We start from the raw sequence: 141272 nt of genomic DNA on the forward strand, positions 1-141272 counted from the left end.
TATATATATATATATATATATATATATATATATATATATATATATATATATGCTGTATGCAATTGCTATGGCAAATCTCGGCTACCCTTACACAGTACACGTAGCAAAGTATATATATAATATGTGCAGGATAATACATTAATAATACCACTAACATTCACTAATATAATATAACACGTATATAAAATTGTCCCATACAAAATTTATGCTGAATTGATATTCAAGTAGTGTGACTAGTTTTAGGGATTCGAGTAGATGATGTTCTGTTTATGTCTCTCTGACGTAGTTCCTGTGGGTGGATTTTCCTCTTGCAAAACAGTAGGCTGTCTTTCTACCTTGATAAATCTATCGGGTTTACTGTCTTTACAGAACAGGTTATGTGATGACAGCAGTTGAAAGACTGGATATAGTGTGTTGCTTCATTTTTCAGTAATCGAATTCCTTGAAGCCTATTTTGAAAACAGAAAATTACTCTCTGCGCAAATGAACCTTACGTTTACATCCACACAAAACACATCTTTCTTCACTTACCTTCACTTGCTTCATAGGACTTTTTTAGATCCTGGAGACTTTTCCTGTAATCGGAGAGAGTTTTTCTGGTTGGTTCAGCTCGAGGCATCTTCTCTTTTATTTTATAATTGTGGGTTTTAAGAAAACTCGGATGAAGCAATAAAGGTCTGTCTATCTGCTTAGAGATTTCACAGCTCCAGCAGCTCAACTTATTTGCAGGAATACACGTTCAGGAAAGTCTTGTCATTATGAGGGTGTGTCTCAGACCAGCCTGGTTTCATTGTTTAGATGATGGTGTTAGTGTGTTCCTGTGGCTCAGTGGTAGAGCATTGGGATCTCAGTGCAAATGACTGTGGGTTCAATTCCCAGGGAACACATGTTAGGTAAAAATAATGTTAGATTGAAAGCACTGTAAGTCACTTTGGATAAAAGTGTCTGATAAATGCATAAATGTAAACAGCATGTGTTTGGAGGCGTATATTGTGATTGCACAGAGATGTATACTAAACAAAACTGCACATCAGCCACACAATGCTGGACATTGGGTGCTCAACAAATAATGAAAATAATAAAAAACAAACAAAATTCAGCCTATCATAGGCTACAAAAATGCTAAGCAATTTAATCACAAGGTAATGTTTTGTGCTAATACATGACATACATGTTCATTATGAAGGTGTGTCTCTGACAACTGTTCAGTTTGTTCAATGCCATGAGACACATTAGATGGACTACTGCTGAAAACACTATACAATTATGAGCTGCCAGTTGAACAATATTTTCTATATAGTTATTTAGTATTTATTTGTCTTACAGTGTTTGATTGGTTAGTCTGTTTAGCAAATATATGTTAATGTAAATCCAATATTAGTTAATAAAGGCTAGGAATAATTTATTCTCCCAATGTTATTCCAGGCGTGTATGACTTCACTGTAAACCCGGATAAGTAGAATCTACTTTACAAAAAAAACAAGGTAACTCGTTGCCTTAAAAGTTTTAAGTAATGAAGCATTAGTTGAATAAGTGAAGTGTACTATGTTCAATGTACTTAAGCCCATAATATAATGGAATAGAACATTTAAGTTGAACGTTTTAATAACCGAGTTATAGTAACTGAAGATACTTAGTTTAAACAATAATTTGCCACTCAGCTTGGTAAGCATTACTTACTCCATTACATTGTATATTCTATCTGACCAACTTAACTTTCAGTCCCTGAAACTCTGTTTCAAAATGCCTTTCAATTAATAGAGCTGTGTAAAATACATTCATACAACTGCAACATTACACTGATCCAATTACTTTATTTTATTTTTTAATTTTTTATTGAACATGCCTTTTTTTAAAAAAACAAAAGAAACAAAGCCATGGCCTAATAAGCTTCTGGATGTTTAGTTTCCTCAGTGATGGCATGAAAAAAAAAAAAAAAACTTAGCTATTCGCTGACAAATGTCAATCAACACTAATGTCGTTTTAAATGAGGTTTCATCAATTGTACGTTAACATCAGTGACACAACAATAACATCCAGAAATCACGAACTTGACTCCATGACTCCATCTGGAAAATAATTAGCGATTTTGTATTTTGTTTTTGACTCTATGAACCGCTGGACACGCCTCGGTATGAGACGGGATGGGATGGCATGACACGAGAAGCGCCAGGCTGCAGCCAGTCTTGGTAGTAACAGGAAATACTTGATATTGAGTTGTTTGAGCTCAAACACATAATTACAATAAGATAGGCCATTAAAAAGTACAGTTCAATTCATAAGTAATGTACAGAAATGAAACATGTTTAAGTAATACAAACTCAGTTTGTTTGATTAGAAACTACTGATTGGACGTAAAACACAAGTACAAGAAGAAAGGACATGAAAAAGTTCAGCTTACTCAGAATTAACAATTAATGTCAATAAATTAGAAACATTTAGGTAATAAGAACTCTGTCTCCTGAGTTGAATCAAAATCTGGGTTTACATTGTTCCTTTCTTCTGTGTTAAAGTTATTTTGATAAATTGCACCTCACAAATATATCTCCTAAAGCTGTACATGTACAGTACACAACAGGTTTGATCGATGAACAGCTGGGGTATTATGTCACGTTTGAAATATTTTCTTTTGTCAGGTGTTGCGTGTCATGACTTTGTCTGAATTTTCAGGTATGTCCTGTTAGTAAAAGTAACAGCTATCTATAATATAAAAACATAAGACATACCAACGCCCCTGAAAATAAAACTGCACTGTTTAGCAGGTTCAACTGTAAGATGTGGAAAGGTGTGTTGATGCTCACATAAACAAAACATTCTGTGGTTTACAGGAAGTAAATGTTGACAGGGAAACAGGTTCAGTTACATGATTGGTGAACAGGTGCTGTTTGATGAGATGAACAGCTGATCTGTGTTGGCACACAACACATCTGTCTTCCCTTACCTTCACTTGCTTCATGGGACTTTTTTAGATCCTGGAGACATTTCCTGTAATCGGAGAGAGTTTTTCTGGTTTGTTCAGATCGAAGCATCTTCTCTTTTATTTTATTCTTGTGGGTTGTTAGAAAACTCGGTTGAAACAATAATAAAGATCTGTATATCTGCTTAGAGATTTCACAGCTCCAGCAGCTCAACTGTATGACTTCCTTTCTTCTGTGGTAAAGTTATTTTGAGAAATTTCCCCTCACAATTAGTGTTAGATTCAAATATATCTCATAAAGCTGTACATGTACAGTACACAACAGGTTTGATGGGTGAACAGCCGGGGTATTTTGTCATGTTTGAAATCTTTTCTTTTCTCAGGTGTTTCTTAGTACGTGTCATGACTTTGTCTGAATTTTCAGGTATGTCCTGTTAGTAAAAGTAACAGGTATCTATAATATAAAAACATAAGACATACCAACGCCCCTGAAAATAAAACTGCACTGTTTAGCAGGTTCAACTGTAAGATGTGGAAAGATGTGTTGATGCTCACGTAAACAAAACATTCTGTGGTTTACAGTAATTAAAGGTTGACAGGGAAACAGGTTCAGTTACACGAGTGAAGAACAGATAGTGCTGTTTGTCTAGATGAACAGCTGATCGGTATTTGCTTTCCATTGTGTTTTTGCCTTTAATCGCTATTTCTTTATTTGTATTCAATAGTTTCTATGTTGATTAATCAAAAACTATAATAATAATAAAAAATAATAATAATTAAGTACATTAACTGCATATACATTAAATACATTAATATTAACCAATGGACCTTCACTGTAAAGTATTACTGATTTCTGTAATCTCAGTGCAGCAGTTGAAATGTTTTGTGTCCTCTTTAATGAATTGCTGCAGTTTGCTTTCGTTCACATTTGTAAATCAGTTTGGATGAAAACTGCCGAGAGATTAATGTAAATATACATGGACATTTAAACAAACATGCTGGACGGAATTGTGGGTGGGGGTAGTGCATGTACAGCTCTCTCTCCACCTTCAATACCACGACTTAGGTGCCCTTGAGCAAGGCATCGAACCCCCAACTGCTCCCCGGGCGCCGCAGCATAAATGGCTGCCCACTGCTCCGGGTGTGTGTTCACAGTGTGTGTGTGTGTGTGTTCACTGCTCTGTGTGTGTGCATTTCGGATGGGTTAAATGCAGAGCACAAATTCTGAGTATGGGTCACCATTCTTGGCTGAATGTCACTTCACTTTCACACTTCCACTTTTCATGCTGTTTGCCTCTTTTAACATCCATAAATTTTGTTGAGAAAGATGTGTTGAGTATAAACATTTTATATGTGTTATATAAGTTCCACAGACCTTCTAAAGTGTATTGGATGGCATCCCAATAACATTGTGCAATTTTAAATAAATATAGTAACTGAAGATACTTAGTTTAAACAATAATTTGCCACTCAGCTTGGTAAGCATTACTTACTCCATTACCAATTCAACTAAATTGTATATTCTATCTGACCAACTTAACTTTTAGTCCCTGAAACTCTGTTTCAAAATGCCTTTCAATTAATAGAGCTGTGTAAAATACAGTCATACAACTGCAACATTACACTGATCCAATTACTTTATTTTATTTTTTTATTTTTTTATTGAACATGCCTTTTTTAAAAAAACAAAAGAAACAAAGCCATGGCCTAATAAGCTTCTGGATGTTTAGTTTCCTCAGTGATGGCATAAAAAAAAAAAAAACTTAGCTATTCGCTGACAAATGTCAATCAACACTAATGTCGTTTTAAATGAGGTTTCATCAATTGTACGTTAACATCAGTGACACAACAATAACATCCAGAAATCACGAACTTGACTCCATGACTTCATCTGGAAAATAATTTGCGATTTTGTATTTTGTTTTTGTTTTGAACCTCTGGACATGCCTCGGCATGAGACGGGATGCCATGACACGAGAAGCGCCAGGCTGCAGCCAGTCTTGTTAGTAACAGGAAATACTTGATATTGAGTTGTTTGAGCTCAAACACATAATTACAATAAGATAGGCCATTAAAAAGTACAGTTCAATTCATAAGTAATGTACAGAAATGAAACATGTTTAAGTAATACAAACTCAGTTTGTTTGATTAGAAACTACTGATTGGACTTAAAAACACAAGTACAAGAAGAAAGGACATGAAAAAGTTCAGCTTACTCAGAATTAACAATTAATGTCAATAAATTAGAAACATTTAGGTAATAAGAACTCTATCTCCTGAGTTGAATCAAAATCTGGGTTTACATTGTTCCTTTCTTCTGTGGTAAAGTTATTTTTATAAATTGCACCTCACAAATATATCTCCTAAAGCTGTACATGTACAGTATACAACAGGTTTGATCGATGAACAGCTGGGGTATTATGTCATGTTTGAAATATTTTCTTTTGTCAGGTGTTGCGTGTCATGACTTTGTCTGAATTTTCAGGTATGTCCTGTTAGTAAAAGTAACAGCTATCTATAATATAAAAACATAAGACATACCAACGCCCCTGAAAATAAAACTGCACTGTTTAGCAGGTTCAACTGTAAGATGTGGAAAGGTGTGTTGATGCTCACATAAACAAACATTCTGTGGTTTACAGGAAGTAAATGTTGACAGGGAAACAGGTTCAGTTACACGAGTGAAGAACAGATAGTGCTGTTTGATGAGATGAACAGCTGATCTGTGTTGACACACAACACATCTTTCTTCACTTACCTTCACTTGCTTCATAGGAGTTTTTTAGATCCTGGAGACTTTTCCTGTAATCGGAGAGAGTTTTTCTGGTTTGTTCACATCGAAGCATCTTCTCTTTTATTTTATTCTTGTGGGTTGTTAGAAAACTCGGTTGAAGCAATAATAAAGATCTGTCTATATGCTCAGAGATTTCACAGCTCCAGCAGCTCAACTGTTTGACTTCCTTTCTTCTGTGGTAAAGTTATTTTGAGAAATTTCCCCTCACAATTAGTGTTAGATTCAAATATATCTCATAAAGCTGTACATGTTCAGTACACAACAGGTTTGATGGGTGAACAGCCGGGGTATTTTGTCATGTTTGAAATCTTTTCTTTTCTCAGGTGTTTCTTAGTACGTGTCATGACTTTGTCTAAATTTTCAGGTATGTCCTGTTAGTAAAAGTAACAGGTATCTATAATATAAAAACATAAGACATACCAACGCCCCTGAAAATAAAACTGCACTGTTTAGCAGGTTCAACTGCAAGATGTGGAAAGGTGTGTTGATGCTCACATAAACAAAACATTCTGTGGTTTACAGTAATTAAAGGTTGACAGGGAAACAGGTTCAGTTACACGAGTGAAGAACAGATAGTGCTGTTTGACGAGATGAACTGGGAATGTTTCAACTGCAAGTTTTATTTTAGTTCCCAGAATGCTCTAATAAAGCTTCCCATCACACTAGATGTGGACTGATATTGCTTAAAAGTCAAATGTTGGTTGAAACTGAAAACCCAACCTTTGTTAGATGTCAAACTCCAGCGTAAATAACTCCAAAAACAGTATTACCAACTTCACTTATTATTAACGAGATTGACTTTATTTCTGCCATAAATAAAAAAAGTTCTTATTGAGATTAACATGAATGTTGATGGTTTATTGAAAATAATAGTTTGGTTTGACTTCACCATTATGGTGATGATCAATAGTTATTCAGTATGACTCTTTTTAATGTTAGTTTTTATTTGATTATTGTAACTACAGAGATGGGCAGAGTACCCGAAAACTGTATAAACATAAAAGTTCTAGTCTGAATAGTTACATGAGTAACAGTAAAACAAAGTATCAGATTAAAATAACTACTCACGTAGTTAATTACTTTGGGTCATATACTCAATATCTATAGTCTATTTTTATTTAGACGTATAGTTAAAATGTATGTGTGTGTAAATATTTATATTTCATCAGCCTTTACTCCTGTCTTCAGTGTCACACAATCCTTCAGAAATCACTCCAATATGTTGATCTATTATCAATGATGTTCACTTTAGACAATCCTAAACAAAATATCACAGGTTCCAAAAAATATTAAACTGTTTCCAGAACTGATAATTAATCAATACATTAGAATTATTTTTTTGAAGAATCGTGACTCTGGAAGCTGGAGTAACAGCTGATGAAAATTGTGATTTGCATCACTGAAATAAGTATGTAATATATATGTATAAATAATCTCTCACACAGAGAAGAGTGAAAACTCCTCACATGGCCCCTAAGTTACTGAACATCTGAACATAACGAACCAAATGCGGTCTCACACGAGAGTGTGCTGCTGCTCTGCGCCGCTAGAGGGAGCGCGAGTGTCCTTCACATGAGTCGAGCTAAAAAACGAAAACGAAAGTGAAAGTAACAAATAATATACATATAATTACAGCTGCTTGCAAATGGTGTTCAGTTCAGTTTGAAAAGCTGCTTTAGTATTGTCTGTGCTGAGCCAAGAAGTCCAGCAGGTCATTATATCTGTATTCAACAGCAGATTATATGCATGCTTAACAATATATAATTGTATGCCATGCCATGTCTGTACTAAAGTGTATTACTTAAATAGATAGTCCACCCAAAAATGAAAAATCATCATTTACTCACCCTCATAGAACTACATGCTTCTCTGTCTGCCGGTCTATATATATATATACATAAGAACTACAAGTGACTTCCAGCCGCAGTCTTACATGAATTCAGCTGAAGATAAAAGACATTAAATCTGAAGATCTCAGCAGAAGAGGATCAAACAACACAAACAGCTTCACCAGCTTCACACTAACCAGACTGACTTTGTAGTCTACAGGAGATCGTATTGGGAATTACATAAATTTAAATGATAATATTTTTTGTTAATTTTTTTTTTTTATGGCACAACTGTAGCATACAGGGATATAATTTCAACTTTTATCTCATACTGTAATTATGATTTATCTCACAATTGCAACTTTTTATATCAATATATTTGCATAATTTCCACCATGTCAATTTCAGTTTTATAATTACAATTTAGTATGTCATAATATTGACTTTTCATGTCATAATTATGACTTTTATCTCACATAAATGTGTTAATGTCTGTATAAAAGGCAGCTCCAGTCATTTCTTCCAGCATTCATCTAGACACATAATTTGCCTTAAACCAACAAATGCGAAGCAAACTAAACTAAGATTTCATCAGAAACTGATGCTTAAGATTATTGCATGATTGATTCAGTTTTAACAATCATTTAATATCAGACAGAGATTTATAAACACAGGTGCAAAGTGACTCAGGGAAACCTTTACCAAAAATAAAAAGCCCAGATTATGAGAACAGCGTCCTCTGCTGGTCACTCTTCATGCCTCACAGTGACAAGTCTTTTACTCATAAAATAAAAGTGTGCTTAAATCATTTGCAAATTTCATACTATCCATACAACTCCTGTAATTTATTTTCCATTATCATTTTTCTTTGCCTCCATGTTTGTGTAGTAACATGAATGTGAAAAAAGTTTATATAAACTGTCTCTGTACTTTATTCATTAAACAATCAGTGAAATTACAGACACTTGTACTGATTGTGCAGCCACAAACTTAAATATGATATATTATAAACCATTAAAGGCATCCAAATTTGGATTTACACCAATCCTGAAAGCACTTCTCAGCCTCCTCCACTTTCTTCTTCAGCTCATCTTTATTCCCATCAGTTGTTTTGTAGTAAACTCTGACCAGCTCTTCATTAAACCTCAGTGGCAGGAAACTGGAGAGCTGACAGAACAAGACCATTCATTCATTTATTTATTCATTCAGAATCATTCATACTTAAAGAATGATTTGAAATATAATGGTGTAAATGTGATGGGTACCTGATAATCTTTAATGGCAGAAGCTTCGTTGGGTTTCCTCTTGCTGTAGAAAAACACCTTTTCAATGGGGTTTTTGTCCTTCATGCCGTGATCCAGATCAACCAGCTGTGTAAGAGATGAAATGGTTTATGAGGAAAAGATGAATCCAGTAAACAGCTGAGCATCTTATTTCAGTGAAAAAACATGCATCTAAACTCCTGCAATCTAGTTTAAGTTTGCAAATCCGCCCTGAAATATAACATAACTTACATAAACGGAGAAGTCATCAGCGCTCAGAGAAACAGTCGGGTCTGCGGGTTCATACTTGTGTACAGCTGCCTTCCATGAATCTGTCAGCTCTTCCTGATTTGAGAGAGTCAGCAGTTACTGGCTTGTGTTTGTGACTCAGAGTTTAAAGGATCATGTTTGTAATGACATTTGGACTGACTCCTTGTGATTTTATGACTATTGTCTGATCTGTAGTTATTTAAATAAATGATAAGGCATGTTTTTTTTGAATATTGGTGATATCAGACAAACACTAAACCAGTGTTTTTCAGTTACCTTTGACATGCTGTTCTCAGTCAGTCGGGCTTCTCCAACAAACTTTGGCAGTTTTCTTCTGATGATCTTGTTCAAGATGTCTCGAGCTTCCTTCAGATTATCAGAAGTGGAGGATGAAATCTGCTCAAAGATCTCATCTGACAGAAGAACAGAAGAGTCATTATCTGGAAACCTTAGCAAAACATCGCGCACCATTTTGAACTTGAATATGCCCCAGGTCTCGTCAATAATGGTCAATCATCCCTCAGTGAATCACTTAATTATCTCATTAACTTTAACTCTGCTTCAGTGTTATTTTAACATTCCTATTATAACACTCATGAGTGTGGTCTCACATGTACTCCCAGCAGAGTTAATTTCACTCAGATTTTTTTTTGCTGTGTACTGTCTAATATATATTTGACCTTCAGCATGTCTTTCAGCTGACCTGTGAGTTTGCTGTAGTCCTCTGCTGTTTTTATGGATTCAGAAATCTTCAACATATCTTCGGGTTTTTCTTCATGAAGATCACGATCAGCTAGTATGAGTGCTTCTGCAAACCTAACAGAGAGAAAAACCTAGAGTTAGAGTTTGTTTTAACATGCATAAAGAGCACAGCCACACAAGATGAATCTGTATAATCTTCGTAAAAGAAGAATTGGTGATGCAGCATTTTAATATCGTGTCAGCACAGATGTGACATTCACTGCTGTTTGGTATCTGCAGGTGTGTTTTATATCCACATCCTCTTCATGCTCAGAGAAACTCACATGGTGTCAATGATGTAGCCCATCTTGTGCTGATAGGCCTGGCGATGGAGAGTGTATCGGGTGCGAAACATGTCATAAACATTATCAGCCTCCTGTTAGACACACAAACATCAGTGTATCAGAGATCCCATAATGCAGTGCTCACATTAAATCTCAATTGAAAAAATTGAAAAAGTTCCACGGGTGACTTTAAATTATTGACTGTAGGGCTGTCCATCAGCGTAACATTGGTGTTTTTCCAGACATGTGCACATGTGAAGATGCTGTTTTACCTGGATATTTGCACACGAGTGAAGTAAAACTAGTTGTGAAGTTTATAATAGCCTAATTATTGTTTAGAATGAATGCCACTGTAATGTTTATAATGTTTGTAAATGTTTCATTTACCAATACTTTACATTATTTTAGTGTGTGTGATAACTGAATCAGGCACCTTGTCTCTGAAGCAGATGTGTTTTCTCCCGTTCACTTCACAGACTCGAGCAAACTTCAGCAGACGCTGATGGTCAAAACTGTTTCGAATGCCCAGGTGATGACAGTCTCTGTCAAATAAATATTCAATATGGGTCATAAATAATAGGATGATCTTTAAACCACCTTGTTGATGGATAACTTTGTCACACTAACAAATGAACAAGACACGGCTAAATTAAAGTTGTCACATATAACATAATAATATTAATATATGTTTTGTCTCAGTTCCTTTGTGGAATTAAAAAATAATAATAATAATAATTAAAAAATGTTTTAGCTGAAAAGTTGTGCTTCAGTTCATTGACTTGTCATTGTCTTTATACTCAAGAAAGCACATAATTTAAAAGCATGGGATGTAAATAATCAAATTAGGTTAAACATGTCAACACATTTTTAGACGGATGAAGAGATAATAATATTTACCGTGCGAAATAGTCCCATTTGTCCACATCAATGCCGTTCTGTTTATTTGCCACAATCTCATACAGGAAGGATTTGTCTTCAACTCTGCCCTTGTATCCCCACTGAAAAATAATCACTTTAACATTTTCCACGACAGACCGTGAGTCGATTAGGTTTAATTAACCACATCAATATGTACCTCTGAAGTTTTTGCCCCTTTGATTAACTCTTTAATGAAGGTGACGTCTTTATCACCCAGTCCATGTTCTTCAAACACATCTTCATTCTCAGCCTTCAGACGTTTCACAATGTCATCGAACATCTGGACTGACATCTGCTCATGCTGTTGATAAGAAGAGTGAATGTAAGCGATTATGAAATTGTTGATTATTTTTAGTATCTACAATTTTAACTGTTTTCAATCAGTTGTTGCAGCCCTAAAATTGCTCACCTTCCAATTTTCAGGAATGTCATCAGGCAGGCCTAAGAAAAAATCTACATTAGTCAACTATTTCAGGTTCAGTGTGATCACATATACACTGTGCAAATATAACAATGACACAAGTACGATACTTGCATTTTCACTGATCCTTAGATTTATTTTTTCACAAGCACTTACGTTTGGATTTTTTCATTTTTTTGGCTTCAGGAATAACCCACCTCTCAAATGAATGAGAAATTGGACCATGACCTAAAAAAGGAAAAAGGGTTTATAAGAAATAATAATAATAATAATAATAATAATAATAATAATAATAATAATAATAACAATAATAAACAGTATTTTGTGTAGAATTGAAAATATTACGGGGGGGGGGGGGGGTCTATTATATTAAATGTTATAAATATTATATTCCTCCTTATGATTTTAATCTGACATATTCCTTTTGAAATAACTTTAATCCACACAAATAAATACACACAAAAATATCAACAGCACTTCAAACAAAAGTATCAAATCAACACAAATATGAGATGAAGATATTAGGACTGACTAATAAAGGTTGCTGATTTTTTTTTTTTTTTTTGCTGTATAATTTTCCATAAGCATAAGTGCACCTCACCCAAGTCGTGACACAGACCAGCGATCTGAACACACAGGAAATCCTGTTTGTTAATGTTGAGCTCAGGCTGATTGTCATGAAGGATTTTCACTAGACAACCTGCTAAATATGCCACACTAACACACACACACACAAAATATTAGCTTACTGAATCTAGCATTTTTACTGAGCAGACAGTGATTATACAATACAATATAGTCAATCAATAAATGAAACAAAAAATATAGAGCATTGATTGAATGTTGACAACCAGCTTTCTACAGTTTCACAGTATTGAAGGCTCAGTTCAGATCAGTTCTCACCTGAACTGAATTTAATAAACCTTTTAATATAATAATATCTCACCCAAGAGAGTGTTCAAAGCGATTGTGAGAAGCGCCAGGATAGACCAGGTATATCCCTCCCAGCTGTTTGATGTGTCTGAGTCTCTGAAACTGAGGAGTGTCAATGATCTTCACCAGCAGGGGGTGCAGCTCCATGTGTCCATGAATGGGGTCATTGAAGATCTACAAGACAAAAAGCATCTGTTTGCTAAGTGCTCTAACTGGTTTTAACTTATAACTAAATATAATTTACCAACTGGGATAAGATAATAGTTACATAGAAGACCTAAAGATGTTGTTTTGAGATGTTGACCAATATATTCGCTGCCTAGTAAAACGCCGAGCCTGGGATGGAGTTTGTAAATCACACTGATACTGGATGCTGACTCATCTCAATTTCTCAAAGCATATCCAATAGCTCAGAAAAACAGGATATAACAGAAACTATGGACTCTTTTCTAGCACATTAGATACAGTTACTCCTTTACGCTTAAATAAGATTAAAGAATACAGTCTGACATCATAGTATAACAAGCACACTCGCCCCCTAAAGAGAGCGCATCAAAACTAGAAACTAGAGGTGTTTCATATAGCATGGAGGGAAAGTACTTCTACTTATACAATAACTCCTAAAACTTCTAGGTCTACTTACTTGTTGCCTCTTTTAGAAGAAATCAAACAAAACCACAGGTATTTATTCAGTGCACTAGCTAAATTAATAACACATAAACATCAACAGGGGCAGACATTTCCCAAGAGCTTAGCGGTAATTACTTTATTGAAATTATCAAAGAGAAAATTATAACCTGCTGTGTGTGTGCACTTGGCTGGGTTAAATGCAGAGCACCAATTCTGAGTATGGGTTACCATCCTTGGCAAATGTCACAACCAGCAGATTCAACCAGGCACACTGTTTAGGTGCAGGATGTGTATTGTGTTTATTAAACTTTATTTTTCATAGTACATGAGACCACTGCCTGCAGCGTTTTACACACAGATGAAACTAACAATAGAAGTGTGAAGTGTGACATAATGTAGCCTTCCTCTGTAAATAAACACAATTTAAATTTGCATCTTACACATATTAATGCCCTTTGAATTGAACATTTCCACTTCCTTCGAACTTGAAACCTGGCGCAATATCCTTTAATGTCCAATTCTCAGGGCATTTACTGTCAAATAGAAAAATACATGTAACAGAGCTTTGTACTGTTTCTGCTTTCGCTCAAAATAGGCTTTTTAAAAATTATCTGTGGGGTATTTCATATATATATATAAAAAAATGCAGAGGGAAAATTCTGCATTCCTAGATTTTTCCTGGGGCCCCCAAATCACTAAATCTGCTCCTCACACTGACATCATGTGATGACTTGGCATTTCAGTTTAAAGATAACAAATAATTATCTACTAAATGACTACTGTTGACAACATAACTATACACTTGTATGTTTGGAAGTAAGATTTAATATGATACCATCATCATCATTTTTTTTTTACCTTCATTTGTTCTTTTGAGAAGTTTAAAGAGTATTTCTTCAGGATGTCCTGCAATTCATCCTTGACAATCTCCCATAACTGTTGTTTCTCAGGCTCTGGAAAGGAATGACATTTTAAATCCTCAGTATGATATATATATTAAAAGACTGGAGTTAAAAGACTGGATATAACGTGTTGCTTCATTTTTAAGTAATCAAATTCATTGTATCCTTCAAACATTACGTTTACATCCACACAAAACACATCTTTCTTCCCTTACCTTCACTTGCTTCATAGGACTTTTTTAGATCCTGGAGACTCTTCCTGTAATCGGAGAGAGTTTTTCTGGTTTGTTCAGATCGAGACATCTTCTCTTTTATTTTATTATTGTGCGTAGTTAGAAAACTCTGGGGAAGCAATAAAGGTCTGTCTATCTGCTTAGAGATTTGACAGCTCCAGCAGCTCAACTTACTCGCAGGAATACACGTTCAGGAAAGTCTTGTCATTTTGAGGGTGTGTCTCAGACCAGCCTGGTTTCATTGTTTAGATTAAGGTATTAGGGTGTTCCTGTTGCTCAGTGAAAGAGCATTGGGATCTCAGTGCAAACGGTTGTTGGTTCAATTCCCAGGGAACACATGTTAGGTAAAAAATTATGTAAGCTTGTCTTCCTTTTTACTTTGGTAAAGTTATTTTTAGAAATTTCCCCTCACAATTAATTTTAGATCCAAATATGTCTCATAAAGCTGTACATGTACAGTACACAATAGGTTTGATGGGTGAACAGCTGGGGTATTTGTCACATTTGAAATCTTTTCTTTTGTCAGGTGTTGCGTGTCATGACTTTGTCTGAATTTTCAGGTATGTCTTGTTAGAAAAAGTAACAGGTATCTATAATATAAAAACATAAAACATATCTACGCCCCTAAAAATAAAACTGCACTGTTTAGCAGGTTCAACTGCAAGATGTGGAAAGGTGTGTTGATGCTCAAATAAACAAAACCTTCTGTGGTTTACAGGAAGTAAATGTTGACAGGAAAACAGGTTCAGTTACACGAGTGAAGAACAGATATTGCTGTTTGACGAGATTAACAGCTGACCCACCTTGGAATCTTTCATGTTCTGGGAATGTTTCAATGGCAAGTTTTATTTTAGTTCCCAAAATTTTCTGCTATAAGTTAGGATAACATTCTCTAAAAACATTCTAAAAATGTATATTGATAACATTGATAAAACATTATTCTCTAATATTCTGATAAAGCTTCCCATCACACTAGATGTGAACTGACATAGCTCAAAAGTCAAATGTTGGTTGAAAGTGAAAACCCAACTTTTGTTAGATGTCAGCATTACCCGCTTCACTTATAAACAAGGTTGACTTTATTTCTGTCATAAATTTGAAAAGTTCTTCTTGAGATTAACATACCTGTCGATGGTTTATTGAAAATTATAGTTTGGTTTGACTTCACCATTATGTTGATCAATAGCTATTCAGTATGACTCTTTTTAATGTTAGTTTTTTTTACTTATTGTAACTAGAGAGATGGGCAGAGTACCCGAAAACTGTGTAAAAATAAGTTCTAGTCTGAATAGTTACATGAGTAACAGTAAAAAAAATTATCGGATTAAAATAACTACTCACGTAGTTAATTTCTTTGGGTCATATACTGAATATCTATGCTCTATTTTTATTTAGATATATAGATAAAATATATGTGTGTATATGTATATTTCATCAGCCTTTATTCCAGTCTTCAGTGTCACATAATCCTTCAGAAATCACTCCAACATGTTGATCTATGTTGATCATGTGACACACAGCAGCCACAACATCATATTGGCAAATTATTATTAAGCATTATTATTTTATTTTTTTTATTATTAGAAACATTCCCAGTTCCCAGATGCATAAACTGTATCATGACATATCTCGATTCTCACCTTCATAGACTATTTTAATAACGATAATATGCAATGGTCAATGTAGCCTCATAATGTAATCTGTTAACTATGCATAAAAACCTGTCTGTTTACTTAAGTAACAGATATGAGCCTCATGACATAACATATTTTAATACGACTAACTTTATATTAAATGTTGAAACATTGAAAGTTACTGTGACATAAAATCGGCTACAGAAAGAGAGCAAATAACATTTACATTATCAAAGAACACTTTCACTGAATGTCTAGAGTTCAATCACTCTCACAAACTATTTATTTATTATTATTTTTGAGAATTAACGGAGGTTTAAATGTTAATGTTTTATTTGAAAATGTTTGATCACCATTACTGTGATCAGTGTTTGCTTTAGTTGGGTAGTTTGACTCTTGGCTTAGTAAGTTTTAGGTTCCTGTAATAGTGTTTACCAAAACACATAATTTGTTATAAATTATTATTAATTAACAATAGTCAAGAAAGTTTTCTTCCATCAGCAAAGAAATCTGAGTGAAAGTAACTCTGCTGGGAGTACATGTGAGACCACACTCAAGAGTGTGAAAGTGTTAAAATAGGAGTGTTAAATTAACACTGAAGCACAGTTAAAGTTAATGAGATAATTAAGTGATTCATTGAGTGATGATTGACCATTATTGACGAGACCTGATGTGAACATGCAGAATCACAAAGACGAAAATCACTATTTTAATGGTGTCACCTTTATAGCTGTCAGTGTTTGATTTAGTTGGGCTCTTGACCCCTAAAATGTTAAAGTCAGATTTTAATTGGCTGTTATAACTGAGTTATAAAACTGATGAATAAGCAAAGCCCATTGTTCTTTCTGAGTTAAAGTTACATTGTTGATTATTGCATCTCTATGAGTCTTCAACAAAGTTTTTCCAGCACCAAAAACCTTTCAGTTAGACATGTAAACATCAAGAATCAACCTGTGAATCTCAACAATGGTGAAAATCAAAAAAGCATGTTGCAGTGCATTCTGGGTGACACCTATCAAAATTCATCCATGGCTCCCATGATGCATTGTGGCATGATTAAATTATTAGCTGGATTGTTTCAGTAATTTCCTTTATTCTTACTATTCTATTTTTGTTTTTTTTATGTTACTTTTAGTAGTTTGTTTTCTAATGTTTAGAGTTGTTCTGTTTTTCTGAAAATGCTGTTTGTCATACACAAATTTGAGTTTCATACACAAATATTGGATGCATGTGTGTGCCTAAAACAAGCTTTTTTTAATTATCAGAACAACTTTCAAGAAATCATTTTAATTAACAGTTACCATTAGTGATGTGACATTTGAACCGAGGCGTCGGAGCTTGTGTCGAGAAAAAAGGGGCGTGCCAGATAAAGCCGTGATTCGAGGCTTGTGTTGTTGTCATGAAGAACACGTGACTGATGACAAATGAGGCCTCGGTTTGTGTGGACACGTCATCGGTTCGGTCTGAGTGTCGGTTCCGGAAAAAGGGGGTTCGAAACTCACGCCACCTTGTGGGTGTTTTCAGGTGTAGATTAATCAGTTGTAGTAGAGAGAGTCAGAGTTAGAGTTAGATAGTTGTGTCGTAATCGTTATTGTGTCATATATGTGTTAGGGCTGTATAATATTAGATTATATCAGGTTATATTAGGTATAGTATATTGTTATTATTAATTAAAGTAGTTATATTATAGTATTGTTATATTAATTAGATAATATTTTTTGGATTGCTTTGGTTTTTTGGATTTGGACTGTACTGCTTTTTGATTTGGATTGCCCTTTTGGATTTGTTTGCTTTTTGAACTCTTCCTTTTTCCTTGTAATGGAGCCAGCAAGAAAGAGGAAATCCTCCCCTGTCTGGGAGTTTTTTTTAAATGGTTGGTCACAATAAGGTATGTGTATTATTATTGTTTTACTGTCTTGATCTAATAATAATACTCACTATAAGGCTGTATTATATTTCATGTCTATTCGTTTATGTTTCTAGGTGAAATGTTTGCTGTGCCTAAAGGAGCTGACATACAACAATAACACCTGCATGCACAGACTACTAACAATCTTTATCAATCAAATCAAATCAATATTTATCCAAAGTGAATCTCACAAGATCTGAGGATCCACTAGTATATTGGGTTCAACATAAACATCTGTATCCTCATTTATAACAGCTGGCCCTGCGTTCCTCTGTTCCATGCGAAATGATCTTTTCCAAGGCTGGAGAGGTTCTGTCCAAAAGGAGGATTCATCTAAATCGTCGAAAAATTCTGTTTCTCAATAAAAAGAATGTGTGATCCTTCCCTCACCCACCCCAAACTGCAGTGTTGCAGTTTGTTCCTCTAAATCCATAGTCCCATAAGCACAACACTGCACTAAAACTAGTAACAGTTTAATGCACAAAACACACCAGAAACAATTCTTAACCTTTCCCACCCCACACTTTTCTGTTGTAATTTGCGTTATTACACTCCCTCCACCATAAGAACTACACTCAACACAGTCTCACTTTTGTTGTTCCTACTGTCACTATCCGAACAATTTATGAATAATGAATGAACTGTGTGTGACAGTTGTCTCTGCACAAGTATATTCAGACAGACAGAGAAACATATTTTATTTGAATACCCAGGCAATGGACAAATGTCTGCTCAGGTCATTGATTCAGTATTTTTATTGGTCTGCTATTTCTTTGCACAGTAGCTAGGTGTCACTAGTGAGCAATAATGAATGAAGCCTCGAGTAATGAACCTTTTGGTGAAGCAATGGGCTGCGAGGTCTCAGTGGTTCAGGAAGCCTCATTTTGCCACCACTAGTTACCATACGATCTCAGGGTTGTTATAATCAATGAGGTCAATCAAATCTGTTTAGCCTTTAATTGAGTTTGGTGATTCAGATCAAATGCCAATGTTTTGATTTTCTCTCATCTATTTGTTACAATTCAGTTATAACAGCCAAACCAAATCTGAGTTTAAAAATGTAAGGCTCAAGAGCCCAACTGAACAAAACACTGACCACTATAATGGTGACATAAAAATATTGATTTTCATCTTTGTTGATTCTCGTCAATAATGGTCAATCATCCCTCAATGAATCACTTAATTATCTCATTAACTTTAACTCAGATTCAGTGTTAATTTAACACTCCTATTTTAACACTTTCACACTCTTGAGTGTGGTCTTACATTTACTCCCAGCAGAGTTAATTTCACTCTGTATTTTTTGCTGTGTAGTTTGCATTGCACAAGACATGGTTTCTTTTTCCCATGTATAATATATAAACATTCACTGGTTGTATGTGGTAATATAAGTCATCCGGCGAAGCAGGTTAAATGAATAAAGTAGCTCGGAACGGACTAGAAAATCAGACAACGATTAGCTCAGATCTGATTAATTTGATCTAAACATTTATTCATTGTTGATTATGCGCTTTTGAAGATAGCTCAACTCCATCAAGCTGGGGTCAAAATATTTCAGTATTTCTGGTCATAAGTGTCTGTGATTTGAATAGTTTTATCATTCAGTTCAGAATGTTACTATTGTTAAGTCATCATTTCAGGAGTGACTCGTCACTCTGTACACACAACAATCAGTCTACTCCAGATTATGATGTTGGGAGGGACTGTACAGACTGATTAATTAAACATTAACCCTTTAGGCGCCAGGGCCTTTTGGAAAAAATGTTGTATTTTGACATCAAGATTTCAAAAGCTTGTGGCTTGAGAGGGCTTAAAGATAAAGATCTACTGTCAATTAGACAAATGTTGGGCATGACCAAAAGTTTATGTGGGGTGTAAATATACTCATCTAATTTGCATATTATGACATCACCAGGGGCGGTCATCTCCGATTTCATAATATTTAGGAAATATTAGATATTGAATTGATGTTTGAACTTATTTGCATGTTTTGTGCGTGTGTGTGTGTGTGTGTGTGTGTGTTTGTGTGTGTGTGTTTATCTTCATTCTAAATGATCAGAAACTAGGAAGCCAAAAATAAAACAGGAGACAGTACTAAATTATTTCTATATTACTATACTATATAGCAGTAAAACACGTGAACAGTAGCCTACTTTTTGATCAGTTCATCAGTAATATTCAGGAAATAATAGATATTGAATGGATTTTTAAACTTGCAAGGTTTTTTTCATCTTTTTATTCTCATTCCAAATGATCAGGGGAGAAAAATTATATTACTCTGCCATAGTAAAATAAATTGACCAGTTATCCGCCCACTCTGATATCTAGGTGACACAGTTGTAGTTATTGAGAGTATGGTAGCAATATCTCATTGCATGGCATATTAGGGCTGTGATTAGAAAACTGTTGTAGTGACAGCTGAACTACAGCAGAGAGCAGCAAATTACACTGCTCCAGCCATCTAGCAGAGAAGCTACCTTGAGATTTCAGGAGTCATACACTTCAGCTATTAAATCTTCAAAAACAGCCCATTATGCTGCTTTATATTACACAGTGCATCAGAATTTCACTTTTTTTTTTCCTTGTGATGAATGCAGGATGAAGCATTCACAAAAAGTCACTGTGAATAGCCTTATTCAGATTGTAATTGTTTCTCAGGGGGACGTAAGTGATTTTCACCATTTGCAGTTGGTGCTTTTAATGCCTTCTGAATCCAAGATCTTGGTGCTTTTCTCTCACCACCCTCGTAAAGATCCCCGTCAGAAATACTACTGTTTTTAGACAAACACAGAGGTCGAGTGGTGATTTAATTGCTGCCCGAATCCACATCCCTGAGTTTACAAGAAGAAATTGATTCAAAATTCAGTGTTTAACCCCTTTTTTTAATAACTGTAATTTTCATACATATTTATTTCTGAAATGCTGGAAAGTATTTAAAAGAACAATATTTCATAATTGCTCCACCAAAGCGACTGGGAGCAGATAGAGAAGAAAAACACTCGAAGTGGGTCTTTATTGTGGCAGCAGCAGGTATGCAATAACATTTAAAAGGGGGGGGGGGGGTGAAATGCTCGTTTTCACTCAATATCCTGTTAATCTTGAGTACCTATAGAGGAGTACTGCATCCTCCATAACTCCAAAAAGTCTTTAGTTTTATTATATTCATAAGAGACAGATAGTCTGTACCGATTTTTCCCGGAAAAACACGAGTGGCTGGAGGCGTGACGTGTGGGCGGAGCTAAAGAATCACGAGCGCCAGTAAGCTTTTGAGTTGAGAGCGTTTGGAAGCTGTGACACCGTGAGGACAAAACCATCATCCAAAACAAACCATGGCTAACAGTCAGATTCACCGTATATTTATGATCCAGAATCAGATCCCGAGGCTGAAACTGAACGAGAGCAGCAGCAGCAACGACTCGCTCTGAGCGGGGCTCGAACCCGGGTCTCCGGCATGGGAGGGGACGCACTAACAAGGAGGCAGAGATATTTGAAGCAGTTTTACTCACCGCCTGCGGTTCCAAACACGATCGTGACCCTTTTTCGTTGGGATTGCATCATCCTTAAGAAATAAACGATACGCAAATCCAGCGTCAAACTGGGCCTTGTTTGTAAAACAAGCATCTTCGAAATGCAGGGAACAAACACAAACACTTGCACAACTCCGTCGATGCTCTGTAAAAATAAACTCCATCCACTGGTCCCTTAATGCTGTTTTTTTGGTAATCTGTGCAGGGTTGTCTTGCCCTGGCAACTAAAAATAAGCAACATGTTTAGCATGGGAATCCAACTCTTTAACAGTGTAAAAAACTCAGTATGATTGAAATAGCATTTCACCCCAACCCCCCCCCCCCCTTAAGATGTGTATTATTATAAACAGATATATATCGCGTTTAATTATATACCACTATAGCCCACCTTTGTTCCCATTTTTAAACAGGAGATTTAAATAATCAAATAATAAATATGATTATATATTATAAAATATGCTTGGAATAATAAGAATACAAACAATCATGTGACTGGCCACGTGAGCAGCACTTTCCTGAAGTTTCCCTCTTTTCAGGGTTAACATAGTCAGAGTTTTCATTTAACCTTCTTTCTGAAATAGGCCCCTGGACTTGCTCCAAGATTTGTCATCTTGTTTCTATATTACAAAATCAACAACGTCACAAAAAAAGTGTTTTTTGAGGGAAAGATAACCTTGTTGAGTTTTTCCGGTGCAGCAACAGTGAGGCACACGCATGTCGAGTTCACACTCTCTCAGGCCACACCTTGTATTTCTCACGCTGAGAAGTAAGGGATAGCTTGTCCCACTATTTAAACAATTAACTCTTTCCCCGTCAGCATTAAAAAAAAAAAAAAACAGTTTGCAGCCACCGCCAGCGATTTTGTTGATTTTCAGTCAAATTATATATTTTTTTCTGTATGCAACACACTAAAATAATGATCACAGATTTAAACAAAAAAAAATTTTTTTTTATTTTTTATTTTTTTATCAACACTAGAATATAGGTTTCCTAAATAATCGATAATTTTGAGCAAAAAGTTAAAAAAAATCTAATTTTTATCAAAAACTACATCTGGATAATATTCAGTATGAATATCAAAGAATAAATCCTGTAAATCGCTTCCATCAACACCTCCAAAGCTAGCACAGATTTGTATATACCACTTCCTGGATCAACATCGTACTTTGTAACATTATGCTGTTTTCATTTATGCTGTCTATTGCTGATAATCACATTATTTTTCATATGCATCTGTTTACATAAGAGATTAATGTTTACCGTCCTTTTCACGTGTGTTTTTGTTCAGGATGTCTTGTACTCGTTCAGAAGATGTGTAATAGTGCCCCTGAGTGTATAACCGTGAAAACTCGTTATAACTCATCAATGAAAGGGAAAGAGTTAATAGACAAGGCTGGGGAAGTTATCTGTCCAGGTCATATCTGTCTCAGAATTATACAGAGTTACATAACACCTACCAGCCAAGCATGAACATGGATGCACACCCACACAGAGAGTAAGTTGATAGAGCAAGATCCCCTTCGGGTGTTTTTTTTTTTTTTTTAGCATTTTTAACATTTAGATTTTACGATGCCTAGACGAATCGCTTACCTCCCTGTCAACACTTTGCTCTCACAGTGATGTCACCATGAGCTCCCAGGATACTCGTGATGAGGTCACAATGTGAGGTCACTGTGAGCTAAAAGTGTAACCTCACACTGCACTCAATGTGTGCTCAAAGTGCCTCACTAATGTGAGGTCAAAGTGCACTCACTGTACAGAGATTAGGTACCCAGCATGCACTGCAGCATGAAGCTTTTAATTGTCACCATTGTTGAGATTCATACACTGATTTGTTTTATGTTTCTCTGTTTTTAAATGACACTGTAGTTCAAAATGCTTGTGACTTGTTATGCTTTTACATAAATTATTAAACTGCTGGCATATGTTGCATCATTAAATACCTTTTATAATTAAAAAAAAAAACGTTAGATAAGTAGCTCCCCACAAAAACTGCATGTTGAATCTGGGTGGTGATTGTGTTATCAATAACAATCCGATATCACCTGGTTGCGGTTTCTTTTTGGTATTTCTTGCTTTAACAAATGTGCTTTACAAACACAGTTACAGCAGCCCAAAAAATATAATGTCTAAAAAGTCAAGGGTTAAGAGTCCAACTAAAGCAGATACTAAGCAGCTTGATGCTAGCGTGTGAAATGAAACAATCAAACATCATAACTCTCTGTTCATTCTCAATAAGTGCTTTTGTAGATGTTTATCTAAGGCGGAAATAGACTTCCATAGAAGTAGCTTTCAAACACTGCAGATTTCTGTCAGTGTGGATAATTCACACAGATTCTTATTTAAATTACTGGATTTTAGCCGCAAAAATTTTCTGAGCAACTGTAAATGTGACCGTACCTTTAAAAGCCACTTGCAGCAGTGTGGCAAGAACATTGATTTATCTAATGTATTTCAATTTTTTAATGATACATTTTTTATTTATTTACTTCACTTATTTAATGATTTGTCAACTTTATTTAAGCATTTGTTTCACTTATGTTATGATTTATTGTTCATAAAATGATTGATTTCCGATGAGATCACATCTGACATAATGTACATATAGACATAATGCTTTCAATGCAGTTGAAATTTATTTGAAGGTTTGCTACATTTATACAATAGTAAATTAAACGATCAAAAACAAAGATAAAGTAAAAGCTTAAACCTTCACATCTGTCAAATGGTGAAAATAATATCAGACATTGGTTTCTGAAAACACTGATGTTTCTAAAACGCACGTTTGATCTTCATGCGGATGGATTTCAGACCGACATCAAGCCCCTTCCAACTTTGCCAAACATCCCCAATGGCAAAAAAGTTTGCATTTGGAGTTTTTCCCCATAAATACACACCATTAGGGTTTGTGCCGTGACAGTTTTTGTACCAAAATGCGCCGAGATGCAGACCGGCACAGTTATGTTCGTAGGAATCTTGGTCCTTGTCAAAGGTGGAGAACTTCTCTCCGTCATGGTACAACAAAGATTCACCTGCAGAGGAAGAGCATCACTCAGCACATTGAGATCGTATGACTTATTCACTTATTCATGACATATTGACCATTTATAATAATACATTTCTGATTATTTAGAATGACATCTATTTCTGATTAAAAAAAATAATAATAATAATAATAATAAATAAAAAAACTCTGATATTATACTATATAAGGAACTCTCTAATTTGGTACATTACTGTAATATTAGAGGTTAAAATTTACAACAGAGCCCAAAGTACTATATTCAACTGCTATTTATTTTCAGGTATATCCACTGATGTATATAATGACTGGATGGATGCGTTCTTAACTACGGACAGTGACTGACAGCCGAAACACTGACCCATATCACCCGATTTAAAGCGTATCAGTCGCACGGGATTAGATTGCATGGTATTTTTATGTAAATTAATTTTTACTTCTACCTGCAATATTCTGATATAATGTGAAATTACATAAACTGACTGTGCAAGGCAAATTAAGGTATGTGACTAAAAAGCATAAATCTTTATTCAGATTTCAGAATGAGCTTGTCGTTTGTACATATGTTGTGGATTTCGTCTGTCCGTTGTTTATCACAAGATCTTGCTGCCAGACCAGACCCTGAACCCCTCCATGAGGGTAATGTTATATCAGATGACGAGATGGATGGCACCAATGAACTTCTTCACATACACATCCAAGTCTCTTCTTCTTTGTCAAATAAAGATTGTGGCCCAGTTGGGGTTGTAATGATTTCACATTGGGGCCATATTTATTCAGGCAATCTCCAATTTAATGTGTTCTGTCACAATAATGCTTGTAAAGACAATGATGTTCAAAAAGGTAAAGATCCAAAATAGTCTTTAATAACAGTCACAGGTTGAACCAAACAAAGCAGGCAAGTAACACAAACATAACAGAGATGGCAGCAGACAAATATCAGCAAGAAGGACCAAAAGAGAAAGACACAGAGCAAAACTGTAACACCTACCTGCTCCGCCATCGATGAATCCTGAAACATGCAGTCGATACCCATCAGCTTCAGGACCCACAGAGAAAGAGGAGTACACCGCAAAAACTTGATTTCCTTCAAAGTCCTCCAGATCCACTCTCAGCGTGTCCCTCCTGTTGCGTGTCAGCTGGTTCATGTTCTCCAGCCCTGATCACACACACACATGAAGAACACGCTCAACCAAACACACACACACACACACACACACACACTGTGAGATCTTACCCAGCCAGTATTCTCCCTCCACATTCCCAAATCCTCTCTTGTACTGATCCCACGGCCGATAGAAGTTGACACTGCCCTCCATTCTCCTCTGAATCACCTGTGATGGGTTTATGTTGAAGATATTATTCATAATGAATGTTCTGATGTGTGTTAATGATTTATAGTCACATTAATACCGTCCATCCTCCATTGTCTTCAACTTTCCCATCTGAGATCATCTCACAGTAAACCCAGAGAGGAGCGTCGCCCGCTGGATAGATGGGATAAATCCCACTGATTTTTTGTCCTGAGTTAAAAATGTCAGAACAGTCGAATGGCATGAATTTACAGTCACTGCCCAGTACAGCCGGAAGAAGAGCCACCAAAAACACCATTATCTATATGAGACAGAAAGATAAAGAGATTAAATAAAAATAAAAAAAATGTTGAAAACATCTCTAGGAATGTAGAGTTAGTATAAACTTACTGCCATCTTCTCAATATTTCCCACAGCAGATCACAGCAGAGATCTGTTTTACCTTGACAAAAATAACAATCATGTTTCTGTTATGTCTATTTCCTGAAAGATCAAGTTTATGTTCTGTAAAGTAACTGACCATTTGTGTTGTGCCTCTTGTGTTGTTCTGTTTGATAAAAACACTCTTATATATATCTGTCAGATTCTCAGGCGCCTCCTCTGCATCTTTATGTAAATGTAAGCACTAGATGTCTAGCTACATGATCATATTATCTGTAATGTATGTTTACAGAGAGAGAGAGGGGGGGGGGGGGGGGGGATGCAAGATTAAATATTAGATTCTGGCAAATAACCCATTCTGCAGCCAAAAGTTATTTACACACTAAGTCACACACCATCAATTATAATAAAGAACAAAATGGCCACAACTGTTTTATTTATATTAATTAATCATATTAAAGTCAAAGTGTAGATTGCCTCTCAAACAGCCTGACAACTTGCACTCAGATTTTCCGGTAGAGCCAGACAAATATATTATGATAGCAAACCCTAACAAAATATGTCCTCTGAATCTCCAAAATGTCTCTTTCTCTATAGGTTTTATGAACAATAAGGGAACTTATTTCCATGTTATCATTCTGCAAACATTATGTAAATGTTACTTTCAAATGGGAATTTTCTGAAAGGAGTAGCAATATTTAACAAATGTAAGAAGAAGTCCAACCAAAATATCTGTGCTAATGTATGAGTATATAGTAAATACCAGAGTATTTGGAACAAACATTCTGTTCATGTCACTGAAAAATGTTATGTAAGCTTTAGGAGCAGCTGACCAGAGTTTGAATCTATTCCGTAACTTATTGCATTACAGATTATAACCGGACACTTCATCGGTTTCTGTTCAAGATGTTGATGCCGAAACGCATCTTCGGGAGCATCTGACCAGTAATGCAGTTCATGTTCAAAGGACGAGCTTTTAAAAGCAAGGATTTTTGTACTTGTACTTAAGAAAAATTCTGTCTTAACAACTTTCACTTGTGATGGAGTAATATTTGACCATCAGTGTCTGTACTTTCACTCAAGTAGTGGAGTGGTTTACTTTGTCCACCTCTGGTTGCAAGCCCCAGCCAATGAAGAAAAGGGAGGGTTGCACAGGACACTAGAAGAGCCAGCATCCATGGCATTTTGGTAGGGATCCCAATTCGTCAGTCATTACCAACATGGCGTTGACAGGGACTGACTGAAAGGGAACATCTCGGTTACGTATGTAACCCTCGTAACATGAAGGTGGGACCGGGGTCGTCACCACAACTGATCGGCAGCAATAACCTAACTAGGCCAATGCATTGCACACGCTGCGTATTCATACCCGCAACATGATCAGTGGCAGCTGTGCATTGGCTCATTTATTTTACACTTAAGTTGGATTGGTTTCTCAAAGTGAGACCCCAATTCGCCTGTCATTACTGACATGATGTCTCTGTCCACTCTTCGGGGAAAGAGGGTTACAAACGTAAGTGAGACGTTTCTGAGAGAAGTTCAGAATAAGGGTTGAAAATAATAATTTTTCACATATTATTTATTTATTTACTTATTTATTTGTTGTGTCATTATAAGCAAATCTCAAGGAACATATTAAAAATAATAAAAAAAGTCCATGTCATGAGCCCTTTAAAGAAAGAAACTTAATAAGAAGAGAGTTCCGGCTTCAGAAATGTTATTTTCAGTGCTGTTTAGATGTTTAGACAGTTTCACTGTAAATTCTGTAGAAAAATATAGTTTGTTCTCGTTGTATGGTTTTGGGTAATTGCTGTTTGTCCTCGATGGGTTTTGGTCTTGAATGTGTTCTAGTGAAAAGCTTAAGAGCTAATAACAGATCGCATGGCCTCCAGCTTTGCATGTGTCAGAACAGAAATGAGTCTTATGTTGGTTTTTGGGATGTCAACAGCTCAAACCAATTCTTTTCTTTTATTCAGAGAAAAACATATTGTTTTGTGTGTCAAGAGTACAAATGTATAAAAACAAATAAAGCACTATGAAGACACAAATACAGACAGTGTCTTGAAATGTAAGCCTGTTTACCTCTCAAACATCTGATCTACTGAAGAGCAAACCATTGAGGATGTTGTGTTTTGTTTTGAACATGTCATGTCATCTGCAAAGAAAAAATGGATCCAAGAAACATGTTTGTTAATGTAAGTTAAACAGTACATTGTGCATTATGATGAATTTCCAAGTGAAGGCAGGTGTGAGTGCATGTGATCTGCATGCAAAGTGAGGCCAAGACTTTTGGAGGGTGCCGGGTGTCAAGAAGGGCTGCGAAGAACCCACTTCTCTCCAGGAAAAGCAACAGTGCAGACTGGTCTTCCCCACTGGGCAAAGTTACGTCCAGTGGACGTCTTTTTATGTCTTTGCTGACGTTGAAAAGACGTCCACTGAGGAGCCAGAATGAAAGTTTTTATGACGTCTTTTTTTGACGTCTTCTGTACGTCCGATTTAGACGTTCACAGAACCTGCTTACAAGGTTAAAAACTAGTTAAAAAGTGTTCAGTAGAAATATTTTCAACATAATTTAAGGTTAATTTAGGCATAACTTATACTTTTTCTCAAATCAACACTCTCAGGATGCATTAGATTTAGAGTCATGTTATATCAATGTAATTTTCTGTGTTTGTCCTAAAATCAAGAAAATAAAATAATCTTTATGAAATAATGAAATAACTAACGATTGAGCATGAGGTAAAATCAACTGCAAATCAAAGACATTAAATCTCTGAAGATCTCAGCAGAGGAGGATCAATCATCTTTTATCATAAAGATTATTTTATTTTCTTGATTTTAGGACAAACACAGTGTCTGAAAATTACATTGAAATAACACGTTTAAATCCTGAGAGTGTTGATTTGGTCCAGAAACAGTATAAATTATGCCTAAATGAACCTTAAATGATGTTGAAAATATGTCCACTGACCACTTTTGGACTAGTTTTTAACCTTGTAAGGAGGTTCTGTGAACATCTAAATCAGACGTACAGAAGACGTCAAAAAGAGACGTCATAAAAACTGTCATTCTGGCTCCTCAGTGGACGTCTTTTCAACGTCAGCAAAGACATAAAAAAGACGTACACTGGACGTAACTTTGCCCAGTGGGGAAAACATGGTAAATTAAGAACTGTTTGGCATGATGACCTTTCATTTCTGACAGCAGCCACAGTCCCATTTAGCAGCTTGTTGGCAACCGTCTTTTTTAAGAAACATAACAGTTAAAAAAATCACAACTGGGGTGTTACTGGTGTGTTTTATGTTGTAGAATAAAACGTGACAGTTGAACCTGTGTGAATCATGGACCTTATTTTAGGGATTTAACCAAAATCCCATTCAAAAAACCAATTGACTCTTTATGGAACTGGAAGTGCTAAAATGCTAACTCTCTTCCGGGTTTTTGCCTGCAACGTGACATCATAGGTCCAGGACTCTGTTCTCATGAAATGTGTCAAAAATTTTGTTCCCTATTGAATTTTATTTTTTTATTTTTTTATGCTGGGATGACATGCACATGACCAGCATAAACCAGTAAAGGACCAGCATCCCAGCATCAAAACATACCTAACCTGCATATGCTTCTTTTTTTTATTTTCTTTTTTCAGTAGGGTTGTATGTAAATTATTATAATTATTATTTTGTATTTGTGACATTACTGCATATGATTACATTTACCCCATATACTACCATATACTTTACTCTATATTATATTTATAATATTTTAAAACAGGCTTTAAACAGATGTACAGTATTTTAGAAGAGCTTAGAAGAGTTGCTATCAGGATAACTGTCATTAACAGATATAAGGCGGGGCTTGAGAGAGGGACTGTTATTGTTACATTTGTTGTTAATTTTAGGTGAAATATGTCCCGGACACGTAATTAGTGGCTAAATAACACCAGCAGTTTCCTTAACTCGCATAATCGGTGTCAATAAAATCCACTATTTTGCTTAAGTATGTATTATATGCAATATAAAATGGGTTAACTAATCATTATATCTGTGATTGTTGCACTCATTTTCCCACAATCATCCGTTGTCTGTCAATGCGCTCATTTTCGTCAAACTAAGTCATATCCAGCGCTCCAGTCCAGCAGGGGGCGGAAGTGCGTCACATGTTGCTGCGTCTTGCGCAGAGCTCACGACGGAAGTAGTACCAGTAGTACAGAGTTTTCCTTTCTGCTGCTGTGTGATTAACGTATTTCAGGTCGGTTATGTGAATTTACTGCATAATGTAGGCTACTTTAAGATATTATGACCTTGTGCTTTATCGTATCTCGCTATTGTGTGTCGGACGATGATTTATGTTTTACAGAGAAGCGAGTTCAATATCATGTTTTAATACTTCAAATCCAGCAGCTAAACGTTTCTTAAATGTGATTAATATTATGCATTATTGTATAATATTTGATAGAAAGCATAAGTCATCTTTGTAACATTGTTATGATTTCTTGAGCACTTTTTTTTCTCTCTAAGGTAAATTTTTCATAGTAAAATATAAAAAAATTTATTATGAAAAGATTTGTATTTAAAACGTTTCATTGAATGATTAGATTTTATTTTAGATTTGTCTGTTTTACCATTATCCCAGACATTCAGTAGAAAACCATAAACAAGTTTTTGTAAATATTCTTTGAACTAATAATTACTAGTAACTTTATTAACTGGCCATGAAGGCAGTTCATTTTAATAAATTATATTAATATAAAGAAAGGTTAGTGAGATTGAAGAATCTGAAGAAACATCTAATTATATGTGAATTAGTTTTTTTCAGTCCATTATCAATGTGTCTTCCAGTAACCATGAAGTTTTTGTGTTCAGATGTTGATCATGAAAGCGCAGGTGGATGTGGTCTGCTGTAAATCAGTAGGAACTGATCTGTCCATGCTGGATATTGAGGATTTCATCACAGAAATCTGTCAGCTGAAGAAAGTGGTGGCTTCACTGGAGGCAAAGCTAAGAGAAAGAGGAGACAAACTGAACAGAGAGGTTTGAACAGATCTTCATTTTATCCTTCAGCTCAGACACAAAGTGAGACTCCTTTCACAAACCAAACTCATTTCTTATCACCATCTCAAATTAACTATTCACCAGTATAAGCACCACTAGAGTTAACTTCTGAGCAATGAGGCTAATATCAGTATTTTGTTGTTTATCATTGTTTATCTGTGATGTGCTTTTCAGGATGTGGAGCAGGTTTGGGTGCGTGAGACTGATGGGACAGAAGCTCAGGATTCAGTCTGGAGCGTCAGAGATCAGAGATCCAGAGACACACAGGACTCAGAGCTCAGCCTCACTTTACTCTGTTATACTGACGCTCAGGATCATGAATCCACTGATCAAACCTCTGACTGTAACGCTGGAGAACAGCAGATGCTGCAGACGCCGCTGAAGATGTGCTCCGTCAAACTGGTGGACTGCAGGAACCTGATCGAGAGCAGAGGAGAAGAAACCACCGCAGAGAAACAACAACAACACACTGATGAGGAAGAGGAGGAGAATAATGGGGAGGATGATGATGATGATGATGATGAAGATGAATATTTCATTCTTCACGGTTTATTTCTCCTTTCATGACCTTTTTTTTCATGACACTTGAAAGTCAGCAGAGACTCTGATCAGGTTTATATTGGTTGATGGTGCAGATCTTCTGAGATATTTGGGAACATGATGGAAAATGAAAAACTTACAGCAAATTCAAATGGACATATTTCCGACAATATTTTGATAAAGTTGTCCAAGCACTGAGCCTTGAGGAACCCCAGTCGCAAAAAGTTGTGACTTAGATACTTTAAGACACCCTGAAGGATCTATCTGAGAGGTAGGACTTGAACCACAGGAGTGCAGTTCCAGACATGCCCATCCTTCTGAGTGGGACAGAAGAATCTGGTGATTAACGGTGTCAATAGCAGCAGACAGATCCAGCAAGATTAGTACTGAGGATTTGGAAGCTGCTCCTGCCAGTTTGCAGGGCCTCAGTAACTGCGAGCAGGACAGTCTTAGTTGATTGGCTGCCTTTGAAGCCAGACTGGTTGCTGTTAGCTGTAAGAGTTGATGAAGGAGGAGGGAAAAGAGGAAAGAGAAGAGAAAGCTTTGAAAAGTTTTTGAGAGTCAGAACATTTGATAATTTTGGTAGTATGTCATTCTAGCAGTCGAGACATTTGCAGAGGAGGAAGAGATGAGTGACTGATACACTTTAAGGTCGGTAGAGTTTTTTCATTTGCACTATTTCCTCTTTGCAGCCCTGAGTTCAGAGCGATGTTCCAAGGGGCAGAGGGGGTAGTGCATGCTGGTTTGGATGAAAGTGGGCAAAATTTGTCAAAGCAAGATGTTAGAATGGAGATTGTCAATAGCACCGATTGTGTCCAGTGCTGAAAACTGAGAGAGTGAAGGAAGTGTGGATTAAACCATAGAGGATAGGCGAGAAGGAGAGAGTGGGCGTAGTTTACATCGAAAGGTGACCTGCGGAGGAGTGTGTGCTGTGTCAGGAGTCAGTGTGAGGTTGGAAGTGATGAGGAAGTGGTCTGAGGTGTGTAGTGGAGTAACTAAAGTGTTGTCAGTGGAGCAATAGCATGTGCAGATGAGGTCCAGTTGGTTGCCTGACTTGTGAGTAGCCGTATTAGACGCTCGCTTTAGATCAAATAACGACAGCAGAGTGTTGAAGTCAGAAGCTTGGGGTTTATCTAGATGGATGGTGAAGTCACCGAGCAGTACCAGAGGAGTACCATCCTCAGGAAAGTTTGACAGTAACACCAACTTAACCAAGAAGTTGCCCAGTTGACCTGGGTCACGATAAATGACTACAAAGTGGATTTTAACAGGGTGGGTTATAGTAATCTTCAAATAGAAGATCAAATTTCCATTCATTTTAGATTAGGAGACCAGTACATCCACCCCTCCCAATTGTGCGATGGGTGTGGGAAAAATGGAAATTAGTGGAGAGGGCTGCAGGAGTGGCAGATACATTTTCTACTTGTCCTACATGTTTGCATCTTTATCTTTTGCTGGTTTGCATTGCACATGAACATTAGTTAAGTTCACTAAACATTAGACTCGCTTAAAGAGTGCTGCAAAATGTGCGCATTGAATTAATTCAGTCGAGTTCAAATGATCACTAAACGTTTGTCATGACATCTCTCTGCTTGCATGATAAATATTATTTTAGAAATTAATAATTATTTTATTTTAACACTGCATACTTGTACAGTGATAACTATGAAAAAAGAAGATAAAAAGTCTTAACGGTCTTATCAAGTAACTGTACTACATTGAATCACCGAATGCAGATACAAAATTTTTTGTTATTTTTACAGATACAAATACTGGCTGTTACATTAAAATTTCAATATGTAATGTCATAATTATAAAGTTTTGACCATTTACACATGTAACTGTTGCATACGGCTATGAATTAATAAGCATTTAATGATAAGAACTATTTAATGTCTTTTCATTTACAGTAGCATGAACCACGAGTAGTCGAGTAACTCACATATTTAAAAAAAAAAAAAAAAATCGCCTAGCAGAAATCAGTAGTCGTGCAACCCCTAGTGATTTTTGAGTGTTAGTAGTAATAGTAGAAAGTGAGTACAGTTGTCCTAAACAAGTATATGAGAACAAGCTGTAAAGAGTAAAGAAAAGTAAAGAAAGGGGAGAAAATAAATACTCAAGTGCCTTGTCGATGGTGTCACACAGGTAGTATTAAAAGATGTCAGTGAAAGACCAAAAATCATTACAAGCACTGACAGCGAGAGACTCATTAGCACTGCATCTTATGTCTTCGATGAGGAGAAAAGAGTGGTTGTTGCTGGTGTAATGGAGAACAGAGAGTCGGAACTGTGCCGCTAAACCTCACTCCCCTGATCTCAAGAGATGCATTAGTAATTGATGCAAGTGGCTGCAGTCATTTAGCCTCCTTGTTAGTGCATCCGCCTCCCATGGCTGAGATCTGGGTTTTGAGGCCCAGTTGGAGGAAGGACGAGTTGTGGCGGCAAAGACCCGGGGGAGAGGGGTTACATTGGTGCCGTGACCCGGATGAGAGTGAGGTTTAGGGGGGCTGAGTGTAACGGATGCCAGCGGGTAGGTGCTGTGCAGGTAAAACCTCACTCCCCTGATCTCAAGAGACGCACTAGCAACTGGCTGCAGTCATTAAGCCTCCTTGTTAGTGCGTCCACCTCCAATGCTGGAGTCCCAGGTTCGAAGGCCCACTCAGAGTGAGTACGTAGTGTTGCGGTGAGGACCCGGGAGAGAGGGGTTACACTGGTATGATTATTGAAATTGCAAAATGTGCTTCAGCCAAGAATTTTCATTCAGTGCATCCCTAGATGTTATCTAACTTTATTCAGCTATATTTTAAAGTTGTTTATTAAAGTTTTTTCCCTTTCAGATGTCAATGGTGGCTCATCTTCTGATAGAGATGAAAAAACAGTCTCAACATCAAAAGAGCAGCTGCAGACCAAGAGTTTCTCCTGCAGCACCTGTGGAAAAACACTGAGTTCAGAGAGTCATTTAGTAAGACATGAGAGAACACACACAGATCAGAAAGACTTCAGCTGTAAGGTATGCAACATCAGCTTTCCTACCACAGAAGGGTGGAGACTTCACTCAAAAGAGCACAGTGGGAAGAAGGTATTTCACTGCGAACAGTGTGGGAAGGTTTTTTTCACCACTGCTCAAATTATGAAAGCTCATAAAAAAACACACAGCGAAAAGTTTTTCCACTGCAATGAATGTGACAAGTATTTCAGCACCAAAGGACATCTTGATGCTCATAAGCGAATCCACACGGGAGAAAGACCTTACAAGTGTCCTCACTGCGAGAGAAGATTCAATCACGGATCTCATCTGAGGACACATTTGCATTTCCACACTAATGAGAGACCGTATCAGTGCAGTGAATGTGGGAAAACCTTTACAGACTCAGGCTCTCTAAATTCACACCAGAAAATCCATTCTGATGACAAACCGTTTCAGTGCAAACACTGCGACAAACGATTCCGTCAGATTGCTAATCTGAATTGTCACGAGAGGATTCACACTGGAAAGAAACCATATATGTGCGCCCACTGTGGGAAGAGTTTTTCTGATCCAACTCATTTCAGAGACCATAAGCGAGTCCACACTGGAGAAAAACCATATCACTGCAGCATTTGTGGGAAGAGTTTCAAGCAAAACACTAACTTAATAAAGCATCAGAGGATTCATAGCGGAGAAAGACCGTTTAAATGCTCACAGTGTGAAAAGACGTTTACTCGATCTGACGTCCTTAAGATCCATCAGCGAGTTCATACAGGAGAGAAACCTTACTCCTGCCCCATCTGCGGCGAGAGATTTGCTTATTTAGGTAGTTTTCAGACCCATCAGAACAAACACGCTAAAGAACAAACTGCTCCAGAATCATCAGAGTGACTTTTCATGTCTTGGTCTGTCAGTAAAGGCTTTATTTCTGCAGTTGCTTTCATCATTCATGCCATGTGATATATGACAATAGCATCATACAAATGATGATTTCAATTTAAAACATGAACCATATATTATAGATCAGGTGAATTGGATTTCTGAGCAATGTTCGTAGTGTGGATATTAAGTCCAGGATCACTGAGTGATTTCACTGTTCGTACAGTAGGCTATTCCACACCAGAGAGCGAGTTGTGTTATTTGTGTCTGTTATTTTTCCTCATATAACGTTGGTGTCAAACTCATTTCCTGGAGAGCAGCACTGCACAATTTAGCTCCAACCCTAATCAAACACACCTGATCCAACTAATCAAGCTCTTCAGGATCACTAGAAACTTCCAAGCAGTTGTGAGTTGGAGCTAAACTCTGCAGACCTGTGGCCCTCCAAGAATCGGATTTAAGAAAATATTCTCAGATATGGAGGCAAATCATATGAACTATCAATTAAAGTTTGACGTTACTTGACATTATTTTTTAATAAAACAATTAAATAACTCAAACTACTGTTGTATAAATGTAGTGTTCACAGTTGTTCTGATGTGCAGAATATCAGTGTTAATTTCACAGAAGAATGAAGATCAGAAACTGTCAGAGATCTACAGTAATTCACATGAAATATGTAAAAAATGGCCATGTATGTAAATTCTTATTATTTTGTATTTGTGAGAATACTGCATGTGATTAAATTTACCCCATATGCTTTACTTATGTACTGTATATTATACTTATAATATTTTAAAACAGGCTTAAACAGACTTAAATTATGTTAGAAGAGCAAATAGTCAACAGTTGCTATGTGTCATTAACGGATTTAAGGCGGGGTTCAAGAGAGCGACTGTTATTGTTAATTTAGGCTTTCTACATTTGTTGTTAATTTTAGGTGAAATATGTCCCGGACATGAGTCACGTCATTAGTGCTTGGCTAAACAACACCAGCAGTTTCCTTAACTCACATAAATTATCTTTTAGTGTGCAAATCTGTGTCTACAAAATAGGCTATTTTGCATAAGTATTTATCATACGTAATATAAAATGGGTTAACTAATCATTATGTCTGTGATTGTTGCACTCATTTTCCTACAATCATCCTTTGTCTGTCAGTGGCGCTCATTTTCATCAAACTGAAGTCATATCCAGCGCTCCAGTCCAGCAGGGTGCGGAAGTGCGTCATATGTTGCTCAGCGCTCACGACGGAAGTAGTACCAGTAGTACAGAGTTTTCTTTCTGCTGCCGTGTGATTAACGTATTTCAGGTCGGTTATGTGAATTTACTTCATAATGTACTTTAAGATATCATGACCGTGTGCTTTATCGTATCTCGTTATTGTGTGTCGGACGATGATTTATGTTTTACAGAGAGTTCAATATCATTGTTTTAATACTTCAAATCCCGCAGCTAATATTTTGCTTCATTGTAAAATATTTGATATAAAGCATAAGTCACGTTTATAACATTGTTTACTTTTTTGTCTCTAAGGTCACTTTTTTAAATATTTGTTATGAAAGGTTTTGCATTTGACATGTTTTATTGAATGCTTTTTATGTTTTTATCTTTTTACATGCTTTTTAGATGTGGCTGCTTACCATTATCCCAGACATTCAGTAGAAAACCATAAAAAAGTTATTGTAAATATTCTTTGAACTAATAATTAGGAGTAACTTTATTAACCATCTATATGAAGGCAGTTGATTTTACTAAATTATATTAATATGAAGAAAGGTTAGTGAGATTGGCAACAGTCACATTTACAATATTAAGTTAATTATGATAAATTATTTGACTATTCACTCCAATAAACATAATTGTAATATTTAGTAGTGTAAAAAAAATGATATCATATATGAAAGACTAAGATACATTTTAAAAATACAATAAAATTAATTTGAAGAAACACCTTATCATATGTAAATCAGTTTTATCAGTCATTTATGGATGCGTCTTTCAATAATCATGATGTGTTTGTGTTCAGATGTTGATCATGAAAGCGCAGGTGGATGTGGTCTGCTGTAAATCAGTAGGAACTGATCTGTCCATGCTGGATATTGAGGATTTCATCACAGAAATCTGTCAGCTGAAGAAAGAGGTGGCTTCACTGGAGGCAAAGCTGAGAGAAAGAGGAGACAAACTGAACAGAGAGGTTTGAACAGATCTTCAATTCATCTTTAGCTGCTAATATGGACTGATTGTTGTGTGAATCAATGTCTTATTGTTAATCATACTCTCACTAGATATATTACTGATTGTGTTTGTCAGGATGTGGAGCAGGTTTGGGTGCGTGAGACTGATGGGACAGAAGCTCAGGATTCAGTCTGGAGCGTCAGAGATCAGAGATCCAGAGACACACAGGACTCAGAGCTCAGCCTCACTTTACTCTGTTATACTGACGCTCAGGATCATGAATCCACTGATCAAACCTCTGACTGTAACGCTGGAGAACAGCAGATGCTGCAGACGCCGCTGAAGATGTGCTCCGTCAAACTGGTGGACTGCAGGAACCTGATCGAGAGCAGAGGAGAAGAAACCACCGCAGAGAAACAACAACACACTGATGAGGAAGAGGAGGAGGAGAATAATGGGGATGATGATGATGAAGATTTTGTTCCTCCAGGTTTGTTTCTCTTTTTATGTTGTTTTAAATGGACTTCATTGTCAGCAGCGACTGCAGGATCAGGCTCACATTGACTGATGGTGCAGATTTTCAGAGATATTTGGGACCATGATGGAAAATTTTAGTAGTGCTAAACGATTTACAGGAAAATCAAATTGACACATTTCTGATAATTTTTTGAATGGGATTAAAAATGTCCCTTTTTAAGAGCTCCAGGTTTTCTGTGTTTGTTTGTAGGGCTGCAGGGTTTGGCCAAACATCACACTTTGATTGTTTTTCAGTATAGTGTGACAAATATTCATACATTATGAATCATTACTTTTACATTTATTCCTTTTGCAGATAATTTTATCCAAAGCGATTTTGAAATGAGAACAATAGAAGCAGTCAGACCAACAAGATAACAACAACATTAATAGTGACGTGACATACACCCAAGTATGGTGACCCATACTCAGATTTCGTGCTCTGCATTTAACCCATCCAAAGTTCCCAAACCCACATACAGCAGTGAACACACACCTGGAGCAGTGGGCAGCCATTTATGCTGCGGCGCCCGGGAAACAGTTCGGGGTTCGGTGCCTTGCTCAAGGACACCACAGTCATGGTATTGCCAGCCCAAGACTCGAACCCACAGCCCTAGGGCTAGGAATCAAACTCTCTAACCACTAGGCCACAATTTCTTCTATACAAATGCCTTGACATGTCTCAGTTAGTCTAGCAGAGTACACGTAGCTAGTTTTTTATATATGTATAGAATGGAATAGAATAGAAAAAGTAAGTGCTAGTATTAGTTAGTCAGGTGCTTGTTAAAAAAATAAAAACATATGTCTTAAGATCTTTTTTTTTTTTTTTTATTGGTTAAAGAGCTGTTCGAATACGATCAGGAATGATTCAACCAGCTGGGTACAGTTCAGGAAAAGGTCAGTGAGAGTGATTTTGTGCTTTTGGTTAGCAAAACAAGACACCATTCAACTTGCAGAACGCAAGCTTCTTGACGGCGCAAAATTTTAATAAGTTTAAGTTTATTAGTTTTCAAACCAAGTTTGAACTAGCGATATTAACTTTAGATATATTGGTTCAGTGCCAGTGGTTGCCTTGTAGGCATGCATCAGTACCTAGAATTTGATGCTAGGGCTGACAAGCTACGCAATGTCGCGTTCATTATCGAAGGCGATTCATCTGGGATAATGAACGCGATATTGTGTAGCTTTTCAGTGATCTACGGCTCTGTCTATAAAATGTCACTCCATTTAAAAGCAGGTGATGGTGATTTAGCAGTAATCAGGGAACCAGATTTACTGATTAAATGTGAATGATCATATCGTTAGATATATCGCCCAGCCCTATTTGATGCAAGCGGCTACTGGTAGCCAGTGTAAACTGAAAAGGAGAGAAGTAAGGTGAGCTTGTTTTGCCTAATTGTGGACCACTCTCACTGATGTTGTAAATAGTTGTATATAGTATATAGTTAGTACGTGCTGGAAGGGCCATCAAGAAATCATTGCAATAGTCCAGGCTAAAGAGAACAAGAGCTTGGGCAAGAAGTTGTGTGGTTTGCTCTGACATAAAGGGTCTAATCTTCCTAATGTTGTGTAAGGCAAATCTGCAGGACCAGGCCGTTATAGCAATATGGTCTGTGAAGCTCAACTGATGGTCCATCATAACTCCCAGGTTTTTGGCTGTACTTAAAAGAGTTAAGGTTGATGAACCCAGTTGTATAGAGCAGTTGTGATGAAACGATGGATTTGCTGGAACCTCAAACAGTTCTGTCTTCGCTAGGAATGTCTGTCTGACAGACTGCAATGCGAGCAGCTACCGCCGAATCATCTGGTCGGAATAAGAAGAAGAGTTGAGTGTCATCAGCATAGTAGTGGTAAGAAAAGCCATGCTTCTGAATGACAGATCCTAATGATGACATGTAGACAGAGAAGAGGAGTGGTGCAAGCACTGAGCCTTGAGGAACCCCAGTAGCAAGATTTTGTGACTTAGAAACCTCACCACTTTAAGACACCCTGAAGGATCTATCTGAGAGGTAGGACTTGAACCACAGGAGTGTGATTCCTGAGATGCCCACTGTTCTGAGGGTGGACAGTAGAATCTGGTGATTAACGGTTTCAAAAGCAGCAGACAGGTCCAGTAAGACGAGTACTGAGGATTTGGAAGCTGCTCTTGCCAGTTGCAGGGCACCAGTAACCAAGAGCAGAGCAGTCTCAGTTGAGTGGCCACTTTTGAAGCCAGACTGGTTGCTGTCCAGCAGGTTGTTCTGTAAAAGGAACTTAGAGAGCTGGTTGAACACAGCGTGTTTCATTTTGTTTCATATTGTCTCGCCACCATGCTAGTGGATCTGCCGTAGAGTCAATTGGTTGATCGTGGAGATAGCGGGTTAACTCCGTTTCAGCGCGCGCTCTGATCGGTAAAGGGGCAGAGATTTCAGACCTCCGTTTATTAAGGATATCTGTCACAAAACTCATCATCCGCGCCAAAGTTTTTTGAGCAAATTTCAAAGCCGCACCCGCCCGCCATCCTCTGAGTGTTTTGCCGTCTATGCTTTGCTGATGCGAGCCGCAAAAAAAAAAAAAAGCCATTGTCTGTTCTAGAAAGGATGCAGCAAAGATATTTAATGCTAGAGTATGAGGCATAGGCCTACGCTGAGTTTCATTTACGATGAGATGCGCTCTAGTTCACAGTGCAGTGCAAGTGAACACGGCGCGCTGGGGCTTCCATGTCACGGTTATCATTGTCTGCTATATTTGCTTTTTATTTATTAAAATACAGGCAATTGGTTGATGAAACATTTATTAAAATTAAGATAAAATTTGTACAAAACGAAATTCATTTTTAAGAAAGGTTTTCTACAAAGCAAAATTTAATGAAGTGGTAAATATCATGTCTGACGATTTACAAAACTTCATTAAGTGGTAAAAACCATGTCTCCTGATATATTGCGCATCTGATGATCCTATCTAAAAAATGAAAATAATTTTTGATAAAAAATGTTTGTAAAAAATATTTTAGTGACTCGGTTTTGGCGGTTATAGTTGAACACCGTCATTAGAACTCTATAACCGCCAAAACCGAGTCACTAAAATATTTTTTATATACTAACCGTCACACCCCTAGTGCTTACACAAGCCTGCTTAAATGCTGTAGGAAATGTACCAGAGTGAATAGAGGTGTTGAAAATGTTTGTTAGCGAAGGTATGACTGAAGAAGAAATGGCCTGAAGGATGTGATTGGGGTTAGAACAGTTGATAAGTTTGTTTTGGTAGTATGTCATTTTAGCAATGGAGACTTTGCAGAGAAGGAACAGATGAGTGACTGATACACATTAAGGTTGGTAGAGTTGTTTTATTTGCACTGAACTCAGGGCTGCAAAGAGGAAATAGAGCGATGTTCCAAGGGGCAGAGGGGGAAGTGCATGCTGGTCTGGATGAAAGTGGGTAAAATTTGTCAAAGCAAGATGTTAGAATGGAGATTGTCAATAGCATTGATTGCGTCCAGTGCTGAAAACTGAGAGAGTGAAGGAAGTGAGGATGAAACCATAGAGGATAAAGCGAGAAGGAGAGAGTTAGCACAGTTTACATCGAAAGGTGACCTGCGGAGGAGTGTGTGCTGTGTCAGGAGTCAGTGTGAGGTTGGAAGTGATGAAGTGGTCTGAGGTGTGCAGTGGAGCAACTAAAATGTTGGTTACCCGACTTGTGAGTATTAGACGCTCGCTTTAGATCGAATGAGGCGAGCAGAGTATTGAAGTCAGCAGCTTGGGGTTTATCTAGATGGATGGTGAAGTCACCGAGCAGTACCAGAGGAGTACCATCCTCTGGAAAGTTTGATAGTAACACATCCAATTCCTCAAAGAAGCTGGTCAGTTGATCTAAGGCACGATAAATGACTACAAAGTGGATTTTAACAGGGTGAGCAATAGTAATTGCATGTGATAGAAGGTAAGATTTCCATTATTATTTGAGATTAGGAGATCAGTACTTCCATCACTTCCATCACACAGGTGTGGGAAACCAAAAGTATTTGGCAACCAAAATTATATGGCCAAAAATAGCAAAACATATAGCTCTGTCTGTGTTTGAATAATCAAAAAGGCCAACAGCGTGACGTGATCAAATATCTTTATCCAAGTATATTTTAAAGTTGTTTTATTAAAGTTTTGTTCCTTTCAGATGTCAATGGTGGCTCATCTTCTGATGGAGATGAAGAAACACAGCTGCAGACCAAGAGTTTCTCCTGCAGCACCTGTGGAAAAACACTGAGTTCAGAGGGTCATTTAGCAAGACACGAGAGAACACACACAGAACAGAAAAGCTTCAGCTGTAAGATATGCAACATCAGCTTTCCTACAGCAGAAGAGAGGAGACTTCATTCAAAAGAGCACAGTGGGAAGAAGGAGTTTCACTGTGAACAATGCGGGAAGGTTTTTTTCCATCATCCTAGTCTAAAACTTCACTTAAAGACTCACGGTGAAAAGTCTTTCCACTGCAGTGAATGTGGCAAGTATTTCAGCACCAAAGGAAATCTTGATGCTCATAAGCGAATCCACACGGGAGAAAGACCATACAAGTGTCCTCACTGCGAGAAAAGCTTCAATCACGGATCTCATCTGAAGAAACATGTGCGTTTGCACACCAATGAGAGACCGTATCAGTGCAGAGAATGTGGGAAAGCCTTCACAGACTTAGGCTCTCTAAAGTCACACCAGAGAATCCATTCAGATGAGAAACCCTTTCAGTGCAAACACTGCGACAAACGATTCCGTCAAAGAACAAATCTGAATTGTCACGAGAGGATTCACACCGGAGAGAAACCGTATCTGTGCGCCCACTGCGGGAAGAGTTTTTCTGATCCAACTCATTTCAGGGAACATAAGCGAATCCACACTGGGGAAAAACCATATCACTGCAGCATTTGTGGGATGAATTTCACACAAAACACTAACTTAATAATGCATCAGAGGATTCATAGCGGAGAAAGACCGTTTAAATGCTCACAGTGTGAAAAGACGTTTGCTCGATCAGACGTCCTTAAGGTCCATCAGCGAGTTCATACAGGAGAGAAACCTTACTCCTGCCCCATCTGCGGCGAGAGATTCGCTTATTTAGGTAGTTTTCAGACCCACCAAAACAAACACCCTAAAGAACAAACTGCTCCAGAATCATCAGAGTGACTTTCATGTCTTGGTCTGTCAGTAAAGGATTTATTTCGGCAGTTGCTTTCATAATTCATGCCATGAGATATATGACAGTAACACCATACACATGATGATTTGAATGTAAAACATGAACCGTATGATATAGATCTGGAGCTATTCCACACCAAAGAGTGCCTGTTTTGTTTTTATATATATAACTTTGGTCTCAAACTCATTTCCTGGAGGGCACAGCTTAGTTTAGCTCCAGTTTAGCTCCAACCCAATTCAAACACACCTGATCCAGCTAATCAAGCTCTTCAGGATCACTAGAAACTCCCAAGCAGTTGTGAGTTGGAGCTAAACTCTGCAGACCTGTGGCTCTCCAAGAATTGAGCTTGAAAAAATGTTCTAATTTACTTCCAATTAACTATCAAATAAAGTCTGAAGATACTCAACATTGACTGTTTTTAAAACAATTCAGTAACTTAAAGGGGGGGGGGGTGAAATGCTCATTTTCACTCAATATCCTGTTAATCTTGAGTACCTATAGAGTAGTACTGCATCCTTCATATCTCCAAAAAAGTCTTTAGTTTTATCATATTTATAAGAGAAAAATAGTCTGTGCCGATTTTTTTTGAAAAAAAAAGGCGTGACGTGTGGGCGGAGCTAAAGAATCACGAGCGCGAGTAGGCTTTTGCGTTGAGAGCGTTTGGAAGCTGTGACATTACCCTGAGGAAAAAAAAAACATCATCCAAAACAAACCATGGCTAACAGTCAGATTCAGCCGTTTATTTATGATCCAGAATCAGATCCCGAGGCTGAAACTGAACGAGAGCAGCAGCAGCAACGACTACAACAGCGTCTCTATGTGGTATGTATTGAAACTGTATATATTTGCTTATGTAACCCCTCTCTCCCGGGTCCTTTCTGACGCTCCTCGTACTCGCTCCGAGCGGGGCTCGAACCCGGGTCTCCTCTAACAAGGAGGCTAAATGGCTACAGCCACTAGTGTCTGTTGCTAGTGCATCTCTTGAGATCGGGGAGGTTTACCTGCACAGCACTACACGCTGGCCTCCGTTACACTTTATGTCATCTTTTTTTTTTTTCTTTAAAGGTGTACAAGAAGTTTACTTGATGTGCTTACACGCCGATAGCTAAGTTAACAACACAGAGATATTTGAAGCAGTTTTACTCACCGCCTGCGGTTCCAACCCTTTTTCGTTGGGACTGCATTATCTTTAAAGGTGCCATCTGTCATGTCTGGCAAAAAAATCAAGTCATACTCCACATTCCATACCAGATGGGGGCAGTATGCCTCAATAAAGTGAATTGGTTTACTCTAGAGTAACAAACGAGAAACGGCATAGTCTCTGTTCTCCGCCCCTACCTTCACAACAACACTACAGCCATAGCCGAAGCCTAAAAGAGGACGTTTTGCCTCCAGAGGAATGTTGGGTGATGTCAAGTGATTTTGAAAATTGACATCTTCAAGCTACTCCCCTTCACCTTTACCAGTCAATATGTTCCTATTCGTTTTGTTCATATTACATTTTGAGTTGGATATACACATTATTTGAATTAAATTAATTTGACAGACAGCATTCTGTCAACATCATTGGTAAACATCAGACAGCTGATCAAAGCTAGCTCCAACCAACGTAACCAGAGCTGCCAACTCTCAAGCATTCACCGTGAGACACACGCAATTGACTCTTTTCACACGCTTTCACGCCACCCATCAATTTTCTCACGCACAGAAAAACCACGAAGCAAAGAGGACAGGGAGACCAACAGACTAGACAGAGCAGGTTACTTATGAAATAAAACAATGGGTAGGTTATAGCTAGCTAATTATCAAACGCATCTACGGTTAGCCATCGCTAACATTAGCACGTTTATTGAACAGCCTTCTATACATTTCTATGTTATAACTTCCCGAAAACAAATACACAAACATATAAAACAAACTTCTAGCGAAATACTAACAGCATCTTACTTACCAATCCAAAAGAAATGTTGAAAGTTCGGAGTGGAACCTCATTTATTTCAGGTCCATCAGTTGTCTCCAGTGATTGAAAGCAGTGCCGATGTTTACTCTGGTTTGGCTCCTTTTCTTATTGGATATGATTTGTGTTTCCGAGTGCGGTTGTTTCCCTGTAGCGGGTGACGCTCTCTTCCCTGAACTTTAATGAAGTAGTGGGCTGTACTTTCCACATGATTGACATCAGGTTCAAGTACACGGCCACAAGCCGTGCGAGTTATTTGTGTATTGTAGGTTGGCTGGTGGTTATGTTGCCTGCATACTGCCTCCCATGGCCGAAACTGGTATTACGACACCTGTCGGGCCGCGGCTAGTAATGCTAATGCTAATTAAGGTTGATATCTCTGCAGCACTATAACTTGACATTTTTTTAATGACATCATCGCCCTTATTTCTTCTCATTCTTTTGATGCGTGTAGGTCATGTTTGGGATATTTTTACCTAAATTTTTGCATATGGCACCTTTAAGAAATAAACTATATGCAAATCCAGTGTCAAACTGGGCCTTGTTTGTAAAACAAGCATCTTCGAAATGCAGGGAACAAACAAAAACACTTGCACAACTCCGTCGATGCTCTTTAAAAATAAACTCCATCCACTGGTCCCTTGATGTATTTTTTTTTTTTTTTGGTAATCTGTGCAGGGTTGTCTTGCCCTGGCAACCAAAAACACACTTCTTTTGTGACATTTCAGTCTCTCGCTCTGATCAGTGAATGTCTCGTCTCTGCTCCACGGGAGCGCGCGCTCTTCCGGCAGAAGTGCCCTTGGGACCCATATAAGGAAATTCCGCTCCATTTAACGTCACACAGACCCATACTCGAAAAAAAAACGTTCCGAAACTTGTGACAAACCGTAAAGAGTAAAAATACTCCATCAAACGTACAAATTAATTTTTGAAACTTTGTCCATGTTTAGCATGGGAATCCAACTCTTTAACAGTGTAAAAAACTCAGTATGCATGAAATAGCATTTCACCCCCCCTTTAAAAACTCACATAAATCATATTAGATGCATATAGCTGTGCATTTCTGTGTCAATAAAATTGTCTATTTTACTTATAAGTACATATTTAATGTAATATAATGTAATATAAAATGGGTTAACATAATCATTATGTCTGTGATTTTTGTAGTACCCAATTTCCTACACTCAGGACTGGATTGGTAATTGGGCATACCAGGAAATTTCCCGGTGGGCCAATGTTTTTAAAATCACCGGAATACTGTACAAAGTTCATTTTCATTATTTGTTTTGGGGCAAAAATAAGTTCGAAGAGGCTGAGTGATGGTGTACTGTTTCCGAACATTCCACTGCTGGCAAAATAATACAAATAATAATAATGATTAGCAGCAGTTAAGAGTCAAGTATCAAGTCTGATATACAGAAGAACCGTAATAAGTACTTTATGAGAAGTGTGAATGTCTCAAAGTCTGAAAACTTTAGCATGATGTGAATCTTTGAATTGGTTGGAACATGTTTGGTGTCTTTTCTGAATAAATGCTTGAGCACTGGGACTATCCCCGACATACTTAAATAAGCTACTGTTACACCTCTCCTTAAGAATCCTTCACTTGATTATAGAGATTTTAATCATTTCCTTGACACGTCCTTTTATTACAAAAATATTGGAGAAAACGGTTCTCTATCAACTCCAGTCTTTTCTTAAATAAAATTTTCGAAACTTTCCAGTCTGGTTTTAAGTCTCTGCACAGCACTGAGTCTGCTTTATTAAGGGTTTCTAATGATATACTGTTAGCGACTGATGCTGGTGGTTCTGTGATCCTAATACTGGCTTTTGATACAGTTGATCATAAAACTCTCTTATCCCAAATATAATTTTATGTGGGCATCCAGGGAACTGTCCTAAGTTGGTTTAGATCATATCTAACAAATAGAAGTTTTTCTGTCAAACTTGGTAATTTTTTTTCCCTCTCCAACCCAACTCTTTTGTGGAGTGCCGCAAGGGTCTATTCTTGCACCCATTATTTTCTCTCTGTGTTTGCTTCCTCTCGGCTCTTTCTTAAGGCATGGTGTATCATTCCATTGCTATGCAGATGATACACATTTATTTGCCTCTGAAACGCAATGACGCAAATTAATCCAAAACCGAGGTTATAGTCTTTGGCCCCCACGGCAACTTTAATTGCAGTAACATTGATCCGGATTACCTTTCTCCAACTTCATCTTGCACTAAGAACTTGGCTGTTCTCTGGGACCACAACCCCAAATTTGAAAAACTTTTGAGATTGCTGTCCATGCACTCATTACATCACAGTTGGATTATTGCAACTCTCTCTATACTATGGCATCACCAAACACTCTATTGCTCGTCTCCAATCAGTACAGAATGCTTCTGCAAAGTTCCTCAAAAGGAAAAGTAAGCAGGTTGGCTACCTGTGCATTTTAGAATTGAGTTTAAAATTCTTCTCTGTTTTTAAATCCGTAAGCAATCTGGCACAGAGCTATTTGCCCGAGCTTCTCTGTCCACACAATCCCACACGAAACCTGAGGTCTGGTGATCAGAGACTTTTGGCTGTCCCCAGATCAGATCACGGCTAAAGAAAAGAGGAGACAGAGCCTTTGTGATTGCCGGGCCTAGACTGTGAAATGAACGGCTCAATATCTAACTGTTTTTAAATCTTCTCTTATAATCTACTTTTTTTCTTTAGCTTTTAATTCATTGTGATGTGATGATGTGAAGTGTTTTATTTTTATAATTGTGCATTGATTAGTACTTTGGTCAGCCCTGCTTGCTGTTTTAAAATGTGCTTTATAAATAAATACAAACTTGAAACTTGATGGTGTGGAAAAATATTTATATATATGGTCGGTCTGGTACTTTATTTTATTAGTGTTCATTTATTTTATTAAACTGGATACATTATTACACCTTTTTATATTTATGTGGTGTCATGACTTTATTGAAATTAAATGCTTTCTCTTAATCTTTAAAAGGTGCAATGTGTAATATTTACAACAATCTATTTACATAAATGCAATATAATCGACATAACTATGTTTTCAGTGTTGTATAAAGACCTTTCTTTATGAACCGTTATGTTTTTATTACATTAGATTGAGTTATTTCTATCTACATACACCACATGTCCTCTGACATGGAAGTCGCCAACATGTTTCTACAGCAGGCCTAAATCGTCCAACTGCTCTAAAGAGCACGTTTGATAACTTTGTTGTTCTTGCGAATAAAACACTGACACAATGTCGAACAAGTATGTGAAAATTTGCAATAACATTGATTTATTGAATAATTAAGTAAATATAATTCCTTGATTCACCTTTGTAAAGAAATCTCATTACTCTCTGCTGTCAATACCGACGACATCTTTACATGCGTCCGCCACCGTGGCTTCGCTAAAGGGAGGGTGAGCGGGGCACTGAGCCGTTGGTTGCGATTCACAACCTCACTGCTAGATGCTGCTAAAAATTACACAGTGCACCTTTAACATCTCTCAATCGTACGGGTGTGGATACATCTGTGCAAGCTCAGCTATTCGACACCCCAGTGTATTCATGTTGCTAGTGACTAGGAGATATTGTTTTCTCTTTCCTGACCTCTGTTGATAAAGAAAAGAACAAAGAAAAAATAATTGCACGTCAAAGAAGGTGGAGTTTCAGAACACACCCATCGATTGCTGGCACGGACCAATGGAAGCTCAAAGGTGTTTAGTAGCCAAAAAAAATCAAAATGAACTTTGTTCTGGCCTAATTTTGTTCGAAATGACATCATACCAGTGCGTTCTTCAATTTAGTTTGAAGTATATTGGGGCCTTGTTTTTTTTTTTTTGTCGAGGACCATCCCGCTGGGACAGTGAGCAGCCAGTGCCCCATTGGTTTGTCTTCTATATTGACAGTGTAAACATCCAATCACAATGCGCTATAGACAGAGCAATTATGTATTTTGTTCTGGCTAAGTAAAGATCGCTTCACCCCATCTTCCTTATCATTTTTCCCAAGTTTTCACAGCAGCATTATCAAGAAAAGGCTTGTTCTGCGGCGAGAGATGCAGGTCAAAGAGGCAGGCAGGAGGAGAAGAGAGTCGTTGAATTGGCGAAGTGATTTATAGGGACTTGCAGCGGAGGCAGGCATCTAAACCTTTCCTAGTGTGTGCACGCCATGAGTGTAGAATATGTAAACCATTTTTAAAAAAAACATATTAGTCCCCTGCGATTTTTTGGAATTAAAAGAAATAAATACTTTTATTTAGCAAGGATGCTTTAAATTTATCAAAATTGTTTATAAATACGTTTATAAAGTTAATTTTTTTTTATTTCAGATAAATGCTGTTCTTCTGAACTTTCTGTTCATCAAAGATACCTGAAAAAAATGCATATATGTTTTCAACATAATAATAATAGTAATAAATGTTTTTTGAGCAGCAAATCAGCATATTTGAATGATTTCTGGATGATCATGCGACTGGAGTAATCATGCAAAAAATTCTGCTCTTAAGTCGCAGGAATAAATTCGATTTTAAAATATATTCAATTAGAAGAGCTATTTAAATGCTAAACAAATGTAATAATATTACTGCTTTGCTGTATTTTGGATCAAATCTTACGGTTCAAAAACTTTACTTTTATCCCAGTCCAGCCCTACAGTAAAATCGTAAAAGTATTTATCATATGTAATATAAAATGGGTTAACTTATTATTATGTCTGTGATTGTTGTAGCACTCATTTCCTACAACCATCCTTTGTCTGTCAATGCGCTCATTTTCATCAATAAACTGAAGTAATATCCAGCTCCAGTCCAGCAGGGGGCGGAAGGCGCACATGTTGCTGCGTCTCGCGCGGACTCACGACAGAAGTAGTGCGGGTTTTCTTTCTGCTGTTGTGTGATTAACGTATTTCAGGTCGGTTATGTGAATTTACTGCATAATGTACTTTAAGATATCATGACCGTGTGTTTTATTGTATCTCGCTACTGTGTGTCGGACGATGATTTATGTTTTACAGAGAAGCGAGTTCAATATCATGTTTTAATACTTCAAATCCAGCAGCTAAACGTGTCTTAAATGTGATTTAATATTATGCATCCTTGTATAATCTTTTTTTTTTTTATCTTTGTTATGAAAAGGTTTGTATTTTAAACGTTTTATTTAATGGTTTTTATGTTTAGATTTAGCTCTTTTACCATTATCCCAGACATTCAGTAGAAAACCACAAACAAGTTATTGTAAATATTCTTTGAACTAATAATTAGTAACGTCAGTAACATTATTGACTGGCAATATGAAGGCAGTGAATTTGACTAAATTATATTAATATAAAGAAAGGTTAGTGAGTTTGGCAACGGTCACATTTACAATATTAAGTTAATTATTTTAAATTATTTGACTGTTCACTCCAATAAACATAATTTCAGCATTTTGTAGTGTAAAACTGATATAATATATGAAAGACTAAGATATTTTTTTTCAATATAGTAAATATAAAAAATGAAAGTAATCTGAAGAACCTAATCATATGTAAATTAGTTTTATCAGTCATTTATGAATGCGTCTTTCAATAATCATGATGTGTTTGTGTTCAGATGTTGAGCATGAAAGCGCAGGTGGATGTGGTCTGCTGTAAATCAGTAGGAACTGATCTGTCCATGCTGGATATTGAGGATTTCATCACAGAAATCTGTCAGCTGAAGAAAGAGGTGGCTTCACTGGAGGCAAAGCTGAGAGAAAGAGGAGACAAACTGAACAGAGAGGTCTGAACAGATCTTCATTTCATCTTTAGCTGCTAATATGGACTGATTGTTGTGTGAATCAATGTCTTATTGTTAATCATACTCTCACTAGATATATTACTGATTGTGTTTGTCAGGATGTGGAGCAGGTTTGGGTGCGTGAGACTGATGGGACAGAAGCTCAGGATTCAGTCTGGAGCGTCAGAGATCAGAGATCCAGAGACACACAGGACTCAGAGCTCAGCCTCACTTTACTCTGTTATACTGATGCTCAGGATCATGAATCCACTGATCAAACCTCTGACTGTAACGCTGGAGAACAGCAGATGCTGCAGACGCCGCTGAAGATGTGCTCCGTCAAACTGGTGGACTGCAGGAACCTGATCGAGAGCAGAGGAGAAGAAACCATCGCAGAGAAACAACAACAACACACTGATGAGGAAGACGAGGAGGATGATGAGAATAATGGGGATGGTGATGATGAAGATGAAGATTTCATTCCTCCAGGTTTGTTTCTCCTTTAATGAGCTTATGTTCAGTTCTTACACATCTCACAGCAGACATAAACTCTTATTTCCATTCTTACACATCTCACAGCAGGAGGTGTTTCATTCATACACTTGATTGATACATTGTCCTGTGTGTGTTGGTAGCGGGTTTGTGTCGTGTAGAAGATTACGTCACGGTAGTTTTCTGTGGCATCGCTAGGACGACCAGGTACTATTGTGGAGGTACTATCTGCAATGGAAAAAAGTGAAAGGTGAGGTGAGTCGAGTCGAGTTGACCTGGTACTGGTAATGGAAAGCTGCCACAATCTTCTTAATGTTGTAGAAGGCCGTAATATGGTCTGTGAAGCTCTGTTCCATGAATATGGTCTGTGAAACTGATCATTGATCACAGCTCCTAGGTTACTGGCTGCCCTTGAAAGAGTCATGGTTGACGAACCCAGTTGTATAGAGCAGTTGTGATGAAACGATGGGTTTGCTGGAATCTCAAGCAGTACTGTCTTAGCTAAAAATGTCTGTCTGACAGACTGCAATGCGAATATCTACCGTCATATCATCTGGTTGGAATGAGAAGTAGAGTTGAGTGTCATCAGCATAGCAGTAATAAGAAAAGCCATGCTTCTGGATGACAGATCCTAATGATGACATGTAGATGGAGAAGAAAAGTGGTGCAAGCACTGAGCCTTGAGGAACCCCAGTAGCAAGAAGTTGTGACTTAGAAACCTTACCCCTCCAAGACACCCTGAAAAATCTATCTGTGATTCCTGAGATGCCCATCCTTCTTAATGAGTGGAACAGAAGAATCTGGTGATTAACGGTGTCAATAGCAGCAGACAGATCCAGCATGTTTAGTACTGAGGATTTGGAGGCTGCTCTTGCCAGTCGCAGGGCTTCAGTAACCGGGAACGGGGCATTCTCAGTTGATTTGCCATTTTTGAAGCCAGACTGGTTGCTGTCCAGGAAGTTGTTCTGTGAAAGATGCACAGATTTGCTCAAGTGTCTTTGCAATGAACGGAAGATGGGATATGGGTCTGTAGTTTTCTAAAAGTGCCGGATTTAAAGAGGGGTTTTTTAAGCAGTGGGCTTATCCAAGCCTGCTTAAATGCTGTGGGAAATGTACCAGTGTGAAGAGCGGTGTTGCTAAGGTGTGTTAGCAAAGGTATGACTGAATGAGAAATGGCATGAAGGAGGTGAGTGGGGATAGAATCAAGTGGACAAGTACACAACAAAATCTCCAGTGTTCATTTAACACCCTGAGTGTGGACTTCTTTAAACTCTGAAGCAGTGTTAAAAGTAACACTGAAGCAGTGTTGAAGTTAATGGGATAATTAGGTGATTAATTGAGTTATGATTGACCATTATTGAAGACACCTGATAATAGCAAACAGAATCACCAAACGAGAAAATCACAATTTCTGTGTCACCATTATAGTTGTCAGTTTTTGCTTTAGTTGGGATCTTGACCCTTGATTTTTAATTATAAAATTAGTTTGGCTGGTATAACAAAGTTATAACATACACCCAAGCCAAGAGCAAAAGTCTTTGGTTTGTGATTATTATGTTTTAAGTAATCATTATTTGTCCTGAATCACTGAACTCATTTAGAGTCTTTTCTTTGAGTTATTATTTCTTTATTACACTCAGACTGTTAAATTAACACTGGGAATTTTGCTGTGTAGTAGGATGATCCTAAAGGATAAGTTTGGAAATTTCCATCTCAGAGTGGAGAGGAGGAGGAGAGAGAGTGTGTATTTGTCGTTATGAAGTTATCTTCAGTCTGTGATCTGGGGAATTGGTCACTGTTGGTTCTTGTTTTATTTTTGAAAAAAAAAAAATTGCATCAGCTGTAAGAGTTGATGGAGGAGGAGGGAGAAAAGGACAGAGAGGAGAAGAGAAAGTTTTGTGAAATGTGAGAGGGTAAGAAGAGTTGTTAATTTTGTTGTGGTAATTAGGGGTCATTTAGTCATTTAAGCATTGGAGACATTTGCACAGAAGGAAGAGACGAGTGACTGATACACTTTTAGGTCAGTAGAGTTTTTTGATTTGCACTTTCTGCAGCCCAGAGTTCAGAGTGATGTTCACTGAGGACATCGAACAGCCAGCAGGCAAACGGGGTAGTGCATGCTGGTCCGGATGAAAGTGGGCAAAATTGGTCAAAGCAAGATGATAAAGTGGAGCAAAGATTGTCAGAAGCACTGTTTGTGTCCAGTGCTGAAAACTGAGAGAGTGAAGGAAGTGAGGATGAAACCATAGAGGATAGGCGAGAAGGAGAGAGTGAGCGTAGTTTATATAGAAAGGTGACCTGCGGAGGAGTGTGTGCTGTATCAGGAGCAGTGTTGGGCAGTAACACATTATTAATAACACGTTAATGTTAAGCAGTTACATTTGACAGTAACTAATACTGTAACGCATTAATTTTAAAATATATTAATCGTTACCATATGGTGCATTGTCCGTTACTTTTTTTAATGAATTTTGGCTGAAGTGCAGCCTACAGCCTAACCTGTGTGCAGCAGCGACGCGTAGTAGGATTGGTGGATGCCAACCACTGTAAACACGAAGATGCACTGTGGGCGTGTTTACATTTATTCAAGAATGTGCGGCAGTCAAGGCGAGAGCAACACGAGTTTCTCAAAGTGGAAATATGCTCATTATTTCACTTTAGTTGAGCATAAAGACAAAACCTTTTAGTCAAATGTAAGCTGTGTCTTTCTCGTTCGAATGTCCTATCCTATCCCACAAATTTCCTATCCGTGCACTCAGATTTTGTAAACCGAAACCTCAGATTTATAAACTGTACTCACGGATTCATGCAGCAAGCTCCTACGTGTTAACATACAGTTTTAATGAATATTATTATTAGTGTGAGGTTGGAAGTGATGATGAAGTGGTCTGAGGGGTGCAGTGGAGCAACTAAAGTGTTGTCAGTGGATAAATAGTCTGTGCAGATGAGTTGGTTTGCTGACTTGTGAGTAGCCATAGTAGACGCTCGCTTTAGATCGAATGAGGCGAGCAGAGTGTTGAAGTCAGCAGCTTGGGGTTTATCTAGATGGATGGTGAAATCACCAAGCAGTACCAGAGGAGTACCATCTTTAGGAAAGTTTGATAGTAACACATAGGGCTGCACGATATTGGGAAAAAATGACATTGCGATATTTTATTTTTCTGCGATATATATTGCGATATGAAATTTAATAAAAAAAATTCTTACAAACAAAAATGGGGTGAGCAGATTTACATTCTCATTTTAAATGATTTAAACATCGACACCATCGTGTCAATTGATTAATATGCGTGAGGGAGAGAGAGCAAGACAGCGCTCGTGTTGTTTGAAGCGCTCTCTCTCGCGCTCTCTCTCTCTCGTGCTCTCCGCAAATCACATTCGTCAAGCGCCGGGGAGCAGCTGGCCCGTACAGTTAATGAATAACGGATCAACTACACAGCCTTCAGCGTCAGTAATTGCATGTGATAGAAGATCAAAGTACTTCCATCCCTCCACAACAGGTGTGGGAAACCAAAATTATTCGGCAACCAAAATTATATGGTCAAAAAAAAAAAGCTCTTTCGTGTTTGAATAAGCAAAAAGGCCAACAGCATGACGTGATCAAACATCAACCTGCATTGAGTGAGAGCTGTGCACTAATGCAGCAAACATGTTGACAGTGTGGAAGCATTTATAGATGTCTAAGAAAGACGCAACAATCATTACAAGCACAGACAGCGAGAGACTGTTTAGCATAGCTTCGATGAGGAAAAGAGAGTGGTTGTTAGTGATGTCCTATTCGTGAATGAATCGTTCAATTTAACCGGTTCTTCTTAGTGAACTGGTTGAACCAGTTCACCAAATCGAACTGAATCGTTTGAAACGGTTAACGTTTCCAATAAGCATTAATCCACTGTGAAGAGCTGTGAAGAGAGAGCTGATTATACTGCGCATGGGTGATTCAGCGTGAAGCAGACTGACACACAGTGCATCTGAACCAAACTGATTCTTTTGGTGATTGATTCTGAACTGATTCTCTGCTAATGTTATGAGCGCGGGTAAACTGAGCGATTGAATGAAAAGCAGTCTTGCAAAACGTTAGTTTATTTAATAACAAATACATCGCAATGGATTATGTATAGTAAGTGGATCATGGTTTCTGTGCCGTTGACACCTAATTTATTTACTTTTATCTTCAAGACATAAATCCTCATATGAACATTATTGCTGTTACTGTATTTGGGTGCGTTGTTGCAAAACTTAATTGTAAACTTTTCATGATTATGAGGTTTTTAACTGACTGAAGTTATGATTACTGACTTTATATATTTGAATGTTTGATATACTTGACGCCATTACGTCATTGCCAATGACATCATTGTGTCGAACGTAAAAGAACCGGTCTTTTCAACCGATTTATTGAATCGAACCGTCTGAAAGAACCGGTTCGTGGAATAGAATCGAACGTCCCATCACTAGTGGTTGTTGCTGGTCGCTGTATAATTATTGAAATTGCAAAATGGGCTTTAGCCAAGAATTTTTATTTCAGTGCATCCCTAGATGTTTTCTATCTTTATTCAAGTATATTTTAAAGTTGTTTTATTAAATTTTTGTTCCTTTCAGATGTCAATGGTGGCTCATCTTCTGATGAAGATGAAGAAACACTCTCAACTTCAAAAGAGCAGCTGACGGCCAAGAGTTTCTCCTGCAGCACCTGTGGAAAAACACTGAGTTCAGAGAGTCATTTAAAGAGACATGAGAGAACACACACAGAACAGAAAGACTCAAGCTGTAAGATATGCAACATCAGCTTTCCTACCGCAGAAGAGAGGAGACTTCATTCAAAAGAGCACAGCGGGAAAAAGGAGTTTCACTGTGAACAATGCGGGAAGGTTTTTTTCAATCATTCTAGTTTAAAAGTTCACTTGAAGACTCACGGTGAAAAGTCTTTCCACTGCAGTGAATGTGACAAGTATTTCAGCAATAAAGGAAATCTTGATGTTCATAAGCGAATCCACACAGGAGAAAGACCGTACAAGTGTCCTCACTGCGAGAAAAGATTCAGTTATGGATCTCTTTACAAGAGACATGTGCGTTTGCACACCAATGAGAGACCGTATCAGTGCAGTGAATGTGGGAAAACCTTTACAAACTCAAGCTCTCTAAAGTCACACCAGAAAATCCATTCTGATGAGAAACCCTTTCAGTGCAAACACTGCGACAAACGATTCCGTCAGATTGCTAATCTGAATTGTCACGAGAGGATTCACACCGGAGAGAAACCGTATCTGTGCGCCCACTGCGGGAAGAGTTTTTCTGATCCAACTCATTTCAGGGAACATAAGCGAATCCACACTGGGGAAAAACCATATCACTGCAGCATCTGTGGGAAGAGTTTCAAGCAAAACACTAACTTAATAAAGCATCAGAGGATTCATACTGGAGAAAGACAGTTTAAATGCTCACAGTGTGAAAAGACGTTTGCTCGATCAGACGTCCTTAAGGTCCATCAGCGAGTTCATACAGGAGAGAAACCTTACTCCTGCTCCATCTGCGGCGAGAGATTTGCTTATTTAGGTAGTTTTCAGACCCACCAGAACAAACACACTAAAGAACAAACTGCTCCAGAATCATCAGAGTGACTTTTCATGTCTTGGTCTGCCAGTAAAGGCTTTATTTTGGCAGTTGCTTTCATCATTCATACCATGTGATATATGACAGTAACATCATACAAATGATGATTTAAATGTAAAACATGAACCATATATTATACAACAGCTGAACTGGATTTCTGAGCAGAGTTTAGTCCAGGATCACTGAGTGATTTCACTCTTCGTACAGTAGGCTATTCCACACCAGAGAGTGAGTCGCGTTATTTGTCATTTTATTTTATTTTTTCATTTACTTTGGAAATATTTTCATTTATGGAGCCAAGAGCATGAACTATTGGTTACAAACTGATCACTCAACATTAACAGTTAATAAAACAATTAAATAACTCCAACAATTATTATGTACATTAAATGTTCTACTCACAGTTGTCCCGATGTGCAGAATATCAGTGTGGATGCCACAGAAGGAGTTCAGGAGTTCACTGGAGAGATTTGCTTGATTAAAGCCCCCAAGAAAGATTAGAACAAAGTCAGGGTGGTGTTGTTCTGTCTTGCAGTTAATGATTAGAGTTTCTAGATCTGAACAGCACATCTTATTTAACACTGTTACATCTGTACTCCACCTTTCGTTGAGAGATTTGCTTATTTGGGTAGTTCTCAGACCCACCAGAACAAACACGCTAAAGAACAAACTGCTCCTGAATCATCAGAGTGACTTTTCATGTCTTGGTCTGTCAGTAAAGGCGTTATTTCGGCAGTTGCTTTCATCATTCATGCCATGTAATACATGACAGTAACCAGTGTTGGGAAGGTTACTTTGGAATAGGGCTGTAGTACTCGAGTCCGGTCTTGGACTCGAGTCCGGACTCGAGACATTTTTCTGTCGTCTCGGACTTGTCTCGGACTCGTTGAATTTGCACTCGGACTTGTCTCGGACTTGGCCATTGGACTCGCCAAGTCTTCTAGTTGGTCTCGACCGAGTCCAGCAAAAAAATAAAATAAAAAATGTCTCCTTCAAAACAAAACCACATTTGCATGATGTCGCGACTGAAAACGTGTGGAAAACACTAGGCGCGCCGCTCTCCTTATTTCCAAAGCACTCTGTAATCTGCGCTCGCGCTCCAGTGGCGTCTGCTGTTGCTGGGCAACCATGACCCGCTCTCCATGATGACGCAGAAGTTTCAGCAAAGAATAAATGGATTTCCAGCACTAAACATCCCTTGCAGTAGCTCTGCTAATAGATTCATTTAAAAAATGGCTATCCTTGAACAACTATGATCATCTGTTTCTCCATCTTAGCTTTCAGTATTGTTCCGGGAAAGGATGTGCATGACCAGTGGTGCATTTACTGCGACCTGAAAAGTTTAGATGTTTCTAATTTAATTTTCTACCTGTTAGATTGTGTTTTACCTACACCTAGATAGCCTTTTTTTTATCAATAAACGCGTATTAATGTATAGCCTTATGCAACAATTAGTACATATGTAAATTTTAAAAACTTTATATATGACATTACATATTTACATTTTCATGTAACAGCCAGTATTTGTATCTGTAACAATCACAATTTTTTTCCTATCTGCATTCGGATACAACATCGTACAGTTACTTGATAAGACTGTTATGACTTTTTATATATTTTTTCGTAGTTATCACTGAACAAGTATGTCGTGTTAAACTGAAATAATTATTAATTTCATGACATGTCATGACAAACGTTTAGTGATCATTTGAACACGACTGAATCCATTCAATGCACACATTCTCATTACGCAGAACACTTTGAGCGAGTCTTAATGTTAATGAACTTCACTAAACAGATGTGTGTGTTCCGCGCAAACCAGCAAAAGGTAAATATGCAAACATGTAGGACAAGTAGACAATGTATCCGTATCGAAGCTGATTATTAGCCTACTCTTGAGAGAGAACTGATTTGGTTTTTGAGAGACTGAGATGCGCAGCGCGGCTGTTTGATTGGCGAGCGCGCTGTGCTTATTCCATTCATTCGTATCATGGAAGCCTAAGCTTTCAATATTTGCCTTTTAAATATATACAAATAATATAACGTGTAGCTATGATGTATTATTATAGGTAAAATTACTCTTGCAACGCTCTGATTTCTGAGAGATAAACAGAGAGGTGACAACAATGCGGTGTTTGATTTGCGCTCTTTTCACTCATAAAGTTTACATTCATTCACTTCTGGCGCTGATGCCCTGGCTCACCTGTTATCTAGCAAACACCAGACTCTGTCAGCTTTAGCCGAGTATTCAGGCAGAATTATTCCTTGAGCGTTATTCGTTTTTTAAGCCATTATCCGTGCCATTCCGAATAAGGTATTCGGCTTCAGGCACAACCCTAATTATTACATTACATATTTTATTTTTACATGCAACATAAATAAGGTCATATAGTAACAGCTCCACGCAATATTGTAATTCTAAAATTCACGTGGTACTTGCAATCACTTTGTATTCATTATGGTTAATGCATGCTGGAGTAGTCGATTGTTTCCGACAGTGCTCGACTAGTCTATGCAAGCACTAGTATAGTATGACAAAATTTTCGCTGTATTTATGTGCGCATGTCCAGTAGAGCCAAACGTATCCCTTCTAGCCTTGCTGCGCGCATTTGTCATATCCCGAGCTTTGCGTGTGTCTGTGCACTGTGCCAAGGCATCTGTCATATACATTTTTGACCACAGATATAATGTCAACAAAAAATAAAGTACATAAAAATTATTTGACCTTACAGTTCCAAACTTTGTTCTTTTATCCAAGTTTAGCTCCCAGGGTCGGACTGGGGGTAAAACCAGTACTCATTAGCAAGGCCCCAAAGGAAGAGAGGGCCCTTGAAAAGTATGAATCTGTAATATATATTTTTTACCTGGATATTTTCATGGGTGGGGGCCATGGGGGCCAATCAGGACTGCCTATGCATAGGGCCCAGGATCTTGTTTAACGCCCCTGTTAGCTTTAACCCTAATTATACACACTTGAACCTAATCAAGCTCTTACTAGACACACTAATCTTCCAGGTGTTTTAAGGCCAGTTGGAGCTAAACTTTTCAGGACATTGGCCATCCAGGATGTAGTTTGGAGACCCCTGTCCTACAGAGTTGTTACTTTGCACATGCTTTTTGATCATTACAAATAATAATGTAAAATTATTTTCTTAGAATAGGAGATATGCTTTCTCTCGCATCACAAACATTATCAGTAGTTAAGTATGTGGTCTTGAAGAGGACCCTTTTTTCTTTCATTTGGACTCGGTCTTGGACTTGGACTCGAAACTTTTGGACTTGGACTTGACTTGGACTCGAACCTCTTTGGACTCGGTCTTGACTCGGTCTCGACTAGTCCTGGACTTGGACTTGACTTGGACTCGACAAAGCCGGACTTGACTACAGCTCTACTTTGGAAATGTAGTAGGTTAAAGATTAAAAGTTACCCTATTTAAAATGTAATAGTAGTGTAACTTTTTAAATTACTTTAATAAAGTAATGTAACTAATTACTTTTGAGTACTTTTTGATTACATTTACATTAAATTTACATTTAATCATTTAGCAGACGCTTTTATCCAAAGCGACTTACAAATGGAAGCAGTCAGATCAACAAGAGAACAACAACAGTATACAAGTGCCATGACAAGTCTCAGTTAGTCTAGCACAGAACCCATAGCCAGGTTTTTTTTTTTTTTTTTTTTAATGAAAAGACAAGAAAAAGAAAAGTGCTAGTATTAGTTGGTTAAGTGCTGTCGAAAAAGATGAGTCTTTAGATGTTTCTTGAAAATGAGTAAAGACTCTTGAACGAATTGAGATTGGGAGGTCATTCCACCAGCTGGGCACAGTCCAGGAAAAGGTTCGTGAGAGTGATTTTGAACTTCTTTGGGATGGTACCACAAGGCGTCGTTCACTTGCAGAGCGCGAACTTCTGGAGGGCACATAAGATTTAACCAGTGAGTTTAGGTAAGTTGCATTCTGGATCAATTGTAGAGGTTTGACAGTACATGCAGGAAGGCCCGCCAGGAGAGCATTACAATAGTCCAGTCTGGAGAGAACTAGAGCTTGGAAAAGAAGTTGGGTGGCTTGCTCTGACAGGAAGGGTCTAATCTTCCTAATGTTGTATAAGGCAAATCTGCAGGACCGGGTTGTTGTAGCAATGTGGTCTGTGAAGCTTAACTGATGATCCATCACAACTCCTAGGTTTCTGGCTGTCCTCGAGGGAGTAATGGTCGTAAGGTTAAGCTGAAGGTGATGGTCATTCATCCAGCTAGAAATTTCACTCACTCAGGCTGAAATGCAAGCAGCTACCGTTGGGTCATCTGGTTGGAATGAGAAGTAGAGTTGGGTGTCATCAGCGTAGCAGTGATAAGAAAAGCCATGCTTCTGAATGACAGATCCTAATGACTTCATGTAGATGGAGAAGAGAAGTGGTCCAAGTACTGAGCCTTGAGGAACCCCAGTAGCAAGATTACATTTCTAAATTTCTAATGAATGTTTATTTGCAACTGTTAATAATTTTCAAACATTTACACCATGATCAAGTTCAATGCAGATTTAAAATCAAAAGAAATAGTTTATAGATACTGTTTTTGAAACCAAATCTTTGCAAACAAACACTGCATCTAACAATGGTTTGGGAAAAAAATGAAAGCATATATATAAACTCAAATACGGTTATCTAATAAGCATGTGTCCTATTTTGTGTACTAAATTCCTGTAAAGCTTTTTTTTTTTTTTTTTTTTTTTAAACTGCTGTCTCTTTGTATATGATATGATGATACTTTCTCAAAATAAGTAAAATGCTCATGAAGTGACGCACAGCAGTTTTAGAGATTATGTTTGTGTTCATGTACTCATAAATTGAGGCTGCAGAGGCTGAAAACACTGCAAGCTTCAGTAGGCCTATGTAGTAAATGAAACTGCGTGTCTGCGCCATTAATTTCTATGAGGTGTGGACTGGCAAAAAAAAACAATTAGGCTGGGAAATCTCACAAAACATTCTGAAACATGGACAACCCTATTTTGTGTATGGGCCTGACATGGTAAAGATTTAACTCCTTAGGTTGGGGACATTCAACATAATTAAGAGTTGTCTCCTGAACTGCACCTTCACTTCCATTATCCATCCATCCTCTCATGACTTTAATACTGAAGATTTTTATTTGACTTTTACCATGTTTTGTAAGTGCATTTTAGTTTTTTGGCAAATTAATTACCACTTGTATTTATTTTTACTACAAATTTCATGGTTAAACTATGGTTAGTGCCATGCCATAGGCTACATTAATTTTCCTAAGGATTGTGTTTTTGTCTGCACTAGCTCCCCCTAAACCTATGAAAAATATGATTATTTGTCTGCTAAATTACTACTGTAACATTACAATAGATAATGATATCGTTTATACAGTGTTTTGAGTGAGTGTGAGCAATGTGCTTCTGCTGCTTGACTAAGTAAACAAAGTCAAAACTACAATAGCATCTTTACAGATGAAACTGACCTGCACTTGAAACCCTGAACAGAAGTTTTGCTTTTCTGCTCCAGCTGTGCTCTTCCACAGTCCAATTTCGGGGCAAAAAGTAGTTTGAAGAGGCTGAGTGAAACATTTATTCCAAATGCATGTATTTGGTACTTACTACCTTATATCTTTACTCTTTCCTTTCATTCTTTTCATGGCTTTGGAAAACTTGTCGAAATGACGTCATATCAGTTTGTTCTTCGATTTCGTTTGAAGTATATTGGGGCCTTGTTTTGTTTTTTGTCGAGGACCATACCGCTGGACAGTGAGCAGCCAGTGCCACATTGGTTTGTCTTCTATATTGCCAGTGTAAACATCCAATCACAATTCGCTATAGACAGAGAAAGATCGCTTCACCCCATCTTCCTTATCGTTTTTTTCCCAAGTTTTCACAGCGCATTATCAAGAACAGGCTTGTTCTGCAGTGAGGGATGCAGGCCAAAGAGGCAGGCAGGAGGAGAAGAGAGTCGTTGAATTGGCAAAGTGCTTAATAGGGACTTGCAGCGGAGGCAGGCATCTAAACCTTTCCTAATGTGTGCACGCCATATGTGTAGAATATGTAAACCCTTTTTAATAAAACATAAATTAGTCCCCTGTGATTTTTTGGCCAAGTCTGTGTTCATAGAGGTTTCCATGAGCCAGTGTCAATAAAGCTAAATTAAAATAATAATAATAATAATAATAATAAACACAATATTGTTAGACCTGAGTTTTCTTCTTATCCAAAACAATATGTGATACGAGTGTGATGCATAGGCTAGTGAGGCTACATACAGAGTCCTACACTACCAGTCAAACATTTTTGAACAGTCCAAAGATCAGCATTTTCTGAAGTAAAAAACTTTTGTAACATTATACATTATATGTGCTATTTAAAAGCTTGGAATAAGTATATATATATATATATATATATATATATATATATATATATATATATATATATATATATATATATATATATATATATATAAATTAAAACTTATTTAGCAAGGATGCTTCAAATTGATCAAAATTGATGATAAATACATATATTGTTACATGTTACAAAACTGTTTCAGATAAATGCTGGTCTTTTGAACTTTCTATTCATCAAAGAATCCTGAAAAAATATATACTCAGCTGTTTTCAATATTATAATAATAATAATAAATGATTGTTTGAATAGCAAATCAGCATATTTGAATGATTTATGAAGGATCATGTGACTGGAGTAATCATGGTAAAAATTCAGCTCTGAAACTGCAGGAATAAATTCGATGTTAAAATTCAATTCAAAATTCAAGTAGAAGACTTGAAAATGTTTTCATGTATTTTGGATCAAATAAATACAGGATTAGTGAGCATAAGATAATTATTTAAAAAACGTAAAAAAAATCTTACTGTTCAAAAAAGTTTGACTTTTGTCGCAGTCCAGCCCTACCTACGACCATCCTTTGTCTGTCAATGCGCTCATTTTCATCAAACTGAAGTAATATCCAGCTCCAGTCCAGCAGGGGGCGGAAGTGCGTCACATGTTGCTGCGTCTCGCGCAGAGCTCACGACGGAAGTAGTGCGGGTTTTCTTTCTGCTGCTGTGTGATTAACGTATTTCAGGTCGGTTATGTGAATTTACTGCATAATGTACTTTAAGATATTATGACCTTGTGCTTTATCGTATCTCCCTATTGTGTGTCGGACGATGATTTATGTTTTACAGAGAAGCGAGTTCAATATCATGTTTTAATACTTCAAATGTAATGTAAAAATATAATAAAATTAAGGTAATCTGAAGAAACATCTTACGTAAATTAGTTTTATCAGTCAGTTATGAATGTGTTCTTCAGTAATCATGAAGTGTTTGTGTTCAGATGTTGATCATGAAAGCGCAGGTGGATGTGGTCTGCTATAAATCAGTAGGAACTGATCTGTCCATGCTGGATATTGAGGATTTCATCACAGAAATCTGTCAGCTGAAGAAAGAGGTGGCTTCACTGGAGGCAAAGCTGAGAGAAAGAGGAGACAAACTGAACAGAGAGGTTTGAACAGATCTTCATTTCATCTTTAGCTGCTAATATGGACTGATTGTTGTATGAATCAATGTCTTATTGTTAATCATACTCTCACTAGATATATTACTGATTGTGTTTGTCAGGATGTGGAGCGGGTTTGGGTGCGTGAGACTGATGGGACAGAAGCTCAGGATTCAGTCTGGAGCATCAGAGATCAGAGATCCAGAGACACACAGGACTCAGAGCTCAGCCTCACTTTACTCTGTTATACTGACGCTCAGGATCATGAATCCACTGATCAAACCTCTGACTGTAACGCTGGAGAACAGCAGATGCTGCAGACGCCGCTGAAGATGTGCTCCGTCAAACTGGTGGACTGCAGGAACCTGATCGAGAGCAGAGGAGAAGAAACCACTGCAGAGAAACAACAACAACACACTGAAGAGGAGGAGGAGGAGAATAATGGCCATGATGATGAAGATTGTGCTGAGAATAATGGGGATGATGATGATGAAGAATTCATTCCTCCAGGTTTGTTTCTCCTTTTATGACTTTTAGTTTTTTCATGACACTTGAATGTCATCAGAGACTGCAGGATCAGGTTTATATTGATTGATAGTGCAAATGTGCTGAGATATTTGAGAACATGATGGAAAATATTAGTAATGCTGAACAATGTACAGTTTTTTTTAATTTTTTTTTATTGTGGGATTAAAAATGTGCTCTTTTAAGAGCTCCAGGTTTTCTGTGCTTGTTTGTAAAGCTGCTGGATATGGCCAAATATCACTCTATAATTGTTTTGCATAGGGTTTCTGCAGGGTCTTAAAACTTATTAAAAGTTGATAGATCAATTTAGAAAAAAATAAGCCCCTTAAAATTGCAACTAAATTTATTTAAAAAAATGGCTATCCCTGTACAGCTGTGAACACCGTTTCCTTCAACTTGGCTGAGCTTTCAATGTTGTTATGAGAAAGGATGAAGCTGATTGGTTGGTTCTTGTCACATGACCCAGTGCGCCTGCAGCTTTCTGAAAAGTTGAAATGTCGCACCGCACTTCTACATTTTAAATAACAACTTGAGCGCACAGAAGAAATGATATGTGACCAGCCCCTTAGTCTGAGCTGAAGCCTGATTTGTTCACGTTTGTGTAGCTGCACAAATCAGTGGTACTTTAGCCCACCAGAAAGGGTGGAGTTGACCCCTATATAAGTGGTTTAGAGCGCCATTCATTACATCATTCTCCTTCAGTGATGAGGACCATCTCTTTACTAGGGGTGGTGAAAAAAATCGATTATTGATTAATCGCGATTATGTTATGGACGAGTATGAATCGATTATTAAATTTTCAAAAATCGATTTTTTTTTTTTGCATTATTTTATTTTGTGAACAATTTATACCGGGAGGTGAACGTCACGAACGCGCCCAGTTCCAGTTAGCAAGCAGCCAGAGCAGGTGTGTAAAATGAAACAGGAACGAGCAACCAACCGATCCACCCAGCTCCATCTGGGCTCAAAGCAAGCAAGTGGATTCATTTTGGTTTTCATGGCAGGAGCTCTAGCCCTCTTGGTGCCAGGGTCGAGTTACGGCACTGAATAAAACGGCCGATTTTGTCAAATAGGGTGTCAAATTTCACGCGACCTCCCCTGCACCAGATCGAAGACATGTAATACTTAATCTCTGACTCAAAAAAACGTCATGCTCCTTAACAAAATCTTCGAGAGCGCATTGAATCAGTGCGAAAAAAAGCGGAGATAGTGTGAGAGTGAGCCATTTTATCTGACCAATGTTGTCAACGTCAGCGAGTATTGGCATTAGATTATTATTATTATCATTATCATTATTATTATTATCTAATGGCATCAATAAAGCTTCAATAAACCCGCAATGAAGTGTTGGGACTTCTATTCGCGGTCACTGATTCTGAAGGGGAATATCTGTATTCAGAAGATGACGGTGATACTGAAAGTATAGCCCTACACCAAGCACAAACGGTGAATCCTTTGCCCATTGTAAATGGTCCTTTGCCAAATGTCAGAGGTGTGAACAATGTTTGCAGGGGTCGGAGTGTTCATTGCGAAATTAGCAGGCGTGTTATTGTTGCGGGGACGAGGCGGGAGATTTTTTCCGCGCTAGACATGTATATTTGTCTTCTGACCGCACCTCTCCGCAATCGCGGTGACAGTATTGTAGTGGAGACTTTGTCTAATGCCTCTGGGTATATTAGACGAGGTCGAAGTATTCATAGGACAGTTAGGAGGCAAGGTGGAGAGTAGCAATGACACTGACAGTAGTCCGAGCTGTGCACACTCGGCGCGTGCGCGAGGCAGATCTGGCCGCGCTGCTCGTAGCAGAAGCAGAGGCGATGTGACACGGGGCATAGATTTTGAACTAAACCGGTCTTGTCTACTTGTGTTTGTGTGTCATATGAATAATATAAATGTGCCCCATACATGGAATCAGAGTGCCTGCTGCATGTAGAAAACTGAAAATCCCAACCGCTACATGCATTCGGTTTGTTTCTACCATTTATTAGTAATGATTTACACAGTTTGTTTACTACTTACTGTTGTGAAACGGAAAATCAATAATCGCTAATCGCTAATCGAGAATCGTTAATAATCGAAAATCGACTGTAATCGAATCGGGACTTCAATAATCGTAATCGAATCGAATCGGGAAATCAGACAGATTAACCACCCCTACTCTTTACTGACTCTGCAACCAAGAAGTCAAAGGAAGAAGCTTAGCCTGCAGCTCACGGATATAAAAGAGTCCGGCAGAGGAAGAAGTGAGAAGCTTTCCCCCGTGGCTATCTGGCACTTAAAAGAGCAAATATCAAGAACAAATTTCAAATGTTGTGCTGCGAGGCAGAAGGTGAGTGCGTCATCTGTCTGGGCAGCACTCAGACAGAGCCGCCCGCTCACTGAGACGAATGCTTTGGCATTTTGGCATAGGAGATGGTGGTTCAGATGTTAAATTTGAAATGCATCCTCATGCAGATTTGCCCCTAGGACTGGTTTCTAAAGGTGAATCTGAAAGATGCTTATTTTCTCATCTACATAGCTTCCATCACAGACCGTTCTTGAGATTCGAATTAGGTGCCTATCGGTATGCAGTTCCTCCATGCGGACTGTCTCTGGCCCTGCGCACTTCTACGAAGTCTCTCTGAGACAGATGGGAATCTGCATATTGAATTGCCTTGATGATTGGTTGTTTCTAACCCGATGAGAATAAGAATTGGTAGCTCACAGAGAGCTGTTGCTCAGCCACTTAGAGCACTTCTGGTTGATGATAAAACCACTGAAGAATTATCTGTTACCCAGCCAGCAGGTTGCCTTTCTGGGAACAACTTTTGGACTGGCTTATGCAGGAAGGATCCCTGACTATTCAGCAATTAGCGGCATATCTCAAACCGGGAACGATATGTCCCTTCAAGGTTTTTCAGAGGTTACTCTGCCTTATGGTGGCCGGTGCCTCTGTATTACCTCTAGGCCTGATCCACATGCTGCCTCTTATTTTGGCCTGTGTTTCCGGTTTTGGCCGGTTGGAGGGCGATCTGGCATTCCTACTCAGCCCCAAAAAGCAACGCCAGTATATCAACTGCATAGAAATGTTGGCGGTTTCCTTAGACCTGAAAACTGTCCTACCAGCCTTAAAGGGGCACCAAATCTGAAGCCCCGTTCAGACTACAAGCAACATGCAACAGCAAAGCGACACAATCGCATTCATTTTGATCGAGAGCTGGCGATCTCCGGAGATTTGACAAAGTTAAGAATCCTACCACTTCATGCAAATGAAGAGCAACTTTTGGAAGCATCAGCCAATAGGAAAGAAGATAGTAGAGCTCATGTGATTGTTCTCCTCTCAGTTGTAGATAAAAATATGCAATGGAGGAAATTAGGCTCCGTTTCTCATTTATTTTGTTTGCATGTATTTATTTTAGAATTAGATTAAATTTAGTATTTTGCCTAAAAAATGTATGTACTTCGCAGAAAGAAACCTGATTCACTGTCAAGGCAACCAGTATTGAGAACACCCAATAGTTACCTCATCGCCAGCCCCTCATGACATGCAGTGACAAAAGTCGCTGCTAGGGCGAACAGGGCTTAAGGCCAGTCAGACAGCATGACGGTGGTGGCCTACATCAATCACCAAGGTGGTCTCAGGTCACACACTCTTTACAGGATGGCTAGTCACCTCCTCTTTTGGGCACAAAAAGAACTCCTCTCATTAAGGGTAGTTCATGTGCCAGGCTAATTGAACCTTTTTGCATGTATGCTGTCCAGAGGCAAGGTAGCCCCTGGCAAATGGGAGATACATCCTCAAATGGTTAAAAAAGCTGGTCAATCTACGAAGGGCCTACGAACCTCTTCACCTCAGAAGACAACTCTCACTGCTCATCATACTTTTCAGTACAGTGAGATGCTCCAGCCCACAACTGGCCCAGTGCTCATCTGTACATTTTTTTCCCCAGTTGCCCCTATTCCTCAGGTCGTCAGGTGGGAGTACCAAGTGCTGTCTCCTCCTAGTGGCTCCACTCTGGAAGTACCAGGACTGGTTCCCAAAGCTAGTGCAGCTCTCAACAGCAGCCCCGTGGCCCATTCTACTGAGGACGGTCCTTCTCTCATAGGCGAAAAGCATGATTTGGCATCCCCGGCCAGAGTTGTGGAGCCATGTATGGTGCCCCAATGGGAGCTTAATCAGCAATGCCCTAAAGTAGTTGCTCTACCACAAAGGACTGCTGGTTCCCTTATCTCAGGGAACCGTGGTTACATCAGTAACCGGAGCGTTTCTGTGCAAATGGTTGGAAGAAAAGGAGATGGAAACATGACTAATGGCCATGAGGCATACTGTTAGAAGGCGATCAGATTCAGATTAGAAGTGTTTACTGTAGGTTAGTTAACCACTGAACTTATAGTTTTACGGAGTTCTATGTGTTCACAGATCTTCCCATTATAACAGGAAAAATGTTTCTCACATAATCCACATTTTGTTTGTCCACGTATACTGTTTCAGGAATGACAAATGTAAGCCTAAAAAATGAAGTCATTGCTATAATTGACAGTGATGAATATTGTTGCAGTGTACATAAATTAACTACATGACAAGCCGATGATTAATAAATACTTGATGTAGGGCTGATCCGAATACCAATTTTTGAGCTTTGAATCTTTGGTGGTAATCAACACAGAATATTCGAAGCAGCGGAGGGAGGTGCTGACCATATTATTCTCTCTAATAAAGGCAGGATTCTCTGTGTGTCAGTCTGTTTGCATTTATATTGTGTCGAGAACCGTTCATCCAGTTGACTTCACGTGTGGTGGGTGTGTTGCTGCGGACCCAAGTGAGTGCAGTGATGCATTTTCGTTCAATATGGACAAGCGACACGTTCAGAATGAATAAACTTTTAATAACAACAGAACAGCACGAGCCAGTAGAGGCGCGCTTCATGTGGGCAGGGCTTATATGCTCCTAGAACGGACACTGCACTACTGATTAAAAAAAACACGCAGGTCTGTTAAGAACAATACTTTTAATATAGACAAATTATAATTAGGCTTGGCTACTGTACGTTTTTTTTATTTTTATATATATGACTGCCATATTCGCAAGTATTTTCCAAGCAAATTAAGTGCAAGTTTTTATCATGTGTAAAATTACTGATTAACATGGCGGATAAATGCAGCTCGTTTTTTTTTTACACCATCAATATACTATAGGCAAACTACTTACAGAATGACGAGATGTTTAAATTAATTATTGGCCGATATTTATCGTGCACCCCTACGAATGCGTCAGTCCTTGCCTTGGTAATAAAAGTGTTATATAAGCAGCGATATGGACGATATAGCAGAATCATAATAATTATTAATAAATTGCAAAAAGAATGTAAGAGCATTATGCAGACTAACTTTAATCAAGTATATTTTAAAGTTGTTTTATTAAAGTTTTGTTCCTTTCAGATGTCAGTGGTGGCTCATCTTCTGATGAAGATGAAGAAACACTCTCAACTTCAAAAGAGCAGCTGGAGACCAAGAGTTTCTCCTGCAGCACCTGTGGAAAAACACTGAGTTCAGAGGGTCATTTAGCAAGACACGAGAGAACACACACAGAACCAAAACAGAAAGATTACAGCTGTAAGATATGCAACATCAGCTTTCCTACCGTGGAGGAGAGGAAACTTCATTTAAAAGAGCACAGCAGGAAGAAGGAGTTTCACTGCAAAAAGTGCGGCAAATTGTTTTTAATTTTTTCTAAACTACTAGTTCACATGAATACACACCGTGAAAAGTCTTTCCACTGCAGCGAATGCGACAAGTATTACAGCACCAAATTAAGTCTTGATGCTCATAAGCGAATCCACACGGGAGAAAGACCTTACAAGTGTCCTCACTGCGAGAAGACCTACAACCACATATCACATCTGAGGACACATGTGCGTGTTCACACCAATGAGAGACCTTTTCAGTGCAGTGAATGCGAGAAAGCCTTCACAAACTCAAGCTCTCTAAAGTCACACCAGAAAATCCATTCTGACGAGAAACCGTTTCAGTGCAAACACTGCGACAAAGGATTCCGTCAAAGATCATATCTGAATCTTCACGAGAGGATTCACACCGGAGAGAAACCGTATCTGTGCTCCTACTGCGGGAAGAGCTTTTCAAATTCTACTCATTTTAAAGAACATCAGAGAATCCACACTGGAGAAAAACCATTTCAATGCAGTGTTTGTGGCAAGAGTTTCCGAAGGGGTGTTGCTTTACAGATGCACACAATAATTCATAGCGGTGAAAGACCGTTTAAATGCTCACAGTGTGAAAAGACGTTTGCTCGATCTGACGTCCTTAAGACCCATCAGCGAGTTCATACAGGAGAGAAACCTTACTCCTGCTCCATCTGCGGCGAGAGATTCGCTTATTTAGGTAGTTTTCAGACCCACCAGAACAAACACACTAAAGAACAAACTGCTCCTGAATCATCAGAGTGACTTTTCATGTCTTGGTCTGTCAGTAAAGGCTTTATTTTGGCAGTTGCTTTCATCATTCATGCCATGTGATATATGACAGTAACATCATACACATGATGATTTAAATGTAAAACATGAACCATATATTATACAACAGCTGAACTGGTTTTCTGAGCAGTGTTTAGTCCAGGATCACTGAGTGATTTCACTCTTTGTATAGTAGGCTATTCCACACCAGAGAGTGAGTCGCGTTATTTGTCATTTTATTTTATTTTTTCATTTACTTTGGAAATATTTTCATTTATGGAGCCAAGAGCATGAACTATTGGTTACAAACTGATCACTCAACATTAACTGTTAATAAAACAATTAAATAATACAATTATTAACCAACAATTATTATGCACATTAAATGTTCTACTCACAGTTGTCCCGATGTGCAGAATATCAGTGTGGATGCCACAGAAGGAGTTCAGGAGTTCACTGGAGAGATTTGCTTGATTAAAGCCCCCAAGAAAGATTAGAACAAAGTCAGGGTGGTGTTGTTATGTCTTGCAGTTAATGAATAGAGTTTCTAGATCTGAACAGCACATCTTATTTAACACTGTTACATCTGTACTCCACCTTTCGTTGATGTGAAAGCATGTCTTACCGCCTCACGATTTCCCCGTTGATTCTGGGAACAGCTGAAAGCCCAGCAGATGGAGTGCGCTGTCTGGAATGGTGTCGTTTAGCGAAGTTTCCATAAAACACAGGGAAGCAGAGTGTGAGAAATCCTTATTTGTCTGGGAGAACAGGAGTTTGTCCGTTTTGTTGGGTAGAGAGCGGAGATTTGCCAGATGGATGCCAGGCGATGGCATTCAGAATCACGAGTGCGCCAGCTCTTTTTCCCCATCTTCACGTCCTGAAGCATGTGATCAACACAGCTGCTCCACCGTCAATAATGTCCAGCAGAACATCAGAATAGTTGAAAAACGGTAATATATTGGGAGATGTGTGGTGCTGAATGTCCAGCAATTTGTCCCTGATGAGAAACTGATTGCAGTAATATAACTAAAGACAGGACAAATGAACAAAAACAGAGCACGTCAATCCTGTATCAGCGCCAGCGTTGAAAAATATGACCATGAAGCTATTTTTTTTTTCTTCATTGTGACTAGGGATGCACAGATAAGAAAATTTTAGGCTGCTACTTATAACCAATAATTCTTTAAATAGGAAAGCCGATAACTGATATGTTGGCCGATAAGTCTAAATCCACATTTTAACATTATTTGAGAGCTTGATTACCAAAAAGATATCTGCATTTAACACTTCAACATAAATCAAACATAAAGCAGCTTTACAGATAAATAAAATAATGCTTATTTAATGGAAACAAGTAACTGGACAACATTGTGTAAAAAAATAAATAAGGCGATAAGATTGAGTGTGTTAAAAGAGGTCTAGTATGTAAGGACTATTGCCAGAGAAATTGTCAAAATCATTAAATATTGTCATTATTAAGAGTTTGGCATTTCCAATTAAAGTAGACCTGTAAATGCACACGTGAACTCGAACTAGGTCCATTGTGGATGTGATCTTCCCTTAACAATATGCTAAAACATGGGCGAACAAAGATTGTTACATTATTTTACATTAATGATTTCATTATATGATAGACTTGCCCTGCAGATGTTGCAGTTCACTGTATTTTAAAATGGGCTTTTTTATTCTCATTTTAACATATAGATAAATTAAATAGAGACCAAAGATAACCTGTTAACCACTAAAGAGACATCAGAGCCAGCGGCACACATCAGAAGGTCTAGCCGAGGTAAGGCTGCTCTCGGCGGATACATGATCACTGAGGTCTCGCTGATCGCGTGGAGCTGACCGTCTCTGAGATCGGCGAAACACATTTATAAATAGGCGATGTCTCTATAAATCAACCACAGATTTGAGTTTTAAACAACTACATTCTCGCCTGAAATGCTTTAAACTTTACACTTCATGACACAATAACAGTAATATTTTGAAAATGATCAGAATAAATGGTGGTTGAACTCAACCAATCAGCATGCTTAGCGCCCAAGTCCTGCCCCAGAAAGTTCCAGGACTTTGAAAAAGTATTACCTCGCCAGCAGGGACTTTTTGAGGGGCATTTTTTTAACCAAGACTTTATTTAGTTCCTGGTTCCTGCGGTGGAAACACACCGAGTACCAGGCCAAAGTCCCTAGTTCCTGGGTAAAGTTCCTGCGGTGGAAACACCTGCAATTGGCACCTTCCACAAGGAGAGTAAGCCACAAACATTGCAAAAAAAGCTGGCTGTTCACAGAGTACTGTATCCAAGCATATTAACAGAAAGTTGAGTGGAAGGAAAAAGTGTGGAAGAAAAAGATAAACCGAGAGAACCGCAGCCTTATGAGGATTGTCAAGCAAAATCAATTCAAGAATTTGAGTGAACTTCACAAGGAATGGACTGTGGCAGGGATCAAGGCATCAAGACTGCTCATGCGCAGGCTGCTTTTATTGTTATGGGTGATTTTACTCACTGCAAATTAAAGACAGTGCTCCCCAAATTCCACTAGCATGTTTCCTACAACACCAGAGGAGACAAAACTTTGGATCATGTTTACACAAACATTAATGGAGCTTACATCACGACCCCCTCCCCCACCTTGGACAGTCTGATCATCTTTCTTTGCTTCTCACCCTTAAGTATTCACCCCTCATCAACCGTGTGAAGCTATCAGTGAGGACCATCAAAGTTTGGCCAACTGCAGCAGACTCTTTACTTCAGGACAGATTTCAATACACAGACTGTGTACTGAAATAACAGTCTTTGTATTGAAATCTGTCCTGAAGTATGTTTGCTTCTCAGGCTGCCTGTGGCTCTCATACGGACATTGACAGTGTTACAAAAGAAAAACATATCACAACATACCCTAATCAGAAGCCATGAATGAACAAAGAGGTGCGACTTCTGAAAGCCCACAACACTGCCACTGATTAGATGACGCTCAGATCTACAGCAAATCCAGGGCTAACCTGAAAAGGGGCATCAAAAATGCCAAGTACTGCTACAAGCTGATGGTAGAGGAACTCTATCCAACTCTGACCCCTGACACATGTGGCAGGGCATCCAGATCATCAGTGACTACAAGTTAAGCAACTCTGCTCCAACGGTCACGGACGTCTCCTTCCTTAACGAGCTAAATTACTTTTATGCTCGCTTCAACAGCAAGGAGACTGCCACCAAAATCACACCCTCAGCAGACCACCAACCCCTCAAACTCACCTCCAAAGATGTCCATACTGCACTGAGCTGGATCAACGCACACCAGGCTAGTGGCCCAGAAGGCATTTCTCGGACATGTGCTTAGGGCATGTGCAGAGCAGCTTGCAGGAGTCTTCACAGACATGTTCAACCTGTCCCTAACCCAAGCAACTGTGCCAACATGTATTAAGTCCACGTCCATTGTGCCAGTACCGAAACACTCCTTCCCGATGTGCCTGAATGACTATCGCCCCGTAACACTCACACCCATCATTATGAAGTGCTTTGAGCGACTAGCAAACCTCAAAGACTGCCTCCCACCCACACTGGACCCACACCAATTTGCCTACCGCAGAAATAGGAGCACAAAGGATGCAGTATGCACAGTGCTGCACTCTGCACTCACAGACTTGGACAATAACAACACATATGTACGGATGTTGTTTGATGACTTCAGTTCAGCATTTAACACCGTTATTCCCTCCAAGCTGACTACAAAACTTGGAGACCTGGACATTAAAACCTCCCTCTGCAACTGGATTATGGACTTTCTGACTAACAGGCCTCAGCATGTTAGGTCAGGCCACACCTGCTCCACCACCATCACAGTAAACATCGGCATACCACAGGGCTGTGTGCTGAGCCCATTCATCTACTCCCTCTACACCCACGACTACAAGCCTGTGCATGGATCCAACTCCAACTCCATTAAGTTTACAGATGACACCACGGTGATTGGACTCATCAGGAACAACGATGAGACTGCCTACAGGGAAGAAGTACAGTACAGCACATGGCCACGTGGTGCGCTGACAATAACCTGCTCCTTAACACCAGTAATACAAAGGAGGTTGTTGAACGTTTCTCCAGCTTCAAGTTGCTGGGAACCACCATCTCTAAGGACCTGTCCTGGACTACAAACACCTCCAGGCTGGTCAAGAAGGCTCACCAGTGGTTCTTCATCCTCAAGACACTGAAGAAGAACCAGCTGTCTTCAGCCATCCTGGTTAACTTTTACCGGTGTGCGATTGAGAGCATCCTGTCCAGTTGCATCACAGTCTGGTATGGGAACTGCTCAGCTGCTGACCGCAAGTCACTGCAGAGGGTGGTGTAAACTGCCCAACGCATCACAGGCACACCACTTCCTGCTATTGAGCACATGCTGTCTACGTCGAGTTTGCATAATTCTCAAGGACTCCTCTCACCCTGACCATAGACTGTTTCACCTCCTGCCTTCCGGGAGGCGCTTAAAGAGCCTCCGGACAAGGACCACAAGATTCAGGAACAAATTTTCCCCACAGCTGTCTCCTTCCTGAACTCTGCCCTTCTAACTTCTAAAGAACACACTTTATGTGTAACACTGTAATTTACACATTTTGCGTCAATGCTGAATAAAATTGTGTAGAAAAGAATAACCTGTTACACATATGTATGTGTAGTTTAGAGATTAAAACTACTTTGTTTACACACATTATTTAACACAATATGTGTAGACCTATGTGTTTAACACTTGCGTAGATTTTAAAGACGTCCGTTATTTAAATTAGCTAGTGTGATGTAAGGCTCTTTATTAACAAAAGCAATGTTTCCTGCACCTGTCTTTTTAATACTGCGGGCACATTTAGTGAAATGTTGTGTCCATAAATTTAGCTGAAGCACATTAGTCACGTAACTTTACGTTACAGTAAATCAATCAGCTTTCTGTTGGTTAGCGCGGCGAAAATGCATTGAAAACTGTTTTTAAATAGACAATCTTTTCCCACTTTCACTCAAACTTCCCAAGAGTGAAGAGAACTTTATGACTGAATGACAGAATTTAACACGCGGGATTTCGCCCAGCATGGTTAATTAATGTGACCGCACTTTTAGACTCTGTATTTTACTCTGTTTTTGTCAATAAATAAATGGTGCTAGCAATGCTATTGATTCATTCTGTCTAAAGTATTTAAAAGTTGCTGAAATGATTGGTAATATGTTATAAGTGCTGAGCCACAGGTGCAGAACAGGTAAGTTAATGTTAACTTACAATCTAAACGGTTAATGGGAATTTTGAAAGGAAATGTTGAGTTCATGGGTGGGACAAAAATATGGCCGGACTTTTACTTTCTGACCCCTGCACTTAACACCTCTGTCTGTAATATATCTGCTTGTTTTACACTTGTTGGCCACCAGGTGGTATTGTGAGCAGATTAAGTTTACAGAAATTAACCCTTTTGTGAACCACTTGGCTGAAAAGCTTAAAGCTTCATGGGGCTTCATCTTGCCATTACTACATAAGAGCATTTATTTAGTTTGAGAAGTGATATATTTCAGCTGATTCCAGTATTTTTACCTGTGCAAAAACAGACAGCTGCTTTATGTTGCAGATTGTTGTTTAATGGTGACTTTGCAACCCAGTACTTCTGTGATTATTTGAATGTTTTGAATCCACTGGGATAAAAGTTCATAGTTTAGATAAGCTAACAATCATGACCTTGTCTGATTACAGTAAAATTAACATTTGTTTTATTTGAGCTTTGCATAATCAACTCAGTAGAACTACAGCATTTAATACAATTACAGTGAGTGAATTTAAAGTCTATTAAGTGCATACAAAATTTAAGCTCCTCTACTCTGCAGACACACAGAGACATCAAGAACCAGCATATGACTCTCAACAGTGGTGACAATCAACAAAATGTTGCATGCTGGGTAACACCGTTGTAAAAGCTCATCATGCACAGTATGAAAACCTATCACCACTGTTGAGTATCGTGTGATAAGTGTTCATGTCTAAAAGCCTGAACTGACAGCTTTCTTTTTTGTCTTCAACGTTGAAGCATTGCGGTGGTGTTTGTTTGCTGGGGCCTTTTTTTTTTTTTTCTTCAGTTCAAGAATAGAGTCACGTCACCTTTATTTATATAGCGCTTTAAACAAAATACATTGCGTCAAAGCAACTGAACAACATTCATTAGGAAAACAGTGTGTCACTAATGCAAAATGATAGTTAAAGGCAGTTCATCATTGAAATGAAGAGTGTCAGTCAGCAATCCAAAGATAAAGACAAATTGCTTTGAGTTAGTAAAAGGGTAAAGAGTCAACTTAAAGCAAACATTGAACACCATTATGGTGTCATAGTGTTTTGTTTTATTTTTTCAGTTGAAGGCTGTGGCTAAATTCAGTTGTAGTTATTGTGTTTCTCTTTACTTCAGTGATGTCGATTGTTAACAGCAGATGTTCATTACTAATGTACAATCATAATTGAATTAGTAACTTAATTAAAGAACTCATTTACTTTAATCCTTTGAGGATTTGGGATATGACTTGAAGACTTGCTTGTGACTTGAAAGTCCCACCTCTGACATACACTATATGTTTGCTTTGAACTGGAATCGTGGCAGAAGGGTGCCGGTTCGATTCTTTGGTGCTAGCAGGAGTTGTAGGTGAGAGGGAGTAAATGAACACCTCAATACCCATGGCTGAAGTGCCCTTGAGCAAGGCACTGAACCCCTGGCGCTGGATCTATAGCTACCCATGGTTTGTTCACTTCTCACTGCTGTGTGTGTGCACTTGGGTGGGTTAAATGCAGAGCACCAATTCTGAGTACGGGTTACCATACTTGGCTAATGTTACAACTTTCACTTTTTTATTTTATTTTATTTATTTTGTTTTTGGTGCAAAAACTTTATTAACACTATAAATAAACCTCAAGAGACATATGAACATATTAAAATAATAATAAAAATCTTGTCATGACCCCTTTCCTAGAGTACAAATTCAAAAAAAACATTTTAGCCTGTGTTTTTGTTGCATTATCAGCAGATGTTTCGAACGCTTCAAAACAATCAGTCATTTTGTAAAGCAAACGCTTCGACTGAGTCAAAGGTTTGAGAAGCTTCATTTCCCCCATCACTGGTGACAGGTTGGTGATAATTTTAATTTCCACCTGCCATGAAAGCAGAAGTGAAAGCAAGTGGGATCCATAAATACACTAATATATCAGATACAAGTGACAGAAGAAGAAATAAGACATCTCTCAGATCTTGTGATGAATCTCAATCAATTTGTAGGCCTTTCATAACATCCAATACTCATAAAAATCCAACTGTATGTTTAATAATGTTTTAAGATGACTGACATCTAATAAAACATAACTTCATTTTAATCTGTTTTCAGTAATGAATGCAGCATGAAGCTAAAAAAAAAACCTTAAAATCATAAACAGTAACTATGTATACTGTCAGTGTTTGTTAATATAGCTTTTCCCATCAGTTGTGTGTGTTATATGCTTACAGTAGATGTTTATCTGCATGTTTGCAGTCTTTCACACATATTTTCACACTGAACGCCCTGTTCCTGGGTGGAGCTGTTTAGAGAAAGAGGAAGCAGAAACATGAGAGTGTGTGTTTTAATGATTATTTACATCCATACATTACATACAGTGTATTTCATCAGCTCTCGCTTTCTCTGGATAGTGATATGATCAGGATTAAAGATTCAAGAAGTCAATCAGGAATGACATCCGTCATCACCATCATCATCTTCATCACTCTCTGTCTGATCTCAGGTCAGTTCTTTACTGGTCATATAATATTTTATATTATTTAACCCAGGTTGATTATATAATAACCCAGAGCAAATGATCTTGTGTTCGTCAGGTCAGGTTCTGTGTTTTAAAGTGATCGGCTGCTCTGGAGGGAGTGTGATGTTCAACTGCATGTATAAGTCTGATGAGCAACATAACACAAAACCCCTGAACAAGAGAGAGTCTTCTGATCAGTTTAAAGGAAAGTATTTCTGCAGAGACAGAGACTGTAGGACAGGAATCAGTAGTGAGACTCAGCATCGCTGGGTTTATAATGAGAGATTCGCTCTGTATGACGATGAAAACAGAGGATTCTTCTCAGTGTTCATCAGGAAGCTCAGCAGAGAGGATGATGGGAAATACTCATGTGGAAACAATCAGGAATGGAGTCGTGATGTTGATTTAGTGGTGAACAGAAGTGCGTATGATACTTTATAACTTACTACAGTAATTATTTTTACAATAGCACTATTTAAAGGAGCACTACAGAAAACTGTTTTAATAAAAATGAACAAAACTTGGTGACTGTGCAAGTACACAAATCATGATTCACAAGAGTAGCTTACAATAAAGATTCATAATTTGGAAAAGGTCATCTTAACATCATTCATGTCATTCCTATCTTATGTATTAGATCTGGGGGCTGTTTCATAAAAGACGCTTAAAAAAGCAAGGGCTTAAAGTCCAAAAGTTAACAAATAAATCAGGACTAAAGCAGTTTAATCAACAACAATTTAAGTTCACGCAGTCTCTCTAAATTGATCCAGGTTAAGTGAGTCAAGATAATTGGATGTTCACGCTTATTCTTAAGCAGACCTTAATGTGGATCATGGATCAAATCAATCCAGCATGACTAGAATAGAATAAATATACATTTTGCTAAAACATTTGTTGTTGGACATTAAATGTAGAATTTTAATCCAACATACAAGTGCATTTTTTTATGATAGCTGTAAATGTAAGCTAATACTACCCTAATTACTATCTTAATTGAGTTAATGTGTATTCCTCTTATCAGTTAGAACAGTTAATGCAATGGGAATATCAATGCATTCCTATTGGCCTGACAGTTAGTCTGCTCCGGACCAGGTTAGTTTCCCAGCATATTTTGCCACAGTGACTGAGCTTGAGCTATATGGTAAATTTGCTTTATGAAACCAAATCAAGTGAAAATAAGTTAGATAGTAATAAGCCTGACTTATCTGGTAAACCTGTTTTATGAAGCAGCCCCCTGCTCTGATCACAGGGAACTGTAAATACACCTAAAAACAAGAATGTTAAAAATGAACTGCAAGAAACATGACACTGTATCTGTCACACAGAGATAGAGATAGAGAGGATAAAGTTTCCTGTAGTGCACCTTTAATAATAATAGTGATATTTTAATATTTCAGTGCATGTCTCAATGGTTTATTGAAATCATTTTCAGACTCTTCTTCTTGTGGGACGTCTGTTATCCGATCTGCATATAAAGGTCAAACAATCACTTTCAGCTGTGAATATGATCATGGGTTTGAAACACACACAAAAGTCTTGTACAGAGTGAATGGAGATCCTGTGTTTGTGCTGAAGATCTCTCAATCATCACAATCATCTGAAGAGAAGTTCATCCTGTCTGACAATCAGAGAAATCACTTTACTGTGACCATCAGAGACATTTCTGAAGATGATGATGGAGTTTATTTATGTGGAGTGGAGAGAGACGGAGGAGATAAACCACCTTCAGAAACATCAATTACTCACATAACCTTCATTAAAGAGATTGAGCTGAATGTCCAAAGTGAGTTTAGATTCATTTTTAATGTTAAAATCTTTATAAATTATCTAAATAAGAAATGTAAATCTCTCCTGACTGTTAATAATGTAATAAATCTTGTCTTGCAGGTCAGATAACTTCTGTCCAGGTTGAGGCCTACATCAGTAAATCAGTCTTCATCATGTGTGAATTTCCAGAAGAATTCAAAGAAAACAAGAAATTCATCCAAATACATTCATTACAGGAGATCTCTGATGAACAGAATCAGTGGATCCATCTTGATAAAGTTCACATGTATGATGATACCAGTTCAGGAGTTTTGAAGGTTTTTATCAGTGATTTAACTGAAGCTGATGAAAGAACGTACAGATGTGGAGTGAAAACTGCTGACGGTCATCTGTTCACTGAGATCACACTGAAGATCAATCAAGGTAAAGATTTTCTGTGTGAGTCTGTTTCTGGACAATTTCTATCAGTTAAAATAAGAAAATAAGGTTTAAAATTCAGTTTTTTAATTGTTTTTGTGTATAGGTGATCATTTCCGTGAATCAAGTGAATCAGCTGCTGTTATTGGTGAAAGTGTGAAACTCAGCTGTAATTCCCCTGAGAAACAGCAGTCCATCAAACACATCTGTAAAGAGAACGAGCAGAAGATCTGTCAGAGCATCAGTTCATCAGAGAAGCAGCGCTTTGAGTTTTCTGACAGTACAGCAGGAGTTTTTACAGCGAGCATCAGTAATGTGAGCCTGAGAGATGCTGGAGTTTACTGGTGTGGAGCAGAAACCAGACACAAGTGTCTGACTTCTGTTTCTCTCACCAATAAACATCAACTGACTTTAACCAGTATGTACAGACACCACAAACCATGCAGTTCAGTCATAGATGCATGTATTTCACAGTGTATAAATACATCTCTGTTCTCTTTGACTATCAGTGCCTCCAGTGATCGGACGTGAAGGAGATTCAGTCCAGATCAAATGCCCTTATGATGAAAAAAACAATGAAGAAGTGTGTCTGCGCAGTGGAAGGTGTTTGAGTAAAGAAGTAAAGTATCTGTGTAAAGGAAAGTGTTTGAGTAAAGATGCTCAAATTATCATTCGGTCAGATGAAGATCATGTTAAAAACCCAAAGATTTCAGTAAAGGACGACACTGACCTCAATCTCTTCACTGTGACGCTGACTGAGCTGAGAGCAGAGGATGCTGGGAAATACTGGTGTGCAGTAAAAGATGTGTTTAATCTTCCCATTGAGCTCATGATCATCAGGAAGGACGGTGAGGATGAATCTCAATGTTTCTGCTCATTCTGTTCTCAGACTCATCATATTTAATGTTGTTTTCTTCAGCGGTCGCTCATGAAGCGTCTGTCGGAGGATCAGTGTCCATCAGCTGTAAACACATCAGGAATCAAACACAGAGGTTTTTCTGCAGAGGAGATCAGCCCAATATCTGCTTCAGAGACGGAGTTCATGTTTCAGTAGATAACAGCAGATTCTCTCTGACTGAAGAAACCTTTACTGTGAAGATCAGCGATCTGAGAGCAGAGGATTCTGGGAAATACTGGTGTGCAGAGGAGAGCTCTGGGTCCTTCATATTCACTGAAGTTCAGCTACACGTGACCGGAGGTAAAACACTCTTTCATAAAAGGGATAGTTCACCAATAATTTTTTTCATGTTGATATTAACATGATTTTTATCAGAATTTTCAATTTTGTCATTTTTTTAAGGTTAAAGAAGAAAATGCCTCTAAACTTAATATGGTAGAACATTACAACACTTTTTCCTGGTTTTGACAGATTTTTATTTTATTTTATTTTCTAACAGTGTGATATTTTTGAGGGGGTGAACTATCCTAAAAACTGTTGACCACGGAAAACATCAAGCAACAAAATAACTGCCTGCTACTTTGTGTTTTCACACAGTCAATGCATTTTTATTACATTTATTATAATTATTGTTATTATTATTATTATTATTATTATTTTATGTTGTTTACATAGTTCCTCACACAGGGTCACACAGCTTCATAAGAGCTTACAGAACTAACTAATGTACTTTGCAACATTAAAGCCCCACTCACAGCAAGGATGATAACTATAAACATAATAAAGATTTAGTTCTAAAAATCATTCTCAGTATTAAAATATAACAGTCCACAGTCCACATCACAGCAATAACGATAAAGGCACAGAGAAACAATATCGTCAGAATCAATTTCAGATTTTTTTTTCCAGCTGATGAACAATAAAAACATTGACAGCCAATCAGAATCCATCCTGCTATAACGAGCTCAAGAATTTAAAGCGGCAGACACATGTGCACTTAAACAGAAGATATCATCCTCTGGTGTGGACACTAATATCGTTATCTTTATATTTACTGTTCTTGGTGTGAATGGGGAATAACACTCATTGAACTCAACTGATCTGAATAAGGGCACTATTGTCTTCTGTAGAACTGATTTACAGCTGAACTTGCATTTGTTTCATAATGGATTAATTTGATAGCATCAACACAGTTGTTTTCCTCTTTATTAGAGTGAAACTGCTTTGAGCAATCTGCAGGCCTGTTGTAAAAGACACTACAGAAATAAATGTGACTTGAATGAGTCTTGGGCATGAAACTGAAGTTTGACATCTAGTTACTGTCTGCTTTTAGAAGATTTTCTTCAATCACATGTTGAGTATAACCGGATTGGAGAGTGACTTTTATATTAGATAGAAATCTGTTCCTCTAATTTTATAATTATGATTGTGTATTTTCAGAAATGACGACCTCTGACACCAAAAGGGTAACACCCCAGCCTGGTGAGTCTGCTTCTCAGTTTGAACTAAAAGTGATCATTATGAGAAATGTGAGGGTCGGATGTTCAACATGTGTAGGAAATATTGTGTTTTTTATTTTTCATTCATTCATTCATTAAGAAATGACCTCATCTGACACTGAAAAGGAAACCGTCCAGGAAACAGAAAAGCCTGGTAAGATCCAGCAACTCTTTTTCTCTTCTGTTCTTGCACTTATTCAGACAGGTTTGACACTGCTGAAGTCACTATTTCTCTGTTTTACTACCAATGATATCAAATATACGTTCAGTAAGAATATACACAAGTTATTTCTTTAAATAATGATAGATAGGTGTTCACTCCTCACACAGTATCACACAGCTTAGGAAGACTTCAAATGAGTCACGTGGGATATTTGACACCACTTTTTTTTATTTTTGGTGCTTGGCAGTTTCTGTCTGCTTAAAAAAAATATCTTCAAACAATCACATTTTGTATTTCACAGGAAATCTGAGTCAACAATGACAACATTTGTTTCCTAATTAATTTGTTAACCATCTTTGCTTTATGACTGTGTATTTTTAGAGATGAAGACATTTTACACCAAAAGAGAAACATCCCAGGAAACAGTAAAGCCTGGTAAGTCTGCTTCTCAGTTTGACTTGGAAATGCTATTTAGATAAATTTGGATATGCAACATGTGCAACGTGAAATAAATTGTACAGGTGGGCCTGGGAAATTAACAGCTTGCCCATAATATATATACATACAGACACACAATGCAATTTTAACATTTAAGTTCTTCTTGAATTGTTTTAAATGTGATTTGAGTTGTCAGTTGTTTCATTAGAACTATATAATGACAATAATATTAGTCTAATTAGTTTCCTCGATTAAGTTGCGCAGCAGTATGTTAAGTTCTTCACGCTAATAGTTTTGTCTGTCTGTATTCCAACTAGCAGCTCCCTTGAATGTTTATAATAAAAACCGCCATCTATACTAACAGAAATTACTATGAAATTAGCAACATCTACAATTCACAACCCAGACAACCATGACTTGTTTGGAACAGACCTCAATTATTCAGAGTAAGGTATCATGGGTAATTTTGGGTAATTTGGCCTGCCGTGGCATTGATTATTTGCATTGAAATATTTGTGAGCAAGGAATTTTCTGGAATCTACAACCAGCAAAATAATAGCATATCTGCAAATTCTCTCTCTCTCTTTTTCTGGCAGTTGCTTCAGTGCATCTGCGAGTGAGTGGGGGTGGTTGTTTCTATTTTCACTGTGTTTTTGCAGTGTTGAGCAATATGGCCAATCATCACGTTTATTTTGAACACAATCAGTTCTGCATGCTCGCAAATCCTCTCTTTATATAAAAAAAAAAAACAGTCTCATTTATTATAACAGAGCTTTGTGAGATTGCCGTGAACTGAAGAAAGTGACAGCTTTTTAGGCCATGTCCACACTAATATGTTTTAATTTGAAAACGTATATTTTTCTCTCCGTTTTGGCCTTCCGTCGACACTGAGATGGCGTTTTAAGTCAACGAAAACCTAGCTTTTGGAAAACGCTCACCAAAGCCGATAAATTAGAAAAAGCCGTCTTCGCTTCGTAGGGTTGACTGTGAAAACAGAGGCTTTTGAATACGATGACGCATTTTTAGTCATGTGATGCACTCATATGACCAATTCAGCCAAGATGTTGAACAACATTATACAGCAGTTGTTTTGGATGCGCTCCGTTTTGACAGCCTTGTTAGAAATTAATGTCAGTTTGTACATACTGCAGATTGCGTTTCTTCAAAGAAGCCAGAATGTTTACTCGCAGTTGATGTTTAGCAGCAGAACTCGCCAGCAAGTAAATAAATGCCTAGCGGAAATTACGCAGGTCGAAGCTATACTTATGCGCAGTAGGGGGATGTATGCATCTTTTATACGTTTAAGTGTGGATGAGCAACTTCTGGAAAACGTTTGAAAATGATCAAAAACTCAGTTTTCAAATATATCCGGATTAGTGTAGCCTTAGTGATTATAAAGGGAGCACTTTTTGTGTGCTCTCTAGGCTATAGTCTATATAATCCACTCATCATTTTATAAAGGGTTTATTTTTAGTGGTGCAACCACATTTTTAGAGTACCAACTGGTACAAGGTACAAACTGTGCAGTTTCGCAAAGCGACATCTACATCTAGAATGCATCTCACAATCTTCCTGTTGGACCAGTCCATCATAAATTCTTTCTTTCTGTTCTCTCTCTCTCTCTCTTATTTTTTTTAATTGAGCCAATGATGTGAATTATACACTTTCTGTGATTGTGTTTTTAGAAATGACCCCGTCTGACAGCGAAAGAGGAAAAGACAAGCAAAAAGCAACGTCTGGTAAGATTCCAAATAATTTTGAAAAAGTTTCTCAGTTTTGAGCTGAAAGTGATCTAACTATTCAAACATTTGCATCCGATGTATGTATGTTTCTGAATATTTGTTGATAAATGTCATGGTCTCGCCTTGTTTCTCATTCACAATAGCTGCAGTTTCTGTGGGATTGCTTCTGCTGGCTCTGGTTATAGTGTTAATCTTATTCAAACTGAAACACAACAAACATGGTGAGACACACACACACACACACACACACACTGCTGCACATTTAGTAAATCTGACCTTTTCTCCCTCTGCTGGTCAGAAATACAGTCATAGATAAAGGGTTACTCCACCCCGAAATGAACATTTTGTCATTAATCATACTCACATGTTGTTTTTAAACCCGTAAAAGCTTAGTTTGTCTTCGGAATACAATTTAAGATATTTTGGATGAAAACTGGGAGGCTTGAGACTGTCTTATAGACTGCCAAATAAATAACAGTATAAAGGTCCAGGAAAGTATGAAAAGCATCGTCAAAATAGTTCATCTGACATCATTGGATTCAACCGAAACATTATGAAGCGACAAGAATAATTTTTGTAAGCGACGAAAACAAAAATAATGACTTTATTCAATAATTTATCTCCTCTGCATCTCTCCACATCGCCTTAGCACCATTTTATAGAATATCCTCTGAACACAAACTGTGTAAACTCTTCTGTGTCGGCCATGAGACAAGGATATGTTTTCTAAGTGTATTTACGCTTTGATTTGAATGAAAACAGTGCATCCGTACAGCGCCGTATGTCTTTCATACATTTCTGGACCTTGACAGTATAATTTATTTGCCAGTCACAAGCCCACCAGTTTTCAATAAAAATATCTTAAAGTGTGTTCCGAAGTCGAACAATGCTTTTACAGGTTTGGAACAACATGGGGGTAAGTGATTAATGACAAAATTGTAATTGTAATTAATGGGGTGGAGTATCCCTTTAAAATCACTCTTATTTTCTGACATCTGAGATGTTTCTCTTCTTCACACAGACATTATTTCATCAAGAGACAGAAGACAGACAGGGGATCATGAAACGGTGAGTTTCAGAACTATAATCTACATCTCAACATGAGAAATGTCTAACCTGATACTGTGTGCTTCATGTTTTGGAAATTTCACTTCTTACAGACTCAAGAAGACGCCAAGCGCCATTCAGATCCTGAATCAAATCCTCTCTATTCAACTGTCCAGTTACCCACAATCCCCTCTGACTCACAGAATCCACTTTACTCCACAATTCAGTCACCCACAATCCCCTCTGATGGGCTCCTGTACGCTGCTGTCAGTTTTCAAAATCATGAAGAGTCTCTCAGTGAAGCTACAGTCAGATTCAGTAAAGAGGAGACTCACTGTGATTACGCATCTGTCAATCACAACATCTCACCAAATTAATATTACCACTGGAGATTTGTTTTTATACACAGATAGATGAACTACTGGTTTCGTCTGGTCAAAGGAGAACTGGCCCCCCAACTGAGCCTGGTTTCTCCCAAGGTTTTTTTCTCCATTCTGTCACCGATGGAGTTTCGGTTCCTTGCCGCTGTCGCCTCTGGCTTGCTTAGTTGGGGTCACTTCATCTACAGCGATATCATTGACTTGATTGCAAATAAATGCACAGACACTATTTAAACTGAACAGAAATGACATCACTGAATTCAATGATGAACTGCCTTTAACTATCATTTTGCATTATTGACACACTGTTTTCCAAATGAATGTTGTTCAGTGCTTTGACGCAATGTATTTTGTTTAAAGCACTATATAAATAAAGGTGATTGATTGAGATAGAAGCAGTCCCTGAGAATGACACAATCATTCAGTTTCATCGAGCAAGTCATTGAGCAGTCAGTGACATCTACAGGTCAGTGTTGGAAAAACCTGAAATGTTTCGCTGTGACTGAAGAGAACATCACCCCTTACCTTTTGTTCACATTGCACACATCTGAGGTGCATTACGACTCCAACAAGGTTTAGTTTCACCCTTCAGACAGCACCAACTCACACCAGGAGCACTTCAGAAGACATGCAACTGGATTCACGAGGCCACGTTTTTTGCCTGTCCATCAGTGTTTTTCTTGATTTTTGAGTTCTACCATGGTTACGTTGGCTAAGTAGTGATGTTTTGTCCAGCTTAATTGTGTTTATTGTTTAATTTATTGCTATTGTCCTGCTTTGTTATGCTGTAGCCTACACACAAAGTCAATACACTTAAAGTTCAGTTATGTGTGACAAGGATGAAAGACGTGTGTTTTAGTCAGCACGTTTATTTTGTATTTGAACTGTAGACTAGGCGCCTATCTTTGGCGAAGCAGCATAAAGAGTCACTTCTGGGACGCTTCAGCTCTGGTGTCCGTGATGGAGCCATAACCCGCTGCAGATGTGTGCGGTGTAAATAAGAGGTTTTTATAACCCGCTGCAGACGTGTGCGGTGTAAATAAGAGGTTTTTAAAAACCCGCTGCAGACGTGTGCGGTGTAAATAAGAGGTTTTTACACTGCACACATTTACAGTGTTACAGATTTGACACTGCCACAGGAGCTGATCACAGTCTTGACAAAGCTTGTGTTTATACCAGCTGTGTCTGCTGCACAGTTCTGAAGGCCTTAAAGTGTTTGATGTCAATTGATATTTTGACTATTAAACGTTTGAGGTAGAATCACAGTTTAAAGATCTAAAACAAATTAGAGTAAGCTTCGATAATAGCTAAACAAATATTAAATGACTATATTAGAAATTTCTCACTAGAAATAAGATATTTACTAAAAAAGCCAGCATGACCCCAACTGGGGGTCAGACAATCAAAAGATTTAATCTTAATAACTTTTTCAAATACATTTAAAACTAGTAGACTACATAAGTTCAGCCATCAAATACCAAATTCATTTGGATAAACATTATAATTTCAAAGGCAAATCCACATTAATATGTAAGGGATCAACCGGCTGCATGTACTTTATCCCGTTGTTATACGGCTACTTGCCAAATAAATAAATAATAAGGCGCGAAATATTGATTTGAGTTGAAATATTTGAACGCAAAGCTTCCGTGAAAAGGGCAGCAGCTGGGTTTCAATGAAACGAGAGCGAGTCCGCGATACCAGGGTGAAATAGACGAGTTTTAGTATTCTATTAGCTAAACAAACGCAAAGCTTCCACCAAGAAAAAATAATAATTCAAGCCAAGCAAGAGTACAGCACCGACCACTGTTACCCGGATGAGCTTGTGTTATTAGCTCATAGAGGGATAACATATCTCGGAATGTAGCCACTGACCAATAAAAATCAAGTATTCCACAGAGGCGTGTAATATATATATATTAGGGGTGTAACGATACGCGTATTCGTATTGAACCGTTTGGTACGAGGCTTTCGGTTCGGTGCGCGGTACGCATTATGTACCGAACGGTTCGTTGGACTAATTAATTATATTTGAAAAAAAAAAAGTGAAATATAATGATATACGTTCTACAAGGTAGCCCAATAACCCAAACGACGTAACAGGCAACGCCCCTGACACCCCCGAAGAAGAAAAAAACACCAACTTATATATTTATGTTAGTCTACTCAGTCACGCGCTCGCTCACTCAGTACGCGCTGAAGGCTCATTGCAAAATAGCCAATGCGTTTAACAGGCCAGAAATAGAAGATCCTCCAATAACCAACAGGTCTGGTGTTTGGGTGCACTTTGGATTCACTGTAAGCTATAATGGTGATGGCAAGAGAGTAGTGGATAAAAAAACAACAGTCGCATTTGCTACATGACAATAGGGTACACCAGCGAAAAAAAAATAAAACACCAGCGGGAATACTTGAAACATGTCAACTCATTTACGCCGACATCACCTTAGTGTGTCAGTATCTGGGAAAAGACGAAAAAAAGGAAAAACATACACGCAACAAACTATCCCCGCAGCATTTAGATATCACCGCGGCGATTGGTACATTTACGTTACATTTACATTATAGCCGCAGATATGAGACCTTACTATTTACCATTCATTCTATCATCACCATTATAGCTTACAGGGAATCCAAAGTGCACCCAAACACCAGACCTGTTGGTTACTGGAGGATCATCTACTTCTGGTCTGTTAAATGCATTAGATGCATTATTTTGCAACAAGCCTTCAGCGCGTGCTGAGTGAGCGAACGCCTTAGGGGTCTTTCTCCTCCTTTCCAAAGCGCGCGGGCAGAAGCGCCCCTGAGGCGTCTGCCTTTGCTAAGCAACAATGACGTGCTGCTCTCTCCACAAAGACGCGGAAATTTCAGCAAAAGATAAATGGATTTGCAGCTCTAAAAATCGTTTACAGTAGCTCTGCTACTAAATTTATTTCAAAATTGCAATCCATAAACAACTATGATCAGCTGTTCCTTCATCTTGGCTGAGCTTTCAGCGTTGTTACGGGAAAGGATGAAGCTGATTGGTTAGTTCTTGTCACATGACCCGCGGTGCGCTTGCGTCATTCTGAAAAGTTGAGATGTTTTTACATTTTGCTGTATCTAAAACGTACCGAACATTGTAACTTTGTGTGTATCATCAGTGTGTTAGGATCAGAGTATGTGAGCGGAGCGGAGCTGGAGCGGAGCGTGGAGTGGAGCGGTGTGGTTTTCACTCGCTCCAAGAGCACTCCACGACCGCTCCATCACGAGTACAATTCATGCCAACGGTCCGTAATATAACTGCATATTTAGCAAGTATTCACGTTAAACATATTTAACTATAGCTTAATACAGACGGATCTCTCAAATCAGAAGGTTACAATGAGGACAATAGCCGAGCGGGAAGTTATAGGTTAGTTCTCAAGGAGTTTGTCTGTTCCTTTTACTGAATATTTTCCGGTCGAAGCATGATTTAAACAGTTACAGCAAATTCACACACAATCGCTTTCGCAATAATGCATTCAAACAAATGTAATCTTACAGTGTTACTTCATCTGTATCTGATTTTGAATGAGCAGAAATATGTAAGAAATACATTGATAAAAATGTACTGTTATTTTCATCACAAACAAAATTTGCACAGCAGAATACATTAATTATATTAATGCTGACATCCATGTTATTAGTTTGGCATGTGGTAGGAAAAAAAAGTTTGCACACAATAGCCTAAGCCACTTTGAAACTCTTCTGTTATTTTATTTTTTATTTTAATATAGGCTACTTTATGAACATAACATTTCAAACATACTGAAATACTTTAGCCACGGAGCGAAGGCGGAGCGGTGTTTCTGGTATCACTGAGCGCGGAGTGGAGCGGGAGCGGGAAATTGTGAACCTGGAGCGGAGTGATTATTAAATGCTCTGAGCGCAGAGGGGAAATTGTTGCCACTCCACTCCACTCACATACTCTGGTTAGGATACATGCTATAGACCAGAACTCTAGATTCGTTACAGAGGGCAAAATGAAGTAGAACACAATAACATAATAATAGTGTTCCTGTAGCTCAGCTGGTAGAGCACTGCGCTAGTAAACAAGCAAGCGCAAGGTTGGGGGTTCGATTCCCCGAGAACACATGATATGTAAAAATTGATAGCCTGAATGCACTGTAAGTCGCTTTGGATAAAAATGTCTGCTAAATGCATAAATTTATTTAATTTTAATTTATTTATAACACAAAAACCAGACAGACCAGGAAAATTACTTCTACCAAGATGGTTTCCTTTTACTTTTGCAGAAAGGTTGAAATTTAATGTAATATGAAAATAATTAACAAAAAACAATACAACTGTATAAAGCAATGGATTTGTCTCTTTCTTTTTCCCTTTAAGAAATGTTGAAATGTGAGCTTCTTTGTGGTTACTTGACCTAATTATATCTATTCGTATTATATTTACTTACTTTTATATTTAAATCGTGTTTTTGTATATCAATTTGTTTCTAATAGACAGAGCTGGGTAGATTACTCATGAATTGTAATCAGTTACTGATTACAGATTACATGAAAAAATTGTAATCAGTAATATAATCTCTTAGATTACACATTTTTGGTAACGTAATCTGATTACTTTTGGATTACATTTGTTCTATCCCTTATTTGATATCACATATATTCAGTTAGCCTAATCTTGTACTTTTTTTGAAAATTATATATATATATATATATATATATATATATATATATATATATATATATATATATATATATATATATATATATATATACATACATACATATATATATATATATATATATGTATATATATAATTCAGCAAAAAGAGCTTATTTTTCAAGTGCAATATAGACAGTTAATACTTACAAAATACTAACACTAATTTACCTTGCTGTTAGAGTTTGCTAGTAACACTGAAAAAAAATCAAATCTTATGATTTTATAGCATATTTACTTATAATTAAGTAAATTTAGAAAATCAATATCGAAAAACATGAAATTCACAGCAATACCACTACTAGGTAAAATATCGAATCTAATACAAACAAACAAATAACAACAAAAAATCAAACACTAGAAGTGAATAAGACTGTAGCAATGAAAAACATCAAACAATATAGCTACATTGCAAACATAAATTTTGAAAAAGACTAAACTCACACAGCGAGGACATTTCTATCCATCTCAAACCATTTTGAGTGCAAAGTAACAACGAGGAAAACAAAAACAACATTACAAAAATTAATATTAAAGCGGATTAACTCATAGCAATAACATTGCTAATACAGGACTCAACATTAAGCTTTTAGTAAAAAATAAATAAATAAAAAAGTAAAAAAATTATTCACTTGTCCAAGTAAAAAAGTAACTTGTTTTTTTTTGGCACAAATTGAATTTATTCTGAAACGGTCTCATCAGTGCCCCATCAGGTATTACTTTAATAAGTATATTTTTGATATTTGTCTTAAATTGATTGCTTTTACACTTTTAACTTTATAAAGGAAAGTATTGTCCTAAACTGATTTATGTTGAATTCTTACATTTTATCCTTACATTAAATTAGAATAATAAGACATCAAGGTTGTTATTATTATCAAAATGAAATCAGTATCAACAAACTCCATCTGTCCAAATGAATAAATTATGTTATTAGATTAATAGTTCAAACGACTGATTCAGTCAATAAATGAAGCAAGTAACCGTTTTTATAAATGGCTCACTGAATCATTTGACTCATTTAGTAACGAAAGACCGTTGCTCACAGACTTTTCTGCTTTGACTTGGCTTAGAACTATTTTTGTTTGAAATGGAACAAAAATGACCCATAATGTGTCTAAAATGTAATTCAGTTAATATTATTTGTTTATTTAACTGAAGATGTCTAAAATCAATATCACATTTGCAATCAAGCTGGAAGTCCGAAAAACATCACTCCTGGTCGTGTGTTGTTGCACATATTATACAGAATATTTATATATCTTCTACCGCAATATGTTTGTTTCTTTATGTGTGCTGTTCTTATAGTTTTGATTTCTCCGTGAGGCATAACGTTGCCGACTGCACGAGCCTCAAATTACACGACCTTGATACTGTCAACATGCATTATCTGTCATTAGTCACCGTTTACACTGAAAGTAATAAAATCAAAATCATTCTCTTCAAAGTTTCGGTGATGCCCTAGTTATTGTTTGTTAATAAAATTTTGATCAGGTTACTTGTCCGGTCTCTCAAGTACAATTCTCTTTCACTTGCCTGTTCACAACAACTTGTCCCGGACAAGCGAAAATGTTGAGCCCTGGCTAAAGACAATTTCCAGGTCGAATATTTCATCTCAAAACACTTGAAGTGCATAAGGTAGAAACAATGTAGAAAAATCAACATTACAAAATATATATTAAAGGACACGAAATTCCAAGCAATAACTTTGTTAGGTCAAAGAATTCCATGGAAAGCAAATTAAACCGTGGTGAATTTACACTGAATAGTGACATTTTAGCATGTCTTTCTTTAAAAATTAAATGATGTCTGAACATCCAGTGATTAAAGGCTGCCTTCCCCTCCATTTCTCTTTTATCTTGTTGCTGATTTCTTCTGTGCGTGATTCTGACCCCCCTCCCCCTCTCCGCCGGAAAAACTATATAAGTGGCAGGTTTGTTAGGAAAAAATATAAACGTAAAAAAATTTTTTTAGGTGAATCAGTGAATTGTGAACGACTTATTACCATTTTTTAAATAATATGTAATCATGTAATCCATAAAAAAGTAACTGTAGTCTGATTACGAGTATTTTAAAAAGTAGTTTACTCTAATTACAAGTACTTGAGTTTTGGAATCTGATTACGTAATCCAGATTACATGTAATCCGTTACTACCCAGCTCTGCTAATAGACTTAGATTCAATTTTTAGTTTTATGTAATTTCTTGTGTTCTAATTCATTATAGTGATTTGTTTTGGTTGAGCTTTGTTTCTTATTAGTTTGGTTGAATTAGAACCTTTAACCCCCCAAAATAAATAAAATACAATTCAAACAAGAGATTACTTCAAGTAACAATAACAATTTAACTGAAAATGATACAAACTTGACAGTAATTCACTGTAGATAAACAGTTCTCAGTCAATAGAATATTGTGTCCAAAACAAATAGTCCATTGAGTCCAAACGACGAATCCAAAAAATATGACAGTCTTTTGGTATGGTGAAGTGCAAAATGTCTGTAGTGCAACAATCAGTTCTGTACGATACTTAGTGTTTAGGTAATTGCTGAGAAATACCAGGATGATCTCCACTTGTGACGTCAGATAAGGCACTGATCACTCAATGAATCTCATAAATCTCATCGTACTCTACGAACACACTGTCACAGTGGCCAAAAAAAGACAAAATATACAATAAGAGTCAAGAGCTCAACTAATTAAAACACTAATCACTGTTATGGTGAAACACATTAGAGTTAAACCTTTGTTAATTCTCAATAAAAACCTTTGTATATATCTAACAGAAATAAAGTCAGTCTGGTTAGTAATAAGTCAAGTTGGTAAAGCTGTTTGTAGAGTTGTTTAATCCTCCTCTGCTGAGATCTCCAGAGATTTAATGTCTTCTTTTATCTTCAGTTGATTTCTTCTAAGGTTGTGGCTGAAGTCAGTTATAGTTCTTGTGTTTCTGCTCATCTCTTTTTCTGTTCTCTTCTTTCTTTCAGTGATTCTGCTTGTTTACAGGCGATATACACCAGTTTTGTGGCTCAGATAAGGTCCAGTTCTGGTTAATTTCTTTACTCTTGGCTGACATGTGGCATTGCTATGGCCTGCTTCTGGCTCAAATCTGGCAAACAGGAGCGGTCCGCCCAAGGGCCATCATTTCACGCTGCATGTGGGCCAGATCATCTTTCCATGGGTGCCAGATGTGGGCCGAATCCGGGCCGACACATTGTTGCTATGTGGGTTTGATCTCTGTGCTCTCTTTGCAATTATGCGTCTCATTTCAGTGGCGTCATACAAAGCGCCCATATTTTTTTTTTATTTTTTTTTTTGACAAGGACACACTTTAATTATTATATATCATTTATTTATTTTAAAGAAAGTGTTGTTTAAAACTGAGTCAAGAATCCTAAAGTTCTAAAGAAACCTTTTCAACCTTTTTCTCTGAATGTAGTGCTATGTTAAATTTTAAAATTATTTAAATAAAGAATTACTTAATTAACATGTCTCCTTTTACATGTGATTTTAATAAAGTTTTCTAAAGTGATGAATGAGTGCTGTGCGAGTTAATATTCAGACATCAAAGTCATCTAGGCATTTAGATGTTTAATTTGAATATTTTAAGCAGTGAAGAAAGAGAGACAGAAACATTTGTTTGGAAATCCCATATTGACACAAATGTAGAGATACATTCTGTCCAAGCAATATGTGTTTTATATCTAATTTATTTTATTTTAACTGATTATCTCCTGCCATTTGAAAACATATATATTTACAGTATTATAATGAAAGAAGTAACAAGGGTAGTATTCGATGATTACACATATAACCTCTGATTATGATTTATAGGTTAAAGAACTAGGATAATACTCAGAAAAATAAAGCTTGTATTTTAGAGAAGCATGTGTTCATAATGGTCTAAAGATACAACAACAGAAGTGTGATTTACAAATGGACCTTTAATGGTTACATTTCTGTATGCTCTTTTTAATTTATTTTACATTTTAAAAATGTATTTATTTAAAAAAAAATCATTTTAATAGATTTTATTTTCTGTTTTTAGTCATTCTGAATCTATTTTGATTACATATAACTCCTTATTTGTAAAGCAGTTTGAATACCCTTGTGTATAAATTTGCTATAAATACATTTGTATCTCTAAACTTCAAACCACAAAACAGTAAGAACTTAAATGAAGCTACATCATGTAATACTGGGAGTTATTGGCACAAAAATATAGCAAATGTACAAGCAAACAATAGAAACATAACTTTAGCTCAAATTAACAGTTTATTTTCTTGATTCAGACTTTCAAACATGTAAAATGATGGATTAAAAGCAGTATAATACCACCTGTGAGCGATAATAAATAGCTCCTCCCTTTCCGTGGGCTGGTCTCATTAGCTAAAGCCACACACACTTCCCGGAGTGTGTTTATGTTGCAGTACCGCATATAAACATATAAACTATATAACAGACATATAAATAATTAAAATAATCACTATATTAAAGGTGTAACAATATTTATATACTTATGGCAAAAAAATAAAAATAAAATATTAATAAATAAATCCCGTGTCCAGGGACTTTTTTTATTTTTTGCCATTCATTGTTCATAGAGCTCATTAATTGTTGCGGTGCCTCAGTCAGTTGTTGAAATAGATTTGTTATACATTATACAGATTCACACGTTTGCAGTGTGTATGATATAGTATGTGTAAGCGGTGCAGAAGCAGTAGAGAGAGCACGTTATTTTAAGGCGAAAGCACATTAAAATAATGCACGAGCGCGAATCTCTCTGTTCGCACATAGATTTCCTTTGCTCTTCCACAAAACCAGACCTGCTTGCTCAGATACACGCTGCTGTCGTACGGAGAGTGTGCGCACTTAAAACATGTATCCTCTCTTAAGCTGCGTCCTGTGCACTCACAACTCTCTATGCTCATGTGCTAGATATTAATTATTTTCACACGTTTTTATTTCTAGCCTTTTACCGTTAACATAGACTCTAAAAAAAAGGCGCATCACAGACAGTGTTTGAACCTGGAGTTAGGCATATGACCAGTCTGTTCTGTTCTCGCGCTAGGCGCGTTGCATTCCGTTTTGATCGGATAGCATACTGCAGGAGGTCAGGGCTGCGGAAAATATATATATATATATAATTTATTTTAATAGTAATTGGTGGCCCACCTGCAATACCATCGCAGCCCACAGATTGAAAACCACTGTTTTATTACTTTGCAGAGTAAGAGGAATAAAAGCATGAGGCATATCAAGTCTTCTGAGACTGTTTAAGTGGGCCCCACGAGGGCCTTGCTCAAGGGCACCTCACTCGTGGTAATGCCGGCCTGCCGCGCGCCCCGCGCCGCGGCCTTGAATTGTTTAGCTAAACGGCCCTAAACCGTTTCCCATTCATTCTCAATGGTAGTGCTAAACCACTACGGATGTAATATACTTTCGGCCGCTAGCGCTCCCGTGGCGCTCTTCCGTGTTTCGGCACCGCGGGAAGTTTGAATTCCCAGAAGAAGGAGAAGAAGAAAACACACAACAGCGATCGCCTCCGTTGTTAAACTCAACGCATTCTCAAGCGTCTATCAAAGGTAAGATACTTTACGTGACATCAGCTGACGTTTCGTTACCGTTAATGATGAAATCACGCTGGTAAACTTTGTTCGTTTCTAAACGGTTTACTATAGTTCAGCCTAGATAGATTTGTTTGCAAATTATGAATGAACATAGCCATGATTTACGTTTCTGTGTATTGTTTGTCATCATTAACATGTCATCTGTTGATTACAAGTTGAATTATTAATGAAGTAAGCATTAGTTTCACTTTTGTAATGAGATTACATGTATTCCACAGTTCAAAAATGTTTTCTGACCATGGTTTTACTATAGTAACCATAATTTAGCCATGTTATTTTAGTAGAATCACAATAATAAATTTACTATTGTTGTTATTGAATTGGCATTATGATTACAGTGCAGTCATGAGACTTTAAATGAATATCAGATTGCCAAGAACAGCTAGATTACTATAGTTTTACAATGAAACTGCATACAGTCTTACAGGATTTAAAAACTTTTATTTGTGAATATCATACAGTCCCAATGCTTACATACACACACACACACGGATATATATATATATATATATATATATATCTATATATATATCTATATATATATATATCTATATATATATATATATATATATATTTTAATATATAATATTATGTGTATCAATTTATGTATTATTTTGTGTGTGAGTGTGTTTGTTTGTGTCTGCAATATAGTTATAATTATTTCTTTTTTAATATTGTTATATTGTTGTTCTTGCAGAGAGCACTGCTTCTTCACTGATTGTGTCTTTGCTGTTATCTTTTCCTGGTTCCTGGGACCCGAGCAGATCTTCAGTAAGAGACAGGTGAATATTTAACACATTAACAACAAACACACATGAGTTCCTGCAGGTTTTAAAGTCTTTAAATGTCTTAATTTACCCTTACACAAATTATTGCCTTAAGAAAGTTTTAAAGGAATGAATCACTTCCTCTGAGTTTTGTCTTGTTTTCCAGTGCAGATATCTTTCAATCAATATGTAATTTATGATGCAAATGTAAAATGAAGTCTTGAAAAATGTAACACTAATTAAATGAGTTTATTAAGGAGCCTCGCACATGATGCGCAGGAAAAAATATCAGGCTAAATCATGTGCATGATTTACTAATTAATTCCCTCAATGTACTTAAATGTGCACACGATTACTATAGCATTCCCTCGATTTACTATTGCCAACAAATTAGTAAAGCATGCGCACAATTTATTTATTTTTCTTGCATGTCATGTGTGGGGTTCCTTAGTTTACACTTAAAACAATAACAAATATTTGTCAATGAGTTATTAAATCTTTTCTTTGAATTTAGGTGACTTTTTTCCCAAATGGCAGATATTACTTGTTATAATCACAAAATTCTTTCAAACAAGTCTTTGTATTTCATGTAATTTTGTATCTCCAGTAAATGTATCTTTATTTAGTAATATTTATGCATGTTCACTGGAAAACAAGGCACAAACACTAAAGAAGAACAGCCTGTTTCGCAGCATGATCTGAACGTACAGTAACATATGAAATGTTGTAGTGTCTGGGAGCAGAGGCTTTCAGTGCGTTTCTGTCAAATTAAATTATGAATATCTGTTGGAAGTTGTTTTCAAACTCTGAAGTTAATACAACTATCCAGACATTTCCATTGACAGAACATATTTGTGTATATCTTCATTTGTTCCTCAAATTTGATTTGCTTGGTTTTAAAAAGGTCTTAACTTCACCTTCATACACCTGAAGAAACTCTGTTTCCTTACACATTAAACTCAATATTCAGCTTGTTGTAGACCCCACTGGTTCTCTGTCTGTGTCCTCGCTGTCCTCATCTCATGGGTCTCATGTGGAGCCTCACTCTGAATGTTCATGATGCAGAAATTGATTACATGTTTCCCCTCTGCATAGGAGCTACATGTTTGTCAGCTCTGCCTGTGCTGGCCGTACCCGACCTGTGAAGACTGCTGGAAGGGTGTTTGTACTGGACAACGAACACTGAGCCTATTGACAACTTGCTTAATAAACACCACAGGAAGACATCCAAACAGCACGCTCCATATGACCACAAAACTACTCCTCAGTATGTCAAGCACCTGACCACATGGCTGAACACCAGTTCTTCATTAAACACGACTGCAGAGAAGCAAACCCCAGAATGTCATTCCAAGACTTTATGGAAATGGAGCACTTTAGACTGAACTCGAGGACACAATGAAACGGGACTGCAAAAACACAAAAGGCCTGAAGATGAACACGTTGTTCACTTGTGCAGATTTTGTGAAATGAACTGAAGCAGGATCCAAACAGTCATCACACACACCCAGGCTTTCCTGAAATAAGTTCAAAAAAAGTCTTTGGAAAAAAAGTAAAGCTAAAGTCTTCTCTATTTACCAACGTCAGGGCATTGAGAAAGAGAAGACCTGGAGAGAGTCTAAAGAAAAATATGAGATATTAATTTGCCGCTTAGCAATATTTAACTCATGAATATTTTGTATATTTTAATTTTTCAGTGTGAGATTGTAATATCTATATATACTGTCAGAATTCTATTCTTTTTTCTATTTAATTACTTTGGCTTGATCTTAAAAAGTGCTTAAAGCATTTAATAAATACAACTGAAAATTACAAATTGCTTCACGAGTGCTGTGTTCCACTTCGTATGACTAATATTTTATACTGTCTATGGTTTGAAAACACTTACTTGATCATTTATCTTAAGTGTGACAAATTATTTCAATCAATTTTCACTCAGTACTTGAATATTACTCAGATTTAATTTTCTTCAATTTGCATTTCAAAAGTAATTTAATATAACCATTTGTGTTTTTAATATAATCATGTAATGTAAACTAGCATTATTTTACTGTATTTATTTTAATACTAATCATTTATTAATAATCCTTTGTAATGCAAAAACTCAAGACATAAATTTCAAAAACTTTGCAGCTGTAATGTGTTATTAAATGTTAGATTTTTTTTTTATTAAAAAGCATAAAGCTGAGTGAAATAATAGTTTAGACCTGCGTGAGTGGGATTCGAACCCCGGTCCTAATAAATGCATGAAAAAATCTGATTGGCTGTGACGTAATTTCCGCTCTTTGGCCAGCTGCTTCAGTCTGATTGGCTGTCAGCGCATGACAACTATTCGCGGCTGGCCACCCTAGGGTTAGGAGTTATTCTTCACTAACCACTAGGCCATGACTTCCTTTAACATAATATATAGAAAGAAAGAAAAACTCTTGAGGACGCGGAATAACGTGAGTGGACTTAGAACAATAAATTGCCATTTTGAACGATAACTTGACACCCATAATTATAATCGCAATTAGAAATTTTATTAATTGTGCAGCCCTATAACAAATGAAAAAGGGCTCATTCTGAAATCTGAAGATTTATGCTTTGTATAGCCTAACAGTTACACATATAACTTAATTGGCCTTGTAGTTATTCATTATGTATTCTTGATAGAATTTGTATCGTGTTGGTGTGCTTGACTTCATTGAAAAAAATCTATTTTGTGTAGATTGTCAGTGAATTACGGCTCTGAGTAGTATATGCCAACCAGTGTTGCCCAGTCTGTGGTTGTTTTTCATGTCCACAGGTTGAAGCGACAATACCAATAACGTGATATTTAGCCCCTAAAATGCAAATGACAGAATTTTTATTTTTGGGAGAACTAACTCTTTAAAGAGGTGGTTCTTCCTCATTGATTTTCTGAAACAGTCTTACCTTGTATCTTGCACATCTTCTGTTTGATGCAGCTATGATGTTATGGAACATGTCTATTGAAAGTTCAATCCCTATACTGCGATAAGGTTCTTCATTGTCTTTTTTAAATTGTAAATCTAACAAATTCTTAAGTATCTAATCTCATCATTTGTTCAATTAAAACACTGCATATCACTCCCAAAACAACTGATCTGCTTAATTATTGATATTTACAGTTAATTTGAATATTTACTTTGTATTTCCGGTACTTAAGTATGTTTTAAATTGGATACTTTTGTACTTTTACCCAAGTGATGTTTGAATGGAGGACTTTCTACTTTTACTGGAGTCATTTTTTATTTAGATACATCTACTTTTACTTGAGTATAACTTTTGAGTACTTTTACCACCCCTGAACTTTCGTGATGATGCTGCAGCGGCCCAAACGGGCAAGTGACAAATCCGTCTACCGTCCTGAGTGTCTTTCACTCCGGCCCCCGGGCCATTAAGCAGTCCTCATTGTCAAGCTTTGCTGTATTAATTTCACTGCCATTTTTTTATTTATTATTATTATATTTAATTTAATAGCATGTTAGAGCTGCTCCATTGCAATAACTGAGTAATTGTATTAATGCATGGAATCACACGCATACAAAAAAAAATAAAAATTGTGTTTATTTATCATCTGAAACATGTTGTGACTTGCATAAAGAGAGGCATAAAGCATATTTCACTTTCACTTCAAATAAAGTTGTGTATGCTTGCCTATTAAAATAAATGTTTTTAATGTATGCCCCTATAATTTCTGTTTTATATTTTTGATATAGTTTTAATCCAAATGATGATAAATACAAACAAACTACAAACTGAATATATGAACATTCAACTGTTTGTGCTCACCCTTACAATTATATAGCAACTTAATTGCTGTCAATGTGTGTTCCTGGCAAATATCCCCTACAGATTTAATTTACCTGATTACAAGAAAGTGTTTTTAATCAAAACCGAATGCACCATTGATTAAAGATTAAATAACGTTGACAGTAACTAGCTGTTTTCCAGGCTATGGGTGTTTCCACATTGAAAAAAGATACGTAGTTAATGGTTTGTGTATGTTAGCATTAGTTCTCACTGTGTCTGAAACAGACTCGTGACTGGTGCAGGCAACAAACAGCATTTATTCATTTAGCAGATACAAGATTTTAAACAAAAATATCTATATACAAGAATAATATAAATGTATTAATCCAAACCAGAGCACAAGCTCTATCATAAGTATAATTTACTACTATTTTCATCATTCTATTTTTCTTTGAGGATTGCAATTGACAAGTTACAATGTAAATAATTACTTTTCTCATTCAAAATTAACTAGGCTTTTTAAATATCCAATACAGCAATTTAAGTGCTCAAACACATTTAAAACCAAGCAAGTCAATGTCTGCATGATATGCACATTACATAAAAAAGAAAAAGAAAAAGACATATGCATGACATCACTTCAATTATAATGAAAAACTGTCATTACAAATATTTTCTTGCACACACATGCACTCATCACAGATTGTCATAAACCTAATGCTTCTCTTCTGATAAACTGATGCTTCCAGAGATTAAAAAAAAAACTTTTATGAAAGGATAAAAACATTTCTGTCTTCAGTTCACATAGTTTTAACTGTTTTCTTAAGGCACAGAGAAACATTTCAGCTTCTGCTGAAACTGCCGCTGACTGCTCAATAACTCGTTCAGTGAAACTAAATTATTGTTTTACAAGCAGCTCAGTAATTTTTCTTAATGACAGGATCAAGATGTGTATAAAACAACAATCCAGTGGTAATATTAATTTGGTGAGATATTGTGACTGACAGATGCGTATTCACAGTGTGTCTCCTCTTTACTGAATCTGACTGTAGCTTCACTGAGAGACTCTTCTTGCTTCTGGAAACTGACAGCAGCGTACAGGAGCCCATCAGAGGGGATTGTGGGTAACTGAACTGTGGAGTAAAGTGGATTCTGTGAATCAGAGGGGATTGTGGGTAACTGAACTGTGGAGTAAAGTGGATTCTGTGAATCAGAGGGGATTGTGGGTGACCGAACTGTTGAATAGAGATTAGTTGATTCAGGATCTAAGCCTAGACTCTCTTCTTGAGCCTGCAAGAAGTAAAATCCCACAATCATGAACCCTTAATTGAAAGGTGCAGTATTCATACAAACATCTCACATGTTTAAACACAGATCAGTTCTGACACTCACAGTTTCATGATCTCCTGCCTCTCTTCTTTCTGATGAGATGATGCCTGTGCGTGAAGGAGAAAGAAAATGGAGATGATTTTAACTGTGTAATTCTGACCAGCAGAGGGTGACAAACTCTGGTTTATTAAATGGTCAGTAGTGTGTTTCTATCTCTCACCGTGTTTGCTGCAGAGTTTTATTTTGAACAACAGGAACACTAAACCCACAGCCAGCAGGATCAAACCCACAGAAACCACAGCTGTCACAGGAAAGCCTGAAATCACACATTGATTTATTTTATTATTATTATTATTATTATTATTATTAAAAGCTACATTTAAATGACATTAAAAACTGCCAGAAGGTGTAGGGGCAAATCATTGTCTTAGTGAGTCATTGAATGGTTTAGTCAAATTATTATTATTATTGGCTAAATTATTTAGGGACTAAGCAAGTGAAACTAATTCAACTCAAATTGTGAAATTTGTGTATTAAATTCAATGCACACAGACTGAAGTAGTTTAAGTCTTTGGTTCTTTTAACTGTGATGATTTTGAGTCACATTCAACTAAACCCCACCAATTCACAATCTCAACAAATCAGAATACTTATATAAAATAAAATAAAAATAAAAACATTTTCAGTCAATTGTTGGCCTTCTGGGTCTCATTTTGCTTTAATTACTACCTCAGTTCGGCGTGGCATGGAGGCAGGGCCGTAGCTGGGGTTATCAGGGCCCCGGTGCAGGTTGTACCAGTGGGCCATGTTTGAAAGTGTTTAATTTGTATGTTCATTCTCTTTAATTGTTTGTGCTATTTACGCAGTGTTTGCATTGTTTTTCAAGCTTGTAAGTGTTAAAGTTTATTTGCTCTAGTTTAGAAAATGGTAATAAAATCTGACAAATTAATCTTAATATCATCCTAATATCAGATAACTTTGATAGAAAGATATGTAATGGATTGCAATCAAACGGAAACTTCAAACAACTGTCAATACTTTGTTGACCAATTACCAAGCAATGATTAATTTTGTCCGGTCTGTGGTGTGAAAAGGTTACATTAGCATTTCTGAAAAAAAAAAAACACGTAAGCAAAACATGGTGAGGTCAAAGTGTTGTCTTTGGTCCCAAAAATAATTTATTTATTGTAGAAATTTCACTAATCCACTTTATGAAAGTTTATTTGGGTATAATATGCCACAGTTCACTTACATACGCACTTACATAAATTCATTATAGTGTTCTGCACGTACTAGTAATAAAAAAAGAAGAAGAATAAAAAAAACAATATAAAAATGATATCTGGTGTCTGACTAATTGTTGGTTTGACTATGCATTAATTCTTGTTAAAACTACAAAGTAATTCAGTCGAGAGCAGGGAGTGATTTTCTTTCTTTCATTTTCTTGGATTAACATTACAGCAGCTAGTAGCTAAATTAGGCGTGGTCACTTTAAGAGACGATGTATCCATCCAATATAATACACATCCCATTTTTTCTCAACTGTTTACTTTCACTTTAGACAACCGATAGTTTTTTCAAACATACTTTTCAATACGAGTATTTTGACATATTTTTACGTATTTGTTGTACAAAAAAAAAAAAAAAAGTGTTTTGCCCACCTCTATCAGCGTGAGCCCTGAACACCGAACACTGTGGCTGCTGGATTGGGCTCTTTTCTGTTAGTTTAAACTGCGATTTTTATTTACTCGATCAGGTGCAGGAGGAACTTCGAGGAGAACTTCACCAAGGAGAGCTTCAGTGTTGCTGTCCGCGAGACGCGGCTCTCTCTCCGCGTGCGTAATGAACTCAGCGAGCGAGTAACCAGCTACTCAGTTGAGCTTTTCCTCGTCTTGTATTTAAATGCTTTAAACGCTTTTGAATGTTTAAATTGGACAGGCTTAAAAACACGTGAAAATTATAAGCTTTCGAGACGACACACAGCAGTGGCCTGTCAACTGTCCTGAGCGTCTTTTTAGACTGGCTTCAGCCAGACGGTTGAGATCGCCGGGGGCCCCCCACTAGCGACGGCCCTGGATGGAGGTGATCAGTTTGTGGCCCTGCTGAGGTGGAAGCCCAGGTTATTTTGACAGTGGCCTTCAGCTCATCTGCATTGTTTGGTCTCTTGTTTCTCATCGTCCTCCTGACAATAGCCCATAGATTCTCTCTGGGGTTCAGGTCTAATGAGTTTGCTGGCCAGTCAAGCACACCAACACCATGGTCATTTTACCAACTATTGGTGCTTTTGGCAGTGTGGGCAGGTGCCAAATCCTGCTGGAAAATGAAATCAGCATCTTCAGAAAGCTGGTGAGCAGAAGGAAGCATGAAGTGCTCCAAGATTCTTGGTAAATGGGTGCAGTGACTTTGGTTTTCAAAAAAACTCAATGGACCAACACCAGCAGATTACATTGCACCCCAAATCATAACAGACTGTGGAAACTTAACACTGGACTTTAAGCAACTTGGACTACGAGCTTCTCCAGCCTTACTCCAGACTCTAGGACCTTGGTTTCTGGTGCATCGAAATTCTAGTGTAAACTTGCTACGTGCTCAAAAGAGCCTTAAAAGACCTCTGTAGCCATATAAGAGACAGAGATAGATAATGCATGCAGCACCTCTCAGTTTGTTCCAGAATGTCTGTATCTTGAGCTATTTACGATTCTGTTATGTCTGGGTTTTTAATGAGAAACACATTCTCTGGATGTATCTCTGTATTCAACTGAGCCATTCACTTTAAAGCTAAAAGTTATAAATATTGACAATCATAGGGCAGTCTGACCTTCCAAAATGTGGAAGTGAAACAGAACTGCAAGGCTCATTTGGTATTTTTGGATAGATAGGAGACATATGACCAATACTTCATAAATATTTGAGACATGACTTCATTTTTGATCACAAGACTCTTTGTTTTGAAAGGACTACATAAGGAGGTGCAGACCCCTTCCTTTCTCAGTCTCTACCTAACTGAACTTGGGTTTCTCATCTTTACTTTATCTTTTATTTCGGGCTCACTTGAATACTTTGAACTCTTACAGGTTATTCAACTCAGATACTTTGAATTTTAATACTTTGACTTTTGATATACAAGTATTCTTATATACTTTATATTATTATTTTAAAATATATATTTAACAGTTTGAGTACTTTTCAAATATTATAATCATTTTACTAATCTTAGTTGGCCAAATCCATAATATATGGATTGCTTTTAAAACTATATTAATTTTGGAATTGTATTTTCTATATTTGAAGCTGGTTTTAATACTTAATAATCTGTTTGCAAGTTATGAGTTGTATTTTCATTTTCTATATTCTCTGACTAAATTTGCATATTAATATACCACCACACCATCTGACTTGGATTGAAATAGTTTTTTGCATCAGTTTCCAAATGAAATACGAAACTTGCTCTCATCTGAAAAGAGGACTTTGCACCACTGGGCAACAGTCCAGTTCATCTTCTTCTTATCCCAGGTAAGACACCTCTGACATTGTCTGTGGTTCAGTAAATCTCTTGACACGTCTGTGTGTGGTGTCTCTTGATGCCTCGAACCCTGCCTCAGTCCATTGCTTGTGAAGTTCACTCAAATTCTTGAATCGATCAATGACAATCCTCATAAGGCTGCGGTTTTCTCGGTTGGTTGTGCATCTTTTTCTTCCACACATTTTCCTTCCACTCAACTTTCTGTTAACATGCTTGGATACAGCACTCTGTGAACAGCAGCTTTGGGCAATGAATGTCTGTGGCTTACCCTCCTTGTGAAGGGTGTCAATGATTGTCTTCTGGACAACTGTCAGATCAGCTGTCTTCCCTATGATTGTGTAGCCTAGTGAACCAAACTGAGAGACCATTTTGAAGATGTGATATGATATGAACATGTGAATCCTCATGTTCTGTTGTGTTTTTTGCACATGTAAAATAAATCCCAGAAAACAATTTTTAGTATTTTTAATGGATGACAGAAATATATCCTTTCTAATTTAATTAAATTCTAATTTAAAATACTCTTGTTGTTTAATGGTTAATAATCAGTTAATGAGTGTTGGTTAGGAAATATAACCAAAATGAACATCACTACCCTTAGCAAAAAGTAGTATAATTCAAGTTTATTTTATTAAGTTTACTTAAGTAAAGTTCAAGTATACTTTTAAGGATACAAAGTGTTCTAGTAGTATACTTGTAAGTGTACTGTTTCAATACTCCTTGGGACTAAATCGGCCCACTTTCTAGTATATAAAATATACTTTTAAATATACTTTAAGTATAACAGTAGCAAACTTTGAGTACACAACTAGTTTACCTCTATGTTTGTAGTTTGTACTGCAATTATAATAAAAGTGAACTTGATTTGTTGATAGTTTACTAATTAAATACTTTGTACACTTATACTGCAAGTATAAAACAAAAACAACATAAAAAAACGGTGAAATGCATGGAAGTACACGTATTACCTGCTTCACTTATTACTAACCAGTTTGACTTTATTTCTGTCAGGCGTCTACAGAAGTTCTTTTTGAGAATTAACAGAGGTTTAGATGTTGATGTTTTATTTGAAAATGTTTGGTCACCATTATTGTGATCAGTGTTTATCAGCTTTAATTGGGTAGTTTGACTCTTGGCTTAGTAAGTTTGTGGTTCCTGTAATAGTGTTTACCAAAACACATAATGTGTTATAAAAGGAGCCATAAACAAAGATAAGGTGGTATAGTTTTTATCATCATGAAGAAAAACTGAGGAAAATTATTTTTATTGTCATTGACCCAAAGTGGTTATTTATTACTAATGAACAATATTCAAAAGACAATACTTTCTTCCCTCAGATCAGAAATTCAGAATTTTTATTTTTAAATACATTTTGATAGAAAAAGCTTTCAAGACACATAGACATCAATAATCAGTAAATGAATCTCAACAATGGTGACATGCTTCATGCAGCAATGCATGCTGGGGGCCACCATAATACAAAACGCATGGCTCGCAACATGCATTGCTGCATGAAGCATGTCACCATTGTTGAGATTCATACGTTGATTGTTGATGTCTGTGTGTGCCACCGTAGGTTAAGTTTTTTGAGCTCATATTTGTTAAAAGATTTTAACTGATTGTTATAGTACTGCTGGATATCATGTGGCAGAAACACAGGGTTTGTAATGTGAATGTACTAATGGAACAACATAATTGTTAGATTAAAAAACATCAGCGAATCAGGTTATTTCATGATTATTATAAACCCATTAACAGGTAACAGCAATCACTTGATCTCATGTCTCTGTAGCTTTCTTTGATGCTGCAAATGTGCTCAACAAACAAACTGTCACATCAGCCACAATAGCCAAAATGTAATAAGTGTTAAGAGCCCAACTAATGGAAACACTAATCACTGTTATGGTGTTTAACTGTTATGCTGTTATGGAAATTAAACACATTAGAGTTAAACCCCTGTTAATTTTCAATAAGAGCTTTTGTAGACATCTGACAGAAATAAAGTATGTCTGATTAGTAATAAGTGAAGCTGGTAATGCTTTTTCTGGAGTCGTTTATTCCTCCTCTGCTGAGATATTGAGATATTTAATGTGCTGCCATGCATTTCACCCTTTGTTGCAGTGTGGTGCTTATTCCAACCAAAATTCAACGTCTGTCTGATGTCGGAGTTTGACGTCAAACAAAGTTGGGTTTAGACGTCAACCCGACTTTAATTTTCAACCAAAATATGACGTCTGACTGACGTTGGATTAGTTGGAGTCCAACGTCTTCCTGACGTCACATTGATGTACTGTGCCTGCTGGGTGGTGTTTCTTTTTTATTTCTTCACTTGTGTATTTCTGAAAATTTTGTACAGAAGATGCATACTAGCACCCTCTAACATAAAACAATGAAAACACAGATTCTAGGAGTATAGCTCAAATATATTTAGACTTTTTGTAAGTATAAGTGAAGTATACTTAAACGTAATTTTAAGTATATTTCTGAGAAGTACATAAAGAGCATTTCTGAGAAGTACATAAAAAGTAAACTAAAAGTATACTTTTCTATTTTTGTTTTAAAAGAAGTATACTAATGGCACACTTGAATAAACTTCTTTTTCGTAAGGGTAACATCCCACGAGTTTAAGCTTCTGATGTGGGGTTTTCTGAGAGCACACATCTGAAGCACATGGACAGAAAACTGCCATCACAGCATGTGAGTACTAAACTAAGTTCACATTCACACTCAAGTTGTTTATGTTAAAAACACAAAGGTTACAAAAACATACATTATGTCTGTGAAGTTAAACAGCTGGGAAATAAATCACAGGTTATTTAAGATCTGTGTGGCAGCAGAAATATACAGTAAATACCCAATACAGGTCCGTATCATAGATTTGTGATTTTGGGGGGGCTATTTTATTTTTTATTTTTTTGCCTTTTTGCTTTAAGCTCCTGTTAATTTCTGACCCCGAGGAGGGGATGCGAGAGGCCCTTCTTTTGCAAGGCCCATTTTAAAGTTAAACAGGTAAAACATTCTGCTTCTGGATGGTTGCTTCCTGTTTGTGGTTTAAAACTGGTGTAAAAATGACTCTGTTCATCACACATCAGATGGAAGCTGCAGACTTTACACAGCATCCTGCTTTAAAGGGACAGCCCACCAAGAAATGACCACAATGAGAGAAGATCACATTTTGTGATGGTCATCATTTACTGAGGCTCATGTTGCTTAAATTCTGTACTTAAATCTGTACTCTGAGTTTATTTTCACAAAATATATTTTGACAAATGTTTGTAATCAAACAGTCACCCAATTGACTTTCACTGCACTGAATTATAAAACACACATGCACAATTTCATCTTTTGTGCTCATCTGAAGAAAAAAGTAATATTTTTTTGAGCAATGTGTTCTGCTGCTCAGTATTGGCAAGTTACAAAGTAGGTTTTAATTAAAAAAAAAAAAAAAAAAATATATATATATATATATATATATATATATATATATATATATATATATATATATATATATATATATATATATATAAGTCATTAATTACATTGATTACATATTTGGTCACACTATCCCTTTAATGAAAGAGTTTTTTACCTCCGGTCACGTGTAGCTGAACTTCAGTGATTATGAAGGACCCAGAGCTCTCCTCTGCACACCAGTATTTCCCAGAATCCTCTGCTCTCAGATCGCTGATCTTCACAGTAAAGGTTTCTTCAGTCAGAGAGAATCTGCTGTTATCTGATGAAACATGAACTCCGTCTCTGAAGCAGATATTGGGCTGATCTCCTCTGCAGAAAAACCTCTGTGTTTGATTCCTGATGTGTTTACAGCTGATGGACACTGATCCTCCGACAGACGCTTCATGAGCGACCGCTGAAGAAAACAACATTAAATATGATGAGTCTGAGAACAGAATGAGCAGAAACATTGAGATTCATCCTCACCGTCCTTCCTGATGATCATGAGCTCAATGGGAAGATTAAACACATCTTTCACTGCACACCAGTATTTCCCAGCATCCTCTGCTCTCAGCTCAGTCATGGTCACAGTGAAGAGATTGAGTTCAGTGTCGTCCTTTACTGAAATCCTTGGGTTTTTAACATGATCTTCATCTGAATAAATGATAATTTGAGCATCTTCAGTGAAACACTTTCCTTTACACAGATACTTTACTACTTTACTCAAACACATTCCTCTGCGCAGACACATTCCTGTTGAGTGTTTTTCATCATAAGGGCATTGGATCTGGACTGAATCTCCTTCACGTCCGATCACTGGAGGCACTGATAGTCAAAGAGAACAGAGATGTATTTATTCACTGTGAAATACATGCATCTATGACTGAACGGCATGGTTTGTGGTGTCTGTACATACTGGTTAAAGTCAGTTGATGTTTATTGGTGAGAGAAACAGAAGTCAGATGCTGGTGTCTGGTTTCTGCTCCACACCAGTAAACTCCAGCATCTCTCAGGCTCACATTACTGATGCTCGCTGTAAAAACTCCTGCTGTACTGTCAGAAAACTCAAAGCGCTGCTTCTCTGATGAACTGATGCTCTGACAGATCTTCTGCTCGTTCTCTTTACAGATGTGTTTGATGGACTGCTGTTTCTCAGGGGAATTACAGCTGAGTTTCACACTTTCACCAATAACAGCAGCTGATTCACTTGATTCATCTAAATGATCAACTATACACACACACACAAAAAAACAAAAACAATGAAAAATATATCAGTAATTTAATATTAAATAAAACAAATCTTTCCCCTCTTTTTAACTGCTAGAAAGTGTTCAGAAACAAAAACATGCTTGATGCAAAGTTGTGTAAAATAATAAAATAGATTGTGAAAAACAATGATGAAACAGACTGATGTATGTGCACAATTAAGAAGTGGACATTTATCAAGATAAATCAGCCCACGTCACATATGTTAAATAAAACGTAAAAAAAAAAAAAAAAAAAAGTAATACAAACGTTTTCGAGAAATAAGTAATTTGTACTAACTGGTAAGGTAAAAATACATTATGTAGTTGTGTGTACACATTATGAGTTCAACTTCCATTTCCAAACATACACAAATTTCAAATCCACTGGCTCAGTTAACATTTATAGTATAGTAATAATAGCAGTGTACATCTTATTTTCATTTGAAGTGATATAATAAATCATGTAAACACATAGAAGGTAATATTTGGATTTCTCCGGTTCTCTACACTGACGTTTAGAATAACCGAAGTATCTATGCACACACTCGCAAGACCGGAAATCCAAGATGGCGGAGATATGCAACTACCCCATAAGGCTTTCTTAAACCCGCAGCCGCCCGCTTCTGCAGAGTTTACAGTATCTCAGAGCTTGTGAAAAATGTACACAAATAGGTATCCAGACTAAATATTCATTCAAGTTATCCATAATAACCGATTTAAACATGATTGCATTTAAATAATATGAAATAATCAATGCTAAACCAAAGCACCAAACATGGCAAAAAACATTGGGTATTTTTTTTTAATTAACATTAAAAAAAACTTAACCGTTAAGTAACTAGCAGCACCTCAGTTTTTAAACGCAGGCTAGGCCTACTGCAAACAATTAACTAGGAAATAAATTTACCATTAAATAAATAAATAGGGAGAACTTTGAAAATACGCTAGATATAATTTTAACAAAATAAATCCAAAACTAAAAAAAAAAAAAAAAAAAAAAAATAATAGAATGCTTTTTTAAAAAGCTTGCTTAACAGGCTATTGCAAAAAAAATAAACAGGAACCCAAACCCAATGCAGCCTTTTAGACCCAGTCTAGCAACACAAACAACTAATTGCTTGGTTTCGGTTTTATCCTAATCAAGATCTGCCAAATACACTGAAAAAAGTAATAAGTAAATTTACTTAATTTTTATTTGGCAAGTTTTTGCACAAGCATTTTTCAAGTAAATTTAACACATTTGGAAATTAAGTAAATCTACTTAACTAAGTTAAGTAAAACAATATAAAATAATAATAAGTACATTTTATTGAGTAAAATTTAATTAAATAATATTAAATTAATGCATTTAGCAGACACTTTTATCCAAAGCAACTTACAGTGCACTCAGGCTAACAATTTTCACCTATCATGTGTTTCCCAGGGAATTGAACCCCCAACCTTGCACTTGCTAATGCAATGTTCTACCACTGAGCTACAGGAACACTTCAAGATCTTGTGAAAAATAAGTGAAAATTTCACTTACTTACTTTTTTATTTTGGAAAAGTTTTTACACTAACAAAAAACCCGAAACAGATATTCTAGAAAGTTCTAAATGTAAAATAACAGTTTTATCAACTGAGGGTAAATAAGTCTCTCACTTCTGTCCCTTTAAACCAGTTTACAGCAAAGACAGCACGAAGGACTGGATGCACATGATAAATATTCTGCAATTAAGAAAACAGACAAAAGAAATAGCACTGTAAAACCCGATAAGTAAACTTTACTCAAACCGTTTGAGTAAATAGATTGCCTTGATTTAAACCATGTAAGTTTTAAAACTTTGCAATTAAGTAATTAAGTGATTAACTAAGTGCTGATTGAGAATTAGTGATGAACAGCTGCTGTTAACAAACAGAATCACTGAAGAAAAGAGAAACACAAGAACTACTACAACTGACTTCAGACACAGACTTAGATGAAATCAACTGAAATAAAATACATGAAATCTCTCAAGATCTGATTAAACAACCCCACAAACAGCATCACCAGCTCCACTTATTAATAACCAGACTGACTTTATTTCTGTCAGACGTCTACAGAAGATCTTATTGAGGATGAACTAAGGTTTAGATGTTGATTTATTGTTTCATTTGAAGTAACCATGTTAGAGATCAGTGTTTGCTTTAGTTGGGCTCTTGACCCTTGATTTCTGTCTTAGTCTTTTCTCTGGCTGTTATAACCGTGTGTTTCTAAAACACATTTGTTGTAACTCAAAAGCCCAGAAGAAAAGCCATCAGGTGTTAACCTGTGCCTAGGTGTAGGTTGTTATACTTTATATTGGTGATAATCATCAATTATTTATCTGTATGGTGCCTAATGAAGTAGGTGTTGTGTAATTAGAAGTGGTTCTAGTAAAAATGACACTAAGAGCCAGTGATTCTGTGATAATCAGTTAATATAGAAATGATTTTCTAAACATTTTTGTACACATACATTTTCTTCTATGCCAGTAATTGGTCAAACACAGACATCAATAATCAGAATATGAACCTCTACAATGGTGACGAAAAAAACATGCTGCAATGCATTCTGGGTACTATTGTAGTACAAAACTCATCCATGGCTCCCAGCATGCTCTGCAGCATTTTTTTTTATGGTCACCATTGTTGAGGTTCATATTCTGATTATTGATGTCTTTGTGTGACTGTTTTACACCGTAGAAGACCACACTGTTTGAAAAGTCATTCAGATTAACTGATTATCACAGAACCACTGGCTCTTAGAATCACTTTTACTAGAATCAATCAAATTACACAACACCTATTTCATCAGAGATTGGACACCGTACAGTTCAATAATTGATGATTATCATCACCAATATAAAGTATAACAACCTACACCTAGGTACAAGTTAACACCTGATGGCTTTTCTTCTGGGCTTTTGAGTTACAACAAATGTGTTTTAGAAACACACGGTTATAACAGCCAGAGAAAAGACTAAGACAGAAATCAAGGGTCAAGAGCCCAGCAAACACTGATCTCTAACATGGTTACTTCAAATGAAACAATAAATCAACATCTAAACCTTAGTTCATCCTCAATAAGATCTTCTGTAGACTTCTGACAGAAATAAAGTCAGTCTGGTTATTAATAAGTGGAGCTGGTGATGCTGTTTGTGGGGTTGTTTAATCAGATCTTGAGAGATTTCATGTATTTTATTTCAGTTGATTTCATCTAAGTCTGTGTCTGAAGTCAGTTGTAGTAGTTCTTGTGTTTCTCTTTTCCTCAGTGATTCTGTTTGTTAACAGCAGCTGTTCATCACTAATTCTCAATCAGCACTTAGTTAATCACTTAATTACTTAAATGCAAAGTTTTAAAACTTATATGGTTTAAATCAAGGCAATCTATTTACTCAAATGGTTTGAGTAAAGTTTACTTATCGGGTTTTACAGTGCTATTTCTTTTGTCTGTTTTCTTAACTGCAGAATATTTATCATGTGCATCCAGTCCTTCGTGCTGTCTTTGCTGTAAACTGGTTTAAAGGGACAGAAGTGAGAGACTTATTTACCCTCATTTGATAAAACTGTTATTTTACATTTAGAAATTTCTAGAATATCTGTTTCGGGTTTTTTGTTAGTGTAAAAACTTTTCCATAATAAAAAAGTAAGTAAGTGAAATTTTCACTTATTTTTCACCAGATCTTGAAGTGTTCCTGTAGCTCAGTGGTAGAACATTGCATTAGCAAGTGTAAGGTTGGGGGTTCGATTCCCCGGGAACACATGATAGGTGAAAATTGTTAGCCTGAGTGCACTGTAAGTTGCTTTGGATAAAAGTGTCTGCTAAATGCATTAATTTAATATTATTTAATTAAATTTTACTCAATAAAATGTACTTATTATTATATTATTTTTTTTACTTAACTTAGTTAAGTAGATTTACTTAATTTCCAAATGTGTTAAATTTACTTGAAAAATGCTTGTGCAAAAACTTGCCAAATAAAAATTAAGTAAATTTACTTATTACTTTTTTCAATGTACTGCTTTAATTTCACGTTAATGTAAATCTAGAGCAGTTCCATCATGGATAGAATACAAAAAGTCTTCAATACAAGCATTACAAAATATTGCATGTCAACTGTATTTCATGCAATATTTGTAACCTTCAGCCCACGAAAAAAAAACATGCATCCACCAGAAGCTGCAGGAGTCAAATGATCAGGGTTCGAGAGTAAGCAGACATGGCTGACAGATCCTGAGCTCATTGATAAATATTGTGTAAAATGTGCTCATCTTTACACTGAGTGCATGTGATCACAAAATCAAATGTGAAAGTGAACAGCGAGTGCTTATTCAAACGCCATTTCAATACCAGCAGCTCCCTGAGGGGTGAAAATTATATTCAATATTTTAATGTAATGTTCAGAAATTCAGTGTGAGCGGGGGATAGCGGGATCACCCTCGCAGGGCTCTAGCAGAAAGCTTATAATTAGTTTTTATCAGCATGATCTCACAATGATCTGAGCCAATATTGGTGAAAACCAGACAAACTGTCTAGGAACGGTTTGAAAAATAGGTTTTGGTAAATTAAAAATGTCAGAAAGTTAATTAATATTTTTATTTATCTCAATGCAATCAGACAGTTCTTGGTGCTAGATGGATTGAGTTACAGACTCCAGATTGACTGGTTAATGTTGAGACTGTCCTTTATCTGTGACAAATTTCACATCTTCTCCGCAGGCAGCTCTGCCAGAGTCTCGTAAGCCAAACAAGAACAAGAACACTAACAATGACAATAGCTGCCAACACCGCTTGAAATAATAATAATAAAAATACCTTGATTAATCTTCAGTCTGATCTTCATGAACAGATGATCGTCAGCAGTTTTCACTCCACATCTGTACGTTCCTTCATCAGCTGCAGTTAAATCACTGATAAAAACCTTCAAAACTCCTGAACTCCTATCATCATACACGAGCGCTTTATCAAGACGGATCCACTGATTCTGTTTAACAGAGATCTCTTTTGATGAATTTATTTTGATGAATTTCTGGTTTTCTTTGAATTCTTCTGGAAATTCACACTTGATGAAGACTGATTTACTGATGTAGGCCTCAACCTGGACAGAAGATATCTGACCTGCAAGACAAGATTTATTACATTATAAACAGTCAGGAGATATTTACATTTCTTATTTAGAGTTTTTCTTTTATCTTATTATTATTAAAATGAATCTAAACTCACGATGAACTTTCAGCTCAATCTCTTTAATGAAGGTTATGTGAGTAATTGATGTTTTTGAAGGTGGTGTATCTCCTCCGTCTCTCTCCACTCCACATAAATAAACTCCACGCTCCTCTTCAGAAATGTCTCTGATGGTCACAGTAAAGTGATTTCTCTGATTGTCAGACAGGATGAACTTCTCTTCAGATGATTGTGATGATTGAGAGCTGTTCAGCACAAACACAGGATCTCCATTCACTCTGTACAAGACTTTGGTGTGTGTTTCAAACTTGGGATCATATTCACAGCTGAAAGTGATTGTTTGACCTTTATATGCAGATCGGATAACAGACGTCCCACAAGAAGAAGAGTCTGAAAATAATTTAAATAAATCATTGTGACATGCACAGAAATATTAAAATATTACTATTATTATTAAAGGTGCACTACAGAGAACTTCAGTCTCTCTATCTCCATCTCTGTGTGACAGATACAGTGTCATGTTGCTTGCAGTTCATTTTTAAGACTCTTGTTTTTAGGTATATTTATGGTTCCTTGTGATCAGAGCAGATCTGACATTCTTCATTAAAATGTATTGACAGAAAAATTTACATCCTGCAAGACATATATCCAGAAAATCATCCGGGTCCGTGATCACAAAACATTTCATCTTACCACTAAGAGTTCTCCTAAATAGCAGTAAAAGTTTTTAGCTAAGAATTTTCTCTTAAAACCTATTCACAAAGCTGCTGAGACAAACTTTTACTAAGGAATAGAGAGAAGACTTAAACTAAGAGTTAGGGGGCGGGGCTGAGCTCGTTGCTATGGATAATGTCAGCATACTTACTATGCACACAGTGATTGGCTGATAGTGTCTGTCAGAGATTTATTCATAGAAATATTGTAGAGCACAATATTATGTTGCCATATTCAAACAGAGGCTTTAAACTAAAAAACATTAATTGCCACATTCAAATAAAGATTTTAAAATGCAGGCTAAGTGTCACTAATTAAACAAAGAGGCTATGTATTCAGCTAACTGTCAGTCTCTTATATGTATGCTTCTCATAAACAATTAGTCAATATGCATTAGGGCTGCCCTCGACTAAAGCATTTTAAGCATTAGTCGACTATTAGTCATACTTTTAATAATAAATCATATAAATAATAATAATGAGCCTTTGATTGCCACAGCGCACCGGCAATTATAATAATTATGAATGTGCTAGGGAAAAACAGAAAGTGTACTGCATTAACGTTTTAATTTATTGCTACACTAGTGATTTCTGTTTTGGGTTTAAGAGATGAAGTCTGCGACACTGACTCATCTCCACAGCACCTGTATGCATGTTTCATATGGATTACATAATTTGAGAATATTTGTTTTCTGTTTGAAGTAGTTAATTTAAAAAAAGCAAGCATCCAGTTTTGAAGTGAGGCGCTCAAGTTCACAGAGTCTGAGACGGCTGAAAGTGCATCAAGTTTGCTTTAATTATTTTACAAAAGAGCTAAATTTAATCGCTATTCTGAGTTCGCACAAATAAACCTAGAGGCTTTACAGAGACAAAAGATGCATTACTCTTATCTGTATGACCAAAAATGAGGAAGTATTTAAGATCAAATGAGCCCAAGAGCACCTCTGTTCAGCTTCACACTCCACACAAACATGCAAACTTTTTTGTAGGATAACATTAGATTGAGCTGCCATGTAATACCAGCTAGAATTTTTTTTATGCTAAAAATGTTCTAAGAACATTACCATGGATTGTTCTCACAATGTTTTTAGCAGGTATGTTTTTACAAAAAGTAATGTAACTGAACACTTAAGTCTGTAGGAATGACATGAATGATGTAAAGCTGACTTTCTCCCAATATAATCTGACTCAAAAGTTCAAATTCTGAATCATTATTGTAAGATTACTGTTGTGAATCATGACTTGTGTACTTGCACAGTCACAGTAAAACAGTCTTCTGTAGTGCACCTTTAAATAGTGCTATGGTAAAAATAATTACTGTAGAAAGTTAAAAAGTTTCATACATACTTTTGTTCACCTTTAACTCAACATCATGACTCCATTCCTGATTGTTTCCACATGTGTATTTTCCAGCATCCTCTTTGCTGAGCTTCCTGATGAACACTGTGAAGAATCCTCTGTTTTCATCGTCATACAGAGCGAATCTCTCATTATTAACCCAGCGGTGCTCATTAATGCGGTGCCGAGTCTCAGTACTGATGACAGGTTTACAGTCTCTGTCTCTGTCTCTGCAGAAATACTTTCCTTTAAGCTGATTAGAAGACTCTCTGTGGTTCAGGTGTTTTGCGTTATGTTGCTCATCAGACTTATACATGCAGTTGAACATCACACTCCCTCCAGAGCAGCCGATCACTTTAAAACACAGAACCTGACCTGACGAACACAAGATCATTTGCTCTGGGTTATTATATAATCAACCTGGGAAATATCATATAAAACATTATTTGACCAGTTAAGAACTGACCTGAGATCAGACAGAGAGTGATGAAGATGATGGTGAAGGCCCTCATTCCTGATTGTCTTCAGTCTCACAGATATTGAGAGAAAAACCAAATCAGATCACAGTTCAGGGAGAGCAAGAGCTGATGAAATGTGGACCTTAATGTAAATTGTGATTAGAAGCACAAACCCATCAGTCTCTCTCACATTTCTGCTTCTGCTCTGAGGTTTCCACCCACATGCACTGCTGACAGAACTGATATGTGTTGAGATATGTGATAAAGACATGCAGAGAAACATGCTGTATAAACACAAGAAAGATGACATCCGTATTTTAATATCAAAACATATTTCAAACAGTTTCAAAACATCATCCTGCATTCATCACAAAAATCACAGAAAAGCAAACACTTGTTTCAGTGAGAGCATACAGTAGATGCACTGTGAAAATATTATGTTCACTGAATGATGCACTGAATGTTGTGCAATGGCCTGAAATTGATAGATGCACCGTGTGATCTAAGAGATCAGCAGCTCTTCTGGTACATCATCATTTCTATCTTTTACTATCTGTTTGTGGATCCCACATCCTTTGGCTTCTGCCTTTAGATAAAATCCCCCACAACCTCACAACCACAATCTTGAAACCCTTTGAGGGTTTGGTGCACTGCAGAAGTATTTCTGATGTTTATGATTGTGTCAGCATTTCATCTCATTGGTATCTGTTCAAGAAAAATGTGCAAAACCTTTCTCTCCCTGTCATGATGATAATATGAGTTTTATGGTCACCATTAAACTCCTGTCCACCGGTGAATATGTGTGGCTTCAGATTCATTAGCTGTTATTAATAAATGACTGAAATTACAAAATGCAGTAAATGGTAAAACTGTTTGTGGTACGTGTTTTTTATGAGGTGGCTAATAATTTGTACGACCTCACTCGTACGATTTTATACGATTTGTCTAAACCCCTGTGTTGGTTAGGTTTAGGGGAGGGGTTAGGTCTAGGTCATTGATATAAATTCATACCTCCTAAAATATGTATGAATTGCTGAGAGATCTGAGGGGTCTGAGAAACTTTTATTTCTACCAATCGTAATGGTTCTGAAAGGACATACCTGTAATCTGATGCTATAGTAACGAACACAGTTTAATCTGCATCGTGCTCTTATTTTAATGCAGTTGTTAAGATTGTGGTTATTTCAGCATACATATCTGCGTGTCTGTGAATAGAGTGCTTTATTAATAAATTGTTTACGGACTTTTTAAAACACAGTTTTAATGCATCAAGCCACGTACTTCCACGTTAAGCGTTTTAGAATATCTCAGTGATTCATTTGTGAATTCAGCTGGTCAAGAATATTAAACTTGCAACAGCTAACATCTCGTGATTCAATAAATCAGACATTGACTGGGTCCGAAATCACATACTCAATGAGTAGGTACTTAATTCCAATAAAGAGTTAAAAGAGTACGTACACTACAGCCAAATCTCGTTGAGTATGAATGTGATCAGCCATGTTCGCGTTATCATGTGACCTGTGACGTTATAACAAATGCATCAACTTCAGAGATCCCACCTAGAAATGTTTAATGTTCTAGGAACATTTTCAGCGGCTAGATTTATTTTAGTTCCCAGAATGGTCTGCTAAAAAAGTTAGGATAACATTCTCTAAAAACATTCTAAAAATGTTTATTGATAAAATTGTTACAACATTATTCTCTAACATTCTAATAAAGCTTCCCATCACACTAGATGTGGACTGACATTGCTCAGAAGTCAAATGTTGGTTGAAAGTGAAAACCCAACCTCTGTTTGGTGTCAAACTCTAGCGTAAATAACTCCAAAAACAGTATTACCAACTTCACTTATTATAAACAAGATTTATTTCTGTCATAAGTGTAAAAAGTTCTTATTGAGATTAACAGAGGTGTTGATGGTTTATTGAAAATAATAGTTTAGTTTGATGTCACTATTATGGTGATCAGTACTTAGGCAGTATGACTCTTTCATTTACGGTTCATTTAACTGCTGTAGCTATATTTGTTACAGCGAAAACAGTGAGAGACAAATGTCATCAGGTGATCTTGGTCACTTACTAATATTAGATCTTTCCTCATGTAGTAATCTGATCAGCTTGTTTTATCTGGAGTTGAATCTATGCAATTAATTTAATATTAGTGACTATAGCAGATGCAATGCATAAGATCATACAAATGTATATCATATTTTGTCTGTTCTTTTTAAATTACATTGTTAATGAACCAGAGAAAGCTTAGACACACAAAGACCTCAAGAATTACTGTATGAATCTCAACAATGATGACATGCTTCATGCCACAGTGCATTCTGGGTGACATGGATGAGTTTTGCGTGATGTACCCAGAATACATTGCAGCATGAAGCATGTCACCATTGAGATTCATACACTGAATCCTGATGTTTGTGTGATATGTAACTAACACTATACATTAGATTTGATGAAAACGGGTAAACAGACCACATATGTGATGATGTGTTAATCACCAGCAAGCAACCAGCACCATCAAACAACATGTTATCTTGCCACAATAAAGATTACAGCAGTTAAAGAACAACACTGATAAGTCAAGTGTCAAATTGCACAACTAAAACCAACACTTATCACCATTATGGTGACATCAACCCAAACCATTACTTTAACCTGTTAACTGTCACCCGTCCGCTCTGTGGGACGCCTACATTTACTTCACTATATTACAATTAAATCTAATCTAATCTTGACAAACTATATATCGCTGGAAAGGTCTAAGACTCCCAAATATATTTTTTATCAATGTTTTTTGTTAAAAATTATGTAGGAAAAGTAATAGATTAATTTATGACAAGAGTGCACCCTCAAAAATCTACATTATAACAGGAATTTTGACCTTTGTTAAAAAAACAAGACTTCTTTGTTGCCTTTTTCTCTATCACATTTTAGAAATCATGAGAAATTATATATCAACTGAAAACTTAAAATCTCAAAATTTCATCCTTCAGACATTGCATGTTAATGGTACATCAAAATCATGTTTCAAAATGTTTTCATTCATGAATAATACAAATTTAAGTTTGGATCGTGCACTACAAAGTCAATGTTCAAAAATATGAGTGACAGTTAAGGGGTTAAACAAGGCAAGGCATCCAAGTGCTTCTCACGGCATCTGCTTAAATCTTAATTAGAATGTTAGGGGATAATGTTCTAATAATGTTATTAATAGAAATTTTTAGAATGTTTTTAGAGAACGTTATCCTATCTTTTGAGAGAACGTTCTGGGAACAATAATAAAATTACCCGCTAAAAACATTGTTAGAACAATCATGGTAATATTCTTAGAACATTTTTAGAACAAATTTTTTTTAGCTGGGATATGACTGACGGCGACAGGTTTAATATTTACTATCTGTTAATATTTTAATGTTGATGCAATTAGTTCATTTTGTGGTCTTGTTGAAGACACAGATGCCCTTTTATTGTTATTGTAGTTTAAGTAATATAATTTGTGTGTTTTGTTTTTTTTCATACTGCATATAGTAGGGAAGTATGCAATTTCGGATGCAGCCATAGTGAATCAGATTAACAATGAACAGCTGAACATTATAATGAAGGCTTTGTAAACTGCACAGTTTTAGCTTTTTAAACAACACACTCTGTCCTACACCTGCTATTGGATTTCCTATCATGTTTGTCTATGAAAGACGATTGAACCAATCAGAGTAGGTGTGGTACACGTGCAGCCCCGCCTCGATCTGCAGAGTGCAGCCGCGTGTACTTGAGTATGGCGGTCCGATGAGATCTTTAATATGACCTTGTAACATGCACTCGTCTCACTGAACGTCTCACTGACGTCTTGATTTTTTGCTATTAAATCCATTCATTTTAAGACGCAGACGAGGCCTAAACGTCACGCAGACGTCACGTAAATCACGTGTGGCAGTGAAGTGTCGAGTCAGACGTTCACGCGTGATTCACGTGTAGCAGTGAAGTTATTTATTTATTTTTTCCCTAACACGGATCCTCACACGGTCCTCACACGGCTCATTGCTGTGTGTGAGGCAATGCACAATTTACTTGCACCTTCATTCACTGTTCTCAATGGACGTGACATTTCCGTCTGCATTATAACGTGACATCTCAGTCTGCATTATAACGTGACGTCTGCATCTGACTTTTTTTTTTTTTTTTTTGTGATTGGGGTTTTTTAGTGAGTCTTTTTCCCGGCCAATTCAATGTAGATTAATTATTCAGTTTATTTTTATGAAATCCTTTTTGAAATTACTTTTTAGGGTTATTTTGTTTTTATCTTTTTACATTTTTAATGTAGCCTACAGCACTTGATCGTCTTGATGGCCGACCCATCGATCGCAATCGGCTGCTAGATCTGAGACTGTTGCTGTAAAATAATAAAGGCTGTAAAATACATTATGCCTGATTAATGTTCAATTTTTCAAGCACCTCTCTTCTTATATTTTAAATTTAAAATCTAAATTAGGATTATAATATAATTTTATTATTCAATATTTATTTTCCTTTTTTTTTTATGTAAGCTTTTATTCAGCAATAATGTTAAATTATAAAGATATCTATATTTTGAATAATAATCTGCCAGGATACACGAATCAATCCTGTAAAAATATCATAGAAAAATATTAAGCAGCACAATTTTTTCCGACATTGAAAATACAGTGAAGGACCATGTCTCAAAGAAGACTGGAGTAATGATGGTGAGTATAGGCTGATATTTATTTATTTATTTATTTATTTAATTGTCGTGTCCTTGATCGTTATCGTTGAGAAAACCTAAGATAAGCTTATTTTAAGCTTGATGAGCAGTGAATTGATATGCTTCACTTTCTGCGTAGTCAGTTCACAGCAGTGATGGAAATTAATATTTTCCAACAAAGGTTATTTTCACCCTTAATGGGCATTTTATATTTTTTCCTAGAAGAGTGCATTATATTTAGAATCAAATTCTTAAATTCAATAAAGTGTCTGCAAAAAAAAAAAAAAAAAATAAAATAAAAAAAAAAATTATACAAATTATATGAAATTCAGGGTTGTTACCAAACCAATAAAAATCATTATAAACAAAATTTATCTTTGCAATGCAGAGGAAACACGCTACATCTGAAGAGGCATTTAGATGTATTTACACACTGTATGCTGTTTTATAACAAAGTTCGGGAGGAACAGTCGCAGTTCATTAACCTGATTAACACAAGTGGAGACCAATCAGTAATCAACTCATGACAAGGTATAAATGACAGCAGAACCTATCTCTGTTCATTGACCGTTTTCAGCATCCCGGTTCGCGCTGTCTGTCTTCTCATCACAGACCCGATTTTCCTTCCAGCAAGGAGATCCATACCGGGGATTTTTTCAGAAATGCTACTTTTTCTGACACCCATGATCATTAAACACGGCAGTTGAGCACCATCAAACGTCATCGCGACAGTTGCTCTTCTCGCCAAGCCACACGTCGTGGCCAATAGACCGTGCAAGCCGAGCTTACCTCGCTCGACACCACGCTCGATCCGATCAAGACCGGGCTCTCTTTGAGCGCTGGAATCGCAGCTCCAGCAGGCACCCAACCAGCCCGCTCCTCAGTTCCTACTGCAGCAGCAGCAGGCCTCTCTCACTTCCCGCCGCGGCTCAGCCCTTCACCGCGGCTTTTCCGGCCGAGGCGCAGTTTGAGGCCGCCTCCTCTAGCGGCACAGACCGTGCATCATAAATTAATACATTTTCAGGTGAAGACGCTAAATACAGGTTTTCGGCTAGAAAGTAGTGCGGGAGCCGCGTGGAGATTCGATCACATACGCATGTGGAATTTCAGATCCAAATTGAGTCTCGGATGCGTACAAATATTTACACTTCCACGATTAGACCGTGGGCGAACGCCCGACCGGATGTGATGTATTCTAATCAGATCTATCGGTGCGAGGTCAGAATTACCTATATCTTGTTAACTATTATTAAATGTATTTAAATTATAAATATTAGAAATAAAAAGGAAAATAATATATTACAATATATCACAATAATCGTAAGGGGGACCCTGTTAATTTTTACAAGCAGCATCTGAAAACATATTTTCTCTCTGTTATCTCGGTCAGTGTCATGTACTTGTCGAGGTACGGCCACGGCGACTCACTCCTCGGGATTAAATGTTCTCCGACCTCATCCTATGCCATAATTTCATCAAATAATTTTTTGCGTGACTGGCCAAGGAGTGGTACCATCCGGAGCAGAAGGTGGCGGTAATGCATCATAAAGATGATTGGTTGCTATCCACCTTAAACGCGAACAAGAGCGTCACTACTGATCCAGGATCAGCGATATTAGCAGTTGTATTTCCCGATTTGAGTTTGAGCTTCAGAAATGCTTGCGAATGTAGCTTGTGTGGAAGCTACCGCACTACTTGGTAAAAGTAGCTTCGCTACTGCAAAGCTATTCGATTCAGAAAGTAGCGAAGCTACGACCAAGCTACTGAGAAATGTAGTCAAACTAGCTTCGCTGCTTGTAGCGACGCTACTGCCCAACACTGATTATTAATTTTACCATGTTGAACACGTCAAGGTAACAGTTGCTGCACGACCAGTATGCGACAATCGTTTCCAAATGCCGTGTGCTGTGGAAAGGAGGCTTAAAGTTGTTAAATGAGGCTATGACGTAGTCATCATCCACACGGAAATGTCCAAAGATATTACCTGCCTTACCGTGCACGTTTAAACCTCACTGAGGTTTTACAGACATAAGTTTCATTCAACTATTCTGGCAGGACCAATTTATTTAGGGGCATATTTCACCATCTACTGGCGTGATCACTACCCTCGTTTTGCCGCAGGACAGCAGTGTGAGTAAAATTCTGTTGTCTTTCTAGGACTGTAATATGAAAAGCATGCAAGTAAATATCTTTAGAATTGCTTGGAAGTGAATAGCACATAACTGCAATTAATGTTATTGCCATAATCATGTCTTGGTATGTTTTACAGACATAATGATATTCATTGTATAATGACATTCATAGTTTTCAGAAGCCTCTGTTTCCACAGTCTATACTACAACGTGAAACCAGTGTTCCAAATGTATCCATTAGGACTAGTGACGTGTCGTCCATGAACGAATCGTTCTTTTGAACAAATCTTTTAGCTGAACGAATCTTTTAGGTGAACGAATCGCTCATGTTATCCACTGACTCATATTTCTCGTTCAATGAAGTTTCTCCCTCCATAGCAGCGCGGCGCTATAAGCAGCGCATGCGCAGCTCAGTGAACCGGGTAACAACCATTTCATCCTGTCAAAGAATTACTCAACCTCGAGCCGATAGCCTTCGAGTACGAGGTGACAGAGTATGTGATTCGTTGAATGTAGTAACGAATACGCCCTTCAATGAACGAGTTTCATATGAGTCTGAACTAGATCTAGAGATCTTATCGTTCGTGAGTGAAATTACTGAACTGGCACACATGTCATTCGTGAACGAACTGAATGAACGGATACATGTCGTTCGTGAATGAAATGAACTGGCACATAGCTTACCTTGTTCGTGAACGAAATTAGAGTAAACCGGGTTAGTCTGCTACTTAGCATGTCAATCTCGAAAATGCAAAGCGCAGTTATAGGTACAGTAGCCTACTGTGCACATACGCTCGTTTTGATATTTAGCAACTCCACGTTTAATCCATAGACCGTAAAAGAAAGGTTTAATCCCCGATTTATGGATGTGAATTTATAATATACAAACTGTTTGACCAAACAATTAAAACGCTAATTAGGCAAGAAACCTTGTGCTTTGTTCATCTGAACAACTCAATTAGACTTTATATATTGAATGCGATTACACACACATTTTAATAAAGCCAGATCAGCTTTTGTAACAAGTGAACGCGTTCGTTGACTTAAGACATAATACACTCTTTTTTTTTTTCCGCCTGGTGGCACATTTTGCGTAAAACGAAGAAATCATCACTGGACGAATCTGAATGAATCATTTTGGTGAATGAACTGAAAATGAACGAATCTCTAGAAAGAATCATAATTTCCACCACTAATTAGTGCTGCAACGACGCGTCGACATCATCGTTTACGTCGACTACAAAATACATTGACGCGTGTGAAATGCGTGAACGCGTCACACTGTTTACATCTCGCATAATTGCATACTGCGAATAATAGAATGCAACTTTCTTCACAAACCGAGACCACTGTTATTAAAAGTATGAGAATACTTTAAACAGAGGACAAATAAAATGGCTCTTTGTTCCCTTTGCAAAACCGATATGGTGTACCACGGCAGCACAACTGCGATGAGCGAGCACCTCAGAGAAAACATCTAGGCGCTCTCCGGTGTCTCCATGCAGTTTAACTGGTTACCCTGTGATCTGGTGACCAACTTCCCGGTTCAGGTCTGATATTCTTGCGCTGCGGCATTCTGAAAAGTTGAGATATTTTCAACTCGATGCGGTGCGGACGCGCTGAAAAAAAAAAAAAGAAAAAAAAGAAAAAAAAAAAAAAAAAAAAATAATAATAATAAAATAAATAAATAAATATATATATATATATTATACATATATTATCTGCTCTGTTTCCCCCCGCATGTCCAGCGAGCACAAGTTTGTCAGCAGACGCAGTAAATATTTATTCGTTTCCACTGCCCGTCCAGCGAGCACCAGTCTCTCAGCGGACGCAGTCAATATTTATCCGTTTCCACTGTCCGTCCAGCGAGCTCCAGTCTCTCAGCGGACGCAGTAAATATTTATTCGTTTCCACTGTCCGTCCAGCGAGCACCAGTCTCTCAGCGGACGCAGTAAATATTTATTCGTTTCCACTGTCCGTCCAGCGAGCACCAGTCTCTCAGCGGACGCAGCAAATATTTATTCGTTTCCACTGTCCGTCCAGCGAGCACCAGTCTCTCAGCGGACGCAGTAAATATTTATTCGTTTCCACTGCCCGTCCAGCGAGCACCAGTCTCTCAGCGGACGCAGTAAATATTTATTCGTTTCCACTGTCCGTCCAGCGAGCACCAGTCTCTCAGCGGACGCAGTAAATATTATCCGTTTCGACTGCCCGTCCAGCGAGCACCAGTCTCTCAGCGGACGCAGCAAATATTTATTCGTTTCCACTGCCCGTCCAGCGAGCACCAGTCTCTCAGCGGACGCAGTAAATATTTATCAGTTTCCACTGTCCGTCCAGCGAGCACCAGTCTCTCAGCGGACGCAGTAAATATTTATTCGTTTCCACTGTCCGTCCAGCGAGCACCAGTCTCTCAGCGGACGCAGTAAATATTATCCGTTTCGACTGCCCGTCCAGCGAGCCTCAGTCTCTCAGCGGACGCAGCAAATATTTATTCGTTTCCACTGTCCGTCCAGCGAGCACCAGTCTCTCAGCGGACGCAGTAAATATTTATTCGTTTCCACTGTCCGTCCAGCGAGCACCAGTCTCTCAGCGGACGCAGTAAATATTTATTCGTTTCCACTGCCCGTCCAGCGAGCACCAGTCTCTCAGCGGACGCAGTAAATATTTATTCGTTTCCACTGTCCGTCCAGCGAGCACCAGTCTCTCAGCGGACGCAGTAAATATTCATTCGTTTCCACTGTCCGTCCAGCGAGCACCAGTCTCTCAGCGGACGCAGTAAATATTTATTCGTTTCCACTGCCCGTCCAGCGAGCCTCAGTCTCTCAGCGGACGCAGCAAATATTTATTCGTTTCCACTGTCCGTCCAGCGAGCACCAGTCTCTCAGCGGACGCAGTAAATATTGATCCGTTTCCACTGTCCGTCCAGCGAGCACCAGTCTCTCAGCGGACGCAGTAAATATTGATCCGTTTCCACTGTCCGTCCAGCGAGCACCAGTCTCTCAGCGGACGCAGTAAATATCTATTTTCATTATTATTTTTCTTTCCTCTGTCTGTCCAGCTAGCCTCAGTCTCCCAGCGGACGCAGAAAATACCTATGTCTCTATCAGTCCGCGAGCACTAGTCTCACAGCGGACTCAATAACATCTATTTTTCCTCTGTTTGTCCAGTGGGCCTCAGTCTCCTAGCCTGGTAATACCAGACTCTGTCTACGAAGCAAAGTGAAGTAGCAGAGTCTGCAATGGCATAATAGAGAAGTGTTTTCTCTCTCGCTAGGGGGCACTTGTCTGAAGTTTAAAATCATTGGTTACCCGTAAGCCAATCAGATACGTTTAGTTATGACGTATGTTATGCGCCTGTACAGCTGCATCGAAGCACAGACATCATGCATCGAACTCAAATCTATGATTGAACTTCCACTGTAAATCTGTTGTTAAACACTCTTCTTGTTCTGGCTTCAGTTTGAAAAAGAGTTGAATGTTCTCCATAACAAAGCGAATTGCATCCCGTGTCTCGTTTCCCATTTCCGCGGTCGTTTCAGTTTTCGATTTCTCTAACCTACAATTAAAACTCTGTGCTTAGCATCTACGTCACGGCTCTCAGCCCGCCCTCTGCTCGTTGATTGGCCCGGCTGTTTCCAGACCGGTGGCAAACCGAAAGCTCTGACGCTGTATCAGACTGAGTACAGAAGCGAAATAAAATTGAGCGGAAGTAGGAAGTCTGTCGTAGTCAGGCTATCAGTCTCCCAGCGGACACCGTAAATACCTATTTTTCCTCTGCCTGTCCAGCGAGCACTAGTCTCTCAGCGGACGCAGTATGCATCCATCTCTTCCTGTTCTTCGTCCAGCAAGCCCAGTCTTCCAGCGGACGCAGGGACATAATTCGTCTCCCATATCTGTCCAGCGAGCCTCAGTCTCCCAGCGGATGCAGTAATATCTATTAGTTTCCCCTGCCTGTCCAGCGAGCACTAGTCTCCCAGCGGACACAGAAATATCTATTGGTGTCCCATGTCTGTCCAGCGAGCGCTAGTCTCTCAGCGGACGCAGTAAATACCTATTCATTTCCTCTACCCGTCCAGCGAGCCTCAGTCTCCCAGTGGACGCAGGAATATAATTTGTTTCCTCTATCTGTCCAGCGAGCCTCAGCCTCCCAGAGGACACATTACGCATCTAGTCAATATATCATTACACCTCGCAGGCAGACGGTGGAGCTTGTCTTCCCGACATCGTAACTGCTTCTTCCAGAGGCATTGCGAGATCTCCTGGTCAACGACCATACTTCTAAAAACGTCAGCCCGCCAAATCTCTGCATTTTGGGGGGTTCGTAGTCCGGCGGCTGTCCTTTTGCTCTCTTGTTTTGGGGGGAGTACTCTGGGTTCGGGCCACTTCCCGAGCTCGGAGCCCTCCACCCGGACAGCACGCCATATACGCATAAACTTACGGTATTAATATACGTAGATGTGAACTCGTGAAATGCTGTTTTATAACAAAGTTCGGGAGGAACAGTCGCAGTTCATTAACCTGATTAACACAAGTGGAGACCAATCAGTAATCAACTCATGACAAGGTATAAATGACAGCAGAACCTATCTCTGTTCATTGACCGTTTTCAGCATCCCTCCTCCACCCCATTTCTCCTCACTTATAGATCCATCTACTCTTACCACAACCGGGGGGAGTACTCTGGGTTCGGGCCACTTCCCGAGCTCGGAGCCCTCCACCCGGACAGCACGCCATATACGCATAAACTTACGGTATTAATATACGTAGATGTGAACTCGTGAATTAATGCAGGACATGAATCATTTAACCTGCAGTTACAAATGCAGAAATAATGTTTTGATATTTTAATCCTAAAACGTTGAATAGCTTACTGATATTTACAATTATAAAGAAAAAGAAAAATGGAAAGGTACTCTAAATGTGAATTGAAAACCGCCAGTAGGTGGCAGAATTTACATTTACATTTAATCATTTAGCAGAAGCTTTTATCCAAAGCGACTTACAAATGAGAACAATAGAAGCAGTCAGGTCAACAAGAGAACAACAACAGAGTACAAGTGCCATGACAAGTCTCAGTTAGTCTAGTATAGAACGCATAGCCAGGTGTATTTAATATTTTTTTTTTTTTTTTTTTTAATCAAATGAAAAAGACAAGAAGAGGAAAAGTACTGGTGTTAGTAGGTTAAGTGCAGGCGAAAAAGATGAGTCTTTAGATGTTTCTTGAAAGTGAGTAAAGACTCCGCTGTACAAATTGAGATTGGGAGGTCATTCCACCAGCTGGGCACAGTCCAGGAAAAGGTCCGTGAGAGTGATTTTGAATTTCTTTGGGATGGCACCACAAGACGTTGTTCACTTGCAGAGCGCAAGCTTCTGGAGGGCACATAGGATTTAACCAGTGAGTTTAGGTAAGTTGGTGCCGTGCCAGTGGTTGTCTTGTAGGCAAGCATCAGTACCTTGAATTTGATGCGAGCAGCTACTGGTAGCCAGTGTAACCTGATGAGGAGGGGAGTAACATGAGCTTTTTTTGGCTCATTGAAGACAACCCTCGCTGCTGCATTCTGGATCATTTGCAGAGGCTTGACAGTACATGCAGGAAGGCCCGCCAGGAGAGCATTACAATAGTCCAGTCTGGAGAGAACAAGAGCTTGGACAAGAAGTTGGGTTGCTTGCTCTGACAGGAAGGGTCTAATCTTCCTAATGTTGTATAAGGCAAACCTGCAGGACCGGGTCGTTGTAGCAATGTGGTCAGTGAAGCTTAACTGATGATCCATCACAACTCCTAGGTTTCTGGCTGTCCTTGAAGGAGTTATGGTTGACGAGCCCAGCTGTATAGAGAAGTTGTGATGAATCAATGGGTTAGCTGGAATCACCAGTAGTTCAGTCTTTGTAAGGTTAAGCTGAAGGTGATGGTCATTCATCCAGCGGGAAATGTCACTCAGACAGGCTGAAATGCGAGCAGCTACCGTCGGGTCATCAGGCTGGAATGAGAAGTAGAGTTGGGTGTCATCAGCATAGCAGTGATAAGAGAAGCCATGCTTCTGAATGACAGATCCTAAAGATGTCATGTAGATGGAGAAGAGAAGTGGTCCAAGTACTGAGCCCTGAGGAACCCCAGTAGCAAGGTGGTGTGACTTTGAAACCTCACCCCTCCAAGACACACTGAAGGATCTGTCAGAGAGGTAGGACTTAACCCACAGGAGAGCAGTTCCAGAGATCCCCATCTTTCTGAGGGTGGACAGGAGAATCTGGTGATTAACAGTGTCAAAAGCAGCAGACAGGTCCAGTAAGATGAGTACCGAGGATTTTGAAGCTGCTCTTGCTAGTCGCAGGGCTTCAGTAACCGAGAGCAGAGCAGTCTCAGTTGAGTGGCCACTTTTGAAGCCAGATTGGTTGCTGTCCAGGAGGTTGTTCTGTCCAAGGAACATAGAAAGCTGGTTGAACACAGCCCGCTCAAGTGTCTTTGCAATGAATGGAAGAAGGGATACCGGTCTGTAGTTTTCAAGAAGCGCTGGATTTAGAGATGGTTTCTTGAGCAGTGGGCTTACCCGAGCCTGCTTGAATGCTAAGGGAAATGTTCCAGATTGAAGAGAGGAGTTGATAATGTGAGTAAGTGAAGGTATGACTGAAGAAGAGATCGCTTGAAGGAGGTGAGTGGGGATAGGATCAAGTGGACAAGTAGTAGGATGATTGGACAGGAGAATTTTGGAGACGTCCATCTCTGAGAGTGGGGAGAAGGAGGATAAAGAGTGTGCATCAGTCATTGTGAAGTTTTCCTCAGTCTGTGGTGTGGAGAATTGTTCACTGATGGATCTCGTCTTATTTGTGAAGAAAGTTGCAAAGTCGTCCGCTGTAAGAGTCGATGGAGGAGGTGGAGGCGGCGGATTAAGAAGAGAAGAGAAAGTCTTGAATAGTGTCCGAGCGTCACAGCAGCTGTTAATTTTGTTGTGGTAGTAGGATGTTTTAGCTGTTAAGACCTTTGCAGAGAAGGAAGAGAGGAGTGACTGATACACACTGAGGTCCGTAGAGTTTTTAGATTTCTGCCATTTCCTCTCTGCAGCCCTGAGTTTAGAGCGATGTTCACGGAGAACCTCGGACAGCCAGGGGGCAGATGGGGCAGTGCGTGCTGGTCTAGACAACAGTGGGCAAAAGTTGTCCAAGCAAGATGTTAAAGTGGAGCAAAGAGTGTCCGTAGCACTGTTCGTGTCCAGAGCAGAAAACTGAGAGAATGGTGGAAGAGAGGATGAAACCACAGCAGATAGGCGAGATGGAGAGAGTGAGCGTAGGTTCCGTCGAAAGGTGACCTGCGTTGGAGTGTGTGCCACTTCAGGAGTAAGTGCTAGGTTAGCAGTAATGAGGAAGTGGTCTGAGGTGTGCAGTGGAGCAACTGAAGAGGTGTCCACAGAGCAACCACGCGTGTAGATGAGGTCAAGTTGGTTGCCCGATTTGTGAGTCGCTGTAGTGGACATTAGCTTGAGATCAAATCAGGTGAGCAGAGTTTTGAAGTCAGCAGCCTGGGGTTTATCTAAGTGGATGTTGAAGTCGCCAAGCAGTACCAGAGGAGTACCATCTTCAGGAAAGTTTGATAGCAGCACATCCAACTCCTCCAAGAAGTTTCCCAGTTGACCTGGATAAATGACCACAAAGTGGATTTTAACAGGGTGGGTTACAGTAATGGCATGTGATTCAAATGAACCAGTACCTGTAGGTGATGGCTGAAGTTCAAATTTCCATTCTTTGGATATAAGGAGACCCGTACCTCCACCCCTCCCAAGAATTACACTATTACAGTTTTTTTCTGATTGCTTAAGCACATTTTTTGTAACTATTGGCTATTTTTGCAAAACTCTAAACACAAATAAGAAAACCTTTCACCCAATTATCAAAACATTGTACTTCTCTTGCAAAAGCGAACACAGCTAGATTAACTCTTCACACCGTAAAAATATCAAACAGTAAACACAAGCCATCATCTACTAAGCACACAATGTGCCAACTACACACTGATGGTACGAATACAAAACACATCTGGCTTTTGCTTTCTCTGTGTACAGATGTCAATTTGAGGTCATACTTTTGTCATAGTGTCATGTAAACATATACAAGGATCCAAACTTCAAGTATTGGTGTTTATTCACACTCATCAAAACCAAGACAAAGTCAGAACACAAAATTTCACCAAAAAAAAAAAAGACGATCAGCCTACATCATGTCGTCTTTCTGGGTCCGGCCACAAAATTTGGTCCACATCGCATGCAATATCCTCCAGTCCAAGACACCGGGGAAAATATCTCCTTGAATGCCGTATCCAGGCCTGACATGATGCCTGGTCAATATCTCCACATGCCTCCTCCATTGCCTGTAAAAGGGCTACCTGTTGATGAGGATGACGGTCGTACACTTTCCAGCGCCAGGCAGAGAAGAACTCCTCGACGGGATTTAAGAATGGAGAGTATGGAGGGAGGTTGAGTGAGTGCCATGAAGGATGGGTGGTCTGTAAACCAGTTGCGGACCAAAGCAGCCCTATGGAAACCAACATTGTCCCATATGATGACATATCGGGTATGCTCTGGTCTCTGAACAGTGAGCATGTCATGTAAGGTGTCCAGGAATGCAATAATGTGTGCAGTGTTCCATGGGCCTATGGTTGCATGATGGTGAACAACACCATTTTGGCTTATAGCTGCACACATGGTTATGTTACCACCACGTTGTCCTGGGACATTGATGATGGCACATTGTCCAGTAATGTTCCTGCCACGTCTCCTAGTTTTACTGAGGTTAAAACCGGCCTCATCTACAAAAAGTAGCTCATGTCCCATGGCATCTGCTTCTAGTTCCATCACTCTCTGGACAAGACAAAACAAATGCAACACATCAGGCCAATGCACAGCACTACAGAATGCACTTCCATATTCAGAACCAATGACACTATAGCTTACCTGCACATAGTCATATCACAGTTGCTTTACACGTTCTGTGTTTCTCTCGAAAGGAACTCTGTAAATTTGCTTCATTCGTATTCTGTGGCGCACAAGTACACGACTTAGTGCAGAAATGCTTACACTGTGTATATTTTGAAAGATGGTGTCATTATCAATTATGCACTGCTGTATTTCGCACAGTCTTATTGCATTATTGGCAATCACCATGTTCACTATATGGGTCTCTTGCTCTGGAGTGAACATTCTTCCTCTGCCCCCAACATCTGGACGTGTAGCAATTCTGTAAAGTAACAATTTCAGTATTTTGCATGTATGGTACTGTTGTGTTTCTCATTAGAGTATGGCAGTGCTACAAAGTACTTAACGAATCTCATTTCGAAATGTCCTAATGATGCTTGCCAAAGTGTAGCGGCTCAAATTAGGCTGAACCCGTTGGCCAGCTTCCCTCGGGGTCATCCCATGGTTGATGACATAGCTCTGATGTCATCAGTTATTCTATTTCTTACTCTTCTTACCCTTTCTCTTTCCCCTCCTCGTCCTCTTCTTGCTCCTCCTTGTCCTCTTCTTCTAACTTCCTCTAACCCTCTCGCTTCTTCACCTCCACGTCCTCTCCCTCGGCCTCCTCTGATTCTCACTCTTCTCACTCTTACTGCTCCTTCCATTGTACTCCACAGACAGCTTACCTGTGACTTATTTATAGTGCTTAGGCTGATTGCAAAGTGAACTTATTATCTAAAAAAGTTTTCACATGTGAAAGTGTGCCAGACAGTGGGCAAAATAGTGTTAATGATAGCCATGCATGTGTATAATTTTGCTAGGAGTGTGTTGGTAATTGAGTGTAAGCAGTGAGTTGTGTTTAAAGTTCTGCAAAAAGAGTGTTGTGCAGTGGATTGTGCCTACAGTTTTGCAAAGTGTGTGTTACAAAATTGCAAACTGAGTGGAAAGCAGTGTTTGTGCTTTAAGTTTTGCAAACTCAGTGAGTGGTTTTGCTATGCGTATTAATAGTTTTAGAAATTGTGCTACAAGAATCACGATTAGCGCTTAAGCATTCAGAAAAACTGTAATAAGTGAGTTATTGATCATTTAAACGGTTGATTAATTCAGGAATCAAACACATTCATGATGCTCAGAGACACAAAACAGCACTGTGCCTCTGTTTGGAATGAGCTATATTTATTGGTGAAATAGAGCAAAAATAGGCAATATGATGTGTCTTAAACAGAAGTCTGTTATTATTGAGTTCTTGTTTAACTGATGTAAAAAAAAATATATATATATATATATATATACCATTTGTTATATTTGCAAGAGAAAATAATGGGTATGAAGGTGCATAAGGGTCCGGGCAGTTTGGAGGCCCGCAAAGCCCAGGGGAACTTTTAGTTGAAACAAGGGAACGAATAGAGCCCTGCACAGCTTATCAGAATTCTAGTCCCGAGTCTGACTGATGCCCTGTCTTTTGCTTTCTCTCTTTCCCATACACAGCTGATGTTGCAGCAATTACAATATTTCAGTTTTGTTTTTTTAATGGCAAAGTGGTCATATCTATTTTCGTTTCTTTATTAAATTATTTTAGAAATATGTTTGGAACATTCGCCTTCCAGCAGCAGGAAGCACAATGAGCATATGTTTGATCAATTTAGCCTTCTTCACAAATCAACAAGGCTTGCCTAAAATAAAATATATGGATAAGAAAGAAAAAGAAAAGAAAAAAAGAAACACACTTCATGCATTTCACCATACTAATTAATTTTTGTACTCTAGATAAATGTGCGCTATTGATGAAAAAAACAAAAAAAAAAAAAACGGAAGAACACAGACGAGACGCAGACGTGACGTTCAGGCAGCCAAACTGTAAAAGTTGCAGACGTAGACGTCACGTTCACAAAGTCGAACTTTAATGTGGCAGACGCAGACGTGACGTTCGGCAGACGCAGACGTCACGTTTGGCAGACGTAGACGTGACGTTCGACAGACGCAGACGTGACGTTCAGTGAGACGAGTGCATGTTACAAGGTCATATTAAAGATATCATCGGAGCGCCATACTTGAGATGGACAGAGCGGTGTGATGGTGATTTGCTGTCCTCTGCTGTAATTCAGCTCTCACTACAACAGGTTTCTATTGACACCCCTTCACACTCTTCATTTCATAAGACATCATTAATGTTTAATTTATCAAGCTAATTACTGACCCTTCAAGAGTTACTGACAGTCAATGCAGAATCTCAGCTAACATCCCCAAATCAGTTGAAGTCTTTACCAGTTTTATTCATATAATCATCTCGAGAAGAGTTCAAAAGAGACGAGACGAGCAGAAAACAAGAAATCCAACTGTTCAAGATTTCCAGCCTCAGCCTTCGATGAAATCAACTGAAATAAAAGAAGACATTAAATCTGTCAAGGTCTGATTAAACATCCCCACAAACTGGTTTACCAGCTTCTCATTATTGACTTTATTTCTGTCAGATGTCTTCAGAAGCACTGAATGAGAATTAACAGAGATTCAGATGATGATGTGTTTGTGTTTCTGCTCGTCTCTCAGCTCAAGGTTTGTTTGAGCTGCAGCTTCTACTGTACAGACGTGAATTTACATTTCCTTCAGCCTGAGGCTGATTCCACTTTTAATGTGGAAGGGTTTTTAAATTTGCCAAAACTTGAGCTTTTTAGATGAAAACCAAAAAAACTGTTAATGTTTTTATCAATCATCAGCTGAAATAACAACACCTGCTTACAAAAAACACACCTGGCACTTACACAACTTTAAAAGAAAAAACATTACACTTGACAAATCACACATTTCTCCCACCCTCCAAGTTTTTATGAGAAGTACTTCATTATTGTGAGGTGTACTGGAAAAGTCCAATGTTTTGATGAATGTTATTTTCAAAATCATTGATTGTAGTTTCTGTCTGATCACGTCTGCTGCAGCATTTTAGTTTAAATAATGAGCACTAACACAATCAAAAGAATCAAAGCCACAGAAACAGCAATTATCATATGTACGGATGACTGCTTTTGTGCTCTAAGATCACTAATGTTAAAAGACAAAGAAATTCCACCATGTAAATATGTATGAAATAGAAAATCCCTACAACGTAATTATTCTGTTCTCTGTGAAGTGATGATGAATGAAAGGTAATGTTTGATATTATGCTCTTTTGAGATTACAGTATGTATTATTTTTGCTGATGGACAATGATTGTGTTTTATAAACACAGTTACAGGAGTGAGGAAAAAAGTAACATAAGTTATCAAGGGTCAAGAATCCAACTAAAATAAAGCAATCATAACCTCATCATCTAAACCTCTGTAATTCTCTACACAATCTTCTGTAATCGTCTGACAGAATTCAGGTCTGGCTAGTGATGTCTGAAGCTGCTGATGCTGTTTGTGGAGCTTCTTTTCAGTTGATTTCATCTAAAGTCAGTTAACAGCAGCTGATCATCACTAACAGTCAATCAACAAGTAATTATCCACTTTTTTTGTTCAGTGAACTGCAACAGAACCAGAAGAAAAGTACAAGTAAAAAGAGCAAGAGAAAGAAAGACATGAGCAAGTAAAAAAAAGTTTGAGAGAGTTTTGAAACAAACAGCCCAAAGAACAACACGAGCTCTGAGTATCCCAAATGTTTTATTCCTAATGTCCAGCAAACACAGAAAACAACTTATTTACATGAAGAAATTACTCTTTAAAGAAGAAATACATTAGTCATAATGCTGTCATTCTCAAATGAAAAAATCTGAGAAGAAGGTTTAATCTGAACACAATCACTTTTAATAAAACTATCGCACTTTTTCCCTAAATGTCTCGACATCTTCCTCAAAACTGTACAGATAAAATCAGACATCGATGGTGAACAGTTGTGCTATACACACACTTTATTATTAAATAAAGTTTTGTAAAGTGGTGAATGAGTGTTTTGCGAGTTAATATTCAGACATCGAAGTCATCAAGGCATTTAGATGTTTAATTTGAATATTTTAAGCAGCGAAGAAAGAGAAACAGAAACATTTGTTTGGAAATCCCATATTGGCAAATTAATACAAATGTAGAGATACATACAAACAATATGTGTTTTTATCTAACTTATTTTATTTTAACTGATTATCTCCTGCCATTTGAAAAAAAATATATATTTACAGTATTATAATGAAAGAATTAACAAGAGTAATAGTCTATGAATAAACATTACTCTTCGGATTATGACTTATAGGTTAAAGAACTAGGATAATAATCAGAAAAATAAAGCTTGTATTTTAGATAAGCATGTGTTCATAATGGTCTAAAGATGAACAACAACAGAAGTGTGATTCACACATGGACCTGTAATGGATACATTTCGCTCTTTTTAATTTACTTTACATTTTAAAATGTTATTTATTTTAAATACTTTTTTTCATTTTAATAATTTATATGTAAAGCAGTTTTGAATACCCTTGTGTATGAAATTCGCTATGAATAAATGTGTATCTCTAAACCTCTGTTGTCTTCTCTAGCAGCTCTGTGACCTGATCTGTGTTTCGTCTGTCTCTGTTGTTGAACGACTGATATCAGGACGATCAGACGCTGGAGATCAAGACTTCATCTGATGTGATCGTCCACAGATTCGTGAGGAAGAGGATGAAGGTGTAATTCACAGCATCTGCTCCAAAGCTGTTCTGAATCCACATCACAATGCTCCTCTCTTCTTCTGTGAGTCTCACATCCAGTGTCTCGTTCCCTACTCAGGGAACTGTCAGTTCTCAATATCATTCTCAATATTAAATAATAACAGAGTCCACATCACAGCTATGACGATAAAGACACAGATAAACGATATCATCAGAAACACTTTCAGAGCGATTTGTTTTTTTCAGCTGATGAATAATAGAAACATTGACAGTGAATCATAATAAATCCTACTGTAACAAGCTTCAGATGTAATTTAAAGAAGCAGACGAGTGTGTTTAGAGTAGATACGATCTGCTGGTGTGGACGCTAATATAGATATCTTTACAGTAATCATTCCTGGAGTGAACAGGCCTTTCTAGACTTAAAAAAATAAAAATAAAACTAGGGAAAATATAGTTAAACTACCCTGTCAGTTGGAATGGTTTATTATTTAACTTTAAATAAGGAATAGAACTTCAAATATAAAAAACAAAAAAAAACAAATCAATTAATGTTTACAAAAGTGCAAACAGGAAGCCATCTGAAAAAAAGAAGAATTGTAAGTTAGCGTTTGAGAGCTGTAAATTAACAGTGCATTCCTATTATTTAATGACACAATTTTTGTTTGCAATGCAGCTGCCAGTAGACAATTTTACAGCACAATAGTTTACGGTGAAGGTGATTTTGTTTACATGTGTAGTATTAAAATCACACTGCCAAGTGGCACAGATTCACATTACACTCTCAGAGCAGCTGTTGTAGCTTAATGAACACACACAGCATGAAGAAAGATTCAAATCAAATAGCCATCAGGAACAGAGGTTTAAAGTTAATTAATCATTCATAGTGATTCCATTTCATTATCAGCACTACTGACTACTGTCCAACACACATACATTCAGTCACACATCCAAATGTTATACATTAAAATATAACGAATATCTTTATAAATGAAACGTACACATTTACCAGCAAATATACTTTGAAGAAAACCATTTTGAGATCCAGTGAGAGAGCACAGGCGTCTGAACACGAGAAGAGAGATCAGAAGAACATCTATGA

General features: G+C 37.6%; 8 protein-coding genes and 2 long non-coding RNA genes across 12 annotated transcripts in view; 6 read left to right on the plus strand and 4 right to left on the minus strand.

Annotated features, from left to right (window-relative positions):
* The window catches only part of LOC113099756 (deoxynucleoside triphosphate triphosphohydrolase SAMHD1-like), a 17922-nt gene extending 17295 nt beyond the window's left edge, over positions 1-627 (minus strand). Inside the window, exon 1 of the mRNA XM_026264701.1 lies at positions 532-627. Coding sequence (XP_026120486.1) covers positions 532-619 — 88 coding nt within the window. The 5' untranslated portion in view covers positions 620-627. The remainder of the gene's footprint in view (positions 1-531) is intronic.
* A 7849-nt stretch (positions 628-8476) lies between these two features.
* LOC113099757 (deoxynucleoside triphosphate triphosphohydrolase SAMHD1-like) lies at positions 8477-13916 on the minus strand. The gene is made up of 13 exons (XM_026264702.1): positions 13858-13916; positions 12383-12543; positions 12038-12153; positions 11609-11664; positions 11158-11331; positions 10995-11095; positions 10531-10639; positions 10098-10189; positions 9776-9888; positions 9349-9485; positions 9055-9147; positions 8806-8910; positions 8477-8707 (listed from the first exon to the last, which is right to left on the minus strand). The coding sequence occupies exons 1-13, from the start codon at positions 13861-13863 to the stop codon at positions 8555-8557; spliced, it is 1416 nt and encodes a 471-aa protein (XP_026120487.1). The 5' UTR covers positions 13864-13916; the 3' UTR covers positions 8477-8554.
* Positions 13917-25037: 11121 nt separating this feature from the next.
* On the minus strand, positions 25038-25545 carry LOC113099760 (microfibril-associated glycoprotein 4-like). The gene is made up of 2 exons (XM_026264705.1): positions 25464-25545; positions 25038-25385 (listed from the first exon to the last, which is right to left on the minus strand). Exons 1-2 carry the CDS (start codon positions 25543-25545, stop codon positions 25090-25092), a joined length of 378 nt encoding a protein of 125 aa, XP_026120490.1. The 3' UTR covers positions 25038-25089.
* Positions 25546-30780: 5235 nt separating this feature from the next.
* On the plus strand, positions 30781-36090 carry LOC113099745 (zinc finger protein 883-like). The gene is made up of 3 exons (XM_026264678.1): positions 30781-30950; positions 31146-31518; positions 34348-36090. Exons 1-3 carry the CDS (start codon positions 30783-30785, stop codon positions 35367-35369), a joined length of 1563 nt encoding a protein of 520 aa, XP_026120463.1. The 5' UTR covers positions 30781-30782; the 3' UTR covers positions 35370-36090.
* Positions 36091-36573: 483 nt separating this feature from the next.
* Positions 36574-57383, plus strand: LOC113099744 (zinc finger protein 501-like). Of its 2 annotated transcripts, none has more exons than XM_026264675.1 (4): positions 36574-36669; positions 50761-50928; positions 51045-51414; positions 56020-57383. In XM_026264675.1, the coding sequence occupies exons 1-4, from the start codon at positions 36589-36591 to the stop codon at positions 57036-57038; spliced, it is 1638 nt and encodes a 545-aa protein (XP_026120460.1). In that variant the 5' UTR covers positions 36574-36588; the 3' UTR covers positions 57039-57383. The 2 variants fall into 2 exon arrangements, with proteins under 2 accessions (XP_026120460.1, XP_026120461.1); XM_026264676.1 differs by lacking the exon at positions 36574-36669 and adding an exon at positions 50016-50080.
* Positions 57384-64057: 6674 nt separating this feature from the next.
* LOC113099758 (uncharacterized) lies at positions 64058-64798 on the plus strand. The gene is made up of 3 exons (XR_003289519.1): positions 64058-64122; positions 64377-64544; positions 64661-64798. It is a non-coding gene; the product is annotated as an uncharacterized LOC113099758 (long non-coding RNA).
* Positions 64799-64979: 181 nt separating this feature from the next.
* On the plus strand, positions 64980-71506 carry LOC113099761 (zinc finger protein OZF-like). The gene is made up of 5 exons (XM_026264706.1): positions 64980-65048; positions 69010-69193; positions 69278-69370; positions 70482-70655; positions 70785-71506. The coding sequence occupies exons 1-5, from the start codon at positions 64980-64982 to the stop codon at positions 71504-71506; spliced, it is 1242 nt and encodes a 413-aa protein (XP_026120491.1).
* A 7624-nt stretch (positions 71507-79130) lies between these two features.
* On the plus strand, positions 79131-84528 carry LOC113099762 (polymeric immunoglobulin receptor-like). The gene is made up of 9 exons (XM_026264707.1): positions 79131-79290; positions 79382-79726; positions 80738-81088; positions 81193-81495; positions 81596-81907; positions 81999-82337; positions 83828-83869; positions 83987-84040; positions 84431-84528. The coding sequence occupies exons 1-9, from the start codon at positions 79203-79205 to the stop codon at positions 84526-84528; spliced, it is 1932 nt and encodes a 643-aa protein (XP_026120492.1). The 5' UTR covers positions 79131-79202.
* Positions 84529-86179: 1651 nt separating this feature from the next.
* Positions 86180-87639, plus strand: LOC113099752 (uncharacterized). Its single transcript, XR_003289517.1, has 3 exons — positions 86180-86450; positions 87251-87297; positions 87390-87639. It is a non-coding gene; the product is annotated as an uncharacterized LOC113099752 (long non-coding RNA).
* A 15770-nt stretch (positions 87640-103409) lies between these two features.
* On the minus strand, positions 103410-119979 carry LOC113099749 (polymeric immunoglobulin receptor-like). Of its 2 annotated transcripts, none has more exons than XM_026264694.1 (10): positions 119766-119979; positions 119309-119674; positions 117288-117638; positions 116880-117182; positions 111734-112045; positions 111363-111642; positions 110954-111015; positions 104062-104157; positions 103905-103948; positions 103410-103802 (listed from the first exon to the last, which is right to left on the minus strand). In XM_026264694.1, the coding sequence occupies exons 1-10, from the start codon at positions 119809-119811 to the stop codon at positions 103491-103493; spliced, it is 2172 nt and encodes a 723-aa protein (XP_026120479.1). In that variant the 5' UTR covers positions 119812-119979; the 3' UTR covers positions 103410-103490. The 2 variants fall into 2 exon arrangements, with proteins under 2 accessions (XP_026120479.1, XP_026120478.1); XM_026264693.1 differs by having other exon boundaries at positions 103411-103802; positions 110954-111232; positions 111304-111642; positions 119766-119977.
* Positions 119980-141272: the final 21293 nt, after the last annotated feature.

This window comes from Carassius auratus, unplaced genomic scaffold (genome assembly GCF_003368295.1).
Source record: "Carassius auratus strain Wakin unplaced genomic scaffold, ASM336829v1 scaf_tig00217029, whole genome shotgun sequence".
Classification (NCBI taxonomy): Eukaryota; Metazoa; Chordata; class Actinopteri; order Cypriniformes; family Cyprinidae; genus Carassius; species Carassius auratus.

What these genes read in the sequence shown, in the direction of transcription:
- LOC113099761 (XM_026264706.1), top strand. Translation starts at nt 64,980, where the DNA reads ATGGCCATGATGATGAAGATTGTGCTGAGAATAATGGGGATGATGATG. An exon ending in TGAAGAATTCATTCCTCCAG is followed by an intron (nt 65,049 to 69,009) that starts GTTTGTTTCTCC and finishes CCTATTCCTCAG; the next exon opens with GTCGTCAGGTGGGAGTACCA. An exon ending in AAAACAGAAAGATTACAGCT is followed by an intron (nt 70,656 to 70,784) that starts GTAAGATATGCA and finishes CTAAACTACTAG; the next exon opens with TTCACATGAATACACACCGT.
- LOC113099762 (XM_026264707.1), top strand. Translation starts at nt 79,203, where the DNA reads ATGATCAGGATTAAAGATTCAAGAAGTCAATCAGGAATGACATCCGTC. An exon ending in ACATCAACTGACTTTAACCA is followed by an intron (nt 81,908 to 81,998) that starts GTATGTACAGAC and finishes TTTGACTATCAG; the next exon opens with TGCCTCCAGTGATCGGACGT. An exon ending in CCAGGAAACAGAAAAGCCTG is followed by an intron (nt 84,041 to 84,430) that starts GTAAGATCCAGC and finishes GTGTATTTTTAG; the next exon opens with AGATGAAGACATTTTACACC.
- LOC113099745 (XM_026264678.1), top strand. Translation starts at nt 30,783, where the DNA reads ATGTTGATCATGAAAGCGCAGGTGGATGTGGTCTGCTGTAAATCAGTA. An exon ending in GAGACAAACTGAACAGAGAG is followed by an intron (nt 30,951 to 31,145) that starts GTTTGAACAGAT and finishes TGTGCTTTTCAG; the next exon opens with GATGTGGAGCAGGTTTGGGT. An exon ending in TGAATATTTCATTCTTCACG is followed by an intron (nt 31,519 to 34,347) that starts GTTTATTTCTCC and finishes TTTCCCTTTCAG; the next exon opens with ATGTCAATGGTGGCTCATCT.
- LOC113099757 (XM_026264702.1), bottom strand. An exon ending in GGACTACAGCAAACTCACAG is followed by an intron (nt 9,486 to 9,775) that starts GTCAGCTGAAAG and finishes TTCTTCTGTCAG; the next exon opens with ATGAGATCTTTGAGCAGATT. An exon ending in CTGATGACTTCTCCGTTTAT is followed by an intron (nt 8,911 to 9,054) that starts GTAAGTTATGTT and finishes TCTCTTACACAG; the next exon opens with CTGGTTGATCTGGATCACGG.
- LOC113099760 (XM_026264705.1), bottom strand. Translation starts at nt 25,545, where the DNA reads ATGGAGGGCAGTGTCAACTTCTATCGGCCGTGGGATCAGTACAAGAGA. An exon ending in GGAGGGAGAATACTGGCTGG is followed by an intron (nt 25,386 to 25,463) that starts GTAAGATCTCAC and finishes GTGTGTGATCAG; the next exon opens with GGCTGGAGAACATGAACCAG.
- LOC113099749 (XM_026264693.1), bottom strand. Translation starts at nt 119,811, where the DNA reads ATGAGGGCCTTCACCATCATCTTCATCACTCTCTGTCTGATCTCAG. An exon ending in CACTCTCTGTCTGATCTCAG is followed by an intron (nt 119,675 to 119,765) that starts GTCAGTTCTTAA and finishes TGTGTTCGTCAG; the next exon opens with GTCAGGTTCTGTGTTTTAAA. An exon ending in TGAGTTAAAGGTGAACAAAA is followed by an intron (nt 117,639 to 119,308) that starts GTATGTATGAAA and finishes AATTATTTTCAG; the next exon opens with ACTCTTCTTCTTGTGGGACG.
- LOC113099744 (XM_026264675.1), top strand. Translation starts at nt 36,589, where the DNA reads ATGTTGCTCAGCGCTCACGACGGAAGTAGTACCAGTAGTACAGAGTTT. An exon ending in GTGTGATTAACGTATTTCAG is followed by an intron (nt 36,670 to 50,760) that starts GTCGGTTATGTG and finishes GTTTGTGTTCAG; the next exon opens with ATGTTGAGCATGAAAGCGCA. An exon ending in GAGACAAACTGAACAGAGAG is followed by an intron (nt 50,929 to 51,044) that starts GTCTGAACAGAT and finishes TGTGTTTGTCAG; the next exon opens with GATGTGGAGCAGGTTTGGGT.